Source organism: Anolis carolinensis, chromosome 6 (genome assembly GCF_035594765.1).
Source record: "Anolis carolinensis isolate JA03-04 chromosome 6, rAnoCar3.1.pri, whole genome shotgun sequence".
Taxonomy (NCBI): domain Eukaryota; kingdom Metazoa; phylum Chordata; class Lepidosauria; order Squamata; family Dactyloidae; genus Anolis; species Anolis carolinensis.
In genome coordinates, this window is record NC_085846.1 from 18,621,742 (window position 1) to 18,755,538 (window position 133,797).

General features: G+C 41.0%; 11 protein-coding genes across 22 annotated transcripts; 10 read left to right on the top strand and 1 right to left on the bottom strand.

Annotated features, from left to right (window-relative positions):
- The first annotated feature begins 2,711 nt into the window (after positions 1-2,711).
- On the top strand, positions 2,712-9,193 carry LOC134292327 (sulfotransferase 1C2-like). 2 transcript variants are annotated; one of them, XM_062957172.1, is made up of 8 exons: positions 2,712-3,318; positions 3,444-3,618; positions 3,799-3,927; positions 4,016-4,113; positions 4,517-4,643; positions 5,765-5,859; positions 7,649-7,826; positions 8,866-9,193. In XM_062957172.1, the coding sequence occupies exons 2-8, from the start codon at positions 3,444-3,446 to the stop codon at positions 8,976-8,978; spliced, it is 915 nt and encodes a 304-aa protein (XP_062813242.1). In that variant the 5' UTR covers positions 2,712-3,318; the 3' UTR covers positions 8,979-9,193. The 2 variants fall into 2 exon arrangements, with proteins under 2 accessions (XP_062813242.1, XP_062813241.1); XM_062957171.1 differs by having other exon boundaries at positions 2,712-3,618.
- A 4,040-nt stretch (positions 9,194-13,233) lies between these two features.
- Positions 13,234-22,230, top strand: LOC100567153 (sulfotransferase 1C2). Of its 2 annotated transcripts, XM_003225252.4 has the most exons (8): positions 13,234-13,839; positions 13,965-14,139; positions 14,301-14,429; positions 14,516-14,613; positions 15,012-15,138; positions 16,294-16,388; positions 19,197-19,374; positions 20,416-22,230. In XM_003225252.4, exons 2-8 carry the CDS (start codon positions 13,965-13,967, stop codon positions 20,526-20,528), a joined length of 915 nt encoding a protein of 304 aa, XP_003225300.3. In that variant the 5' UTR covers positions 13,234-13,839; the 3' UTR covers positions 20,529-22,230. The 2 variants fall into 2 exon arrangements, with proteins under 2 accessions (XP_003225300.3, XP_016851665.2); XM_016996176.2 differs by having other exon boundaries at positions 13,234-14,139.
- A 5,713-nt stretch (positions 22,231-27,943) lies between these two features.
- LOC100567347 (sulfotransferase 1C4) lies at positions 27,944-33,366 on the top strand. Its single transcript, XM_016996161.2, has 4 exons — positions 27,944-28,145; positions 28,861-28,955; positions 30,827-31,004; positions 32,477-33,366. Exons 1-4 carry the CDS (start codon positions 27,956-27,958, stop codon positions 32,587-32,589), a joined length of 576 nt encoding a protein of 191 aa, XP_016851650.2. The 5' UTR covers positions 27,944-27,955; the 3' UTR covers positions 32,590-33,366.
- Positions 33,367-34,108: 742 nt separating this feature from the next.
- Positions 34,109-40,133, top strand: LOC103280013 (sulfotransferase 1B1). The gene is made up of 8 exons (XM_016996162.2): positions 34,109-34,948; positions 35,697-35,850; positions 35,997-36,119; positions 36,213-36,310; positions 38,082-38,208; positions 38,686-38,780; positions 39,031-39,211; positions 39,804-40,133. The coding sequence occupies exons 1-8, from the start codon at positions 34,925-34,927 to the stop codon at positions 39,914-39,916; spliced, it is 915 nt and encodes a 304-aa protein (XP_016851651.2). The 5' UTR covers positions 34,109-34,924; the 3' UTR covers positions 39,917-40,133.
- Positions 39,678-46,484, top strand: LOC100560139 (sulfotransferase 1C1). 4 transcript variants are annotated; one of them, XM_003225218.3, is made up of 8 exons: positions 39,678-39,751; positions 41,890-42,058; positions 42,197-42,325; positions 42,424-42,521; positions 43,348-43,474; positions 43,863-43,957; positions 45,539-45,719; positions 46,262-46,484. In XM_003225218.3, the coding sequence occupies exons 1-8, from the start codon at positions 39,749-39,751 to the stop codon at positions 46,372-46,374; spliced, it is 915 nt and encodes a 304-aa protein (XP_003225266.1). In that variant the 5' UTR covers positions 39,678-39,748; the 3' UTR covers positions 46,375-46,484. The 4 variants fall into 4 exon arrangements, with proteins under 4 accessions (XP_003225266.1, XP_008115733.1, XP_062813244.1 ...); XM_008117526.3 differs by having other exon boundaries at positions 39,732-39,751; positions 41,893-42,058; XM_062957174.1 differs by lacking the exon at positions 39,678-39,751 and adding an exon at positions 40,241-41,461.
- An 89-nt stretch (positions 46,485-46,573) lies between these two features.
- On the top strand, positions 46,574-52,025 carry LOC100560336 (sulfotransferase 1C1). 2 transcript variants are annotated; one of them, XM_062957176.1, is made up of 8 exons: positions 46,574-47,290; positions 47,418-47,577; positions 48,091-48,219; positions 48,316-48,413; positions 49,073-49,199; positions 49,512-49,606; positions 50,434-50,614; positions 51,826-52,025. In XM_062957176.1, the coding sequence occupies exons 2-8, from the start codon at positions 47,424-47,426 to the stop codon at positions 51,936-51,938; spliced, it is 897 nt and encodes a 298-aa protein (XP_062813246.1). In that variant the 5' UTR covers positions 46,574-47,290; positions 47,418-47,423; the 3' UTR covers positions 51,939-52,025. The 2 variants fall into 2 exon arrangements, with proteins under 2 accessions (XP_062813246.1, XP_062813247.1); XM_062957177.1 differs by having other exon boundaries at positions 47,421-47,577.
- Positions 52,026-52,928: 903 nt separating this feature from the next.
- On the top strand, positions 52,929-65,264 carry LOC103280012 (sulfotransferase 1C1). Of its 3 annotated transcripts, none has more exons than XM_062957179.1 (8): positions 52,929-53,235; positions 56,085-56,253; positions 56,676-56,804; positions 56,902-56,999; positions 57,694-57,820; positions 58,366-58,460; positions 59,260-59,440; positions 60,616-65,264. In XM_062957179.1, the coding sequence occupies exons 2-8, from the start codon at positions 56,091-56,093 to the stop codon at positions 60,726-60,728; spliced, it is 906 nt and encodes a 301-aa protein (XP_062813249.1). In that variant the 5' UTR covers positions 52,929-53,235; positions 56,085-56,090; the 3' UTR covers positions 60,729-65,264. The 3 variants fall into 3 exon arrangements, with proteins under 3 accessions (XP_062813249.1, XP_062813250.1, XP_062813251.1); XM_062957180.1 differs by having other exon boundaries at positions 56,088-56,253; XM_062957181.1 differs by lacking the exon at positions 56,676-56,804.
- Positions 65,265-68,747: 3,483 nt separating this feature from the next.
- LOC100560530 (sulfotransferase 1C2) lies at positions 68,748-77,433 on the top strand. 2 transcript variants are annotated; one of them, XM_008117530.3, is made up of 8 exons: positions 68,748-68,844; positions 70,945-71,119; positions 71,215-71,346; positions 72,035-72,132; positions 73,954-74,080; positions 74,654-74,748; positions 74,977-75,157; positions 76,619-77,433. In XM_008117530.3, the coding sequence occupies exons 2-8, from the start codon at positions 70,948-70,950 to the stop codon at positions 76,729-76,731; spliced, it is 918 nt and encodes a 305-aa protein (XP_008115737.1). In that variant the 5' UTR covers positions 68,748-68,844; positions 70,945-70,947; the 3' UTR covers positions 76,732-77,433. The 2 variants fall into 2 exon arrangements, with proteins under 2 accessions (XP_008115737.1, XP_003225267.1); XM_003225219.4 differs by lacking the exon at positions 68,748-68,844 and having other exon boundaries at positions 70,774-71,119.
- A 2,643-nt stretch (positions 77,434-80,076) lies between these two features.
- Positions 80,077-92,965, top strand: LOC100567541 (uncharacterized). 2 transcript variants are annotated; one of them, XM_008117531.3, is made up of 12 exons: positions 80,077-80,296; positions 82,231-82,342; positions 83,966-84,059; positions 84,944-84,998; positions 85,236-85,376; positions 86,272-86,432; positions 86,587-86,685; positions 87,874-88,019; positions 89,114-89,288; positions 90,195-90,307; positions 90,422-90,506; positions 90,714-92,965. In XM_008117531.3, exons 1-12 carry the CDS (start codon positions 80,173-80,175, stop codon positions 90,768-90,770), a joined length of 1,362 nt encoding a protein of 453 aa, XP_008115738.2. In that variant the 5' UTR covers positions 80,077-80,172; the 3' UTR covers positions 90,771-92,965. The 2 variants fall into 2 exon arrangements, with proteins under 2 accessions (XP_008115738.2, XP_062813248.1); XM_062957178.1 differs by lacking the exon at positions 80,077-80,296 and adding an exon at positions 80,374-80,463.
- A 12,872-nt stretch (positions 92,966-105,837) lies between these two features.
- sgf29 (SAGA complex associated factor 29) lies at positions 105,838-112,594 on the top strand. Its single transcript, XM_003225221.4, has 10 exons — positions 105,838-106,009; positions 107,887-107,965; positions 108,256-108,331; positions 108,899-108,971; positions 109,057-109,121; positions 109,803-109,932; positions 110,033-110,179; positions 110,775-110,810; positions 110,891-111,053; positions 111,816-112,594. Exons 2-10 carry the CDS (start codon positions 107,891-107,893, stop codon positions 111,930-111,932), a joined length of 882 nt encoding a protein of 293 aa, XP_003225269.1. The 5' UTR covers positions 105,838-106,009; positions 107,887-107,890; the 3' UTR covers positions 111,933-112,594.
- Positions 112,595-117,720: 5,126 nt separating this feature from the next.
- Positions 117,721-129,506, bottom strand: LOC100567735 (sulfotransferase 1 family member D1). 2 transcript variants are annotated; one of them, XM_003225255.4, is made up of 8 exons: positions 129,132-129,506; positions 127,482-127,658; positions 124,515-124,640; positions 124,159-124,256; positions 121,827-121,953; positions 119,648-119,742; positions 119,273-119,453; positions 117,721-118,679 (listed from the first exon to the last, which is right to left on the bottom strand). In XM_003225255.4, the coding sequence occupies exons 2-8, from the start codon at positions 127,627-127,629 to the stop codon at positions 118,567-118,569; spliced, it is 888 nt and encodes a 295-aa protein (XP_003225303.2). In that variant the 5' UTR covers positions 127,630-127,658; positions 129,132-129,506; the 3' UTR covers positions 117,721-118,566. The 2 variants fall into 2 exon arrangements, with proteins under 2 accessions (XP_003225303.2, XP_062813252.1); XM_062957182.1 differs by lacking the exon at positions 129,132-129,506 and adding an exon at positions 128,664-128,788.
- Positions 129,507-133,797: the final 4,291 nt, after the last annotated feature.

The window sequence follows — 133,797 nt, forward strand, 5'->3', positions numbered from 1 at the left end:
AAGTTCTACATATTTGTGCTTTTATTAGCAGGATCTGAAGCACAATCTTTCTCTTTCTCCCAACCCCCACTATGGCTGTTGTTTAACTTTTGAGATTAGAAATGTTGTATATATCTGTTAGGCATGCAGCAATTTACACACCTATGCCCAAGATTAACAACAATCATGTGAGAAAGACTGTCACCATCTTAAAAGATGTCCTTGAATTTTCTTGATAGGTAACAATACCTTCAATCTGTATTTCTTCAAAATCTCAAACCAAAAATTTCATTAACAATAACCAAGCAGAAAGGTGTCCTGGACTTAGAATTAGACTAACTTTTGTAAATTTTACACAAATTATGTAGAGACAGATTATTCCATGGCGGGAAGGGATGCAGAGCCCCTACAACCGTGAAGAACTGCCAATAAAAAAGATAGAATATCTCTGTTAATTTCTAAGTCCTCCAAGGTAGCTGCACGGTCAACCTGTAGCAGAAGTTAACCACAAAACTGCCCTGGAAGGTTGAGAGATTCCTAGGCTATAGATCCGCATAACATAGTTTAAATTATACTGCACCAATAGCAGTAGCAGTAGCAGCCAATAATGAAAGTACCAAGGCATTGATATCTCTGGCCCATCCTCTGTTTAGATACCAGCCAGCATGCCAATGCCTTAAATGAAGAAACAGCTTTCTAAAGTCTAAAGAGATACTCTCAGGAACACCTCAGCACGTGAGAGTCCAAAAGTGGCAGGCTAAAACCCGGAACCTCAATCCATGTCTGATACCAGATGAGAAACTCCCTCCTGGGCACACAGAAGACTGGGCAACTTGGAAAGTGTTGAACAGACTGCGCTGTGGCACCATGAGATGCAGAGCCAATCTTAGGAAATGGGGCTTCAAAGCAGAGTCCACGACATGTGAGTGCAGAGAAGAGCAGACCACAGACTACTTACTACAATGCAACCTGAGCCCTGCCACACGCATAATAGAGGACCTTCTCGCAGTGACACCAGAGGCACTCCAAGTGGCCAGCTTCTGGTAAAAGACAATCCAGTATAATGTCAATTTTTAACTTTGTGCTTTTAAAAAATACATTATAACCGTACCCTCAATTTGCTTCTGACACAATAAATAAATAAATACTACACTATAATTGTCTCCTTTGGGAGAAATTAAAGTGGGGTATAAATAAATAAAATAATTATAATTATAATTGGACTGCATTGGACTACACTGACCATATAACGCAGTTCCAAATTGCATTATATGGCAGTTTAGATCCAGCCCTAGAAAGAGCAAATTAATCAAATCTACAAATAATCAAATCCATGAAGGTAAAACCTACAAATATTAGCTTTATCAGTAATGTTAAAAACAAAACAAATATGAAGCAAAACAAAGAGCAGAGATAAGAAAAAGTGCAATACTTAACAAAATTATCCAACAGACTCAAATCAAAGAAACTAACCATTTAGCCTATATGTACACACATACACACATATGCATATTATCATTATCATTTATTATTATACCTTACACCAGTTGTACTCAACCTAATGCCGCAACCCCTTAGAGTATTGTTCCTCAAGTTGTGGTGACCCTTAACCATATAATTATTTTTGTTGCTACTTCATAACTGTAATTTTGCTACTGTTATTAATTGTAATGTAAATATCTGATATGCAGGATGTATTTCAATTCACTGGACCAAATTTGGCACAAATAACCAATACGCCCAAATTTGAATACTGGTGGGGTTCGGGGAGGGGAATGATTTTGTCATTTGGGAGCTGTAGTTGCTGGGATTTGTAGTTCACCTACAATCAAGAGCATTCTGAACTCCACCAACGATGGAACTGAGCCAAACTTGGCACACAGAACTCCTATGACCAACAAAAATACTGGAAGGTTTGGTGGGCATTGACCTTGAGGTTTGGAGTTGTAGTTCACCTACATCTAGAGAGCACTGCCGACTCAAACAATGATGGATCTGGACCAAACTTGGCACAAATTCTCAATATGCCCAAATTTGACGTTTGGGAGTTGTGGTTGCTGGGACTTATAGTTCACCTACAATCAGAGCCCCTTGAACCCCACCAACGATAGAATTGGGCTAATCTTCCCACACAGAACTTCCATGGCCAACAGAAAATACTGGTCTTTGGTGACCCCCCTTGCAACCCCCCAGGTGAGACAGCACATGGTGAGACAACAATAAGTTGCCACAATTTTCTTCCAGGATTGCTTGTACATTTGAGAGGACAGAATTCAGCAGCATAATGAAATTACAGTTTAGGCAGTTGAATATACAGCAGTAGCATGCTGAAGCCACTCCATAAGGATAATTTCACCTCTGTTCAGTTGTGACTGGTTTCAGCATGTTATATCATTGTCCTTAAAAGAAACTCTCTAGGTTCTACTTCTTTAAAGGGTTTATGCAGGGGTCCTAAACCTTTTCAACAGGGGGCCAGTTCACTGTCCCCAGACTGTTGGAGGACTTCTTCAGTGACAGCGGCATGAAAGGTGCGCGCAGAATGAGTGAGGAGGGAAAGGCACACACTTTTGATCCTCTTTCGTGCTGCACACGCCTTCCTCAGTGGCAGCAGCGGTGGGAAAGGTGTATGTGGACCAAGGGAGGAGGGAAAGGCGCCTTTCCCTCCTTCTCTTTCGAGCCGCACAAGCCTTCCTCAGCGGAGAAGAAGGAAGCTGCTGCCGTGGGGGCCGAATAAATGGCTTTGATGGGCCGCATGTGGCCCGCGGGCCATAGTTTGGGGACCCCAGGGATAATGGGATGAAGGGTCCCCCAAAAGTCACACCACAGACATACATGTTTATCTTTACACATTATCACAATTGACGTATTGTGAATCTAAAGGAAAATTCTGCCTCAGGTCTTGATGACAAGTATCACTGTTCCAGCTGTGAATAAGATATGTCTTAATCACTATGTTATAAAAATGAATATAATGACACACTGAAGCCATCTCCTAAGAGTTATTATAAGGCTGCTTCCTTGGAATAAGCTTTAGCCTATCCCAAATAAGTAACTTTCTAGGCTCTGTAACAAGAACGTATACAATAAATGGTTAATAGAAAAGGGATCCCCACTCCCAAAAATTTAGTAGGCTGTCTTATCACTGGCATGCATATTTTGCTCTACATCTGCTCTACCTCATTGGGGAAAAACTTGAAACTATTATCAAAAGATCACAGCCCCTCCTCTCTCATGAACAAGCTTTGGGGAATGTGGGTATGTATAAGAGAGTAAGACTGACAGAAAACTAGCCAGATAAAGAAAAGCCACCAGACTGTCAGAGTGGTAGGTAAAAAGCTGGTAGGTGGACATGTTCTTTACCTTCAGTGCCAAAAGGAAGTACCAGAGGAATGGGACATGAGAGCAACTTTGGGATAAGAGGTATGGCAATACGTTCTTATTAATACTTTTTCCTGCCTTGCTAGATGATGGATTGCAAACCAAGGATGGAAAGTTTGGACCCCAGCTCAACCAAGGACTCACTGCTGATGGATGTTGAAGGAATCCTTTACCCCAAGGAAACTGGGATGTATTGGGAGGAGATACAGAACTTTAAAGCTCGGCCTGATGATCTTCTTATTTGCACTTACCCCAAAGCAGGTAAATGTTGTCATTGGTAAAAAGAGTGGAAGGGGGTGGGTTGGTGAGTATGGAAGATAAGAGTGTAAGGACTGAAAGGGGTGGAGAGGTAAGTTGGAAACAGAATGGGGTATGGTTAAAAACCTACTGGATGAATTCTATGCTCTTCATATTTCTTTTCCCAATACCTTCCCATACCAGGGACTACTTGGATGCAGGAAATTGTGGATATGATCCAACATGGAGGAGACCCAGAGAAATGTGCTCGGGCTCCGATCTATCAACGCAGTCCCTTCGTAGGGTGCAGCTTTCGAGTTTCCATCCCTACAAGTGAGGAGGAATTACTCTTTTACTGTGATAATATGTAGATGTGTGCATTTCCTGCCAACAAGCTTAATGTTTTCTTCTGGTGTCACAGGCATTGAAAAAATAAACGCAATGCCCTCTCCACGCACACTCAGAACCCATTTCACAGTTCAGCACCTACCACCTTCCTTTTGGGATCAGAAGTGCAAGGTGAGAAAAATGGGACGGGGTTTGTGTGAGATCGGTTTGTTATGAGCCAAGGTTCTAGTATCTGACCTCTTTCAGTTTCTTATCATAAGAAAGTTTTTACAAGTCCGGGGGTGCTGTGGTTTTAGTTTTGAACATGTTTTCTATGGATTTCAACCTCATTTTTAATCATTTTAATGTAAGCCACTTTGAGTCTCCTTGCAGAGAATAAAAGCAGGGTATAAATAAGCATGATGATGATGATGATGATGATGATGATGATGAGCCTTAGAGTGCTTTGCCAAACGGTTATAGTGCCTTGACAAACTACAAATTCCAGAATAGAATAATTTCCCAGTGTGAAAGAAGGATGGTGGAGAGAGAGAGTTCAGACATTTGGGTTCTCTTATCTTTTTTCTGTTTTCAGATTATTTATGTGGCCAGGAATGCCAAAGACAACATGGTTTCCTATTTCCACTTCCACAATATGACCAGTATAATTCCGGACAGTGGCAGCTGGGATGAGTTTATGGAGAATTTCATTGCAGGGAAGGGTGAGTGAAGGAAGATGGACATTGTGATGGAAATAATTAAAGGAATAAACCCTCACTGAAATCTCCATTTTTTTAAAACAAGAGGATGGTATTCTCTATTGTAGTAGTTCACAAACTTTTTTTGACCAGAGATAACTTTGACCAAGGATCACTCTCCAATATTAGTACCAAAAGGGTTATAAATCAGTTCTTGGTCAATTTTACATTCGGCTTGGTTATTTGGGGTGCTGATTCAGAAAATTGCATTGGATAGATCACATCAGATCTAGTTTCTGATACAGAATATATGCCATCCAGTAGATGCCATAAGCTCGCCCACAGAAAACCATATTTAATAATCTAGAAATGATGTGGTCTATCCAAGGAAATTTTATGAATCAGCACCCCAAATAGCCCCAGGAATAGGCCTAAAAACAAAGACACCAAGGCAACCCCACTTCCAGGTGCCACATGGAACAGCTCCGCTCAGGGGAAGGGAAGAGGAAGAGAAGCAGCAGTCAGGAGGCTTGTTGTCATGCCTTTCATGGATAGTCAGCTTCTCCCCTCCCTACATCCCCGTTGCCTCGGCACTATAAGAGGTTTTCATGAGACCAGTTGCTCTTGTTACAACCGTGTAGTAACTGTGAGGCTGCAGACCATATTTTAGTTCTTGGGGACCACTGGTGGCCCACGGACCACAGGCTGGAAATCACTGCTGTATTGTAACATATAGGTGAGAAAGGGAGCTTTCTCTCCGTTTTAATACATCCCCCTGCCCATATGGTTTCTATTTACTGAATATCACATATATTATTACACCATCTGTTGTGACAAACAAGTCAGAGGAAGGAGATAATTTGCAATTATTAAAGTGATAAAAACTAGAACCCCCTTTGGTATTTTGAGGGGGTTAGTGTATACCAATAGAATGGTGGCCATGCCACTTAGGCATCCTAGGTGTTGTGGTGTAAACCAACAACTTTTCCAAGTTCTGGAGAAGCACCGGTACATTCACAGGAAGAAAAAGGAAGCTGTGGGTGTCCTGAAGGAATTTCCTTCCAACTCTGGACAATTACAATATATACAATAGAATAGGGTAAAGTGTGAGTTGAATGTTGCTGTTTCTTATGTTCCTTCTGCAGTTTGTTGGGGCTCTTGGTTTGATCACGTTCAAGGCTGGTGGAAGGCTAAGGACCGTCATCCGATTCTATATCTGTTTTATGAAGACATTAAAGAGGTAAGTGGCTCATATATGTTTACTAACCTATATTATAGGCCTGTCCCTCTTACCAACAAGATTGGGTTCCATGTTCCCGAGATCTATGTCCCCAATTATTCTGCTATGGTAGTTCTCCTACTAGATGTCCTTCCTTCTGGCCTATTTTCAAGGAACTTTGGGACTGATAGTTATGATAACATAATTTTTCCAAAGTCATAGCGGTGTTCATCTCTTACATCATAAATATGATATCCAATTTACTTAGGCTGCCAAGGTGGTGTGTTAGATCAGAGGCAAAATATGATCATTATGCATGGCTGCCCCATGGCTGGCTTCTTCCAGGTTTCCTGCAGCCCAGAAAGAGATTTAATTGGTGCTCTGGTCAGTCAATCAAGTGGCAGCTCCATGATGCCCGCTCATTGACTGGTAGGTCTCCTTCTAGATGTGACCCGGCTGTTTCCATTCTGGTCTGCCTTCTGGAAATATAGCCATGTGCTAGGGCTCAGACAAGGCCATTGGCTTTGAGCTTCATCCCTCCCTCCCTCTTCCTCTCTCTCTCTACATCTTGTGGAATAATGTCAATTGTTCTATCTTGTCACAACTTAGTGGAGTGGTTGGAGAATCTGGAAGGCCTCTTAGATACAGGAGAAGACCACATGGCCCCCTCCAGAATGGTCCCAGCCTGAGGCAACAACTGCCCAAAGGTGTGAAGCCCAACATGAGGTCTGAACAAAATGGAGACCTCCAAATGAAGGCTTCCTAATATATTGGCAAAGGCTATAAACCTGAACATGAGGCCTAAAGCCCCAGTATAATGGCAAGATTTAAAGCCTAACATGAGGCCTAAAACAAAAGAGAGACCCCCCCCCCACAATGTAATTGCAAGAGCTTAAAGCCTAACATGAGGCCAAAGCTTAACTCCTGACATGAGACATGTAATAAAATGTAGGCCTCAGTATGTGATGGCACAGTTAATGAGTGGAATTGCCTGTGCCTTCCTGGGGCTGAGAGAGTGTTACTTCCTCCCGACAACAGTTCATTAAGTGTTATTTTAAAGCAAGGAATTGTCTGCAACCTTCTCGTGTGGCCTAGCAATCATGGCTTGAGGCTTGAGGAAAATGTGTGACTCTCCCAGGCAACAACTTACTAATAGTTTATTCAAAGGGGGGGGGGAGGGAGGGAAAATCTCTTCTGTTACAGGATGTGCCTTCCTTGAGGCAGCCCAGGAGGGAAACTCTGTTTAGTGCAGCCACCCAAACCTCCAGTTCACTCCTTATATTCTGCTGGAAAATCCCTGCCAATAAATGCCAAGGGCAGAAACTGCCCAAATTGTAGGGTGTCTCCCTAGGGCAAAGGCATAGCAATGGGAATCCTACTACCTGGAAACAGGGAGGGGAGAGAGCAAGGAGGGAGAGGCCCAATTCCCCATTAGGAACCTGCCTCTTACCTCATGCTGAAGCAAAGAGCACAGCAGGGGGGTGGAGCAGCCCTAAATAGCCTGCATCTCTGCCCCTGTCAACCACCCCTACCAAGTCTGGTCTCCTTCATAAGGGCCTTCAAATCTCCCCATGCCTTAGGCTTTGCCTGCCAGTTATGGGTGGGCCAAATTGGTGGCTTCCACTATATCGGCTATTGCTGCAAGTGATGACAGTATGAATAAATTGTCAAAGTTTGCTTGAGATTGTACTTGCAGTTCTGGGGGGGCTTGTTTGATTTTTGCTTCTAACAGACGTAGCATGGGGATATGGTTAACCAGTTAAAATTCATGAATAAACAGTTTTTACTTTAACCCTCTCTCTTTCTCTAGGACCCAGCCCGTGAAATCCAGAAAATAGCTCAATTCCTGGGAATAGATCTCTCTGCATCAGTTCTCAACCGGATTGTGCAGCACACACAATTTGAGAACATGAAAACAAACCCATTGGTTAATTACAGCACCTTGCCCTCTCTGTTTGACCTAACTGTGTCCCCCTTCATGAGAAAAGGTAGATTTAGGAGTCTGAAGTCTCCATCTCCTTCCTCCCGTTTTACCCTCGTAATAACCCAATGAAGTAGGCTAGGCTGCATCTACACTTACTCAAATAGTTTGAAATTATCCACAAGGGCAGCTGAGATAGTGACACCTTGACTTTTCAATGGATTAGTGTACACCAACTTTGTTTCATGCATAACATAGTTAAAAATGTTGTAAAATTACCTTGAGCTATGAATACATTTTAAATCAGTTTTAAGGATTTTAATTGTTTTTATTACCATTCATATTTAATTCTATTTTAATGTTTGCATATTTGTAGTGTTTAAATTGTATTACATTGGTTTTATTGTAAGCCCCTTTGAGTCTCTGTTGTAGAGAGAACAAGCTGGGTATAAACAAACATCACCTTCATACCTTCAGCCTATAGGATGTATATGGAACATTGATGTTTAGACTTGTGTTCCATCTCCAAGATTATGGGTGTATATGCAAATGCAAATATTTCAAAATCTTAAAAACATTGAAATCCAAAATACTTGTGATATCAAGCTTTTTGGGTAGGACACATTCAACCTGTACTAATTTTAGAGCCTGTAAGTCTCTGAATGTCATAGTGATTCATTTGTAACTCTTTAGTTATCATTTAATCCTTTTGATTTTTAAAGAAAATCCATGTGTCTATATAAGGGATAGCCCTAAGGGCCCTGCATTTCAAAAGGCTTTAAATTCCATTTTATATTTTATGAGCTAAAGCTGAAAGAGCATTTCCAAAAAATCAAACTATCCCTGCCAGTAGGGGTTGGAATCATTCCAGTAGCAAAATGGTCTAGAACAATATTTTTTTCAAGCTGTGTTCCAATAAAAATCTGGGACTCTTCAGAAAAATACTTAGTGAGACATGGCTGAAGAAATCAGTGTGGTACCTTACTGATCACTGCTAACAATCTCACAGCAATGAAGGCAGTCAAACACTCAAGCCGAGCTACATATGATGTAAAACTTGTTCTTAGACCATTGTGGTTTTTCTGAACTAGACTGCTTTCTTTCAGGAATTGTTGGAGATTGGAAAGCGCACTTCACTGTGGCCCAAAGTGAACAACTGGACAACATCTGTGCTCAGAAACTTGCCTGCAATGACCTTACCTTTCGCACACAGTTATAAGCCCATCTCTGGACCTCTCACCTTCCTGGCGACACACATAGGGAATGCTGATCTTAACTACTCTAAGAAATACAAGTCAGGAAACCACAGCAGCGTCCAGCTAACCAAAGTGTATATTTAGTGTTTTGTCTTTTTTTACTTTAATGACTTTGTAGTCATCAGTGAATTTTAATACATTCTGTTATGATATTGACATAAAGAACAAGTCAAATCTACTGAGTGGTGGGAATCACACATCTATTACTGAGCTGTGCTATTATCCAAAAGCTTGATCTCAGATCCAGGTTTTTACTTTTTGTCTGAAGGCCAGGAGGGAGGGGGCTGATCTTATATTGTTAGGGAGGTAGGTCCACCGCCAAGGGGTCACCATTGAGAAGGCCCTGTCTCTCATCCCCACCAGTTGCACTTGCGAAGCAGGCTGGACTGAAAGCAGGGCTTCCCCAGAATATCTTAATCTTTGAGATGGTTCATAAGGGAAAATATGTTCAAACAGGTGAGTTGGCCAGAACTGATTAGGGCTTTATAGGCTAAAGCCAGCACTTTGAATTGTGCTTGGTAGCAGACTGGCAGCCAGTGGATCTGGTGCAACAGGAGAGTTGTGTGCTCCCTTTACACCACTTCAGTGATCAACCTGGCTGCCACCTGTTTGACCAATTGAAGCTTCCAAACAGTCTTCAAAGGCAACCCCACATAGAGTGTGTTGCAGTAATCTGTACGGAAGAGTGGGCAACCATGGCCAAGTCAGACTTCCCAAGGTACGGGCACAACTGGTGCACAAGTTTTAATTGTGTGAAAGGTCCCCTGGCCAATGCCGAAGCCTGGGGTTCCAGGCTCAGCAATGAATCCAGAACCCTCAAGCTGCAAACCTGGAGTGTGATCCCATCCAACACAGACTGTAACCCTATGCCCTGTTTGGATTTGAAACTGACCAGGAGGACCTCTGTCTTGTCTGGATTCAATTTCAATTTGTTCGCCCTCATCCAGTCCGACACAGTTGCCAAGCACCGGTACAGGATTTGAACAGCCCCCTTAGTAACAGGTGGGAAGGAAGATGACACTGTACTCCAAAACTCTGAATGATCTCTCCCAACAGCCTCATGTACAGATGTTAAACAGCATGGGGGATGGTACTGACCCCTGAGGAACCCCACAAGACAATGGTTGCGACGCCGAGTAGGTGTCCCCCAGCCACACCTTCTAGGAGTGACCCTCCAGGAAGGACTGGAGACACTGCAAAGCAATACCTCTGAGACCGATACCCATACCAGAGGAAGGAATTCCCAAAACCGTCCTTGAATATTATTTGATGAAGAAACCCCTATGTAATTCATGGGGTGCCCATAAGTCGACTGGCATCTTGAAGTCTTCCATACATACATATACAACTATCAAAGTTTACCTATCAGTGGACACTGTTGAAATAATTGTTATCTTGAAAGCAAGGGACAAGGGAATTGTTTTTGTTGCCGGAATTAAGCTTGCAGTCATTCAACTTAAAAACTCTGCCTGGTTTCTTTCCAAAGCTTGCTTTGTTGCATCACCCAAGTTCTACATATTTGTGCTTTTATTAGCAGGATCTGAAGCACAATCTTTCTCTTTCTCCCAACCCCCACTATGGCTGTTGTTTAACTTTTGAGATTAGAAATGTTGTATATATCTGTTAGGCATGCAGCAATTTACACACCTATGCCCAAGATTAACAACAATCATGTGAGAAAGACTGTCACCATCTTAAAAGATGTCCTTGAATTTTCTTGATAGGTAACAATACCTTCAATCTGTATTTCTTCAAAATCTCAAACCAAAAATTTCATTAACAATAACCAAGCAGAAAGGTGTCCTGGACTTAGAATTAGACTAACTTTTGTAAATTTTACACAAATTATGTAGAGACAGATTATTCCATGGCGGGAAGGGATGCAGAGCCCCTACAACCGTGAAGAACTGCCAATAAAAAAGATAGAATATCTCTGTTAATTTCTAAGTCCTCCAAGGTAGCTGCACGGTCAACCTGTAGCAGAAGTTAACCACAAAACTGCCCTGGAAGGTTGAGAGATTCCTAGGCTATAGATCCGCATAACATAGTTTAAATTATACTGCACCAATAGCAGTAGCAGTAGCAGCCAATAATGAAAGTACCAAGGCATTGATATCTCTGGCCCATCCTCTGTTTAGATACCAGCCAGCATGCCAATGCCTTAAATGAAGAAACAGCTTTCTAAAGTCTAAAGAGATACTCTCAGGAACACCTCAGCACGTGAGAGTCCAAAAGTGGCAGGCTAAAACCCGGAACCTCAATCCATGTCTGATACCAGATGAGAAACTCCCTCCTGGGCACACAGAAGACTGGGCAACTTGGAAAGTGTTGAACAGACTGCGCTGTGGCACCATGAGATGCAGAGCCAATCTTAGGAAATGGGGCTTCAAAGCAGAGTCCACGACATGTGAGTGCAGAGAAGAGCAGACCACAGACTACTTACTACAATGCAACCTGAGCCCTGCCACACGCATAATAGAGGACCTTCTCGCAGTGACACCAGAGGCACTCCAAGTGGCCAGCTTCTGGTAAAAGACAATCCAGTATAATGTCAATTTTTAACTTTGTGCTTTTAAAAAATACATTATAACCGTACCCTCAATTTGCTTCTGACACAATAAATAAATAAATACTACACTATAATTGTCTCCTTTGGGAGAAATTAAAGTGGGGTATAAATAAATAAAATAATTATAATTATAATTGGACTGCATTGGACTACACTGACCATATAACGCAGTTCCAAATTGCATTATATGGCAGTTTAGATCCAGCCCTAGAAAGAGCAAATTAATCAAATCTACAAATAATCAAATCCATGAAGGTAAAACCTACAAATATTAGCTTTATCAGTAATGTTAAAAACAAAACAAATATGAAGCAAAACAAAGAGCAGAGATAAGAAAAAGTGCAATACTTAACAAAATTATCCAACAGACTCAAATCAAAGAAACTAACCATTTAGCCTATATGTACACACATACACACATATGCATATTATCATTATCATTTATTATTATACCTTACACCAGTTGTACTCAACCTAATGCCGCAACCCCTTAGAGTATTGTTCCTCAAGTTGTGGTGACCCTTAACCATATAATTATTTTTGTTGCTACTTCATAACTGTAATTTTGCTACTGTTATTAATTGTAATGTAAATATCTGATATGCAGGATGTATTTCAATTCACTGGACCAAATTTGGCACAAATAACCAATACGCCCAAATTTGAATACTGGTGGGGTTCGGGGAGGGGAATGATTTTGTCATTTGGGAGCTGTAGTTGCTGGGATTTGTAGTTCACCTACAATCAAGAGCATTCTGAACTCCACCAACGATGGAACTGAGCCAAACTTGGCACACAGAACTCCTATGACCAACAAAAATACTGGAAGGTTTGGTGGGCATTGACCTTGAGGTTTGGAGTTGTAGTTCACCTACATCTAGAGAGCACTGCCGACTCAAACAATGATGGATCTGGACCAAACTTGGCACAAATTCTCAATATGCCCAAATTTGACGTTTGGGAGTTGTGGTTGCTGGGACTTATAGTTCACCTACAATCAGAGCCCCTTGAACCCCACCAACGATAGAATTGGGCTAATCTTCCCACACAGAACTTCCATGGCCAACAGAAAATACTGGTCTTTGGTGACCCCCCTTGCAACCCCCCAGGTGAGACAGCACATGGTGAGACAACAATAAGTTGCCACAATTTTCTTCCAGGATTGCTTGTACATTTGAGAGGACAGAATTCAGCAGCATAATGAAATTACAGTTTAGGCAGTTGAATATACAGCAGTAGCATGCTGAAGCCACTCCATAAGGATAATTTCACCTCTGTTCAGTTGTGACTGGTTTCAGCATGTTATATCATTGTCCTTAAAAGAAACTCTCTAGGTTCTACTTCTTTAAAGGGTTTATGCAGGGGTCCTAAACCTTTTCAACAGGGGGCCAGTTCACTGTCCCCAGACTGTTGGAGGACTTCTTCAGTGACAGCGGCATGAAAGGTGCGCGCAGAATGAGTGAGGAGGGAAAGGCACACACTTTTGATCCTCTTTCGTGCTGCACACGCCTTCCTCAGTGGCAGCAGCGGTGGGAAAGGTGTATGTGGACCAAGGGAGGAGGGAAAGGCGCCTTTCCCTCCTTCTCTTTCGAGCCGCACAAGCCTTCCTCAGCGGAGAAGAAGGAAGCTGCTGCCGTGGGGGCCGAATAAATGGCTTTGATGGGCCGCATGTGGCCCGCGGGCCATAGTTTGGGGACCCCAGGGATAATGGGATGAAGGGTCCCCCAAAAGTCACACCACAGACATACATGTTTATCTTTACACATTATCACAATTGACGTATTGTGAATCTAAAGGAAAATTCTGCCTCAGGTCTTGATGACAAGTATCACTGTTCCAGCTGTGAATAAGATATGTCTTAATCACTATGTTATAAAAATGAATATAATGACACACTGAAGCCATCTCCTAAGAGTTATTATAAGGCTGCTTCCTTGGAATAAGCTTTAGCCTATCCCAAATAAGTAACTTTCTAGGCTCTGTAACAAGAACGTATACAATAAATGGTTAATAGAAAAGGGATCCCCACTCCCAAAAATTTAGTAGGCTGTCTTATCACTGGCATGCATATTTTGCTCTACATCTGCTCTACCTCATTGGGGAAAAACTTGAAACTATTATCAAAAGATCACAGCCCCTCCTCTCTCATGAACAAGCTTTGGGGAATGTGGGTATGTATAAGAGAGTAAGACTGACAGAAAACTAGCCAGATAAAGAAAAGCCACCAGACTGTCAGAGTGGTAGGTAAAAAGCTGGTAGGTGGACATGTTCTTTACCTTCAGTGCCAAAAGGAAGTACCAGAGGAATGGGACATGAGAGCAACTTTGGGATAAGAGGTATGGCAATACGTTCTTATTAATACTTTTTCCTGCCTTGCTAGATGATGGATTGCAAACCAAGGATGGAAAGTTTGGACCCCAGCTCAACCAAGGACTCACTGCTGATGGATGTTGAGGGAATCCTTTACCCCGAGGAAACTGGGAAGTATTGGGAGGAGATACAGAACTTTAAAGCTCGGACTGATGATCTTCTTATTTGCACTTACCCCAAAGCAGGTAAATATAGTCACCCTGGTGAGTGGTGAGTATGGAAGATAGAGTGTAAGGACTGGAAGGGACGGGAAGGTAAGTTGTAAACTGAATGGGGTATGGTTAAAAACCTACTGGATGAATTCTATGCTCTTCATATTTCTTTTCCCAATACCTTCCCATACCAGGGACTACTTGGATGCAGGAAATTGTGGATATGATCCAACATGGAGGAGACCCAGAGAAATGTGCTCGGGCCCCGATCTATCAACGCAGTCCCTTCGTAGGGTGCAGCTTTCTAATTTCCATCCCTACAAGTGAGGAGGAATTACTCTTTCACTGTGATAATATGTAGATGTGTGTATTTCTTGCCATCAAGCTTAATGTTCTTCTGGTGTCACAGGCCTTGAAAAAATAGACGCAATGCCCTCTCCACGCACACTCAAAACCCATTTCCCAGTTGAGCACCTACCACCTTCCTTCTGGGATCAGAAGTGCAAGGTGAGAAAAATGGGATGAGGTTTGTGTGAGATTGGTTTATTATGAGCCAAGGTTCTAGTATCTGACCTCTTTCAGTTTCTTATCATAAGAAGGTTTTTACAAGTCTGGGGGTGCTGTGGTTTTAGTTTTGAACATTTTTTCTATGGATTTTAACTGCATTTTTAATTATTTTAATGTAAGCCACTTTGAGTCTCCTTGTAGAGAGAAAAAGCAGGGTATAAATAAGCATGATGATGATGATGATGATGATGAGCCTTAGAGAGCTTTGCCAAACGGTTATAGTGCCTTGACAAACTACAAATTCCAGAATAGAATAATTTCCCAGTGTGAAAGAAGGATGGTGGAGAGAGAGAGAGAGTTCAGACATCTGGGTTCTCTTCTCTTTTTTCTGTTTTCAGATTATTTATGTGGCCAGGAATGCCAAAGACAACATGGTTTCCTATTTCCACTTCCACAACATGACCAGTATAATTCCGGACAGTGGCAGCTGGGATGAGTTCATGGAGAATTTCATTGCAGGGAAGGGTGAGTGATGGAAGATGGACATTGTGATGGAAATAATTAAAGAAATAAGCCCTCACTGAAATCTCCATTTTTTAAGCAAGAGGATCACATAGACAAAAACAGATGATATTCTCTATTGTAGTAGTTCGCAAACCTTTTTTGACCAGGGACAACTTTGACCAGGGATCACTCTCCAATATTAGTACCAAAAGGGTTATAAATCAGTTCTTGGTCAATTTTACATTCGGCTTGGTTATTTGGGGAGCTGATTCAGAAAATTGCATTGGATAGATCACATCAGCTCTAGTTTCTGATACAGAATATATGCCATTCAGTAGATGCCATAAGCTCGCCCACAGAAAACCATATTTAATAATCTAGAAATGATGTGGTCTATCCAAGGAAATTTTATGAATCAGCACCCCAAATAGCCCCAGGAATAGGCCTAAAAATAAAGACACCGAGGCATCCCCACTTCCAGGTGCCACATGGAACGGCTCAGCTCAGGAGAAGGGAGGAGGAGGAGGAGAAGCAGCAGTCAGGAGGCTTGTTGTCATGCCTTTCGTGGGTAGTCAGCTTCTCCCCTCCCTACATCCCCGTTGCCTCGGCACTATAAGAGGTTTTCATGAGACCAGTCGCTCTTGTTACAACCGTGTAGTAACTGTGAGGCTGCAGACCATATTTTAGTTCTTGGGGACCACTGGTGACCCACGGACCACAAGCTGGAAATCACTGCTGTATTGTAACATATAGGTGAGAAAGGGAGCTTTCTCTCTGTTTTAATACATCCCCCTGCCCATATGGTTCCTATTTACTGAATCTCTCATATATTATTACACCATCTGTTGTGACAAGCAAGTCAGAGGAAGGAGATAATTTGCAATTATTAAAGTGATAAAAACTAGAACCCCCTGATTGATTCTTTGGTATTTTGAGGGGGTTAGTGTATACCAATAGAATGGTGGCCATGCCACTTAGGCATCCTAGGTGTTGTGGTGTAAACCAACAAATTTTCCAAGTTCTGGAGAAGCACCGGCACATTCACAGGAAGAAAAAGGAAGCTGTGGGTGTCCTGAAGGAATTTCCTTCCAACTCTGGATAATTACAAGATATACAATAGAACAGGGCAAAGTATGAGTTGAATGTTGCTGTCTGTTTCTTGTGTTCTTTCTGCAGTTTGTTGGGGCTCTTGGTTTGATCATGTTCAAGGCTGGTGGAAGGCTAAGGACCGTCATCCGATTCTATATCTGTTTTATGAAGACATTAAAGAGGTAAGTGGCTCATATATATTTATTCACATATATTATGGGCCTGTCTCCTACCAGCAAGATTGAGTCTCACTGTTTCCGGGATCAAAGTCCCCAATGATTCTGCTATAGAAGTTCTCCAACTAACTGTCCTTCCTTCTGGCCTATTTTCAAGGAACTTTGGGACTGATAGTTATGATAACATAATTTTTCCAAATACATAGCTGTGTTCATCTCTTACATCATAAATATGATATCCAATTTACTTAGGCTGCCAAGGTGGTGTGTTAGATCAGAGGCAAAATATGATCATTGTGCATGGCTGCCCCATAGCTGGCTTCATAGAATCATAGAATCATAGAACAGTAGAGTTGGAAGAGACCTCATGGGCCATCCAGTCCAACCCCCCGCTAAGAAGCAGGAAATCGCATTCAAAGCACTCCCGACAGATGGCCATCCAGCCTCTGCTTAAAAGCCTCCAAAGAAGGAGCCTCCACCTCAGCCCGGGGGAGAGAGTTCCACTGTCGAACAGCTCTCACAGTGAGGAAGTTCTTCCTGATGTTCAGGTGGAATCTCCTTTCCTGTAGTTTGAAGCCATTGTTCCGTGTCCTAGTCTGCAGGGCAGCAGAAAACAAGCATGCTCCCTCCTCCCTGTGACTTCCCTTCACGTATTTGTACATGGCTATCATGTCTCCTCTCAGCCTTCTCTTCTGCAGGCTAAACATACCCAGCTCTTTAAGCCGCTCCTCATAGGGCTTGTTCTCCAGATCCTTAATCATTTTAATCGCCCTCCTCTGGACGCTTTCCATCTTGTCAACATCTCCCTTCAACTGCGGTGCCCAAAATTGGACACAGTATTCCAGATGTGGTCTGACCAAGGCAGAATAGAGGAGTAGCATGACTTCCCTGGATCTAGACGCTATGCCCCTATTTATGCAGGCCAGAATCCCGTTGGCTTTTTTAGCTGCCGCATCACATTGTTGGCTCATGTTTAACTTGTTGTCCACGAGGACTCCAAGGTCTTTTTCGCACACACTGCCTTCAAGCCAGGCGTCCCCCATTCGGTATCTTTGATTTCCATTTTTTCTGCCGAAGTGAAGTATCTTGCATTTGTCCCTGTTGAACTTCATTCTGTTAGTTTTGGCCCATCTCTCTAGTCTGTCTAGATCGTTTTGAATTCTGCTCCTGTCTTCTGGAGTATTAGCTATCCCTCCCAGTTGGTGACGTCTGCAAACTTGATGATCGTGCCTTCTAACCCTTCGTCTAAGTCGTTAATAAAGATGTTGAACAGAACCGGGCCCAGGACGGAGCCCTGCGGCACTCCACTTGTCACTTCTTTCCATGATGAAGACGACACTTCTTTCAGGTTTCCTGTAGCCCAGAAAGAGATTTAATTGGTGCTCTGGTCAGTCAATCAAGTGGCAGCTCCATGATGCCCGCTCATTGACTGGTATGTTTCCTTCTAGATGTGACCCGGCTGTTTCCATTCTGGTCTGCCTTCTAGACATATAGCCATGTGCTAGAGCTCAGACAAGGCCATTGGCTTTGAGCTTCATCCCTCCCTCCCTCTTCCTCTCTCTACATCTTGTGGAATAATGTCAATTGTTCTATCTTGTCACAACTTAGTGGAGTGGTTGGAGAATCTGGAAGGCCTCTTAGATACAGGAGAAGACCACATGGCCCCCTCCAGAATGGTCCCAGCCTGAGGCAACAACTGCCCAAAGGTGTGAAGCCCAACATGAGGTCTGAACAAAATGGAGACCTCCAAATGAAGGCTTCCTAATATATTGGCAAAGGCTATAAACCTGAACATGAGGCCTAAAGCCCCAGTATAATGGCAAGATTTAAAGCCTAACATGAGGCCTAAAACAAAAGAGAGACCCCCCCCCCCCACAATGTAATTGCAAGAGCTTAAAGCCTAACATGAGGCCAAAGCTTAACTCCTGACATGAGACATGTAATAAAATGTAGGCCTCAGTATGTGATGGCACAGTTAATGAGTGGAATTGCCTGTGCCTTCCTGGGGCTGAGAGAGTGTTACTTCCTCCCGACAACAGTTCATTAAGTGTTATTTTAAAGCAAGGAATTGTCTGCAACCTTCTCGTGTGGCCTAGCAATCATGGCTTGAGGCTTGAGGAAAATGTGTGACTCTCCCAGGCAACAACTTACTAATAGTTTATTCAAAGGGGGGGGGGGGGAGGGAGGGAAAATCTCTTCTGTTACAGGATGTGCCTTCCTTGAGGCAGCCCAGGAGGGAAACTCTGTTTAGTGCAGCCACCCAAACCTCCAGTTCACTCCTTATATTCTGCTGGAAAATCCCTGCCAATAAATGCCAAGGGCAGAAACTGCCCAAATTGTAGGGTGTCTCCCTAGGGCAAAGGCATAGCAATGGGAATCCTACTACCTGGAAACAGGGAGGGGAGAGAGCAAGGAGGGAGAGGCCCAATTCCCCATTAGGAACCTGCCTCTTACCTCATGCTGAAGCAAAGAGCACAGCAGGGGGGTGGAGCAGCCCTAAATAGCCTGCATCTCTGCCCCTGTCAACCACCCCTACCAAGTCTGGTCTCCTTCATAAGGGCCTTCAAATCTCCCCATGCCTTAGGCTTTGCCTGCCAGTTATGGGTGGGCCAAATTGGTGGCTTCCACTATATCGGCTATTGCTGCAAGTGATGACAGTATGAATAAATTGTCAAAGTTTGCTTGAGATTGTACTTGCAGTTCTGGGGGGGCTTGTTTGATTTTTGCTTCTAACAGACGTAGCATGGGGATATGGTTAACCAGTTAAAATTCATGAATAAACAGTTTTTACTTTAACCCTCTCTCTTTCTCTAGGACCCAGCCCGTGAAATCCAGAAAATAGCTCAATTCCTGGGAATAGATCTCTCTGCATCAGTTCTCAACCGGATTGTGCAGCACACACAATTTGAGAACATGAAAACAAACCCATTGGTTAATTACAGCACCTTGCCCTCTCTGTTTGACCTAACTGTGTCCCCCTTCATGAGAAAAGGTAGATTTAGGAGTCTGAAGTCTCCATCTCCTTCCTCCCGTTTTACCCTCGTAATAACCCAATGAAGTAGGCTAGGCTGCATCTACACTTACTCAAATAGTTTGAAATTATCCACAAGGGCAGCTGAGATAGTGACACCTTGACCTTTCAATGGATTAGTGTACACCAACTTTGTTTCATGCATAACATAGTTAAAAATGTTGTAAAATTACCTTGAGCTATGAATACATTTTAAATCAGTTTTAAGGATTTTAATTGTTTTTATTACCATTCATATTTAATTCTATTTTAATGTTTGCATATTTGTAGTGTTTAAATTGTATTACATTGGTTTTATTGTAAGCCCCTTTGAGTCTCTGTTGTAGAGAGAACAAGCTGGGTATAAACAAACATCACCTTCATACCTTCAGCCTATAGGATGTATATGGAACATTAATATTTAGACTTGTGTTCCATCTCCAAGATTATGGGTGTATATGCAAATGCAGATATTTCAAAATCTAAAAACATTGAAATCCAAAATACTTGTGATCTCAAGCTTTTTGGGTAAGACATATTCAACCTGTACTAATTTTAGAGCCTGTAAGTCTCTGGATGTCACAGTGATTAATTTGTAACTCTATTGAGTTATCATTTAATCCTTTTGATTTTTAAAGAAAGTCCATGTGTCTATATGAGGGATAGCCCTAAGGGCCCTGCATTTCAAAAGGCTTTAAATTCCATTTTATATTTTATGAGTTAAAGCTGAAAGAGAGCATTTCCAAAAATCAAACTATCCCTGCCAGTAGAGGTTAGAGTCATTCCAGCAGCAAAATGGTCTAGTACAATACTTTTTTCAAGCTGTGTTCCAATAAAAATCTGGGACTCTTCAGAAAAATACTTAGTGATACATGGCTGAAGAAATCAGTGTGGTACCTTACTGATCACTGCTAACAATCTTACAGCAATGAAGGCAGTCAAACGCTCAAGCCGAGCTACATATGACGTAAAACTTGTTCTTAGACCATTGTGGTTTTTCTGAACTAGACTGCTTTCTTTCAGGAATTGTTGGAGACTGGAAAGCGCACTTCACTGTGGCTCAAAGTGAACAACTGGACAACATCTGTGCTCAGAAACTTGCCTGCAACGACCTTACATTTCGCACACAGTTATAAGCCCATATCTGGACCTCTCACCTTCCTGACAGCACACATAGGGAATGCTGATCTTAACTACTCTAAGAAATACAAGTCAGGAAACCACAGCAGCATCCAGCTAACCAAAGTGTATATTTAGTGTTTTGTCTTTTTTTACTTCAATGACTTTGTAGTCACCAGTGAATTTTAATACATTCTGTTATGATATTAACATAAAGAACAAGTCAAATCTACTGAGTGGTGGGAATGACTTCACCCCAATACTGCAAGAGCAGGAAGGAGCAAAAAAGAATGTGGAAATACACAAGTGTTGCTAGGGCAAGAGAGATTTAGGTGAGAAGTAAAGAGAAATCAGACTAACTTAAAAGGAGATGGTGCAATTGCACAACTGAACAATAGTGTTCAACCCAGTATCTACTATCAATGATTTGTTGGGAACATGGATGCAGTAATATGGTGAATTTTGCAATAGTCTTTAGAGATAGGTGGTTAGAATTCCATGACCTGTTCTCGCTTGTTTTGTCTATTTCTTCCTTGTCTACAGGGTGAAATACTTAAGTCTACCTAGCATTCATCCCTTCTCTCCCCAGCAACCTTATTGAAGTAATCATTTTCATAGTAATTAGATCCTGTCTTCTTTTATCTCTCAGACACACAATTTAATAAATGTTTTTCTATTCTTCTAATACTGTCTTGATTGATTCCAAGCAGAGCTGGTCCTAGGTATTTTTCAAGTGTAGGCGAACAGAATTTTGCCCCCCCCCCCCCAAACCAATCACTGAAAAATAAAAGCGTTGGATAAGCAAAAATGTTGGATAATAAGGAGGGATTAAGGAAAAGCCTATTAAACATCAAATTACATTAAGATTTTACAAATTAAAAACCAAAACATCTGTACAAGAATATGGACAATAAATGTTGGAAATGTAGGATAAATGAAGGTACCTTTTTTCATTTATGGTGGACATGTAAAAGGACATCTGATTTTTGGAAAAAGATACATGCCAAATGTCAAAAAATTCTTAAGAAACATTTTCCAATGAAACCAGAATACTACCTTTTGGGAATATTTGACCCGGGACTATTCGCAGACCCAAATATGGACAAATTGTTCACTTTCCTATCAACAGCAGCGACAATAGTTTTTGCTAGAGGCTGGAAGCTGGACACATCCCCAAATGTAAATTATTGGATCATTAAAATAATGGATATAAAAGATATGGATAAATTAACTTTTCTACTAAAAGATAACAACGGCAAAGGAATGAAAAAAACAGATTGGTCACTTTTAGAAGATTACTTGGAGAAACTTTAAAGATACAAGCGGGAAAGAATTTATTACTAGTATTAACAGTGATAGTACCAAGGTGTTACTTTCTTTTTTTGTTTACAGGAAGAGTTAGAGCGGAAGTCATTGAAAATCCCTGTAAATATTTTTATTTTTATCCTTTTTTTTTCTTTTTTCTTTTTTTCTCTTTCTTTTTTTTGCTACCTTTCTGGCTTTTCTATACACATATTGTTCCCCCACTTTCCATGTATATTTATTTCTTTATCTTTTTCTCCTTTCCTACTTTCTATACTGCACATTGTTCCCCCACTTTTTATGTATATAGATCTTTTTTCTTTATTAATAAAAATTATATACAAAAAACAAACAAAACCAAAACATCATGTTTTACAAGAAATCAACAGAAAAAGCAGTCTCGACTGCGCCCCCGTATGTTTTGCGCCTGAAGCGACCGCTTAAATCGCCTCATTGATGGACTGGCTCTGATTCCAAGCAGTCAATTTCCACACAGATGCTGAAATCCTATGTGACACAATGTGCTGCAATTATTATGCAACCTGATCTCCATGAGATGGGAGGGCGATCCAGACAGCAGCCAAAATGCACACTCTCACGCATTTTTCCCTGGGGCGTCCAAATGATGCCTTAGAGAAAAATGAAAGCCTGTTTTGCTCCAAAGACTCAGGTCTTTCCAGCTGCAGGTGCTGTATGGATGGGGACCAAGGATTGCATCGCGTGACTTATGGTACCCATCTACACATTTGTCTTGGGTTTCTTGGGCTCCTGGACCACAAAACACCCAAGACTTCCCCTACCCCCTCCAAAATCCCTTTTAAAAGCCTTTAAAAATAAATTACCCAAACACCATCCCACCTTCTCCAGAGCACTCCTGGCACTTAGAAATGGAGTGCCAGAAGAGGGGGGGAGGAAAATAGCTCCTCCCCCCCCCTTTCTGGCTCATCATTTATACGTGCCAAGAGAGCTCCAGAGAGGCGGGAATGGTGGCCGGGTAACTTCCACCACCACCATCAGGCTTTACCATGCAGCCTTTGAAGCAACCTTGACCCTCAGGCCCCTTCTACACTGCCATATAATACAGATTATCAACTCAGATAATCCACACTATCTGCTTTGAACTGTATTATATGAATCTAGACTGCCATATAATCCAGTTCAAAGCAGATCATCTGGATTTTATATGACAATGTAGAAGAGGCCACAGTAATAAGCAATTGTTACTTTGCATATCCATCTAGAGCAGTGGTTCTCAACCTGTGGGTCCTCAGATGTTTAGGTCTTCAACTCCCAGAAATCCTAACAGCTGGTAAACTGGCTGGGATTTCTTGGAATTGTGAGCCAAAACACCTAGGGACCCACACATTGAGAACCACTGATTTAGAAGGCTAGACATCACATGTATTAATATCATTTCCCATTTGATAGTTTGGGTACTTTTCTATTGACAAAAAATGATTACCGTATTTTTCGCTTTATAGGACGCACCTGATGATAAGACGCAGATCGCCAGGAAGGGAGAATGGGGCGATCTGTGCCGTTCACACGCGCGGACGGCACAGATCGCCCCATTCTCCCTTCCTGGCGATCTGCGTGCAGGAAGGGAGAATGGGGCGATCTGTGCCATGCGCACGCGCGGGCGGCACAGATCACCCCATTCTCCCTTCCTGGATGCAGATTGCGTTTATAAGACGCAGTGACTTTTTCCCTCTATTTTGGAGGGAAAAAAAGTGCGTCTTATAAAGCGAAAAATACGGTACTTTTGCTTCCCCCCCCCCCCCCCCCCCCGGGTTAGATTTGGTGTAAGTATAATACTGTATGTACTTTCTGATTGCCAGATTGAATTACTTGCTTCTGAACTACACTGCAATCTCACGTTTCCCAACAAAATGTGTTTGGAAACAACCAGAAGTAGGTTTGCACTTCTAGAGTTTTTTAGATTGTTTCTGGCCAATTTTAATATGTATAGAGAGTTTGGAGAAAGGTTGGATGTTATTTTGCTGCATAATGCTGCTCCAGACACACTCTAAGCAGCAACTGGAGCCATTATGTAGATCAGTGGTTCCCAAACTTATTTGGTCTACCACCCCCTTTGCAGAAAAAAATATGACTCAGCGCCCCCTAGAAAGGGGGCATGGCTTAAAGGGGTGGGCGTGGCTCCTGCTTAAGAAGGCGGGGCTGAGCCTCTCCCCTATTCCAAGATGCAGGGCTGGGAGGGGGAGGGGGAGGTGGGCGGGGCCACAAATGGGCAGAGTTACGAACTCTGACGCAGGGCTGAGCTTCTCTTCCTGTCCTGGACACAGGGGGCAGGGTTAGAGGAGAGGGCGGGGCCTCTTCCCAAGTGCCTGATGGGGCTGAACCATTATACCCCGCCCCCGTGTTCTAACAAGCGCCTCTGGGGAGGTATACAGAGGCTCAGCCCTGTCTCGCGCCCTTGGGAAGAGGCCCCGCCCCTAGCCCCGCCCTTTAGTCCTAAAAGGCCTCTCAGGAGAGGTATGGAGGCTCAGCCCTGTCTCGCGCTCTTGGGAAGAGGCCCCGCCCCTAGCCCCGCCCTTTAATCCTAAAAGGCCTCTCAGGAGAGGTATAGAGGCTCAGCCCTGTCTAGGACTCTTGGAAGGAGGCCCCGCCCTCTTCCCTGGCTCCGCCCTCTGTGTCCCAACAAGCGCCTCAGGAGAGATATAGATTCTCAGCCCTATCTCGAGCTCTTGGAAAGAAGCCACGCCCTTTCCCTGGCCCCGCCCCATGTCCTAATAGGTGCCGTCACCGCCCCCCTGGATCGCTGCAGTGCCCACTAGGGGACAGTAGCACCCACTTTGGGAATCACTGATGTAGATTATTCTTTGTGTTCCATGGAACAAATGAGGAGTCTGGGAGGTTTGCGGGGAAAATAGGGGTTTGGGGCCTAGATGCAATACACTATCTATGCTACTTCTACCCATAGATAAAGGTACGGTATTTAGAATTGGTAACCTATTGCTTCATGAGATGGAAGGAGTTCTAGCCCAATGTATCTTAAGGCACTGCATGGGTCAATATGTTTTGGCCTAATATGAACTGTAGCTAAATCACCCCTGAATTGTGTTTATGTGAATGTTTGCTGGTTGAATCCGAGTGGGATCTTGGTTTCAAAAGCAGCTACACAGAATCCAGGCCCTGACTTTTACCAATTTCAACACTCCACTGGAGATACAAGCAGGGAGAGCTGGAGAGGACTGTAGCCAAACACCTGGGGAAGAAAGAACTGCAAGCCAAAGTTCTCCAGCTGATATTCATCCCTGTTTGCTATTGGAACTCTTTTTCTCTACCTCCTTTCCTAGAGACAATCTTCTCCTACAATATGATGAAAGCAAAAATAAATAAACCTCTTGAGAACAGAGATCAATATATTTGCGAAGTCTTCCTGCTTCCCTTTGTTTGCATGCAATCCCTTCCAGAATGGTCTACCCATCGTCTGGCCTACAAGTCAAAACAAGGAGAGTTCAGCTGGATCCTTCTAAGGAGAAAAACAGACATGTAGCCAGGCTCTTACATTAATTTAGCCGGACCTGTTAGGAGCTGGAGGCAGACACCCACCTTCCTGGTCATGGATTTTGGATTCTCTTTGTTGTTTGATTGATTTTCTTCCTCTGATTACTGCCTTAAAGGCATCCCAAACTATACTTTTGTTCATTCTAGTGGTTCTATTTAAGCTAAAATTTAGAATAATTTGGTATTTTGTCTCTTTTCTGTCTGTCTCTTTATAGGCAGCTTTTGGGTTGAATCTCCATTTTTTTTCACTTTTTGGTATAATTTCCGAATTTTAAATAGAGATGTACATGATCTCATGGCCACTGTTTGCCCACTAGTAGTTCTTTTATTGGCATTAAATTATTAGTTCCTACCAGAAAACAATCAATAGTAGTGAAAGTTAAGTGTCTATGTGAGAAGTGGGAATATCTGTTTTTTCCCCTATTCTATTATTAGCCTCTATTAGGTTCCACTTCCTAAAATTTATTTTGCAGTTTGCTCCTGAGTTCCCTGTTCCTTTACTCTTCGGGGTTTGTTTGTTTGTTTGTTTGGGGTTTTTTTTGTAAGGGTGTAAGTTCAAGTTCCCACCTACAATTATATCTCATGACGCTTGTTTTCCTAATTTTGAGCAGCTTTTGTTTTTGAATTTGACTTGTCTCTGATCGGGGGCATACATGCTATTGATACCTGAGTATGGTTTATTTTACCGATTATCATCTACCTTCAGTGTTTTTAATTACCTTTCTAATTCAGAATTTAGATTACCCTTTATGAGTATGGCCACCCATCTGGTACTTGTACCCCTCAATTCAAACTGTAGTTCCCAGTTTCTATTATTTAGCAATTTGGACATGACTAGACTTAATGTCAGGAGAAAACCTTTACCTTTTACCTAATAATAATAATAATAACTTTATTCTTATACCTCGACTCCATCTCCCAAAAGGGACTCGGGTAGCTTACATATGGCGCAAAGTGCCTAAAACAAAGCATAAAATGAACAAACAATACAATACAATACAATACAATACAATACAATACAATACAATAAAACTATAGCATATAAAAACAACAAATTAAAACTCAGAACAATGCCCAATGACCTATGATGGGACTGATTTTAGAGGGTAAATGAGATTATTGTAGTCTTATTTTTCTCTGCTTCTACTTCCAATTCTATTCAAGTCTGTTTTTCCTTGTTCCCTATTTTTTGTCTCTTTCTGACATCTACAACTCTTTTCTCAAGATCTTCAGCTTTATCAGCTTGTTTTCCCCCTTCGTCTGAAGCTGGTCTATTATCATCCTTTGCAGCCATGTTGATTAAAGCTTTTATCATTTGTTCCTGTTCTTCTGAAGTTGCTACTGTATCTTTTCTGCCGTCCTTGAACACAATGAAGAAAAAAAACCCACTATTGGAACACTTGGAAACTATCCATCAAGGGATCATACCCCACCTCGGTCATGAACAAACTTTGGGGAATGTGGGTATGTATAAGAGAGTAAGACTGACAGAAAACTAGCCAGATAAAGAAAAGACACCAGACTGTCAGAGTGGTAGGTAAAAAGTTGGTAGGTGGACATGTTCTTTAACTTCAGCACCAAAAAATAGCACCAGAGGAATGAAACATGAGACCAAATTTGGGATAAGAAGTATGGCAATATGCTCTTCTTAATACTTTTCCTACCTTGCTAGATAATGGATTTCCAACCAGGGATGGAAAGTTTGGACCTCAACTCAACCAAGGACTCACTGCTGGTGGATGTTGAAGGAATTCTTTACCCCAAGGAAACTGCGAAGTATTGGGAGGAGATACAGAACCTTAAAGCTCGGCCTGATGATGTTCTTATTTGCACTTACCCCAAAGCAGGTAAATGTAGTCACAGGTAAAAAGGAGTGGAAAGGGGGTGAGGAGGAAGGTCTGAAAGACACCAAAACTGAATGTGGTATGGTTAAAGACCCACTGGATGAATTATATGCTCTTCACACGTCTTTTCCCTATACATTCCCATACCAGGAACTACTTGGATGCAGGAAATTGTGGATATGATCCAGCACGGAGGAGACCCAGAGAAATGTGCTCGGGCCCCGATCTATCAACGTAATCCCTTCATAGAGTTGAGCTTTCCCATTTCCATCCCTACAAGTGAGGAGGAATTACTCTTTCACAGTGATGATATATAGATGTATGCATTTCTTGGCAACAACTTTAATGTTTTCTTCTGGTGTCACAGGCATTGAAAAAATAGACGCAATGCCCTCTCCACGCACATTCAAAACCCATTTCCCAGTTCAGCACCTACCTCCTTCCTTCTGGGAACAGAACTGCAAGGTGAGAAAAATGGGGTGATGTTTTTGGGGAATCAGTTTGTTATGTGCCAAGGTCATTATATTTAATGACATAGTAAAATGGCATTCCTTATATAAATTGGTAGACAGATCAAATCAGTGCTCAAGAGAGCCTGAAATGACAAGAGGCTATTGTAGAATACAATACATATCAAGATAGTGTTCAGCATGGAATCTGGGGATCTATAAATTAAGGAGATATTTAAAGAACTTTATCAGATTTGTTATAGTGCCTTGCCAATCTACAAATTCCAGAATAGAATAATTTCCCAGTGTGAAAGAAGGCTGATGGAGTGCGAGGGACCCAGAGTTCAGACATCTGAGTTCTTTTCTCTCTTTGTCTGTTTTCAGATTATTTATGTGGCCAGGAATGCCAAAGACAACATGGTTTCCTATTTCCACTTCGTCAACATGACCAGCTTACTTCCGGACAGTGGCAGCTGGGATGAGTTTATGGAGAATTTCATTGCTGGGAAGGGTGAGTGAAGGAAGTTGGACATTGGGATGGAAATAATTAAATGAACAAACCTTCACTGAAATTTCTATTCTTTTGGAGCAAAACCAGATGCCATCTGTATTGTAACATACAGATGGCTCTGCTCTGTTCTAATGCCTCCCCCCTGCCCCATTAATTAAAGTAACAGGCTCTCTGGATGTAAACCATCCACATGGTTCCTATTTATTGAATCTCAATATATTGATTACACTGTCTGTTGTGACAAGCAAGTCAGAAGAAAGAGATTATTTGGGATTATTAAAGTGATAATGGGATGCATTTTGAATTAAGAGGATGTGCTTGGATCTGTAAAGGGTATATATGGGTAGTGTAAAATAATTGGGTGTTTTACTTTGGGTTTCTAGAGTGTCCACCATATTTCTGGAAAAGAGAGACCCCATGTCAAAATCAATACATACTTCAGCTCAAAAGAGAAAACTAGAATCCCCTGACTGATTCTTTGGGGTTTTGAGGGGGTTAGTGTGGCCACTAACCCCTTAGAGCTCCTGGGTTTTGTGCTGTAAACCAACAACTTTTCCAAGTTCTGGAAGAGCATTGGCACAATCATATGAAAAAAAGGAAGCTGTGGGGTCCTGAAGGAATTTCCTTCCAACTCTGGATAATTACAAGATATACAATAGAATAGGGCAAAGTGTGAGTTGAATGTTACTGTCTGCTTCTTGTGTTCTTTCTGCAGTTTGTTGGGGCTCTTGGTTTAATCACGTTCAAGGCTGGTGGAAGGCTAAGGACCATCATCCGATTCTATATCTGTTTTATGAAGACATTAAAGAGGTAAGTGGCTCATATATGTTTACTAACCTATATTATAGGCCTGTCCCTCTTACCAACAAGATTGGGTTTCATGTTCACGAGATCAATGTCCCCAATTATTCTGCTATGGTAGTTCTCCTACTAGATGTCCTTCCTTCTGGCCTATTTTCAAGGAACTTTGGGACTGATAGTTATCCTAATATAATTTTTTGAAAGACATAGTTGTGTAAATCTCTTACATCATAAATATGATATCCAGGCAGGCAAGGTGATATGTTTGCCCCAAAATATGATAGCTGTGCATGGCCACCACATGACTACCCAGAAAGAGACTGAATTGGTTCTCTGGTCAGTCAGTAATGTGGCAGCTGCATGATGCCCGCTCATGGCCTGCCATGTTTCATTCTGGATGTGACCTGGATGTTTCCACTCTGGCCTGGAATCTGGACATATAGCCATGTGCTAGAGCTTAGACAAGGAAGTTGGCTAAGAGCTTCTGCTTCTGCTTCTGCTTCTACTGCTTCTTCTTCTTCCTCTCTCTCTCTCTCTCTCTCTCTCTCTCTCTCTCTCTCTCTCTCTCTCTCTCTCTCTCTCTCTCTCTCGGGATAATGTGTTCAATTGTTCTATTTTGTCACAACTTAGTGCAGTGGTTGGCATAGGTCTTGGATCCAGGACTGAGTGATCACCATACACCAGACATTGGTTTGTATAAGGGATCCCAGCAGGGGCCTCAGTTGGTCTTGCTCAGAGGTGGGAAGATCAAATATGTGTTAACAGCATATTATGCAATGATTTCCAAACACTCTGTTATCTCGGGGAGTCTTTTTAAAATTCCTTTCGCCAGTAATATTTCAAGTTTATTTACTTGGGGAACTGCTCCAAGAAATAATGATTGAAACATCTAACTACAATGTATTAAAAGAAGCAAGAAAGAAAGTAAGGCCCTGTAAAGAAGTGTGTTTTTATTTTGATTTATAGATGTCATGTTTAATTTCATTTTAAAAGTCATGTTTAACTATGTTTAAAAGGGTATTAGTTACCAGTGTGAGGGGGATGGTAGCCAGCTCAGCATTCTGAGGCAGGTTACCATAGCAACGAGGGCGGAGCCAACCGCCGTTTGGAAGAAAAGGAGGGAATGTTTTAAAAAACAGTTTAGTCTGTGATTTTTAGTCACAGGGAAGACACTGGTTCCAAGTTAAGGAAACCAGGGAAGCTCAGACCTCTAGTTGTGTCAAATCAAGCAAGTTAAGTGACTTGTTTGGGTTTATTCAGAGAGTCTGAGTGATAAGGGGAAGCAATCCCAGTTAGATCCAAAGTGATCAGTTAGTAGTTTTGGTTGGGAAAGGAAAGGAGAAAGTATTTGAAAGAATATTCATCATAAGTTATATTTGCAACTGATTAAGAAAGTTTAACTCTAAGAAGTAATATTGTAACCACCAAGCTCTGTGCCTGAAATAAACTTATTTTTTTGTTCTTCCATATCCAAGTCTCTGTCACATATTTTCTAAACTAAGTTACAATACCATCTAAAGTGAATAAGAATAAGAAAATAAAGAAGATAAATTCCCCTCTGCCTCACATCTCCACAATTGGTGGCAGCGGTTATAGTTAAATATATAATAATATAATCAATAAAAATATTCCTTCCTCTACCCCACATCTCCACAATTTGGTGGCAGCGGTGGGATATAAAGATTCCTCCCTGCCACATCACCACAGGCCCCATCTACATTGCCACATACCTAATCCAGTTTCTGATCCCAGATTGTCAGCTTAGAACTAGATTATATAGATCCAGCGTCAATGACTAATGTAGGGTTGACTCTTTGTCAGTAACTGCTAGAAAACGATTCCTCCTAATCAAAAACCTTTCTCTCTCTCTCTCTCTCTAGGACCCAGCCCGTGAAATCCAGAAAATAGCTCAATTCCTGGGAATAGATCTCTCTGCATCAGTTCTCAACCGGATTGTGCAGCACACAAAATTTGAGAACATGAAAACAAACCCATTGGTTAATTACAGCGACTTGCCCTCTCTGTTTGACCTAACTGTGTCCCCCTTCATGAGAAAAGGTAGATTTAGGAGTCTGAAGTCTATATCTCCTTCCTCCCATTTTATCCTCATAATAACACAATGAAGTAGACTAGGTTGCATCTACGCTTACTCAAATATTCCAAAATTATTCACAAGGGAAGCTGAGATAGTGACACCTTGACTTTTCGATGGCTCATTGTACAGCAACTTTGTTTCATGCATAAATGATTAAAATGCTGTAAAATTACCTTTATCTTGGAATACATTTTAATTGGTTTTAAGGATTTTAACTATTTGCTTTTAACACCATTAATATTTAATTCTATTTTAATATTTGTGTATTTGCAGTGTTTATATTGTATTGCGTTGGTTTTATTATAAGTCCCTTTGAGTCTCTGTTGTAAAGAGAACAAGCAGGTTATAAACAAACATCACTTTCAGACCTTCAGCCAATAGGATGTATATGGAACATTAATGTTTAGACTTGTGTTCCATTTTGAAGATTATGGCTGTATGTGCAAATTTCAAAATATTCCAAAATCTTAAAAATATTGAAATCCAAAATACTTGTGATCCCAAGCTTTTTGGATATGACATATTCAACCTGTACTAATTTACAGCCTGTAAGTGTCTGGATGACATTGTATTTATTCATGTATTGTGTCAGAAGCGAATTGAGGGCACCGTTATAATGTATTTAAGAAAACGAAGTTAAACTTGGCATTATACTAACATGATGACACCGTGATTCATTTGTAACTCTTTTGAGTTATCATTTAATCCTTTTGCCTTTTAAAAGAAAATCAGTGTGTCTATATAAGGGATAGCCCTAAGAGCAGGCTGTAGCCAGAAAATTTTTTCGTCGGGGGGGAGGGTTGAAGATTTCAGAGGGGTTTTTTTTTGAAATTTTCAGGGGGGGTGAACCCCTAACGCCCCCCCCCCTCGCGGCTACAGGCCTGTCAATATTTGCTTGAGATAGTACTCGCAGTTCTGGAGGTACTCTTAATTTTTTTGGTTCTCATAGACTTAGCATGGGGATTTGGTTAACCAGTTAAAATTCATGAGTAAACCAGGTTTTTTTTAACCTGAAAAATGGGGGGGGGGGGGTTGAACTTCTAAAACCCCTCCATGGCTACAGGCCTGCCTAAGAGCTGTGCATTTCAAAGGACTTTAAACCCCATGTTATAGTTTAGGAGCTAAAGCTGAAAGACCGCATTTCCCAAAATCAAACTATCCCTACCAGAGGAGGGGGTAAGTCATTCCCACAGCAAACTGGGCTAGAACAATATTTTTTTCAAGCTGTGTTCTAATAAAATCTGGGGCTCTTCAGAAAAATACTTAGTGCGACATGGCTGAAGAAATCAGGGTGGTACCTTACTGATCACTGCTAACAATCCCACAGCTATATGTTGCAATGAAGGCAGTCATAGGCTTAAGCCGAGCTACATAATGACGTGAAACTTGTTCTTAGATCGTTGCAGTTTTTCTGAACTAGATTGCTTTCTTGCAGGAATTGTTGGAGACTGGAAAGAGCACTTCACTGTGGCCGAAAGTGAACGATTGGACAACATCTGTGCTCGGCAACTTGCCTGCAACGGCCTTACATTTCGCACACAGTTATAAGCCCATGTCTGGACCTCTCACCTTCCTGGCAACACACATAGGGAATGCGGATCTTAACTAAGAAATACAAGTCAGGAAACCACAGCAGTGGCAAGCTAAAGCAAAGTGTAGAGTTTTCTTCTTTTTTCCTTCAATGTCTTTGTAGTCGCCAGTGAATTTTAACACTTTCTGTTCTGATATTATCATAAAGAACAAGTCAAATCTACTGATTGAGGTAGTGGTGGGGATGAATTCACGCAGAAGTGAGGAAAATGAGCAACTATCATTCAACATATCCCTAGAGTGGGGAGCAGAGTTAGTATTTTATTGCATAGGGCAAACTGGCATTGCAGCCAGACTGTCACCAAAGGTCTCTATTGTACTGTGCCTCTTTCCTGTGATTAGCTTATATCCACTGACCAGTAAAATCTGTCATACCTCCCAATCCCATAAGATTCCCCTCATCTACGTTATTAAAATGGGTCCCTCTTTCTATGCCAAAATACCAGCAATAAAGTGACACCATGGAGTGAGTTTCTTCTTCTCTCCCCTCTCTCCTCCTCAGTACTGATAACCTGCATGTTACTAGAGTCCGTAGAGATAGGTAGTAAGAATTCCATGACCTGTTCCCTTTTGTTTTATCTGTTTCTTCCTTGTCTATAAGGTGAAATACTCAAGTCTACCTAGCATTCATTCCTTCTGTTTTCCAGCATTCTCCTTGGCTGTTTTCATCAAGTAGCCATCTTCATAATCAATAGATACTGTCTTCTTTCGTCTCTCAGTTTCCCTAATAAATGTTTTTCGATTCTTATAAAATTGTATTTGATTGATTTGATTAATTCTAAGCAATCAATTTACACACAGATGCTGCAATCCTATGTGACACAATGTGTCGCAATTATTATGCAACCCGATCTCTAGGAGTCTGAAGCATAAACAGCGACCACCACCTTCAGGATTTACTGTGCAGACTCTGAAGCAACATTGAGTCTCAGGCCCTTTCCACACAGCTGAATAAAATCCCACATTATCTGCTTGAACTGGAATATATGGCAGTGTGGACTCAGATAACCCAGTTCAAAACAAATACTGTGGGATTTTCTGCCTTGATATTCTTTGTTATATGTCTGTGTGGAATGCCCCTCAGTAGTTACTTTATTTTGTGTCAGGAGCGACTTGAGAAACTGCAAGTCGCTTCTAGTGTGAGAGAATTGACAGTCTGCAAGGACGTTTTCCAGGGAACACATAGATGTTTTTATGTTTTACCAACCTTGTGGGAGGCTTCTCTCATGTTCCCGCATGGAGCTGGAACTGATAGAGGGAGTTTACTTGCGCTCCCTGGATTCAAACCACTGAATTACTTCCCTTGCCCAGGTATGGTCATCTGGTAGCTCAATGGGAATGGACAAGATCAGAAAAACGTCTGTAAATGAAGCAGTTCAAAAACATGCAAATGTGAGTAGATCAATAGGTACCACCCTGGCAGAAAGGTAATAGCGCTCCATGCAGTCATGCCAGCCACATGACTAGGAGGTGTCTACGGACAACACTGGCTTTTCAGCTTAGAAATGGAGGTGAGCACCACCCTTAGAGTCAGACTCGACTAGACTTAATGTCATGGGGAAACCTTTACCTTTGCTAACTTTTGTTACCTTTATATTGACAAACAGTGGTTACCTCCTCTCCCCCTCACACCCCGCTAGACCTGGTGTAGGCAATAGGTCTTGTAATGTAGGCATTGTTGTTGCTTAACTTCTGTTTTCCAAGTTGAAATGCTTGCTTGTGAACTACACTGCAGTCTCATGTTTCCCAACAAAAAGTGTCTGGAAACAACCAGAAGTAGGTTTGCACTTCTAGCTTGCACTTCAATCTCAATGCTCCACTGGAGAGACAGGGAGAGAGCAGGGAGAGCTGTAGAGGACTATAGCCAAACACCTGGGGAAGAAAGAACCACAAGCCAAAGTTCTCCAGCTGATATTCATCCCTATTTGCTATTTGATCTCTCTATCTCTGCCTCCCCTAGAGACAATCCACTCCTACAATCTGATGACAGCAAAAATAAACAATCCTCTTGTGGACAGAAGTCAATAAGTCCTTGAATTGTTTCTCCTTCCCTTTGTTGACCTGCAGTCCCTTCCAGCATTATCTTCTTACTTATCTTCAGGCCTACAATTCAAAACTCTCAACAGGGAGAGGTTATCTGGATCCTTCTAAGAAGAATAACGAACATGTAGCCAGGCTCTTACATTAATTTAGCAGTACTTGTTAGGAGCTGGAGCCAGACACCCACCTTCCTTGCCTTGGATTTTGGTTTCTCTTTGTTGTTTGATTGATTTCCTTCCAACAGTAGAACAGTATGCTTGGTGCTAGTCCATCAAGGGTGAGTATATTTGTTCTTGTTCTTGTGTGCCTTCATTAATGTCATTTCTGACTTATGGAAACCTTAGGGCAAACCTATCACTGACTTGGCAGAATTTGTTCAGAGTGGATTTGCCTATGTCATCCTCTGAGACTGTATGACTTTGACCCACTGAGTGAGTACACTAGAAGTCAAAGACCTTGTAAAACTGCAAACCCCCAAGATTCAATATAATTGGGCCATAGAAGTCATTCAAACTACATTAATTCTACAATGCAGATGCACCCCTGTATCCTAGTTTGACACTAAACCATGCTGGTTCTTAAAATGGAAATGGATCTAACTAAACACAGTGATGCAGTGGTGCAGTGGGTTAAACCGCTGAGCTGCTGAACTTGCTGATCGAAAGGTCAGTGGTTCAAATCTGGGGAGCGGGGTGAGCTCCCGCTGTTAGGCCCAGCTTCTGCCAACCTAGCAGTTCAAAAACATGCAGATGTGAGTAGATCAATAGGTACCACTCCGGCGGGAAGGTAACGATGCTCCATGCAGTCATGCTAGCCACATTACCTTGGAGGTGTCTACGGACAACGCCGGCTCTTCAGCTTAGAAATGGAGATGAGCACCAACCACCAGAGTCAGACACAACTAGTCAAGGAAAGCCTTTTACTTAACACAGTGTTGCCAACTGAGGGAACCAAGGGAAGTAAGCATTATAAATGATTGCTTAAGATAGAATAAACTCATGTTGCCCTTTATTCTGCCATATTAGGTGATGCAAATCAGTCCCGGTTCATTCAAGCGCCCAACACTGATGCAAGTTAGAGAAGTCAGTATGGCTGATTACATTGTAGCAAACTGGGAATCTTTGTGTGCCCTCCAAGCCAAGCCTGATGACCTTCTCATCTGCAGCTATCCCAAATCAGGTAAATATAGAGTGAGAAAGAGAAATGGGATACTGACATTACTATGAGGAGCAAGTAGAAATGGTGGATGAAGGAGTTACAAGGCTTGGGAGACACTGTTAGAATGATGGACTCTTCATTTCTGTTCTTCAACCCTGTGTCATCAGGAACTACTTGGATGCAGGAAATTGTTGACGTAATGCGGCACGGAGGAGACCCACAAAAGTGCGCTCAGGTCCCCATCTATGATCGGATACCCTTCCTAGAACAGTTTCACTTTTTTCCCACAGGTGAGCAATGCGGAACTGCTTCAGAGAAAGGATCAGGGAGGGACAGGGTGTGGGAGATGGCAGTCGTCTGAACATCCCCCTCTAATGTTTCAGGTTTGGAAAAAATAGAGGCAATGCCCTCTCCACGTATCATCAAAACTCATCTTCCAGTCCAGCTTCTACCACTTTCCTTCTGGGAACAGAATTGCAAGGTGAGAACAAAGGGGATAATAACATCAATGGAAAAACAGGGCTAAAAATGAGCCAAAATTCATCTTGATTACTTTTCCAGTTTATTGGTGTAAGCCGGGCCCGTGTCACAATATGACTTAAAAACAGGATGTCTTAGAGCAGTGGTTTTCAACGTTCCTAATGCTGCCACCCCTTAATTCAGTTCCTCATGTTGTGTTGACCCCCAACCAATAAAATTATTTTAGTTGCTACTTCATAACTGCAATTTTGCTACTGTTATGAATCGTAATGTAAATATCTGATATATAGGATGTATTTTCATTCACTGGACCAAATCTGGCACAAATTTGAATACTGGTGAGGTTGGGGGGATTGATTTTGTCATTTGGGAGTTGTAGTTGCTGGGATTGATTGTTAACCTACAATCAAAGGGCATTCTGAACTCCACCAATGATGGAATTGAACCAAACTTGGCACACAGAACTCCCATAACCAACAGAAAATACTGGAAGGATTTGGTGAGCATTGACGTTGAGTTTTGGAGTTGTAGTTCACCTACACCCAGAGAGCACTGTGGACTCAAACAATGATGTGAATCTGGACCAAACTTGCCACAAAAAGACTCAATATGCCCAAATTAGACTGGTGGAGTTTGGGGATAATAGACCTTGACATTTGGGAGTTGTAGTTGTTGGGATTTATAGTTCTCTTACAAGGGGATTCTAAGACCATCAGAAATATGTGATGGTTTTTGGTAACCCCTGATACCCTCTTCACAACCTCCCCAGGGGTCCTGACCTCCAGGTTGAGAAACGCTGTTGTGATGTCTTACTGGGTTCCTATCCCCTGCTTATTTCCTGGTTGCTGTTCTTGGGAGGACTGTTCCATTGGCTCTCATTTTGGGGGTGGAGCTTGGGACTCCCCTGTAGGTTTGGATGAGATGGTTCAGCCTGGGAGCTAATCTCTAGAGGCCTTTTTCCCTCCATTTGGGATTCCAGAGAAAAACCTCTTAGAGATAGGTCTTAGAACAGGCAACATAAATCACATATTTACCTCACGTACTTACTTCATAGCCTCATACTTACCTGATAGTGAAGTACTTACCTCATGTACTTACCATATAGTTATTATACCTCATAGCTTATGTACTTACCTTATAGTTCACCTTATAGTCATTATAGATAATGCTTATCATAGCCTCGTACTTACCTCATAGTTTACCTCAGAGTCATTATAGATAGTGCTTATCATAGCCTTGTACGTACTCTATAGTACCTACCTTTCCTCATAGCTTGTGTGTTTATCCTTTATAGTCTTTATAACCTTCATTCTCTATCAATATAGTTTTATTTCTGTATAATTTCAGCAATTTTACCTCATATTATTTCTAATACAATAAAATGACTGTTTCCTGTGTTCAATAAATATATTTTTGGTTATCTTTAACCAGCTTCAAGAGTGTTTACTTTGGGGTTTGAGGTATAATTAAAGGGTAAACCGAACGCCGCTTGGGTAGCCAGACCTAGAGATAGCCATTTCCCCTAGCGTGCCTTCACAGCTGTCTTAGAATCTTGTTTGGTTCTGGTCAAACTTTGGACCTTCTTTGCAACGTGTGGCATCTGAAAAATATGATGTTATTGCTTTTGAGCATTAGCAGAAAATCTGGACATTCAGGATAAAAACTGGGCTGATCTATTGAGAAATTGCAGCTTTCAAACAAGGCTAATAGCAGAGTTTGGCGCTTGGGCTACAATTTCATTTTTCTCTCTTGGCTCTACTCTGTCCTTGCAGGTAATTTATATGGCCAGAAATGGCAAAGACATTGCAATCTCCTATTTCCACTTCCACCTCATGAACCATGGTATGCCAGAGACAACAAGCTGGAACCAGTTTCTGGAAGATTTCCTTGTAGGCAAGAGTAAGTGGAGAATATAACTGAGATGTGACAACTGCTTTATGCCTCCCTTGATCCCTCTACTAATCAGTTTCTTGACAACAGGAGAAGAATAGGAATCACATATGACATACTAGAGGATTACACAATCCTAAGGAGAAAAGGCTAAGAAGCAAGGTGGCCAATTACAACATTCACAGTTGCCTCCAACAGACAAGAGTTTTTTCTCCCAACCTGGACACTCCACAGATAAATAAACCCCACTTGCCTAGTTTCCAACAGACCTCACAACCTCTGAGGATGCCTGACATAGGTGTGGGCGAAACATCAGGAGAGAATGCTTCTGGAACATGGCCATACAGACTGGAAAACTTACAGCAACCCAGGCTAAAAATTATTTCTCCAAAGCATATTGTTTCCTTCCCATTATAGCCTGTATTTGGGTGTGTTGGGGTAGGTGAATAATTATGATACGATTATTCCTTTTTCTCCTCTTTATAGTTGCCTGGGGTTCCTGGTTTGATCATGTTCGTAACTGGTGGGAGGCCAAGAATCATCACCTGATCCTCTATCTCTTTTATGAAGACATGAAAGAGGTAAACAATGGTCTTTGAAACCTAACTCTCAAATAGGTTCACCAACTTAGATGGGTCCTTCAAATTTGGTCTTAACTGTGAGACAGATTCATAGAAAGACCTTTGTTACAAGATATATTCAATTTCAAGGAACCTCTCTAATGTTATGACTTTTGAGTGAGGGCTCAGTCAAACTCCACATTCTCCCAGTTATAACTACTAGAAAAGTATCTGCTATCAACCGACATATCTCAGTCTTGTCTTTCCACAGAACCCAGCCCGGGAAATCCAAAAGATAGCCCAGTTCCTGGGTGTACAGCTCTCAGAATCAGATCTGAACAAGATTGTGCAGCACACCAAGTTTGAGAATATGAAAAACAACCCTCTCACAAATTATACCACCAGGCCCCTCTTTCAAATGGACCATGCTGTGTCTCCCTTCATGAGAAAAGGTGGGTATCAGTACCCTGGCTCTTATGGGGTGGGATGTGCATAAATTAGGGTGCACTAATTTTTTTCCAGTGTATTTTTAACACTAACAGTCCAATTAAAAATCAAAATAATATACCTTTAAACCATAAATAGAATGAGAGGAGAAGGAAGGCAGGCAGATAGGCATATGACAAAAACACAGTGGGTCGCTGACTCCCCATTTTTATCAGTATTTTAAAAATTATTTCCAGACTTTTTCATAATTGTTCTTAAAGAAGCCATTGCTCTTTGTGATTTAATCCCCCTTCTTTGCACTTTCAATTTTGAAAGAGCAATTAATTCACACTCCTCTTCTGAGGTCAATTTTTTAATCAGCAATTTTGTTTTGCCACAGTTCATTTCACCTGAACATACAAGCAAGGTGTATTTATCTTTAGAGTTAAGGCATTAATGCCAGCAGTTACATCGTTAAACAATATTCACGTGGTTTGGAGATAGCAAAGGTCATTTTGGAAAAGTTAGCAGATCTGATCTGAGAATAGCAGATAGACGCTCAAATGGTAAGCCAACCAGATTAAGAAATTCATATGTGGATTGTTTTCCTGCCTGCAGGGATCGTAGGAGATTGGAAAGAGCATTTTACAGTATTTCAAAGTGAGCAGTTCGATAATGTTTGCGCCCAGTTATTGGGAGAGAGTGGCTTGACTTTTCGCACGGAGCCTTAACTGCCCTACTATACTTTTCGTCATGACTTCCAGTGAAACATGCCTGGATTGGTACTCTGGCCTGTGCTTAATAAAAGAAACAAAGAAATCTCTTGTAAGAGTCACCGAGCAATTTTTTTGTGGTCTGTGCAGGTTTGGCATCGCTTTCATTTTATCTCCAGTTAGATTGTATAATGTTGTATAAATTCCATTTTCTAAAATAAAGATTTTTATGCTGTTTCTTTTCTATTTAATGCCAGGAAAAAGAACCTTTTCGTTTGTTTTCCCCATAAATATTTTCTATAAATATTGATACTCAAAGGACCAAGACTCAAAGATCAATTAAAGTGAATCACAATGCTGTAATTGCAGTGTGATGTGAAAGGGCTACTGTACTCCACCCCAGATGGGGGTCTACACTGAAGGAAAATTGTGCTGAATAACGGGATGTGTACAATGGAAAGAGGGATGGTTGCCTTCCTTTCTGCATATGACTATCCTACATTTACTGACATCATATGTCACATTACTGCTGCTATGTATAGTTTGCATTACACAAAAGCTTTGTTACCCAATGTGCATGCAAGAGTGTGTAGGTATGTTTGTATATGTACGTTAAGTTGGCAGGTGACTTTTGACACAGACACATGCATGTGGTGAAGTTCAGATATTTATTTTGACAGTCCCAGTGCACTGTTCCCTGAAAGTCAAACAGTACAGGCAGCAATATTAATTGCCTGGCCTGCATATACGAACCATAAACATAGCAATATGTAGAATGGGTGGATCCAAATTAGATATATGTTCCCCTTGCTATCAAATTAAATCTTTAAAATATTTTTGTAATCCTCCTTATACATTTCCGAAGAATATTACCCTAGAATGCACACTTGTCATAGAAAAGTGCACAAAGAGCAATATCGTAGCTACAATGGTGAGTGGAGATCTTTGAGATGCCAGGGAAAAGGAAAGAGGAAAACCCTATATGTTCCCAACCTGTTTAAAATTATGTACCTGGATTTCCCAAGGGTTCTTTCCCAGTGTGTGTGTGTGAGAGAGAGCATGGCGTAGTGTTTTGAACATTGGAGTACCACTCTGAAGGCCAGTTTGACTCCTAACTTATCCATGAAACCTACTGGGTGACCTTGAGTGAGTGAGAAAACCCCATTATAGCTTTGCTTTAAGGTAGCCATAAGTAAGAAATGATTTGAAGGCACAGAAAGCTTCAAGAGAGAAATGCTCTATCTCAAAGTTAGCAAACCAGTTCTGGCAATTTTTTCTATAACAGAATCAACCCCGCCTTGAAAAGAGAATTCAATAATTGCAATTCTTTCTTCATATAGTTTGAAGCTTGAAGGAGGTTCACACACTATACAACCCGCCAAAGGGTTGAATGATTGAATCACTTGAATGATTGACCAGCTATAGCAGGTGAAAGTTGTCCACCTGCTTTTGTACAAGAATACAAACACACATGCAGCCGATTTCTGGGGCATAAACAAACTTCAGGAAGAAAGAAACACAGGGAAGAAATCTATGTGTAAGAGCAAGACATGAAGCTGGCAGGTAAACGTGATTTTGGATTCCAGCACTGGGAAAATTGGTGCCTGTCGAAATAAAGCATGGGCACTGGGTCTTTAAGTGGTTTTTATTTTTATTTTTATTTTATTTTTTTCGTGTCAGGAGCAACCGGAGTTGCTTCTGGAGTGAGAGAATTGGCCGTCTGCAAGGACGTTGCCCAGGGGACGCCCGGATGTTTTGATGTTTTGCCATCCTTGTGGGAGGCTTCTCTCATGTCCCCACATGGAGCTGGAGCTGAAAGAGGGAGCTCATCCGCGCTCTCCCCGGGTGGGATTCGAACCTAGCAGCCTTCAGGTCAGCAACCCAACGTTCAAGTCACAAGGCTTTTATCCCCTAGGCCACCGGAGGCTGGTGGGGGGGGGATAAGTGGTGGGGGAACCATATTTAATTAAATATTTCTCTTGCTACATCAGCAGGTGATGGATTTTGAAACAGATGAGGACTCCAAATCTATCAAGCACTCGACACTTGTAGATATTAATGGAGTCCCTTTACTCAGTGCTATGATCAATGGCTGGGACCCCATCTGGAACTTCAAGGCTCGGCCTGATGACCTTCTCATTTGCACATACCCCAAAGCAGGTACAAGGGAGAAAATGCATCAAATTGCATTGGGGCAATAGCTGTGGATGGCTGAGAAGTTTGTGTGAGTGAGGGGCTTTAGCCAAATTGTGGGGCACCCATGGCTTTTCTCCTTTGCATTTCTGTCCAACCTAATAGGAACCACTTGGATACAGGAAATTGTGGACATGATCCAGCATGGAGGGGATCTGCAGAAATGTGCTCGGGCCCCCATCCATGAGCGAATGCCCTTCATAGATTTGTACTATTCTAAATTCAATCTGTCAGGTAAGTAGTGCGAACTGTTTTATCTTTGCATACTAAAAGAAGAAGGGTGATTCAAAAGGTTTATTCTCTTGAGGTTGAACTGCCACCCTTTGTTTCAGGTGTTGAAGAAGCCAATGCAATGGCCTCTCCACGCACCCTTAAGTCTCACCTCCCAGTCCAGCTCTTGCCTCCTTCTTTCTGGGAGCAAAAGTCCAAGGTGAGGCCAACTTGATTAAAAACAGGAATTGCAAGTCTTAATCTCAGCAAGCATTCACTACAGGGATCTGTTTCAATCACTTGACTGAGATTTGAATTGTGTGAAGCTAGCAGAAGAAGGGGGCCCTGGTGGCACAGTGTGTTAAAGCGCTGAGCTACTGAACTTGCGGACCAAAAGGTCCCAGGTTCAAATCCCGGAAGCGGAATGAGCGGCCCCTGTTACCCCCAGCTCCTGCCAACCTAGCAGTTCGAAAACATGCAAATGTGAGTAGATCTATAGGTACTGCTCCGGCAGGAAGGTAACAGAGCTCCATGCAGTCATGCCAGCCTCATGACCTTGGAGATGTCTATGGACAACGCCGGCTCTTCGGCTTAGAAATGGAGATGAGCACCAACGCCCAGAGTCGGTCACGACTGGACTTAACGTCAGGGGAAACCTTTACCTTTACCTAGCAGAAGAACAGGTTTGCCCAAGTTAACCAAATTGATGTGTTCCTGGGGGTTTCTCCATTAAGAGAAACTTTGGTACTATAGGCAGAAAGAATACGGAAAGAATATGGAAGGGTTTTTGCACCCCAAAAAAGAGCGATTTAAAATGCTTCCGCAAAACTTTCATTCAAAACATTGAAAATGTAACAGTGCTGAGCCCACCTAGTTTTTTTATATATATGTTATGCATTGCAGTGAAGGGTGATGGTAAATAAAGGACGTTGTAGTGCTTACCTTGTAGATAAGATGCCAAGACTCATCACCAGCATAGTGGGTTACTTCTGTGGAGGAAAGTATGGCCATAAAAGTTTTGAAGCCTTTTTGTTTTATTTCCACAGATTATTTATGTGGCTAGGAATGCCAAGGACAATGTGGTCTCTTACTTCCACTTCCACCGGATGGCCCTGGCGATGCCTGAGCCTGGAACATGGGAAGAGTTTCTGGAGAATTTCATGGCTGGGAAAGGTAAATATGCTAAATATGGAAAGAAGGAGAAAAAAAGACCCAGCATCCCATTCAGTAATGTATTTGGGAACTAGAATCCTTGGCGAAGAGATGAAAATAGTGTTTCATATTAACTATGTTAATAAGTTGACTCTGAAAGAGCTGGGAGTGGTGACGGTGGACAGGGAGCTCTGGCATGGGCTGGTCCATGCAGTCACGTAAAGTCAGAAGTGATTGAATGAATGAATAAACAACAACAATTAACTATGTGGAGTACAACTGCCCTTTTAAATGTTTGAAAAAGAAGGTGTAAAACAAGCATAAGCTATTTGTTGAACTGACTGTGAAACTTTGAAGTCATTCACTGTTTTCTTTCCCTGGGTTATAGCTCTATTCTTATGTCTTATAGTTACCTGGGGTTCCTGGTTTGACCATGTTCGTGGCTGGTGGGAGGCCAAGGACCATCACCCAATTCTCTATCTTTTTTATGAAGACATGAAAAAGGTAAAAAAAGTCCCCCCCCCCTCTCTCAAACACCTCTCCCAGCCATTTACACTACTACATTGTAGCGCTTTAATTATTATAGTTCACTCCTGTGGTATCCTTGGATATGGATTCTCTTAGAAAGGATGTGAACGTCTCTGCTAGAGATTTCTGGTTCTGTAATTCAGGGAAGTAGACTGAAGTGCTTCCAGATGAGGAAGGAGTCTCACAGTTTTGTTTATACAGTTTGAGCTTCCTTTTGTCTGGAATTCTCAAAACCAAAATCCTCTAAAATAGTCCACATTAGTGGCTGTGATTGTGGCACCTTTGCTTTCTGATAGTTTAACACAGAAAAACCTTGTTTGTGCATGAAATCATTTAAAATATTGTGCAAAATATGTATGAAATACAAATTATTTTTATGATTAGGTTTGGGTCCCATCTTGAAAATATCAATTATTGTATGTATGTATGTATGCAGGCCTGTAGCGAGGGGGGGGGTTTAGGGGTTCAACCCCCCCCCCCCAAATTTTTCAAGTTATAAAAAAAATCTCATTTACTCATGAATTTTAACTGGTTAACCAAATCCCCATGCTAAGTCTATGAGATGCAAAACATTAAGAGTCCCTCCAGGCACTATCTCAAGCAGATATTGACAGGTTTGTAGCGGGGAGGGGTATGTGCTAGGGGTTCACCCCCCCCCCCCCGAAATTTTCAAAACCCCTCCCGAAATTTTTTTCTGGCTACGGCCCTGTATGTATGTATGTTGAAATACATGTATTCAAAGTCACAAGAATCCCAAGTATTTCAGATAAGACTTGCTCTCCTTATGTACCTCCTCATTCTTCTTCTACACCCAATATCTTGCTTGAAATATACTGGACTCCACAATCACATTGTGTCCTTTCCCTTCCTCTTCCCAGGAATTACATGTCACCTCAAGTCTCATGCAACATTTCAGAAATTGATTTCCACTGAACTTTTAAAAAAACAATTATTCAGATTTATAGTCAACATGAGAAAGTGCTTTAACAATATTACACTACTTAACAATTTGGATCATTCTGTTTGAATGTAACTTTCCTCTTTGCATTGCTTGAATGTATTTCCTGGAAACAAAGCCTGCATTTACTGGTGACTGAAATCTCTACTGCTTATAAGATGATATAGCAAAACTATAGAATAAAGTAATTTTTAAATTTGGAAGTTTAATCCCAAGACCCACTACAAAACTACAAACCATGGAAGTCTATGGGATTGAGAAAGAGTAGTTAAAGTTGTATTAAAGTGCTATCAGTACGCAATGCATATTTCATTTAGCAAACAGCTTTTGTAATACAATCATCCCAAGCAATCCAGAGTCCCTTGAGGGAGATGATGGTGGGATATAAATAAAGTTGTTATTATTTCCTCCCCTTTACATACCATCAGGGACTTTCAACAACACCTAGAAACATGAAACAAATACTGGCAGATATGAATAACTAGGATTCTTTTTCCTGCCCCATTATACAAGAAACACAGGGTCTGAACATTGGTTTGAGAGCCATAAACAAGCAACTCTCTCACCGTGCATCAAATCTCTTGTTTCTCTCTCTCTAGAACCCAGGTCAGGAAATCCAGAAAGTTGCCGAGTTCCTGGATGTACAGCTCCCAGAATCAGTTCTGAATCAAATTTTTCAGCACACAGAATTTGAGTGCATGAAAGCAAATCCAATGACTAACTATACCATGATGCCTTCCATCTTCTTGGATCATACTATATCCCCCTTTATGAGAAAAGGTGAGACCAAAGGTTGAATTTCATTCACCTTGGATAGCAGAGAGGTCCTGTGAATGGAAGTATCATGACTGGAGAAGAATTCTAATTAGAGTACAATAGATCAAGAAAATTAATCTGGCATACAAGAAAAGGAATGACCTCTATTTGATAGATTGCTTTAGCAATGTGAAACTAGATAATTATTACAATTATTTTTGTTTTAGTTCTAGCACATCTCTTTCTTTCATTGATCTCTCTTGATCTGTGTCATGGAAACAATAGCTGTCTTTACTGGCTGTGGTCATTTTAGCCTGTCCCAGCCAAAGTATTGTGCTGCTGTAATTGTGATTTTCCTGCCTCATGTGATAAATTTTAGCATTGACCTGCCCACTGGCAACATTCTCAAAATCCAACACCATTAACTTCAAGAGTGGGGAAGATGTTCAGGGAAATGGCAAACAAATTGTTTTGGAAAACAGGTCCACAAAAATAACAGACTATATAGATCTTCATGCAAGAAAAAGCAGTGATTCTTTTTTCTGTATTGTTTTCTCCATTTGCAGGCACGGTAGGAAACTGGAAGGAGCACTTCACGGTGGCTCAAAGTGAACGCCTGGATGACCTCTGTGCCCAGTTATTGAAAGGCAGTGGCCTGACTTTCCGCACAGAGCTGTAGCATAGTTGTGTGCTTCAGACAAGCATTTTTATCTACACAGACCAGGAATTTCAATTTTATTGCATATTGCATATAAGTAATAAAGAAACTCTAAAAGAAAGAACCAGCAACATTGCATTTTGTGTTCATGGATCTTTTCCAGTCTCATTTATTCTAAGTCTTTTCCTTTGCTCCTGGTTTTCTACATTTCCTATTGAGGTACAAGATTGGTCTTCAATTATTTCTTACATTCATATGCTTACCTTTGTCCTGACAGTTCAAGATGGCAGAAATAGCTCAAATGCATACTCATCAAGACATGTATTACAGGGTTGTGATGGAAAACCAAAACAGATATCATTGCATTAAACTCTGTCCTTAATCTTCCTCCTGACTTTGACTCTGCCATCAAGCTTTGTAAAGGTCAATTACTTTATGGGTGGATTTTTGAGTGGGCAGATACATTTGCTATGACACCGCACAACAGCTCCTGAAAAAAAATTCCTGTTACTTCATCTGCAGTCTGCTCCCAGAAATATTTGTCCATCTTTAAGTCAGGGGGCAGACTTCAGGACACAAATTGGGTTGGCCTGTTCAGAAATTGCGGCTTTCAGACAAGTTTAATAGTGGAGTTCGAGATAGTGAACTCCACTATTGTCTACAAGGAAATAAGAACTCTCTTCTTGATATTGTTTTAATCTGGATGGGTGGCTCTGACTCCGCACAACCCTCTAAGGGGAGGGGTTCACTTGAATGACCAGCTATAGCCGGTGAAAGTTGTTTGCCAGGGAAGCACACACCCTGCATTTGTACTAGGACACACACACACCCCAACACAAACACACACGGAGTTGATTTCTGGATCATAAACTAACTTCAGGAACAAGAGAGCAACAAAGGGAAGGAAATCTGGCTGTCGGAACAAGAAGTGAAGCTGGTAAGTATGTATGCATGATCTTGGATTCCAGCATTGAGAAACTGGTGCCGGTGGGGATAAAGAATGAACACTGGGTCCTCAACTGGTGGGGGGACCATATTAAATGATATTTATCTTGCTGCCTCAGCAGGTTATGGATTCTGAAAAAGGTGGGGACTACAAGCGCTCGACACTTGTAGATATTAACGGAGTCCCTTTTCCAAGTGAAATGATCAATGGATGGGGTGCAATCCGGAACTTCAGGGCTCGGCCTGATGACCTTCTTATCTGCACTTACCCCAAAGCAGGTATGAGGCAAGAAAAATATCAACATTGAGCTATCGAGGGCCTCCACCATCTTGCTACCTGGGGGAGCAGGGAGGGTATATAAAGATAGGTTGAAACTCTATGGAAAGGGAGATGGCAGATGGCGGTGGGGGTAGAGAAGGGACCTATGTTAATTGCTTTAATATGTTTCATACATATGTCTATGTTTGATGTTTTTATAGTTTTAATTGTTTTAATCTACAGTTGTATGTTTTTTATTTAAATATGTGATATATTTTTATATACATGTAAGGCATTGAATTTTGCCATTTATTATGTTGTAAACTACTTTGAGTCCCCCCAGGGGTGAGAAAAGCAGTATAGAAATGCAGTTTATTATTATTATTATTATTATTATTATTATTATTATTATTATTATTATTATCTTGGGGAAATAGCAGTGGAAGTTTGAGCAGTTTGTGTGAGTGAGGAACTTTCACCAAATTGATGAGACTCTTGGTTCATCTCCTTGCCTTTTCTGCCAACCTCTATAGGAACAACCTGGATACAGGAAATTGTGGACATGGTCCTGCATGGAGAGGATCTGCAGAAATGTGCTCGGGCTCCTATCCATGAACGAATGCCTTTCATAGAGATGGTCCTTCCCAAACTCAATATCTCTGGTAGGTAGAATGAACTGTTTCATCTTTATATAGTCAGAGGAGAAGGGTAGTGCAAAAGATTTCTTCTCTTGAGGCTGATGGCACCCTTTGTTCCAGGTGTTGAAGAAGCCAATGCAATGGCCTTTCCACGCACCCTCAAGTCTCACCTCCCAGTCCAGCTCTTGCCTCCTTCTTTCTGGGAAGAAAAGTCCAAGGTGGGGCCAACTGAACTGAAGATAGAGGGAGGGCAAGCCTTTCTTAATCTCGAATAACTTCGTTATAGAATCTATTTCAGTAGATTTGTTAAGTCTTGAATTGTGTGAGCTAGCAGAAGTACAGGTGTGACCAAGTTAACAAAGCTGATCTATTCCAGGGCATTACTTCTTTAACAGAAATTTTGCTATTGAAGGCAGAAAGAAGAGGGATAGATTCTTGCATCCCACAAAGAAGAGGAGTTTAACCCGTTTTAGCCAATGTTTAATTCAAAACCAACAGAGGTACCTACATCAGCCTTGAGCTTGGACAAAGCTGGCTGGACTAGTAAGACACCAACACAGAGATGTGGACTGGTCCAGGGTTTAGTAGAAAGTGTAGACACACCCTCAGATACCAATGACCTACCGCAGAGGAGAAATTGCAGAGTTTGGAAGTAACTACAGAAATTATGACTATTGTCCATTTTTTAAAATGGGAGAAAGAACATTGGTTTCAGAAAAACTGCAATAATGTTGCACCCACCTGGGAAATATTTTACATGTTATTCATGGAGTCCAGAGAAGCAAATGCCTTGTCTCATCACCAGCATAATGAGCTACCTCTGTGAGGCAAAGTATGGCCATAAAAGTTCCGTAGCTTTTTTATTTTATTCCTGCAGATTATTTATGTGGCCAGGAATGCCAAGGACAATGTTGTCTCTTACTTTCACTTCCACCGGATGAACAAGACAATGCCAGAGCCTGGAACCTGGGAAGAGTTTCTGGAGATTTTCATTGCTGGGAAAGGTGAACAGAGACTAAATATGGAAAGTAGGAAAGAAAAATGACACAACATCTAACTCAATACAAGTATTTGAATGCCAAGATCCTTGGGATAGAGATAAAAAGCGTGTTTCATATTAACTACTTCCCTTCTCAATGTTTAGGAGAGAAAATTTAAAATAAGCATAACATATTAGTTTCACTGGCTGTAAAATTTCAAGTTTTTTTATTATTTTCTTTCCCTCCTTAAAATGTTATAGCTCAGCAGGACAGGGAGAGCTACACTTGAGGTCTATCTCAGAAAATAAATTCCTTTTCTATTCTTGTGTCGTATAGTTTCCTATGGTTCATGGTTTGACCACGTTCGTGGCTGGTGGGAGGCCAAGGACCGACATCCGATTCTCTATCTCTTTTATGAAGACATGAAAGAGGTAAACAATGGTTTTTGAAACCTAACTCTCAAATGGTTTCACCACCTTGAATAGTTCCTAAAATTTGGCCTAAAAGGCAGAGCTATTCATACTATACAACTGTAGCACCTTAACAGCCATAGCCCACTCCTCTGGTATCCTTGGATTTGGAGTTTTCATAGGAAGGATTTGATCTGTTCTATTGAAGATTTCTGGCACTGCATCTCAGGGAAGTAGATTCAATTTCTCAAAGAGTGCCTCCAGATAAGGGGGAAAAAATCTGAATTTTGTTTGTTCAGGCTGGGTTTTGCTCAGCCAAAGATATTGTAGTGTTGCAAAGACTTTATCCTTTTCTGCCAAAGTCTGCTGGTACCTCACCAGACTATAACTCCCATCTGCCCATAGCATTAAGCCCTGGCAGTTCGAGTGGTGTCAAACTGCATTATTCCTTCAGTGTAGATGCACCATGAGATCCTCAAATTCAGATTGATATGCTTAGGAACAAAATCTGAGATTTTCAAGGATTCTTTTCATTGGGAGGTACTTTCTCAAACAATTCCAAACCTCTCCACAAAACTAAAAATCTTAGGAATCTATATGATTGAACTGGATAAATACAACTTTAAAAAAACCCTAAGGACCAAGGAAACACAATGGAAAATTCTAATAAAAATGGTCCCCACATCGATTCCCACATCAACTAGCCCATATTACAAAGAGCACATCAAAACCATGTTGGCATAACTGTGGGGAAATAGGAACCTTAATACATTGGTTTGAGAGCCATAAACAACCAAGACTCCCTCCCTCACTTCATTCATCTAATCTCTTGTTTTTTCTCTCTTTAGAACCCAAGTCAAGAAATCCGGAAAGTTGCCGAGTTCCTAGACTTACAGCTCCCAGAATCAGTTCTGAATCAAATTGTTCAGCACACGAAATTTGAGCACATGAAAGCAAATCCGATGACTAATTACACCACAATGCCTTCCAGCTTGCTGGATCATAGTATATCCCCCTTCATGAGAAAAGGTGAGACCAAAGGTTGAATTTCATTCAGATTGGATAACTGTGGGGCCCTATGGTGAATAATATCATGGTTAGAGCAAGGTCCTAATTAGAGGAGAGTAAGAAATTACTCTAGTATATGAGGAAAGCAATGATATCTATTTGACAGCTTGGGACTAATCCAAAATTTAAGAAAGTCCCATAAGTATCAAACCTGTTCTGGTTTTATTTAATGTGAATACAGTTGACGCCCACATTGGCAAGTTTGACCATTGCAGACTTGATTAGTCACAGATTTGATCATCCTCCCAGCTGAAGGGGCTCTCAATTGCCACCTTCCATGAGCTATGATTGAGAAAAATAAACATTAGATCAAGATTATACTAGCATGACAGTATAGAGCAGTATTTCTCAAACTCTGCTCCTCCAGGTATTTTAGATTTCAGCTCCCACAATTCCTAACAGCTGGTAACCTGGCTGGGATTTCTGAGAGTTGAAGTCTGAAACACCTGGAGGACCAAAGGTTAGGAACCATTAGTATAAAGCAGTGGTTCTCAACCTGTGTGTCCCAGGTGTTTTGGCCTACCACTCCCAGAAATCCCAGCCATTTTATCAGCTTTTAGGATTTTTGAGTGTTGAAGACCAAAACATCTGGGGATCCACAGGTTGAGAACCACTGGTATAGAGGATTTAGAATGCCTGCATTCTTTCTACAGTTGTTTGCACGGCTTTATAGCACAGCTGTGTTGGCATCCAAGTAGGTCTTCTGTTGTAAGGAGGACTTCATTTTCAATTCCAGCAGGATAACAGTGGGACTGATTACATGGTGTTTCTCCTTTTCTGTTTTCATCTTCTGGTAGAAGACTCTTGGGAGGTGTTTCATTTGCAAAGGGTTATTAAAAGATTATTTGCGTTTATAAAATCCATACTTTGCAGGCTGTCTCCATCCAGAGAATGGCAGGGAGAGAGCAACTACAGGTAGTTTAGTCCAAGCCATGATGTTGTTGTCCTGCTGTAGTTGCAATTTGCTTGCCTCGTGTGATATGTCCAATGGCACCATTTCCCAAAATTCTGTGCAATTAAATTAAAGAGTGGGGCAGATGTTAAGGGAAATGGCAAACAAACCCGTTTGGAAAGTGACCCACAAATATAACAGAATACATATATCGTCAGCAAAAAAACATGGGGGAAAGTTAGTGATTCTTCTTTTTTCTGTACTGTTTTTCTGTTTGCAGGCACTGTAGGAAACTGGAAGGAGCACTTCACTGTGGCTCAAAGTGAGCGGCTGGATGACCTCTGTGCCCAGTTGTTGAAAGGCAGTGGCCTGACTTTCCGCACAGAGCTGTAGCATTGTTATGTGCTTAAGACAAGCTCCTACACAAACCTGGAATGTATTTAAATAATAAAGAACCTCTAAAAACAAAAAAAGACATGCTAAATTATATTTTGTGTGCATGGATTTTTCCAGTTTTGTTTATCTACATTTTTCCTTTGCTCCTAGTTTTCCACATTTCCAATTGGTCTTCAATAATTGAATAGTTTACAACTATTTTTCCCATTGATATCCTTCCCTTTGTTCTACTAGTTCAGGGTGGCAAAAATCACTTCTATGCATGTCCTTTAAAACGTATTGCTAGGCTGAGCTCAATAATAAAACCAGATTCCATTATCTCATATTAAGGTGTGCCCTTCAGCAACCTTCTGACTTTCCAATTTTGTTCTCAGAAAAAATACATCGGGTGCTGAACTGGGAGATGTGTCTTCAGGGTACTTGAACAGGACATTACTTTCACTTCTTGAAAACTTGAAAACAGGTGATACTCAGGCTTGAGTTGGCACAATTTATTTCCCCAACTTCATTCACTATTGTTTCCCCATATGTAAGATGGCATGAGGGGATGTGAAGTCTCACAGACAGCTTCCCATTTGTAAATGGAGGCCTGGGCACATTTTAGGGGTGTCTTCTATCTGGATCATGTCCACAATATCCTGTTCCTTGAGCTCCCTGGCAGGAGTATTGAGAGAAGAGGCAGAGGAATCTCATCATTCAGCCCATATTTCCTCAAAGTTCCCCTACCCCCTATCTCTTCTTTTGCTTAGTAAAAGGCCCACAATTCCAATATATTCCCATTATTCACTTGGACCGATAATAATATAATCCGGCATGGTTTTAAATACTGATATGTAACTCCATTTTTCTGCAACAAGTCAGTGCATGGGGATACTTTGGACTTCTACTGCCTCCATCTTTAAATGCCTTTTTTAAACCAGGAGAGTTTCCTCTGTGTGTGTATGTGTGTGTGTGTGTGTGTGTGTGTGTGTGCGTGTGCGCGTGTGTGTGTGTGTGTGTGTGTGTGTGTTTTTAACAGCAAGGAAGTTTGTGAATGGGTTTCTTCTTACGTTAAAGCTGAAGATTCTGCTATCAACTTTTGCCAAGATCAATAATTTTACTGTCCGGGAGCACAATTCTCAAAAGACAATGCTCACTTGGCTTCTTTGAAAATATAAATGTAATATGTAACCAGGCTATTGCCTGAATAGAGAAGCCCCTATTAGGAGCTGGACTTTGGTGTTTCAGTCTTCAGATTCAGCCTGGTCTCTCGTTCCAACAACGGAGCAGTACATTTAGTGTTCATCAATCAAAGGTAAGTATATAAAATTAGTGGGTGTTCGAAACAGCTTTTATCCATATAGCAACGTCCCACTTCCACTGTTCCACCAAGGTGTGGAAACACCAGAAGGGAGCCCAGTACTAAGACTATTTGGCAAGGGCGTTGTGGAGGGAAGGAAGATAGGAGGGAGGAAGGTTTGTTGCTCTGTGAATGGATGCTCTTTTGACAGTTTTATACATATATTTTTAAAGACTTGCATGGGATCTCAATGCGCTATATTTTTTCCTGAAGGAAGCAATAAGTAATTGCCTTTTCTCTGCAAGGAAGCAATGGGATATTTCATTTTTTCATTGACTGTGCACAGTCAATGACTCTACTGAATCAATTTCAATGTATGGTAACCCTATAGACAAGAGAACTCCAGGTTACCCTGTTATTAGCAATCCTGTTTAAGGGTCTGGCTTCCTTGACTGACTCTGTAATATGGTTGTGTTTTTTCTTACTTCCTTCTAATTTACCTAGCATTCTTGTATTTGAATAATCATGTCTTCTGAGGAGATGGTGTGCTATAAATCTTCTGCAACCCTTAAGGGAAAGCTCAGCTAGTTTCCATCATTATATTGCTCTCCTAATCCAGAAAGAGTTGGATGGTTGCTAAAAACCATTTACTTTACTAAAAAAAAGGCTATACCTGCCAAGTGAATAGACATTGAGTAGTAAACCCAAGTCCTTAAGATGTGCCAGGTAAGACAACATCTGCCTGCCTACTGGCATAACTCACAATTGACCTTAAGATGTATCTACCCCCCCCACCCCCTACCCCACCTCCCAAAAAAAGACAGAGGGTTTTTCAAGGCACCAGTTGGGCTTCCTTGTTCAAAAATTGCAGCTTTCAGGCATGTTTTATAGCAGTGTTCGAGATGATGAAAATAATTTTCAAATTTGCAGAGGAGGTTCCACACAATCCTCTAAGGGGAGGGATTCACTTGAATGACCAGCTATATCAGGTGAAAATGATATGACCGGAAAGCACACAACCTGCATTATATCAGGACACATGCACACCCAGGACCGGCCCGAGGAAATTTTCGGGGGTACGCAAAAAAAAATTTGTGCCCCCCCCACCACGCCGTGGGAGGCGTGGTCAGATCTGGCCCCGCCTCCCATGGCACGCGCGGGGGGGCACGTGGGAGGCGGGGCCAGGGGGAGCGCGGCAAGAGGCAGGGCCAGAGCTAGCCACGCCTCCCACCCCGCGCACCCTGTCCCAGGCAGGCTGCGGCGGGAATCCGGTCCTTCCAGGCCGCGGTGAAGGTCCAGCTGCGGCTTGGAAGGACTGGACTGCCGCCACAGTCTGGCTGGGACAGGGTGCCCGCCGCGGGAAGCAGGGCTGGCCACGCCTCCCGCGGCGGGCACCCAGTCCCAGCCAAGCTGGAAAGACTCCCGCTGCAGCGGGCATGCGCTGCGGGAGGCGTGGCTGGCCCTGCCTCCCGCGGCAGCCACCCTGTCCCAGCCAGGCTGCAGCGGGCGCTGCGGGAGGCAGGGCCAGGGAGCCGGAGGCGGGGCCAAGTGTGGCCGTGCCTCCCGCAGCGCGGGAGGCAGGGCCAGGGCACTGGAGGCGGGGCCAAGTGTGGCCCCGCTTCCCAGGGGCTCGATAGCGCCCCTGGGAACTTGGCGCCCAACGCGGGGGCGTGGTTAGCGTCCTGTGTTGGGCTGGGCGTGTGCACACCCCAACACAAACACACACGGAGTTGATTCCTGAGTCACAAATTAATTTCAGAGAGAAACACAGAGAAGGAAGGAAATCCAGAGATCAGAGCAAGAAGCGAAGCTGGCAAGTAAGCATGATCTTCAATTCCAGCATTGGGAAAATGGTGCCAGTGGGAATAAATAATGGGCAATGGTCCATCTCCCAGGAGTTTGACTTTCATTGTCTCATAGTTGTAGGAAATAGCACCCTTTTTGCGTTTCTTTCAGGGTTGTTACAGACTCAGCAACAACCTGATAGTTAACCATCAACAGAGGTTTGTAGCCATCCTGCAAAGCCTTTGCTGTTGTCGGCTTGCAAAAGTATCTTTTTGATCTTGAGGGCCGCCCCTTTTTCCTGGAGATAAAAATCTCCATTTTGAAAAGCCCTTTTTGCCTTCTACAAAATAGAGAAAAGAACTCAGATGTGCTTGTGTGGTCAAGCCAGGCCAGCTCAGACATAAGTACTAACCTCTTGCCTTTAAAACTAGTTCTGAGTTTAGATAGAGAAAGACCTGCTCTTTCTAAAATAGCAACTCAGCACTAGGGCAGAGAATATCCCAGGATTTCTCTGTCATTGGAAGAAGCTCTAACTACTTCGTCTCCAAGCTAGTTTTGAGTTTAGACAGGGAAAGACCTGCTCTTTCTGATATAGCAACTCAGGGTTAGGGTAAAGAGCATCCCAGGATCTATCCACCTTTGGAAGAAGTAAATCCAGCAGCCAAAGGGAAAAGTAAAAAGGAAACAGGGTTGTTGTATGTCTTTCAGGCTGTGTGGCCATGTTCCAGAAGTATTATCTCCTGACGTTTCACCCACATCTATGACAGGCATCCTCAGAGGCTGTGAGGCATTAAAAGGAAACATCTGCATGATTTTATAAGTTGACTGTTTGTATTTGTAACCTCAACAAATTGTGCCAAGCCTGTCAAAAACTTTGAGAAAATAAAAATCTTGTTCAATTTGTTCAATTTAGTTGCTGGGACTCCTAAGCTTCAAGGTAAGGCCCCCGCAGTCCACCCGGCAAAGAAAGGAGCACATCTTAATTTCAACCAAAAGGTGCCTGGGTGTGACGGCACACGCACTGTGTCTTCAAGTGGCGGGAAACCATATTTAACTAGATATTTCTCTTGTTGCCTCAGCAGGTCATGGATACTGAAATGGTTGGGGACTCCAAATCTACCAAGCGCCCAACACTTGGAGATATTAATGGAGTTCTTTTTCCAAGTGATATGATCAATGGCTGGGGTCCTATCTGGAACTTCAGGGCTCGATCTGATGACCTTCTCATCTGCACTTACCCCAAAGCAGGTAGGAGGGAGGAAAGGCATCAAATTGCCTTGGGAAAATAGCAGTGGAAGGCTGAGAAACTTGTGTGATGACTTCAGGATCTTAGTAGCAGTTAAATTCAGTCACAAGGAAATCTTGGAAATGTCTTTAATGCTAGGTAACTAAAGCAAAGTTACAAATGAAGAAAATGCAAGCAACTTCTCAGTTTCAATTCCCAAAACCCCACCCTCTCAACTTCCAAAAGTTTCTCCACTTCCAGGTCTTCCAGTGTGAGCCGGTTCATGTTATCAAGCTCCTTCCTCTGCAGGGTCCCAGATGTTTTCATTTCTCAACGTTCGGTAGGAACTCATGGCATGGAGGTGTTCTGGTGTCATGAATCCAGAGTGAGCTTTGGCCAAATTGAGGAAACCCATGCTTTTTGCTTTTTTTGCCCATCTCAATAGGAACCACCTGGATACAGGAAATTGTGGACATGGTCCAGCATGGAGGGGATCTGCAGAAGTGTGCGCGGGCCCCCATTTATGAACGAATACCCTTCATAGATATATGCCTTCCTGAATTCAACATCTCGGGTATATAGGATGAACTGTTTCATCTTTGCATACCAAAAAGGGAGAGGTGATGCAAAAGATTTATTCTCTTAGGGATGATTGTCACCTTCTGTTCTAGGTGTTGAAAAAGCCAATGCAAGGGCCTCTCCACGCACCCTCAAGTCTCACCTCCCGATCCAGCTCTTGCCTCCTTCTTTCTGGAAGCAAAAGTCCAAGGTGAGAGCAACTGAGTTAAAGTTATGGGAAGAGTAGGACTTTCTTAATCTCAACAAACGTTCATTACAGGGATCTATTGCACTAACTTTCCTGAGACTTGGATTGTGTGTGAAGCTAGCAGAAGTACACGTGCTCCCAAGTTAACAAAGTTTATGTGTTCCTGGCCATTACTTCTTTAACAGAAGGTTTTCTATAGAAGGCAGAAGGAGGAGGGATTGGTTCTTGCATCCCAAAAAGAAGTCCAGTTTGACATGTTTTAGTAAATGTTTCATTACAAACCAAAAAAGGCACCCGCAACAATCTGGAGCTTAGACAGAGTTCCATGGCCAGTTGGGAGTGATGGTGCCAACAGAGAAGATGATGGTCCAGTGGGGCTGACGTGATCTTGGACTGGCTGGACTGCTTAGACACCAACACAGAGATGTTGTGACTGTCCCAGCTTTAGTGGAAAGTATATATGATTACCATTTATCATTTCTTTTAGAATGGGATGGAAGACATCAGTTTCAAGAAAACTGCAATATTGTCAAGCCCACCTAGGAAATATTTTACATGCTATTCATTGCTGCCAGAATAATTTGCATTACTTTTCTTACAGATAAGATGTCTCATCTCATCACCAGCTTAATGAGCTACATCTATGGAGCAAAGTATAGGCATAAACAATTTGTAGCTTTTTATTTTATTCCTGCAGATTATTTATGTGGCTAGGAATGTCAAGGACAATGTTGTCTCTTACTTCCACTTTCACCGGATGAATAAGACGGAGACGGAGCCTGGAACCTGGGAAGAGTTTCTGGAGGCTTTCATAGCTGGGAAAGGTGAACAGAGACTAAATATGGAAAGTAGGAGAAAAAAAGACCTGGCATTCAATTAAATATATGTATTTGAATGCCAGGTTCCTTGGTTTGGAGATCAAAAGAGTGTTTCATGTTAACTACTTTACTTCTCCATGTTTAGGAGAGAAAGTGTAAAATAAGCATAAGATATTAGTTTAACTAGCTGATATGTCATTTCTAAATATTAGGACTCCAGGGGTACTTTAATGGTACTTTAATGTCTGGACTCCAGAAGTACTTTAAAGTTGTTTTAATTTTAAGGGCTGATTTGGGGGGGGGGGGGGGGGGGGGTTGCTTCTGGGTGCCCTCCTGGAAGGTACCAGGAAGGCATCTAGATAACCTCCCGGGAAAGTGTGGTTTTTGTGGAAAGTTGTGGGAACTTAAACAGGTGCTAAAGCTCGTTTAAGTGAAGTCTGGAAGTGGTCTGAGTCCACACTGTCATATAACCCGGTTCAATATGGATTTTATACAGCTGTGTGAAAGAGCCCTTAGAAACCAAATTCCTTTTCTATTCTCATGTCTTATAGTTTCCTGCGGTTCATGGTTTGACCATGTTCATGGCTGGTGGGAGGCCAAGGACCGACATCCGATTCTCTATCTCTTTTATGAAGACATGAAAGAGGTAAACAATGCTTTTTGAAACCTAAATCTCAGATGGGTTCACCACCCTGGCTAGTTCCTAAAATTTGGTATAAAAGGCAGATCTATTCATCCTAGACAACTGTAGCACCTTGACTGCCATAACCCACTCCTCTGGTATCCTTGGATTTGGAGTTTTCATAGGAAGGAATTGATCTATTCTAGTACAGATTTCTGGCACTGCATCTTAGGGAAGTAGACCCAAGTTCTCAAAGGCTGCCTCCAGGTGAGGAAAAGATCTGAATTTTGTTTGTTCAAGCGGCGTTTCACTCACCCAGATATGAATGCAGTAGTACTTTCATTCAGGGCTGTAGCCGGGGGGTTGGAATTCAACCCCCCCCCCCCATTTTTCAGTTGTTTTTTTTTTTTAACTGGTTTACTCATGATTTTTAATTGATTAACCAAATCCCTATGAGTGTCCACTGAAGTTTATCAATGGAGTCTGATTTCTAAATTATTTTGCTATGGAACTACTATTCATGATTCGCTAAAAAAAAGTTTCACCCCCCCCCCCCCACCCCATCCTCCACCCCCCATTTTTTCCTGGTTATGGCCCAGAGAGAGTTATCCCAAGCAATCCCACACTTTACATATTATTATGTAGTCTTAACAGCACTAAGAAGCAAGAAACAAATACTGGCAGTCATATATAACCAGGATTCATTCCTCTGCCCCATGATGAAAGAAACACAGGGCCCGAACATTGGTTTAAGAGCCATAAACAACCAAGACTCCCCCCTCCCTCCCTTCATGCATCAAATCTCTTGTTTCTCTCTCTCTAGAACCCAGGTCGGGAAATCCAGAAAGTTGCCGACTTCCTAGATGTACAACTCCCAGAATCAGTTCTGAATCAAATTGCTCAGCACACAAAATTTGAGTGCATGAAAGCAAATCCGATGACTAATTACACCACATTGCCTTCCAGCTTGCTGGATCATACTATATCCCCCTTCATGAGAAAAGGTGAGACCAAAGGTTGAATTTCATTCAGATTGGATAACTGTGGGGCCCTATGGTGAATAATATCATGGTTAGAGCAAGGTCCTAATTAGAGGAGAGCAAGAAATTACTCTTGTAAATGAAGAAAGCAACGATCTCTATTTGGGGTTGATCCAGAATGGAAGAAAGTCCCAGATGTATTAAAACATATGTGTTCTGGTTTTTTAAACATGTGAATACAGTTGGCCCCCACATTGGCGAGAAGGGGCGTCACAGATTTGATTATTCACAGATTCGGTCATCCTCCCATCTGAAGGGGCTCTCAGATGCCACCTTCCATGAGCTGTGGTTGAGTAAAATAAAACATTAGATCAAAATTATACTAGAGTGACAGTATAAAGCAGTGGTTCTCAACCTGTGGGTCCTCAGATGTTTTGGCCTTCAACTCCCAGGAATCCTAACAGCTGGTACACTGGCTGGGATTTCTGGGAGTTGTAGGCCAAAATACCTGGAGACCCACAGGTTGAGAACCACTGGTATGGAGGATCCAGAATGCCTGCATTCTTTCTACATCTGTTCGCAAAGCTTTACAGCACAGCCGTTTTGGCTTCCAAGTAGGTCTTCTGTCTTGGATTTCAATTCCAGCAGGATAACAGTGGAACTGATTACATGGTGTTGCTCCTTTTCTGTTCTCTTCTTTTGGTAGAAGACCCTTGAAAGGTATTTCATTTGCAAAGGGTCATTAAAATACATACTTTCCAGGTTGTCTCCAATCCTGAGAATGGCAGGGAAAGAGCAACTACAGGTAATAAGTCCAAGCCATGACAGTGTTGTCTTGCTGTCGTTACAATTTGCCTGCCTCCTGTGATGAACTTTATAGTTGCCCAGTCCAAAGGCACAATTTCTCAAAATCTTATGCAATTAAATCAAAGAGTGGGGCAGATGTTCAGGGAAATAGCAAAGAACTCACTGTAGAAAACAACCCACAAATAGGGTTGTTGTATGTTTTCCGAGCTGTATGGCCATGTTCCAGAAGTATTCTCTCCTGACGTTTCACCCACATCTATGGCAGGCATCCTCAGAGGTTGTGAGGTATATAACAGAATATACAAATATAACAGAATACATAGATCATCAGCAAAAGAACATGGGGGAAAGGTAGTGATTCTTTTTTCTGTACTGTTTTTTTCTATTTGCAGGCACTGTAGGAAACTGGAAGGAGCACTTCACTGTGGTTCAAAGTGAGCAGCTGGATGACCTCTGTGCCCAGTTACTGAAAGGCACTGGCCTGACTTTCCGCACAGAGCTGTAGCATAGTTATGTGCTTAAGACAAGCTCCTACACAAACCTGGAATGCTAATTCTATTGCATTTAAGTAATCGAGAAACTCTAAAAGAAGGAATCAGCAAAATTGAATTTTGTGTGCATGGATATTTTCCAATTCTATTTATTTTGCATTTTTCTTTACTCCTATTTTTCCACATTTCCTATGGGTCTGCAATAATGGAATGCCTTTCGCTTCTTTCTCCCATTGATATCACTTATATGTATGTCCTTCCAAACATGTATTGCTAGGCTGAGCTGGAAAATGAAGACAGATTTCACTATCTCATATTAATTTCTGCCCTCCTGCAACCACCTGAATTTCCAGTTTTGTTCCAAAAAAACCAACAAAAAACCCCACACATCAGGGGCTGAACTGGGAGATGTGTTTTCAGGGTACTTGAACAGGACATTACTTCCACCTCTTGAAAACCTAGGAATGACACTTGAGTTGACATAATCTATCTTCCTAGCCTAATTATTCTCCCCCATAATAACATGACATTGAAGTCGAATTTAGAGCTATGAACTTTGGATATGAATGGTTCTTCCTGGTGAGCATTTACGCTAATTCCCAAAGTTTCAGATTAAAGAACACACTCACCAGGTGAAGACAGCCACAAAGGTTTAATTACGATCTGGCCAGAAAGGATATAAGCATGGCTAGCTCCAAAATGTGAAAGCAAAAACATGAGTACAGACAGCACTGATTTTTTTTCCAATATATTTATTGGGTTTTTTTAATTTAATACAGTAAAGTAAGATTACATCGAAAGAGTGAGAACATTTTGGTTGTGTAGAGAGTAGGAATATAAGGAAAAAGAGAAGCTAGGAGAAGGGGGGAAGGGAAGAAAAGGAAAGGAAAAAGAGAGAGAGAAAAAAAAAGGAAGGGGAAGAATGTATACATAGATACAAGCATAGATTAGAAAAAAAAGTACTATCTGACAACAGTGACTTCTAAGGGAAGAGATATATATATATATATACATATATATACATATGCACGCACCTACACATCTCTATACGCATATATATACATACATACATAAACACACATACGTTAAAGAAAAAGAAGAAAAGTTTTAAAAAATAGAGAAATAATTAGAAGAAAAAAAACTAAACAAAACAAAAAAAACAAACAAAAATTGTTGACTTCCTTCTTGCTTTGACAGTCCTATAGTTTATTTCAGTCCATGTATTCTTGTTCCAGTTCTGCTTCCCCACTGTCTTCTTCTATTCCTTGAGATTGTGTATTTTCAACAAATGAGGTCTACCTTCATCTGTTTCTTTTTTGGGTAAGCCATGGTTGGGCATTAACCAGTATGTAAGTCGGTCCATGTTCATAATTTCTAGCACTTTGTGTAACCAGTCTTCTTTTTTCAGTGTTTCTGTTTGTCTCCAGTTCCTGGCATACACTATTCTAGCTGCAGTAGCCAGGAAGTTAAATAGTATCTCCTTGTTTTTGTCTCTTTCTATATCTAACATCCCTAATAAGAAATATTCTGGTTTTCTCTGAATTTTCAATTTAAGTATTTTCTGGATGCTTTCATTTATTTCTCTCCAATATTGTTGTGCCTTTGGACAAGACCACCATGTGTGGAAAAAGGTGCCTATTTGTTCGCCACATTTCCAACATTTGTTGGAGACATTTTGAGAACATTTTGAAATTTTGTAAGGTGTAATATACCATCTATACTGCATTTTAAACCAGTTTTCTTTCATGTCGTATGAATAGGTATATTTGAGTCTTTGGTTCCAGGTCTTTTCCCACTGTTTGAGTTCTATTGTGTGGCCAATATTCTGGGCCCATTTAATCATACAGTCTTTTATTTGTTCCTTTTCCGTCGCCCACTCTAATAATTGTCTGTATATTTTAGATATTAGCTTATTTTCTGTCTCCATAATCTTATCCCAGAATCCCGTTTTTTCTGCAAAGCCTATTTCTTTATCTTTTCTGAATGCTTCTCTAATTTGTCTGTGTTGAAACCATGAACAATTAGGAAAGTTAGTTTTAATCTCATGTTCCTCTTTTAGTTCTATCTGACCTTTTTGTTTTGTTAGTAAGTCTTCGTAGGTGGGCCATAATTGCCAGCCAAGTTCTCTTCTTTGGAGAGCTTCTAGGGGGGATATCCACATCGGGGTATATCTATAAAATCTTATCTTATACCGGTCCCAAATTTTTATGAGGCCTGCTCTTACGAAATGATTTGAAAAATTTCTTTCTATCCTTATCTTGTTATACCAAATATAGGCGTGCCAGCCTCTCCTTAAATCGAAGCCTTCCAGGGTCAATATTTTCCGGTTTTTTAGTGTTGCCCAATCTTTTACCCAAATGAGTCCTGAGGCTTCATAATATAGTCTTAAATCAGGTAAGCCAAAGCCGCCCCTTTTCTTTTCATCTATTAAATGCAGCCATTTTATTCTAGGTTTCTTACCCTGCCATATAAATTTAGATAGATCTTTGTTCCAATTGTTAAAGATTTTTACATTTTTGATAATTGGTAGGGATTGAAATAAATATAGCAATTTTGGCAATACATTCATTTTAATAGTGGATATTCTACCCAAAAGAGATAGTTTCAAATGTTTCCATTTGTCTAAGTCCTTTCTGATATCCTTCCATGTCTGTTCATAATTATTCTTCATCAGTTGAGAATTCTTGGCAGTGATGTCTAGGCCTAGATATCTTATTTTATCTACCACCTGCATTTCTGTTTTTTTTTTATAGTTCTTGTTTTTTCTTTTGTGAGATGTTTTTTGTAAGTATTATCGTTTTCTTTTTATTTAATTTCAAGCCTGAAGCCTTCCCATACAATTCGATTTTGTTAATCCATTTCACTATGTTATCCAATGGGTTGTTAATAATACATATAACATCATCTGCAAAGGCCCTACATTTAAATTCCTCTTTCTTTATTTTTAAACCTTTCAGATTCGGGTCTTCTCTGATTTCGTTGAGCAGGATTTCTAGCGTCATAATAAACAGTAATGGAGAGAGGAGGCAGCCCTGTCTAGTTCCTTTACTTATTTCTATTTTTGATGTTTCTTGCCCGTTTATTATTATCTTCGCTTCTTGTCTTCCATATATTGCTTCTATGGCATTCGAAAAATGGTATCCAATATCTATTTCTTTCAGCAGTAATTTTAAAAAATCCCAATTTAAATTATCAAATGCCTTTTCTGCATCTAAACTCAATAGGGCTAATTCATCTTGATGGTTTTTTTCGTAAAACTCTATTACATTTAAGATAACTCTCACATTGTCCTTAATCTGACGTTTAGGTAAAAAACCTGCTTGCTGTTCCTTAATCCATTCATTCAGAAAAGGTTTTAATCTCTCCGCCAAAATATTCGTAAAAATTTTGTAATCCACATTAAGCAAAGAAATTGGCCTGTAGTTCTTAACATCTTTGGGGTCTTGTTTTTCTTTGCTTATCATTATTATTGAAGCCATTCTCCAAGATTCAGGAGGGTTTTGGTCTTTCAATATCGCGTTCATGATCTTTTGCAAGTATGGTATTATTTCCTCACTCATTGTTTTATAGTATATAGCTGAAAGGCCATCTGGACCTGGGGCTTTATTCGCCTTCATCCTTCTTATTGCATTTCTTATCTCTTCTACTGTTATCTCTTTATTTAATCTTTCCCGTTGTTGCTCCGTAATCTTTTGCAAGTTCTGTTTGTTTAGGAGAGACATTACATCTTCTATGTTGATTTGATCTTTGGTGTAAAGTTTACTATAATATTTGTGGAATTGTTTGAGTATATCCTGATTATTTGTATAATTTTTGCCATCTGTGTGAATTTCAGTTATAATTCGTGCTTGCCTGGTTTTTTGAATTTTCCTAGATAACCATCGTCCAGGTTTGTTGGCATGTTGGAAATTTTGTTGTTTTATATATTTTAATTGTTTTGCCATTTGTTCTGTTTCTAAGTAGTCTCTTTGAACTAACCAATAATTTAAATCTTGTTTTGATTTTTTGTCTGTAGGATTGGCTTTTAATTTAGCTTCTATTTGTGTTATTTGTTGATTTATTTTTTCCATTTTTTCTCTTCTTGACTTGTTCTTCTGTGCATTGTGTTGAATGAAATATCCTCGTATGACCGCTTTACTGGCGTCCCATACTGTCTGAATTGATACACAGACAGCACTGATTTTAAGCAGTTCAGTTTCCATTCAAGCTTCCTGCCCCCCCCTCCCCCCCAAAAAAAATGGCTGAGAGAACAGGCTGGCTGTTGTTGGCTTCTGACAGCCTAATCAGCTGTGGGAGATGCCTTCTGGGCAGGGACACTCCAGGATTTCCTTGTGACCATATTTGGAGGGGTCAGGTGGCTTCTGATCAGCATCATAGTCCACCTTTGGGTTATAAAGGTGCGGTTGTGATAGTCAAGTGTCAGAGATTTCTGAAACAAAGGACCCAGACTTGGATGTATACTGTGAGTTTTGTTTCAAGCATTTTGAAACAAAAGGCGATGATCTCTTGTAATCAAGCTTTGGATGTCAAATAAAGGAATTCAAATGAAAGTACATACTTTGAGTCCCTGTTTTGGCGTCTAGCAATCTCTCGGTTCAGTTTAGACAATCAGCTGAGCTATCAGATCTAGAGCACAGACTGCCTGTTGATTCACATATGATTGTATACAATGGGTCCCAATTGTCCCTTTTGTCTAGGACAACTGAGGAAATTCCTCAGTGGGGTCACAAGAAGGTGAAGAATCCTGTGGCTTGTTTGTGTAAATCATATAGCTGATACATATATTCGATATATATTTGATACATATAGGAACAAGGCAGGAAATAAAGAATACAAGATAGACAAAAAGTTTTCAAAAAAGGATACATTTTATCAAAGGGTTGGGAAAGGATAGAGTCTTTGTATGAGTTTTACTGTTGCAGATCTGGTCTGTATGTGTGTTATATGTATCAGTGCATATTTGTGGGCCTTTAATAAAATGAATATAAACATTGAAATTGAAGTTTAAGAGGGAATTGTGGCTGCTGCTCGCTCTTTGCTAGAGTTGTGGAAGTCCAGTGGAGAAGGGAAAGAAAATAATTTGTTTTATTCTGTGCCCTTGGCGCACCATAAATAATTGAGGTGAGGGGTGTTGTGTTTGACGGACAAACATGAAGGCATGTAAGATCTCACAAAGAGCTATCCATTTGTAAATGGAGACCTGGGCACATTTCTGGGGGTGCCCTCCATCTAGATTATGTCCACAATTTCCCTGGCAGGAGTTCTGAGAGAAGAGGCAGAGAAATCTCATAATTCAGCCATGTTTCCTTCCCCAAACATCCTACCTCCTGTCTCTTCCTCTGTTTACTAAATGGCTCACAATTCCAATTTATTCTCAGTATTACCTCATTGGACATAAGTACCAATGAGAATATAATGAGGTATGGGTTTAAATTTTGATATGGAACTGGATTTTTCTGCAGCAAGTCAGTGCATGAGGACACTTTGAATTTCCACTGCCTTTGTGCTCAAAAGGCTTTTTTGTATCCTAGGAGAGTTTCTCTGACAGCAAGGTAGTTCTTGAGTGGGTATTCTCTTGTGTGAAGGCTAACGATTCTGCCATCAACCTCTGCAAACATTTCACACATTGATAGCTAATCAGACTTTTTGGGCCACATATATTTGCTGCTGTTGTTAAAGAATCATGTTGTTGCTTCATCTGCAACCCCCTTCCAGCAATCTTTTTTCATCTTCAAGGTCCAAAGGCAGTATTCTCAAAAGGCAATGCTCACTCGGCTCCTTCTAAGGTACAAAAATATGTAATATGTAACTAGGCTATTGCATAAATGCAGAAGCACCTATTAGGAGCTGGAGCAAGCACCCACCCAAGCATTGGATTTGGTGTTTCAGACTTCAGATTCAACCAGGTCTCGCTTCCAACAACAGAGTAGTATATTTGGTGATCACCAATCAAACGTAAATATATAAAAATGAGTGGGTGTTCTAAACAGCATTTATTCATATAGTAATGTCCCACTTCCACTGTTCCACCAAGCCATAGAAACACTAGATGGGAGCCCAGTGCTAAGAGTATTTGGCAAGAGTATTGTGGAGAGAAGGAAGATAGGTGGAAGGAAGGTTTGTTGCTCTGTGAATGGATGCTCTTTTGATGGTGTTATACACATACACACTTTTTAAAGAGTTGCATGGGATCTCAATGTGTTAATTTTCTTCCTGAAGGGAGCACTGAGTCATTTTCTTATTTCTCCAAGAAAATTTCTGGAAAATTACATTTTAATGACTATGCACAATTCAGGACTTGTTAACTGGCAAATCAATTTCGATTTATGGTAAACCTACAGGAGACCTCTATGTTACCCTGTAATCAGTAAATTCAGGGCTCTGGCTTCCTTGACTGAGTCTATTCATATGTAATATGGCCATCCTTTTTTCATGACTGCCTGCCACTTTCTCTGCTTCATAGCCAAGTTCAACCTGGTTTCTTCACACACACCCCAAATCCCTGAAGGGGAGTCCCCCAATTACACCAGTGCTGAATAGACCTAGGTACTGAGAATCCCAGATTCGGGGTCCATACTAATTGCCACAAAAGGTGGCCCTAACATTGCAACATGACCAGTATTGCAGTCAATACTGGCCACCAATTCTGAACACACAGAAAGCCTACTCCCCCTGCATCTGGCTTCTTGTATCATGGGTTTGAAGCTCCCCTGTAACAAACCAAAGGTTTACCACCACACAGTGTCACTGTGGAGTCATTCCAAGCCAGGCTTCAACTCATGTTGAAAGGCTACATCTCAAAAAATGAGGAACTCCCATTTGTAGACAGCTGAAAGAGCTTCGAATTGGTGTTCAAAGTGTTTTCAGGTGGTTCAATAATATAAAAGCACTGTGCAGTGAGTTTGAGGACACTAATGTGCCATTGTGGCCATGTTGGGAGCATTACTTTGAATACCGCACTTCCCTGTGGCCATAGTGCTAGTCATTTAACTTCCTGCAAGCAAACTGAGAAGTCTTTAGGCTGCAAAGTCATAATTTTCCTCTTTCTTTCCATTCATTTTTTTTAAAGTTCAGAATTGCAGTTTTACTGCTAATTCCAGAAGGAATTTCTCTTGTTGATTGAGGATGCTCATACTGTTTGCAAGCTAGCCGGTACAAATTCCAGGCTGAGCAGATTTGGAGACAACACACTAATGTGCCACAACTCAATTTGGAAAGCTCTGGGGGGGGGGGGGGGTGCTCATCTCCATTTCTAAGCCGAACAGCCAGCATTGTCCATAGATGACTCCAAGGTCATGTGGCCAGCATGATTGCATGGAGCGCCATTACCTTCCCACCGGAGCGGTACCTATTGATCTACTCACATTTGCATGTTTTTGAATTGTTAGGTTGGCAGAAGCTGGGGCTAATAGTGGGAGCTCACCTCACTCCCTGGATTCGAACAGCCATTCTTTCGGTCAGTAAGTTCCGCAGCTCAGTGGTTTAATCCGCTGTGCCATTGGGGGCACATACATATACATACATACACATACATAAATGGCAATAATACAGTGTATGGGAACACAGCATATCTCATGAAAACTTCTCATTTATATTTTAACAAATATATTCTTTGTAAGAGAACAACATACATTTCCCATTTTTGTGTTGTTTCTTGTTATGCTGTTACACACTGAAGCCAACAACACGCTAACGTACCACAACTCCATTTGGAAAGCTCTGATCTACACTGTATAATTCATGCAGCTTGATACCACATGAAGCATAATGACTTTGGTTTGTAGCTATACTGGCAATACATCAAGTACTACTTGAAAATGGTGATGAACCATCAGAGGTAATGTGGTATGAATGACAGGAATAGCAAGTAGGAGAACGGAGAAAGCTCACTGCTGCCATCCTCTTCCAGAAATCTCTGCCCATCTTCAGGTTCAGTGGGCATGCCCACTTGGCTCCTTCTAAGGAGATTAATGTAATGTGCATCTAGGTTCTTGCATGGTTTTCGGAGAACCTATTAGGAGCTGGAACAGATACCCACCCTACCTTAGACTTTGGTCTTTGATTCTTCAGGTTCAATCTGGTCTGTCCATCCAACAACAAAATAGTAGCACTGGTGGTCTGCAATAAATAGTAAGTATGCAAAAGGTTGGGGAGGGGGGTGGTAAATAACATTTACCCATCTATTGATTTACTTTCCTCTTTGAATCTTGGAAGGGAGCACAGAGCTTTTAAAAAAAGATCTGATAGGGAACCAGGTATTGTGAGGGGAAGGATGATAGGTAGAGAGAAGGTATACTGCTCCCTGGGTGGATGCTCCTTTGGCACTCGGTGTTTCACCTCTTCTCTACATATAAGATCAGGGGTCCTCAAACTTTTAAAGCAGAGGGCCGGTCCACAATCCTTCAGACTGTTGAGGGGCCAAATTATCATTTGGGAAAAAAAATTCCTGTGCACACTTCACATATCTTATTAGTAGTGCAAAACAACAACAATAGCAATGAAAAAACAGTACAATATTTAAAAATGAAAATAATTTTAACCAACATAAACCTATCAGGATTTCAATAGGATGTGTGGGCCTGCTTCTGGCCAATGAGATAGTCAGGTTAATTAGGATTGTTGTTGTTGTGTGTCTTCAAGTCATTTCAGACTTTGGGCGAGCTTAAGTCCAAAATTATTTATTTATTCATTTACTACATTTATTTACTACATTTATATCCCACTCTTCTCACCCCGAAGGGAACTCAGAGCAGCTGTATGTACATAAAGTATATTATATTATTAGCATAGCACAATATTAGCATTATATATTACTATATTGAACTATATCACTATACTGTAATATTATATGTAATATATAACATATAATTAATATTATATGGTATTATTATTAGTATTATGTTATATAAAATGATAATATTATTATCAATATCATATGTATATACAATAATATTATTAAAACGGATATAAAAATATTATATTATAAATGAGGGCGGGGGGCCAGGTAAATGACCTTGGAGGGCCGCATCCAGCCCCTGGGCCTTAGTTTGAGGACCCCTGTATAAGATACACCAATTTCTTTTGTCCTGCATGAGATTTCAATATGCTATGCACCACATTGCCCAGCTTGGGATATTGCTCTTTTTTAATAAGGAAAAGCAGTTTAGTTGTCATTGTGAAAACATTTTTCAAAACTGCAGATTTCCATGACAATTTTCTCTACAAAATTAGCAGGTAGTTCTTTTGCGCAATGCTGCTTTCTGTGCAAAACAACAGTGCCCCAAGTTTGCACAAAGCAATTCCAGAACTGGAAAGATTCTCGTCAGTCCAGTTTTGTGCATTAAGATTTCTCAATGCTTCTAAAAATAATTTTGAAAATTCCTTTCCATTCCTAGCCCTAGCAGATTTGCTCAGACTCTTGTGGAGGTAAAGGTCACTTGAATCCTGGTAGCTGAATGAGGGCTCTTTAGTAGATCCTGGGGTAGTGGTGGAAGGGTAATGCAAATTCCTTTTCCTAGGGAATTATGCCCTTATACTGCACTGATGTAATGTATCACTAAGAGGAATCCACCATATGACCACAGCTCAATGCCTGAAAACAAAATCTACGTGTAATTGCTCCTTGCCAAGGGGCTTGTTTCATTGGATGCTATGAAGTGGCTCTGCCTTTGCTACTATAAATAAGTGGGAGGCTCACATGTAATAGACAACTCTTGTGTACTACTGCTGTCCAATGAACCAAACACCACAAACTACACACCAGCCAAAACATCATGATGAGTCTTAATTACAACTCCCAACAATTAAAAAATTAACGGAAAACATGGAATATACTCAAGTGTCATACTGTGTATTGAGTGCTTAATCCCCAGTTCTAATAATGAAAATAGCACTCTTTACCTAACTCCATCTGCTGAGAGATTCTAGGATATGCTATCTAGATAGTAACTTCCCCAAATAGTAAATTTCCTTCCCAATGAAAATTCAACAGTAGCTCTAGCAAAACAGAAAATACCCTCCCCTTGCTGCGCACAACTCTCGCAGGCTCAAAAACACGCATACCTAATCTATTTCCTGAGCCAAGCATGAAATTCAAGAAGAAAAGCAATCAATGTTTAATAGTCTGAAAGGGGAGTGAAAATCACAAGAGGGAAGGCCACCAGTGAGAGAAGGTAGTAAAAATGCTTGGCTTGAAGATTGCTCACATCTTCACCTTTCGTGTCCTGCTAGGCAATGAGTCTCGAATCAGAACTGGAAAATTTGGATCTAAAATCATGCATGAGGAAGACACCGGTGGAAGTTGAAGGCATCCCTTTGTTCAGTGAAACTGCAGAGAACTGGGATTCCATATGGCACTTTAAAGCCAGGCCAGATGATCTTATCATTTGCACTTATCCCAAAGCAGGTAAAGGAACGGGTTGGGCAGTGTCAAGACAGTATTGGGATGGGATTCTCTGAGTGAATTATGGGATTGCCTTTCTGTTCTCCTCTCTTTGCCAGGGACCACTTGGACACAAGAAATTGTGGACATGATCCAGCAAGGTGGAGACCCTCAAAAATGTGCACGGGCCCCCATCTACAAAAGGATGCCTTTCTTAGAATATTGCTCTCCCATACCCAGTTCCTCAAGTGGTAAGGAAACATTACTTCAGAAATATTATGGTGAGAGACATCATGGATATTAGCGGGTTTTTTCAGCATTACTGCCATTGAGATGTAGCAAGGTTCAAATTCCTATTCAGACCTGGAAACTCACTAGGTGACCTTGGGCAAGTCAAACTCTCTCAGCCATAAAGCAGGAATGGGCAATTATTGGAGGATATGGGTCATATTAGTCCATACAGGAGACCTTGCAGGGCTGCAAACACCCATATCCCTACAATAAATACATTATTTTGGGCCATGGGGGTATTTTATCATTTGTTGGACCTCTTTGGGTCATTTTTTAAAAAGGAAGTGATGTCATAGTCAGTTCCTACTCATGCCCTCTTTTTAAAATAAATAATATTCCTGGTCCTAAAAGATGAAAATACCCTTCCTCAAATCCATAGAAGGTATATAAGGCTAAAATGACTTTTGAACATCTATGGGGCTCTGAGGGTTCACAAAAACAAGTATGTGTGAGGCAGCTTTCAGCCTAGAATTTATACTTCACACAACTTGTCTTAGATGAAGACAAAAGCTAACCTCTTCTGAATTAATCTTGTCAAGAAAACTATATTACATAGTTGTTTTATGTCAAGACTTGACTTGGAAGGATATAGCAATAAAACATCAACCATCTCAGCATGAAGCCGAATGTCTTCCTCTTGTGTTTCAGGCTTTGAAATAGCGAAAACAATGCCTTCTCCACGTTTTCTCAAAACTCATCTCCCTGTTCAGCTCCTGCCGCCTTCTTTCTGGCAACAAAACTGCAAAGTGAGTATAGGGAGAGGTGGGACAATTAGCACAGAGAGGGCACAACTTGGTAATTGTTTGCCAACATGTATCTGACTAAGGCATTCATAGTTTCATGAAACAAATATCTATACAGACACTTATAAGTGTGGGGATGTTTTCAATATTAAAAGAGGCACTTAAGAGCTGGCCATGTATCCTATATAGACAACTCCTGCATTTGAAAAAACCATATACAAAGGGGGAAAAAGATTCTTGTTAAGGAGTTAAAAGTGACATTTTTGCAGAAAACAGAAAACAGAGGACCTGAGATTCTCGGTTCATCTCCTGGATTAGATAATGTTATGTTTACATTTGGTGCCATGGGTTTGCACCATTCCCATTCTCTAAAAATCTTTCTGCTCAAAGGTGAACTGCACAGTTCTTTTTTTCTTCTTTTTTTTTGAAGAGTTGTGCAGTCCAGTCTTGGTTTAAAAATCAAGAACAATAAGAACAGAAAACTGGATCTTGAATTAGCCCATCAACAATTAATTGTACAGTACCTGGGAACAAATCTGTATCCTCTTTTGTACTCTCTTTTGGTTTTGTGTGTGTGTGTGTGTGTGTGTGTGTCAGGAGCAACTTGAGTTGCTTCTGGAGAGAATTGGCTGTCTGCAAGGACGTTGCCCAGGGGACGCCCAGATGTTTTGATGTTTTTACCAGCCTTGTGAGAGGCTTCTCTCATGTCCCCACATGGAGCTGGAGCTGATAAAGGGAGCTCATCCGCGCTCTCCCTGGGTGGGATTCGAACCTGGCAGCCTTCAGGTCACCAACCCAACTCTCTTTTGATTGTGATCTGCTATGATAGGGATCCAATCCAGAGACTTCTTTTCTGATTTGACATGAATCAAGAAGTCACAATTTGAGCAGCAGAATAGACATAGTATACACAACCAGCAAAGCTTTTCTACCTCGTGTCTAGCTTAGCCTCCTCTGAATGGTATATAGAATTGCCTTTAAAAAAATCATATGCAACTGCGATTACCTATGTAGATCCACCTGTCCCTTGTGCACCCTATTTTAGAGAACAATTCTCTGTTTGAACATCTGTTAGATAATAATCCTGTGTTTGAAGGTATCAGTAGTTCAATGGAAATGGATCCAAGGGGTCACTGGATTTCACTGCCAGTTTTTAGGCACTCTTTTTTTCAGAGGATATTTCTGTGATAGCAGAGTACCAAATTAGTTTATGGACATCTCCATGATAAGCAACAATCACAGTCGTATCCAGCTTATAAGTCTGGGACTTCCAAATCTTCATTCTCTCCCACTCCATCCCTTTTCTGGGGATATAACATAAACCATAGCCAGCCCTATTATCTAAAACTGGACTTCTTAATGAAACTTTTGGTTGTCATTAATCTGAATAGAAATAAATATTAGTATATAATGAAAACACTACTAGTAGCAATTATTACCTTTAGTAGTAGTAATAGTAATAATAATACACTAAAAATAAACAATTAGCAGTTTATTGACCTTATTTCAACCTCAGTACATTTTTTTCTTAAAACAAAGAAAAAGTAAGAAAATTGTGGGAATGTAATAATAATAATAATAATAATAATAATAATAATAATAATAATAATAATAATAACAACAACAACAACAACTTTTATCCTGCTTTTCTCCCACTAATGGGACTTAAATGTTACTATTTTCTGAGCAGCAACTTCCTAAATCCCATAACCTGCATTATTGTGGGGTTCTGGGAGTTGCATTTCAAAAAATAACTTTTCCATGCTCTGAGCTGGAACTGGGATTCCTATATCATTCATATCAATTTTACTTTTTTCCCCACAGATCATTTATGTGGCCAGAAATATCAAAGATTGTGTGGTCTCCTATTTTCACTTTCACCTCATGCATCAATTTTTCCCAGAACCTGGAACCTGGGATCAGTTCCTGGAAGATTTTATTGCTGGGAACCGTAAGTGGAAAATGCAGAAAAACAGAGAAAATGTTCAAAACAACTTTATAGATTGGGGGGGGGGGGGGGGGGAGAGTAGGATACACAAATTTAGTCAAATAAAGACATTTGAGCTGTATAATGATATTAATGTCACATGCTCCAACTGTCCTGATTTGCCAGGGAATGTCCCTATTCATCCTCTGTCACTCCACTACTCCAGCTACATTTGAAATGTTCTGATTTCTCTATCCTTCTCCTATTTTCCTTCTTTGAACTCACTTTAGTCCAGTTGCTGCCAAATTAGAGTGCTAAGGTTGTTTGGATTCAGCTAGTTCAAAATGATGGGCAGAAAACAAGGAGAATAATCTTGTCCTTTCTTGCATAGTTAGACAAAAACAGACAGCTGCAGCCTCGCCTTATTTGTATACTCATTACTCAGAAATTGACCCAGACTGTGATGTTGCTTGGCCATATCTATCTCTGTTTTAATCTATGAAATATTAGAGAATATGGAACCTGTAAACCTTTTTAGCTATTTTCCCTCCAACCTAAAAAAAAAAGAAAAGATACAATTTTAGTCTTTTATTACAGTTAATTGGGGCAGTTGGTTTGATCATGTTCGTGGTTGGTGGACGGCTAAGAATCATCACCCAATTCTGTATCTCTTTTACGAAGATATGAAAGAGGTGAGCAACTAATACACAAATATCACTCCATAATTAAACATTTATCTACATAAGAATACTCCTTAATAGTATCCCAAGTAATGACTCCTGTGCTGTCGGTTTCTCAAGCAGTATGTAAATCTGGCAAAGAATGAAGATGTATTTTCGCGGACAGCTTCTCAGGCAACAGACCCAGTCCTGCTCAACAATATATGTGGCATGTCTGTCTGTCTGTTTCACTCTCTCTAGGATCCTGCCCAAGAAATCTGCAAAATTGCCCAATTCTTAGAGGTGGAGCTCTCAGAACTGGTGGTAAATCAGATTGTGCAACACACAATCTTTGAAAAAATGAAAGGAAATCCATGTGTTAATTATACCACTGTACCTTCTTTAATTATGGACCAGACTGTCTCCCCCTTCATGAGAAAAGGTGAGAATGACCAGATTACAGTTTCAGATTAAACAGAGTCACCAGAAGGGATAGGTATGGGGTAGGCAAAGTGTGACCCATGGTTGGTTGAAGCCTCAAAGAGCTGTTATTTTCAGATCCAAGTTCTATGTCCCCAATGTCAAAAAGATTTATTTCCAATTTATTTTGCTCTAACTGTCCTGAAATAATGTCTGGATATGTGGAGATGACTGGCAAGTGTGATTTCAAGCACAAACTAAAAAAAAGTTATACATTTATAAGTAGATAATACTTATTATGTAAAAGTGTACATAATTAGTTCAATTATGTAATCTTATGTAATCAAGTAATCTTTCAAGTTTCTTGGTGAGCTCATGTGTCCCTATGGTCTTCCATAGTTGCCCATCCCTCAAATAGCTAAGGCCAGAGCTTGGAAATAGTTTTTGGATAAAAAGTCTCTTAATCCCCAGGCCAGCATTTTAGGATTCTGCCAGTTGTTGTCCAAGCAAGTAATCTTCTTAGGCTCTAAATTGCAAAAGAAGAGGGACAGCTGGGAACAGAACACCAGCACTAACTTGAAGTACAATTCAGTGAACAAAGAACCTTGATTTGGGTTTAATATTTTCCATAAATGTTTGCCATTCATCTCATAAAGTAGGCCACTGTTGATCTCACTGTACATTTAAGGTACTGCTTTTTAAACATGGGGTCCCGATAGCTCAATATTGCGGTCCTCCAAAAATGGCAACAGTAAAAGTTTTCTGAATGTCACCTAGTGGCTGTTTTTGGCATTTACATGAATGTTCTGCATTGGACTTTTGCAGATGCTTCAACTGTACTTCATAAAAAAGAAAGTTAGCCTGTTGAGCAAGCCTTAAAAATGCGGGTTTGTTATCAGTTAATGTTTGATCTTTATACAATTGTATACATCTATATACCTGGGGTCATGTAAACATTTCTCAAGCAAAAAAGGGTCCCAAGGGGAAAAGTTTAAGAAGTGCTAGTAATAAGATCTTAAGTAAAAAAAACAGTGTCTATCCTTGTTCAAATGTAATGCATTATGAGAATGAACTTATCCCCCACCCTCAAATTTGTTGGGTAGTTAAGATAACGATAGTTGATGAAAAAAGTCAACTTCAACCCATGGCTTTGTTGGGCAAACTTTATTGAAGAATAAAGGCAGGGATCAATAAAACTCTGGCTAACAGAAATGAGAAGTTAAAAAAAATCCCTTTTATCAGTCATACAGGAGTGGAAGGGCAATGCATTCACTTGAGGTTCAAACCCATTCTAAAATTGTCTGGAAAGTAATTGGAGTTCTCTGCCAGATGTACAGGATTACTTCAAGCAATGTATTAATGTGAGAAAGTCTTGCCAGAGAATGAAACAATTGAAATCTAATAGGTTAACAGTATCAAGAAAAAGATAACACTGTAATACGATTGCTGATAATTCATATCTGGATTGTTTTGCCACCTGAAGGCACTGTAGGAGACTGGAAGGAACACTTCACTGTGGCTCAAAGTGAACGGCTGGATGACATCTGTGCTCAGGAACTTGAAGGCAGTGGCTTGACTTTTCGCACACAGCTGTAAGCACATTTTGATGGGCCTCTGGAGACTTTCACAAAACATTCCTGGAGTAGTTGACTTCACTTCCATAGCAGTTTCCTTGCCAGATATTAACTGTGGAATTGCGATGCTTCCTTTACTGATTTTTATGTAGAATTTGCGTGACATGATCATTCCATCACGCTCCTCCTGGGACTGTTCCTAAGCTGCTTCTTTCTTTATCCTAATTGTGGAAAGTCCAACTTTATTTAAGGGCCAAATAGTAATGCAATTTCCAGAGATCATTTGTATAATCGAAGACTACACAGATGTCTTTTACCATCAGCAATGAAACAAGTCATGCAATGATTACATTGTATCCTTTGTAACACAATTTCTGTGGCATAGAGAAAAATGAGAGAGAAATGATGGAAAATGGTAGGGTTACAATTAAAAGATGACATCGCTGATTTGTGAGTCACTATAAAATTCCATATATGATTAATGTCTGAAATCACCCACAGGTATATGGCATGACCTAGAACAGCAGTTCCTAAACTGTGTTCTGCAGAACCTTAGGGTTTCATGAAAGTATCAGAGAAGTTCTGTGAAAAAAACTGTGCCACAGTATGAAGATTTTATTGAAATTCAATGTACTTCTGCTTTAAAAACAAAATTTGAATCTCTTTATTTACAAACCTATATTATACAAAACATCCAGGCAATAAATTAATGGTGGCGAACCTACGACACGCGTTCTGTTGTCCGTCCCCTCCCCCCCCCACTCGCCATCCCACCCCCCCCAGCTTACCACCCCCAAGATGTGGGTTCACAAAGCTTAGGGACAGTTAGGGTTCGGGGGGGGGGGCAAAGTCTTCTGAAGGGTTCCACGACTCAAAATGTTTTGGAACCGTTTTGGTAGAGAGAACTTGAGTACAGGCAGTCCCCAAATTACATCCAACTTACAAATGACTCAGACTTAATAATGGGGGTGAGACAACAGGAAGTGAAAGAAATCTACCCCTAAGAAGAGAAATTCACTCCTGAAAGAGTCATCATGGGGAAAAAGTGTCTCCACTGAAGCTTTATCTCCAATCCTTGTTTCCACAACAAGCCACATTTTTCAAAATCCAATTATCACAGGGACAGAAAGAGATGTGAAATCTTCTGAACAGGGGCAAAGACAACAAAACAAATACCATGGGGGTGCTACTTCTATGCTTTGGCTGTATTTAAACTTTAAAAAGTACCCATTCCGACTTACATACAAATTCAAGTTTAAAACAAACCTACAGGACCTATCTTGTTCATAACTTGGGGACTGCCTGTATATTTCTCCCCTTCCCTTGCTAATATTTTGACCTATGCATTGGAATAAACTAATGGAATTTACAAGACTATGAACTATTATGAGTTTGTTTCATTGGCATCTCAAACAATGTCTCTGTTTCATTCCCACAACACACTCATATGCTGAACTTTCCTTCAATTGATTAATAACTATCTGCCATGGAATCTACAGAGGTACTAAGACTGGACTTTGGATTCTATGCATCTGCAATTCTAAGATACTTGCTGTTTTTAGATTTGTTTATATGGAAGAGGGAAAGTGCATCTTAGAATCTGACTGGGGCCCCACCCAAGCTGACATGGAGTGCATTCTATGGTCAGGGTAGATGCATATAATGCAGTTAACCTGCATTACACTATGTAACAAAATTTAAAAAAGGATTTCTCTTTCTGTTTTGAAATTGTAATTTCCGGGTTAATTGTGTGGTCCTTACTTTGAAAGTAGTTGTTATACTCCAAAATTTTTGTGGATGCCAGAAACTATGTTGAATTATTTGAGATATTCATTGAAAAACTATAGCAAAATGTGCTGCAGGATGTCCTGCAAAAGGTTTTTGCAGTTTAATAAACTTTCCAATTAGGAAATGATATTTATAGCCCAGGAACAAAAATTGTGTTACATAGTGCTGGAAATGACAACTTTCTTCAAGCCTTCTCTAGTAATGCTTATCCATGATCCTGTTGTTTACTGTTTGTATATATGTTCTGGTATGCAGCTTCCTTTATGATTCCTGAGAAGCTGTAGGAGGGTCTGCAGACGGACGGACATCTAGCTGTCTGTTCGTGTGACTGTCTGTCCATCTGCCCGTATGTCTGTCCGTCCATCCATTTGTCTGTGTATCTGTCCGTCCGTACTGTGTCTGTCTGTTCGTCCATGTGACTGTCTGCTTCCGTGTGCCTGTTCATCCGTCTCTGTGCCTCTGTCCGTCCGTCCATGTGCCCGTCCGTCCATCCATCCATCCATGTGCCTGTCCGGCCGGCCTGTTCTCCATCCGTTTGTCTGCCTGTCCATCTGCCTTTCCATCCATGAGCCTGTCCGCCTGTCCGTCCATTTGTCTGTGTGTCCATCCATCCATTCATCCTGTGTTCGTCTGTTCGTCCACATGCCTGTCTGTCTGTGTGCCTGCCAGTCTGCTTGTCCATCTGTCTGTGTGTTGGTCCATCTGTCTGTGTCCGTCCGTCTGTTTGTCCATCTGTCCATGCGCCTGTCCGTCCATCCGTGTCTGCCTGCCTGTCTGTGTGTCTGTCCGTCCTTTTGCCTGTGTGTCCATCTGTCTGTCCTGTGTCTTTCTGTCCGTCCATGTGACTGTCCATCCTCAATGTGCCTCTGTCCGTCCGTCCGTGTGCCTGTCCATCCATGTATCTGTCCGGCTGTCCATTTGTCCATCTGTCCGTGTGTCTGTACATCCATCCGTGTGTCCGTCTGTCCATTTGTCTGTTTGTCCATCTGCCTGTCCATCCATGCGCCTGCCTGTCTGTCCATCCGTTGTGTGTCTGTCCGTCCATTTGTCTGTGTGTCCATCCATCTATCCTGTGTCTGCCCGTCCGTCTGTGCGACTGTCCGTCCTCCGTGTGCCTGTCTATCTGTCCATATGCCTCTGTCCGTTGGTCTGTGTGCCTGCCCCTCAGTTTGTCCATCTGTCCGTGTGTCGGTCTATCTGTCAATGTGTCAATCCATCCGTCTGTCCATGTGTCTGTCCGTCCGTCCCTGTCTGCCTATCCGTCTGTGTGTCTGTCCGTCCATTTGTCTGTGTGTCCGTCTGTCCGTTCTGTGCCTGTCTGTCCGTCCGTGTGACTGTCCGTCGTCGATGTGACTGTCCGTCCGCCCGTCTGTTTGTTTGTCCGTTTGCCTGTTCATCCGCCTGTCCGTGTGTGTATCCATCCTCCCTGTGCCTATCTCTGTCTGTCTTTTCGGAAAGGCTTCCCCAGCTCATAGGAGGATGTACGATGATGACGTAGGAACTCCAAAGGAGGGGGGAGAGAGAGGGGGGAGGCCACGTGACTAGAGGTTGTCATATGGGGAAGGCGGCTCTCTTTTCTTCTTCCCTCCCTCCCTCCTCGCGCAATGCCTCTCGGGAGCGGTAGTCCCTTCCCACCGGCTCCTCTTCCCAGGCCTGGTCGTGCTTTCCGCCCGCCATGCCCGGGGGAAGGGGCGGCAAGGCCCGCGAGGCCGCCAACCCGGCGCTCGGGGGAGGGCTCGAGTCGGTGACGGAGCGGGTCCTGCGCGAGGCCCACGCGCTCTATGTGCATCCGGGTCACGGTGAGGGTTTGGGGGAGAGGGAAATAGGGGGGAGGGGGTGGGGATGGAAAGGCTGGATCTACTACAGAGAGTTACTACATGGGGCTGCCAGGACTCAGGAGAATCTTCTTTTACAGACTGGAGGCCCTTAGCAGACATTAAAAACAATCTTCAGTTCTGATATTACAGTAAAGCAAGGGTTTATTATATTATTTATTATACTAATTATATATGCTATATTATATATTTTACTATAATATATATATATATAATACAATTGTTTATATATATAATATATATAATAATAATAATAAAACTTTATTTATACCCCACCACCATCTCCCCAACGGAGACTCGGGGCGGCTTACATGGGGCCATGCCCAGAACAATACAATATAACAAAATATAAAACAACACATCATAACACAGTTAAACAATACAATAGATAATAATATACATAATACAGCACAAAATCAGAAAAGCAATAAAAACCAGGGCGGGCCGCATGAACACTGAGTTAAAACTCAGGGTGAGAAAGAAATAAGGATAAAAACCACGGGGAACAGGGTCATAAGAAAGTGGTACAATCTAGAGGATAAATATTATTTTTTATTTTATATATCTGATTTATTATGTTTATTTTATTATATCATTTATTTTATTATATCTATTATATCTGTTATCTATTTTTATTGTTATTGTATTATATTTATTTTGTTATATAATTTATTATCTATATTATTTTATTATTATATTGTTATTATATCTACAGTGCCATTTATTATATTATGTTATTTTATTTTAAATCATGGTTGCGTTTGAAAAATCAATATGAAATAGTTAGGAGGCAAGCTGTCATTACAGTTTAGGCAGGAAACAGCCAGGCTTTGAAGCTGCAATGCTATTCAGTGCTAATCAAGCTGTCCAATTGCAACATTCACACTTGCCTCAGGCAGACAAGACTTCTTTCTCCCACCTTGGACATTCCACAGATATAAAAACCCCACTTGCCTAGTTTCTAACAGACCTCACAACCTGTGAGGATGCGATGTGGGTGAAACGTCAGGAGAGATTTGCTTCTGGACCATGACCATACAGCCCAGAAAACTCACAGCAACCCAATTACACTATATGACACAATTTTTGTTCCTGGGTTATAAATGTCATTTTCTAATTGGTTCGATCATAAAAACATTGGGAAAGTTTATTGAACTGCAAAAAACGGGTTTTGCCAGGACATCCTGCTATAGTTTTTCAATGAAAATCTCAACCAGTTCAACATAGTTTGTGGCAGCCACGAGAACAAAGTTTCTGGAATATAACTATTAGAGAACATAACCTGTTAGAGGTGAGCAAAAAAAAAAAAAAAAACAACAACCTTTAGAGCAGAATGTCCTCTTGTAGTATACAAGCAAATATAATTATTCTAGGCAATGTTTTCAATTGTTAGACTGAATAACCTGTAATCTGTCAGGAAAACAGATTTGCCAGTGCATAAAAACAGCAGAGCTTTAGAAGTATTTTCTTTTTCAGTGCCCAAAATACCCTCCCATAAAACAACTTGTTTCATATCATGCACTCAAGAGACAAAAAAACATAATGTTCATATGTTCATAAAAAACATAAAACATAATAAAAAAATATTACAAAATAAAAACCACCTCTAGAGTTTCCGGAATGAGAACTCCTGTCCTTTGAATGATTGCATAGAATAGGGTATTTCAGCAGGTGTAGCTTGTTACCTGGTTGTGTGACCTTTTTTTAAAAAAAATCACAATAAAGAAGTCATTTCTAGGGATTCCAGAGAGAAAGCTTCTGTCCTTTAATAGTTTGTCATTTGGTTATGTGGCAAAAAAAAAACACCTCCTGAAATGCCCTCTTCTGCACAGCACTAGAAGCCATCTCAAGTTTTCAATTTGGCAACCCTAAAGTTTTTTTCTTCCCTTTCTTTCTAGGTCTGGTGACTATCGGGGCACGGCTGGGACTGACCCTGCTCCCACCGCGCCGCAAAGTGACCGTCATGGTCATGGGCAACCACAGCGCTAGCAAGAGTAGCTTCATTAACTGGTAAGCAAAGGGTGACACAAATAGTTGTGAGTGTGATTTTGTGATACCATATCATAACATTATAGTGTGTTCAAAAAGCATTATGGGAGAATTCTTAGGCATTGGCGTGAGTGCAGAGGATTGTGAAAATGGCAGGAGTGGATACAAGGCCTTCTGGACAAATGGATTGGCAGGGATGCAAAACATTGTGGGAAAATCTTAGGAAGAGGTTGGCATAGACATGAGGCAGTGTGGGGAATTCCCTTGTGACAGATGGCATGGTTGCAGGATAGTTTTGGGTAATGTCTAGGTGGGGTTTAGCTTGAATGTAAGTTATTGCTGGGAAATGCATACACAGAACTGGCAGAGATGCAAAGCACAATGGGGAAATCAAGGATTAAGGATTGTGGGTTAATCTTGAAATATTGACAATGTGCAAGGCGTAGTTAAAGTTGTGGTTAATCACAAGATTTCTTTTGATAAATTGGTTAAAGCATTGTATTTAAATATGAGATGTCGATATGTCCATAGGATGTATACAATTGATACATCGTAATCAACAGTAAAATGTTATGTATTGGCGTTGACTGGCTCATTTGAAAGATTTGTATAAAGTGTGCTGCATTGAATGAATATCTATATACTTACTAATTTATAGGTAGTTTCCCTGGTATACAAGATATATCATACTGCTCTGTTTGCATATATGAAAGTACAGTAGAGTCTCACTTATCCAAGCTAAACGGGCCGGCAGAACCTTGGATAAGCAAATATCTTGGATAATAAGGAGAGATTAAGGAAAAGCCTATTAAACATCAAATTAGGTTATGATTTTGACAAATTAAGCACCAAATCATGTTATACAACAAATTTGACAGAAGAAGTAGTTCAATACACAGCAATGTTATGTTGTAATCACTGTATTTACGAATTTAGCACCAAAATATCATGATATATTGAAAACATTGACTACGAAAATGCCTTGGATAATCCAGAACCTTGGATAAGCAAGTATTGGATAAGTGAGACTCTACTGTAGTTGTAATACATAGAGCATGCAGAAACATTGTGTGATGGGTTTAATTTTCCATTATTCAAGAGGAAGATGTGAGGCCATAATACAAGTTTAGTGTGCCATATCTGAAATGCTTGAGGTTATAAGTGTTTTGGGTTTATTATTATTATTTTAGAATAACTGCATTTGCATATATATACATAATGAGCTATGGAATCCAAGTCTGAACATGAAAGTTATTACTTTTTTGCTACACATAGCCCAACAATATTTTGTTATGATATTTTTTAAATTATTTTGAGCATGAAACAAAGCCTAGGTACATTGAACCATCAGAAAGGGAATATGTTGATATATCAGCTACCTATGTGAGCAAAATCAGATTTTGGAAATTGGAATACTTGGTAAGAGATGCTCAACCTGTATATTGCAAGATGTTGGGACAATTTGAGCTGCTTGTCTTCCTAGGATATCTTCAGATTACTTAATAAGGACTTCTTGAGTTATTTCTTGGAAGCTGCACCTTCCAGGATTAGCTCAGAGCCAGGCATATTTAAATATTGGGAACATTGTATCTTTATTCAATATTGGGAATATTGTATCTTTATTTCCTGAACATGTACCTGCAGGTATGTGGAAGAGCACATTCAACGAACTGGTGTTGCTATTGAGACTCAGGGATTCACCTTCATCACCAGTGGAAGAAAACGAGAATCTCTCACGGTGAGAAACTCATCCTTTGACTTGTGTTGTCATGGGAAAATAGGCTGTAATTCCTGGAATGAAAACATTTGGTTTGAAATAGCAAGGAATTTTTTACAAAACCTCAATCCGGAAACATGGCATAATGCTGACTAAGTGGCAACTGAATCTTATTTCGATACAGCCACAGGAATAGCATCCTTTGAAAAATAGTAAGCAAATTTAGGAAATGCGCAGTGACATAAAATTATCTCCATCATTTTGTCATTTCCTGTCAACATCTGCCACCTGAGGTGGCCACCTTATTATACCAAATAATAGGGCCAGTTCTTGCCCCTGCATTTGGCTAATAACAACCAAATGCCCTCAGAAAACCTTGTTGCCTGTTATTCCTTGACCAGGTATACACACTGCAAACATAGCTTTTTGTTTTGAGATCTTACAACTAACAGTGCTTGATCCGTAGAACCTGTAAAAAGGGATTTGTATTCATTGTTTTGTGTTCCTGAGTCCCCTTGGGGAGATAAGGCAGAATACAAATAAAGTTTTATTACTATTATTTCTGCTGTCTATGCTTTTTTCCCACAGTAGTTTTATCCCCTGCCCAGCCTGCTAGCAGTTTTTGCTCACTAAGCCTGCTCAGTTCTTTTTTGAGTATATTCTTGTTTCCCATAAAGCTTTTCCCCTACTGTTTTTCTATATATGCAGACTTTAAGGTATGTTCAGATCTGATACCTTATGCATGGATGTTGCTGTTTGGAGTATGATTTCCTGTTAGTATATTAGATAGAATTGTCTTCCATGGATTTGCCTAATCCTCTTAAAAGCAATCTGTGCTGTACCTGTAGGCTTAGAACAATCCTATGTCCTTATACTCCTCTATTTCCCCACTTCCTTTTCTACAGGGCAATGCTACACTCCATCTGTACCCTCATTTCCAGGCTTTGCAGAGTTTTAAAGGTTAGTTGAAACGAACTGAGATTAAATCATGGTGTATAAAGCCATGCTATACATTAGTTATTGTCTAGCAGAAAACATAATGCTGATGATTTGCTAAAGACAGTAGTTAAGATACATGAGTGGAGAGCTTTAAAGGATGGCATCTGAAGGTGGAAGATACAGTTGGTGTTTGTTATCTGTCAATTAAAAAAGATGGCTGCTGCAGAGGTTTAATATTATGTCCCTTCCTTCATTTAGGGGTGCCAGAGTACCTCAGCACTGAGATTTGCACCTCCAAACAGAAGCAGTTCCCTTTGGTCACCTTCCTTGACACTCCAGGCTTGGTAGATGGTGACATGAAATATCCATTTGATGTAGAAGCAGCACTTATATGGTTTGGTGAGTGCCTTAGCAGTATAAAATAGTTTTGGCTTCTGCTAGTCTGTATGGCATTAGGAGAACTAAGTCTGTGTGAGAAAAAACTGAATTGCATGAAACGTATAAATCAGAAATGGGAAATATTTTACCAGCTAGATGTTTTGGACTAGGACACCAACAATTTTTGCACAGATCTGATGGAAATTGTAGGCCCAAACCATCTCGATATACAAAAGGTTTGCTAAATGAAGAAAACCACATATAAAGCAAGGTGTTTTTTTCGTGTCAGGAGCGACTGAAATGAGTGTGAGAGAATTGGCCGTCTGCAAGGACGTTGCCCAGGGGACACCCGGATGTTTGATGCTTTACCATCCTTGTGGGAGATTTCTCTCATATCCCCGCATGGAGCTGGAGCTGACAGAGGGAGCTCATCCACGCTCTCATCGGGTTGAATTAAAACCAACAACCTTTAGGTAAGCAACCCAACCTTCAAGTCAGTAGTTCTGCCCGCACAAGAGTTTAACCCACTGTGCCATTGAGGGCTAGAAAGGTGGTAGAAAGCACGGAACGAAAAGAGATTTTCCTGCTTCCATTTCTAATTGGTTAAAGCTAGTTGTAAGAATATTTTCTCATGAAGGGAGCTGCAAGTGGTGGCTGAAATTGCTGTCATGGAAGTTGTGGGAGCTGTATGATGAAAAAATCACATATTAATCTTTTTTTTTTCAATAAGGCAGCCCTCCCATCTTTTCTTAACTTAGCTAATACCACTTCTCCTTATCTAGTGTTCTGGCATAGCTGCCAACCAAGTATGTATATGACTACCATTAATCTTCTTTCATATATATCAGTCTGACATAGCTAATACTCTTATTCTAGGTAAACAACTCTGCCACCTGTCTCTGTTTTCTCACCTCAGGTCAGCTCTGTGACCTCATTCTGGTCTTCTTTGATCCTATGGGGCAGGCCCTTTGCAAGCGCACCCTCAACATTGTGGAGCAGCTCAATGAGGGCCATGGCGACAAGCTGCATTTCTACCTCAGCAAAGCTGATGAGGCTGGTGCAGAGGGGGACAGACAGGTACCACCTATAAATAGGGGGGTCTACTGGTGATAATTGAGTAAGAAGTGCAAAACACAATACAAACTTTAAAGAATGCCAAAGTTTGTTGATGTTTTTGCTTTTGCTTTTTTATATTAAAAAAATCTTGCTTTTGGTCATGCTTTTTTGGCAGAGGGTGCTGATGCAAATTGTCCAGGAACTTTGTAAGCGCCCGGGTCTCAACAAATGTGGTTTTGACATGCCCACAATCTACATCCCCAGCCCCAGTAAGGTGAGTGACAACCACATATACTTCTAGAGTAAGGGTGGGCATGGCTAGAGAGACCGAGAACCAGATGGGCCTTCTTGAGATCCTTAGTGAGCTGCAACAATGTTTAATTTAGCCTGTTCTCTGTGGGGCGGAGGCTGGAAAGCAAGGCACTTGAGAGGGTGACTAAGCAGTTTCAAACCTTCCGATCAGGCAAATGTCTGTCACCCTTCTTAAATGTCTTTGCCTTCAGGAGCCTTGAAAGTAAGTGATGTGCTTTAGAAAGAGCCAGGAATTGTGTTGTTGAAGGCTTTCATGGCTGGAATCACTGGATCATTCTTTACTTACTATTGTTTTTTTTAAATACTGGTAGCCAGATTTTGGCTACCAGTATTAAAAAGACCTCTAAAATCAGGATAGTAAATAAAGATCAACACTCTGAAAAGAGGGGAATTCCAGGCATAAAACAATAAGGGCCAGCTAACACCTCCCAACAAAGGATTCCCCCAGGCAAGAATCAGTGAGGCCTGGAAGCTGCAAGGCCATTAAATGCTAATCAAGGTGAATAATTACAACATTCACACTTGCCTCCAACAAACAAGAGTTCTTTCTCCCACTCTGGACCTTCCACAGATATATAAACTGTCCTTGCCTCGTTTCCAATATAACTCACAACCTCTGAGGATGCCTGCCATAGATGTGGGCAAAATGTCAGGAAAGAATGCTTCTGGAACATGGCCATACAGCCCAGAAAACTCACAGCAACCCTGTCAGGAATTGTTTTGTTTGTTTTTTTAAGATGATAGTCATCTATCCCCTCCACCTCCAGGTAGGGAATTAATGATTGCTGGGTCCAAAAGAATGAATGTGTCAGAAAGATTATGAGGAGTTTGCTATCACAATTTGGCTGGAAATATCACATCTGTAAAAATGGCCCATTGAAATAGGAGGAGGGAATGGAAGGCCAGAATTGGAGGCTTTAGGACACATTTGTCTTGTAGACTGAAAAATCTCTTCTCCCTGTCTCTGTTGTAGGTACCGAAATACCTGCAACACCCCCTTTGTTGTGTTTTTTTCCCCTTTTATGTTGGGTCCTATGCTTCTAACCTAAGTGAATGTGGCAGACTGACTGCAGTGACTTTTAAATTAAGATGATATGGAAAACCGTGAGGGAAGTAACATTTCTTGCTCCCCCCCCCCCCCCCCCTTCAGCCAAGCCGGTGCATTAATCAGATTGAGGAAATCTGCCGATCTATTGAGAAGACAATCAGCCAAACAGTGCAGCACACACTCAATGCCCTGGAGCGGGATTGCCATCTCATTAATGAGGCTACACTTCGTCTGCTAGAGGAGGACAAGTAAGAGCACAGGACTGTGAGAATTGAGCAACTTCACTTTGAGAGAAAGGATAATGTTGGCAACAAGAAGGATAGCACAAGTAGAAATGTGGTATTTTTATGAATCAGAACTATGGGAAAGTAGGCTGAGTGTGAGACTAGCCATTCTGTGCAGACATCATATATAATCCTGGAGGGGTATTGAAACATTTTGACCGTAGAAATATAAAAGATAAAAGTGAGAGTTGGAAAGAAAAGTTGGTGACTACTTAAACGTAGTAAGTTAGAATTGCCTGGCATCCAAGCTAATGGTTTATGAGCTACCTGTTCATGCATACTAGGTGTCAGATTCCTCCTACTTGATTCCTATCATTGGCTGAAGTGGGTGAATTTACCAGAAAGTAACAAGGAAGTCTAATTTAAGGCAACATTTATTTGCATGACTGCCTTATAATCCTATGGATGTTGCATTGGAAGTACAGTAGAGTCTCACTTATCCAACATAAATGGGCCGGCAGAACATTGGATAAGCGAATATGTTGGATAATAAGGAGGGATTAAGGAAAAGCCTATTAAGCATCAAATTAAGTTATGATTTTACAAATTAAGCACCAAAACATGATGTTTTACTTAAAGTAAGTAGTTCAATATGTAGTAACGCTACATAGTAATTACTGTATTTACGAATTTAGTACCAAAACATCACAATGTATTGCAAATGTTGACTATAAAAACATTGACTACTAAAAGGCAGACTGTGTTGGATAATCTAGAACGTTGGATAAGCGAATGTTGGATAAGTGAGACTCTACTGTAATTCCTTTGAGTTCATCAAGGCTCCTGCTCCCAAGTAAAAATGTATTGTAATGCAGCCTAAATTAGACTCTTGAGTTCCTTAGAAAGGTAGGTAGAATTGACATGATTACTCTTAACTAAAATATGTTGGACAAGGAGAGCTTGGGGTGATGAGCTTTCTTTAAAAATATAGTGACATTGGAGAGAAAGTCTGGGAATGAGTATCTACAATATACTACTACCTAGTAGTAGACAGTGCAACATGTTTGTCATTGCTGAGTGGGTCTGTATTTTTCTTTTCCCCCTCTCTTTATGTACAGTGAAACCAGAAGCAGCAACTTCCGTGCCCGCTTCCGGGGGATACTCCTGGGGATTGCTGGGTGCCTACTGCCCATCTTTCTCCTTGTAACCTTGCTTTTTGGCACTTCCATTTCTCGCCAATTGTGGACTCTGGTCTTGGGAAAGGAGCAAAGCCAAGCATTGGAGCTATATGTGGTGAGTGTTTGGGAAAACTATTTGGCCTGGATGTCCCAGAAAAATCAGTTTCATGTTTTCTTGAACAATGCTGTCCAACTAATTACTGTTTATTCTCAAGGAACCTTAGATTGTAAGCCAGATATGTGACAATAGTGTGACAAGGCAGCTAAAAAAGCCAATACAATTATAGGCTTCATCAATAAGAGTATAGTGTCTAGATTGAGAGAAGTAATGATACCCTCTATTCTGCTTTGGTTCAGCCTCACCTGGAATATTGTATGCTATTCTGGTTCTCATAATTCAAGAAGAATATTGACAAGCTAGAATATGTCCAAGGGAAGGCTATCAAAATGGTAAAGGGTCTGGAAGACATGCCTGTGAGGAGTGCCTTAGGGACTTGACTGTCACATGGAAAACAAGGATATACTAAACATGTTTGAAAGAATGTCATATTGAAGATGGAGGCAGCTTGTTTTCTGCTGCTCCAGAGACTAGAATACTACGTAATGGATTCAAACAGTGAGAAAAACATCCTGAGGGTAAGAGTTGTTTGTCAGTGGACCATGCTGCCTTGGAGTATGGAGGTGTCTTGTTCTTAAAAGAGTTTTTAAAATGGAGGCAGTGTGGCCATCTATCAGGAGTGCTTTGATTATGTATTCTTGCATAGCAGAGGATTGGACTGAATGGCCCTTCTGGTCTCTTCCAACTCTATGATTTCATATTTAATCATAATTAAATTAACCATAATTAAATTTGACTTGATTATTTTATAGAATTAAGGGACTTAGTTCAACTTTTTTTGGTACACACAATGGATTGTTTCTGCCTTTACAGCTTCTCTTCTGCTTTTTATAGCACAGAATGCAGAAATTGTGCTTATTGTTTTGTGGGTAAATACCAGCCATGTCTTTTTCTGTTCTTTAGCGTCCGGTTGCCACAGTCTGGAGTTTTGTCCCCGAAGAGCAAACCTTAACAGTATTCTTTGGCCTTTTCTTCCTCTCCATTTTCTTCTTGCTCTTGGCCAGTTATACTTTCAGGTAAGAAGCGTCCATGGTTTAACTGCTAAAATTTCCCCATCTAGAAAAGACACCTGTCACAATGCTATAGTTCTTCCCTTTCCGTGATATCTCTTCATTATCTGCCCTACTTAGGACGAAGCCCACGCTGTCAAAAAAGCAGAAGCGGCAGCTGGCCGATCGGCGAGATTACGTGTTAGACGTGGTGCTGGAAAAAAAGGTTGATAGTATTGAGAGCTTGGCTCTGGGGTGATTTGGTGTTATGCTCTGGGGCTTGGTGTGTATGTGCCAAACAGTTTTGGGTAGAAAAAAGCAAGGAGCCTGATCTCTGTTATGGCTATTCAAGTGGGTATAACTTCCATGAGAGAAGAACTTGGCCAGTGTGTTGGAATACAAATAATGCCACATTTATTTATTTTTCTTGCAGAAACATCTCTATGAGGAATACCTTCGCTTGAGTATTGGCGAGCAAGACCTGAGCTGAAACTCCCCAATGTGTTCAGTCTCCTATTTCCATGAGACACTCAACCCCCCTCTCCCATCCCACCTTTCTAAGTTGCTCCAGAGAAGAGACTCTCCTACAACTGTGAATCTTCTAAGGGGCCAGTTAGATGCCTTCCAGTCTGGTGGGCACCTTTTTCCACATAGGTCAAAGAGTAACCTTATATTTGGATAGCTCCGGTGTCTTATGATCTTTCATACTGTGACTAACCATATCTGCATTGCCATTCACCCGAAATTAGTGATGTACTTCCTCTGCTTCCGCTATCCTTATATCTGATTGGTCAGTGCCTTGGGATTTTCCTGTTACCTCTAATTTAAAGATGGGAGGAACAGCGACACTTCCAAATGGCTCTTCATGTTTAATTGGATTATGCAATTTTTTCTATCCTAAATGATTTAATAACTATGCCTCAAGTCTTTAAAAGATAATGTCAAATTACAGGCCAGTATAATGCTTATAACTCCTGTAGTGAGGGACAGGCATTTTTTTTCATTTGTTTTTACAGACCAGATTAGTATTTCCCTTTTTTCAGTTCTACATCTTCTCTGTGTCATGGCCTAGCTCAATTCAGCCTGTGTCCAGTCAGTTCACGTGTCAACACACCCAGTTGACTAGGCCTTGACCCATCGCATGGGGTAAGGACTATGAATTGGGAGGCCTTTTTGTCTCTCTGCAGTGTTATCTTTGTCATATTTATCTTTGAACCTCACAGGATATTTTGTTGGGCCATGCAAAGGCTCTTATCATCCTTTGTCTCACATTTAACAAGTGCCTTCAAATCACACCAGCTCTTGAAATAGATGGAGGGTTGTTTTTGCAGATACCACTATCTTTCTTTGTTCCTACCTATACTGTGAAACCATCCCCATACCTGTGATTTGTTCAGAATTCAGCTATTTTTGGACAACAGCTTTCAGAATCTCCCAGCTAGCATCACCAGTGACCTCTCCAGCAGAGGGATTTTGGCAGTTGTAGTCCCAAAAAAAGAGCTTTTTTTCAAGATCTCAGTCTGCTATAAGCTATAACTTAACCCAGCACCTACGGTAGCATACTAAAAATCTCATCCCTCCTTTCCTCCAGCATCAGAAAGAACTTTACACTGGAAAGAGAGCTGTCGAAAATAATGTAACCTGTTGTATTCCCTCACTGCTTGTTGATACTAGGGCCCTACCATTGTCAGTTTTTTTATGTGCCTCAGTGATGGCTTGAGGTGGTATCCAGTAGTGACAAGCTTCTACAAGAGCTTTGAAATACTCTGGGTATCTCAAAACATTAAGCAAAATGACTGTAGTAGCAGTAGTTACTGATCATACTGGGAGGAACAGAGGCTATTCTCAGGCTAGGAGCTTTTTGCAATTCAGGGGAGGGGAAGCTTGTGGCCCTGTAGACATTCAGATTATGGCTGCAATCATTCTTAAAGATGCCACTAGCACTGACCGAAATTGTAGCCCGGTAATATCTAGGAGGCCGTGAGGTTCCCACCCTGCTGTGTAATCCCTTGCCTTAAGAAATGCTTTACTTGTCTGTAGCACTTAATCGGCAGATGAGGCAAGCTTAATAGCTATCATAGCTCCAACAAGTTACACTCTGGGCTGTAGCTGCTTAAGCTTCATGCCCAAATTCCATATTAGACTGTAGTGAAGCTGCTCAAACAGAACAGTTTGCTCAAGTGTTTTGTTTACATCAAACATGGCGAATGTTTTGGACTGCCATTTTCACAACTCCTTATCATTGGCCTGATGGGACATGTAGGCAAAAACATCTGGCAGACCATACATTCCCATACTTTCTGGTTTACACAATTTCCTTCCCATGTCATACAGGAAATAACCAGTATTAGTAATGGGAATTAATGTCAGTCATTGGCTTTGAGTTTGACTAGTAATTGAAGTGCTTCAGGAAGGCTGGGGGAACAAGAAGAACTGATGGGTACGGCATGGATTTCCTAACCTATTTTCAGTTCCTCCCCAACCTCCTTTCCGTTAGTTTGCATACATTGCTGCTAAAGTGACCGTTGAGGGGCTGAGAAGACATATTTATTTTTTAAAAATTGCTAGGTATCCTTTACCAACCAATCAAATAAGTCTGATAGGAACCTTGCTTATCACTACACTCCAGCAATACACTGCCAGGAATTTGGAGTGGACGATTTAATAAAAGCTTACCTGAAAACATGCCTTGGGTATCATTTTTCTCTTTCAATCCAACTCTGGCTTCTTCCTCCTTTTATTATCTGCTTTTTGAACTGTCTTCTTGCCCAGTTCCGTACCAATGAAGATCACAAGAAAATTTTTAACATTTGTTTATTTAGCATAGGAAAAGTACATTTGCCTTCAGGGTTTTACATATGTCTCGTAACATACTTTCACAAGACATGTCCCACTTGTTTCCCTTTGCTATGAATCCATACACCCACAATAATTCGTTTTCTTTTGCGTTTTCTATTTTTCCAAACTCCACAACGGGAGAAGGACAAAGGCTTTTCATATATCCCATATGTCACATGATAAAGACCAGCTAAGCTAACACATGAAGAGTTTTCTAGTATAATCAAAATTTTGGTACTTTTATACCGCTTTTCATGTACGTCAACAATTTACAATACAAACCTAACAGTCCAAACCAAAAAAAGCCAGGCTTTGGAAGGTGGTTTCCTATTCTTGAGCCTAAATCTGCCTCACCCTTGCAGCAACCTTTAAGTTTTAAGGGTGAGCTGCAGCCATCTTGACAGCCTTCAGTTTCACTCTCACATTTTATGTGAGTAGTAAGATCTTTTTCATCGCTCCTTAACACAAGAACCAGTCAGTTGCACGGCGTCCATCTATTTCCATGTCCACATCAACAGAGCCATTGTTGTCCGAACCTGAGTAACACAAGACTCGCCTGGGGTGGAAAAAGAGAGAAAATAACTTAATAGTGTGCATGTTTGGGTACTGCTGGAGAAAGGAAGATTCTCAATGTTGTGCCCATATTGTAGGACACTTGAGCTTCACCTGGTTAGCAGAAAATGTAATATTGATGGATTATATTTCAGGTAACCTCCCCCCCCCCTTTCACATGAAGAGAAGTCATTTCAGAGACCTGGGAAGAGAAATCTCTTGTATTTACCGGTACTTTTGGCAGCCATACGTCTTGGAGGTTTTCTATTGCTCTACATAGCAGTCACTTTGTTGACCTACACCAGGAGCATCTTACCTACGGTTTTCATTTCTTAGAAGCCGTTTCCTTCCGTTTCTGCTCTGTGCGTTGGAGCTTCTGGAGTATTTTGCGTTCATGGCCCCCGGGATTTGGACGGTTAGTGTTGTCCTCAGCCTCTTTCTTGGAGCGACCTTTACGGGAGGATGGAACTGTAATAAAAAGAAGAAAGTTAAATGGCAGTAATTCAACAGCACTGCAATTGTGCTGAAGGATGGCCCTCCATTTGTTTGTTAATGCTTCTTTACTATCATGATTTGCTAGGATCTTTTTGCTGCTTCTAGCTTTAAAGGATGGTTGGTCCTTTGTGGCTAGAAGAAAAGATCTGAGGCAAATTTGGGCAACATCCACATGAAGTGGCATGATGGAAGTGGCAATCCCAACAAGGTCTAGTAGACCAGTTTCCAACCCGTTCTCCAAGGGTTGGTTCCTTTTTACTCAGCTTTAAGTCTTGTGCTTTGATTCATGAAGACCATGTCCCCATGAAAACTTGAATCTTTTGTTCTCTGTAAGACTGCTACTGTATTTTGCTTATCAGTGATCATCTAGGAAGCACTGCCAAAAATTTAGGTGACTAGCCATTTACAATACTAGCATAATGCAATGCATTTGCAAGCAGGATTATTCCCTCTTTCCAAATCTATAATTTTCCTTTCAATTTAATCTTCCATCCAGTCATTTTGGAAAATGTGTTTCGTGGCATGCTCACTCAACAGAAACCAGATGAGATTGATTTTCTCTCTAGAAGAGTCCCCTCAAATTCCTTTACACAGAATAAGCTCAGTTTTGACATTTGTTTTGAGGGACAGAGGTTCTCACTTCTAAAGACTTCTGCCTGCCTGGTTTACTTGTTCATAACTTTAATTTGGCAAACCCACAAATGTTATATTCTGCATGGCAGCTCTCTGAACAATCAGGCAAGCATGGTCATTCCAATATCCGCTTGATTCCAAAAAATCCTCTTAGCACAATCTTGTGCAATGTGGGTGTGAGCTGCCAGGACTTGTCCTTGGCCAGCTGTGCATCTGTATTTCTATGGGAAAACAGAGGTGCATGTAGTCACATGAGAGTTTTTGCTAGTGGGAGATGTACATGTGTGGCCTTGATCTAGACTCGGGAGTTTAGAAAAACGATGTGGGAGGATAGAGGAAAAATATTGCTTTTCCTTACATCCATTTGGTCACTTAAAGTATTTGGAGATGTGCATGTGTTTAATGCATTTTGGTTTTTAGTATTGATTTTGCCTGCACACTGCCCTGGCATATTTTTATATAGATCAAAGTAGAAATATTTTAATTAATACATAAGTTTATAGATACAAATAGGGGAGTGACTGACTATGCTCATGGATATATTTGCCCTCTGTAGCACAGGTTGAGTATCCTTAATTCAGATATTGAAAATACTCCAGAATTACCCACATGGATGGCTGAGCTAGAAATACTTTTGTATATGAGTGACTGAGCCATAGCTTCAAAGAATGCCTTGCGAAACCCTTCAACTCTAATCATGTACCTCAATTTTCTCTTGGGAGTTAACTTGAGACTATTTTATGTGGACTAGTAACCTACGATTCCTCTTCTGGATGTACAGTTAGTGTGGCTCAAATGAATGCTGTGAAAACCACCCCTTTTAATAGATCCATGTTGGTAAAGTCAGCCCATTAAAGGAGTATAGACATTGGGTACAGAATCAAGACTATAATTCTATACAGCATAGAAATAGATGTACTTGTGAGCTCAACTGTGGCTTATTCCCCAGCTCTACAGTGCTTCTAACCCGCCTCTCAGCCTTTCATATGCCCTCAGAGCTTTTAAAAGTTCTTTTATGGACTCCATCTCCTAGCAATCCCTGGCCAAATGCAAAGTACCCCCTCTTCTTGCATCTGTTACCCCTTTCTTTTCAATCTCAGCCTGCAGCACATGCACCCCATCAGCTAATGCCCCCAATTTTGGGATCCCTCCTTTCTCCCAATATACTTACCACCATATCTATCTGTCAGGCTGTAGTAATCATATTGGTCAAAGTATTCCACCTCGAAAGGAGTTGGCTGGAGCTTCTCAGCTTGAACAAAAGTAACTGACATTATGGAATGGATCTGTTGTAGTTAGTTGGAGGAGAAAAACCACACAAAACTTGCAGTCAGACTCCCTACTCTACTCTGAGCTTGTTTTCCTCTCTAGCTGTGTTTGCTAACTATATATATTTGTATGTATCCACAACACCCACAATTGCATCATCTTTTTCCGCCCCTTAAAGGTGCAGCAGGGCAAACTCAGAGTCTGATGCAACCAGTTCAAAAACAAAGATTGAGCCAAGCCCCCTTCGCTTGATCAACTCCAGCTTCCTTTTCTTTACACTCAGGCTGCAATGGATACATTCATTTGTAGTTGAAAGAAAGTCTCACTGAATCCATACTTCTGAGCAGGCGTCTGTAAACTTGCATTGGTGGTTATGGCTCTTGATTTAGTCTACTTATGACTAAATTAAAGGTCTATTTATGACCCTTAATTTAGTCTACTATGGAGCCCCGGTGGCAAAGTGTGTTAAAGCACTGAGCTGCTGAACTTGTAGACCGAAAGGTCGCAGGTTCAAATCCCGGGAGCGGAGTGAGCGCCCACTGTTAGCTCCAGCTTCTGCCAACCTAGCAGTTCGAACACATGCCAATGTGAGTAGATCAATAGGTACCACTTCTGCAGGAAGGTAATGGCACTCCATGCAGCCATGCTGGCCACATGACCTTGGAGGTGTCTACAGACAACGCCGGCTCTTCGGCTTAGAAATGGAGGTGAACACCAATCCCCAGAGTCAGACATGACTGGACTTAACGTCAGGGGAAACCTTTACCCTTTTTTAGTCTACTTGCTTCAGGACTGACAATCCAAACCACTTCCAAGAAACATAAATAGAAAGATAATGTGACATAAGTGGTTTGAGTGTAGGACTTTAGAAACTCAGCTTTGAATACCAACTCCATCATGAAAATCCTTTGAATGACTCTAGGTAAGTCATATTCTGGCTGCATCTACATTGCAAAATTAATGTAGTTTGACACCACTTTAACAGCCATGGCTCAATCTTATGGAATCCTGGGACTTGGAGTTTGGTGAAACGCCAGTACTCTTTGACAATGATAGCTAAAGGCTCTCATACTTCCTTAGCATTGAGTCATGGCAGTTAAAGTGGTATCAAACAGCATTAATTCTACAATGTAGACACAGCCTCTCTTAGCCTAAGAGGAAGGCTAAGATCAACCCACTTTGAACAAATCTTGCCAAGAAACCCCATGACCTCCATAAGCTGAAGTTGGCTTGGCTTAAGTTAACAACAAAGAGTTTCAGTATGTCAGTATCAATTTGAAGTCACATGAAAAACCAAAATGAAAACAAACTATGTGATCTATCAGGTTTCTTTTTCATTTTGCCCCTGCCTATGATTTTGCTAAGAAGTGTTTGGGAACCGCAGATTCTTCTAAGTCAGGGTGGGCACTTGAAGGTCTCCAGATGTTTCAGGTCTGCAGCTCTCCCCAGCCCTAGTCAGAAACTGTGAGGTACAATAGAATCTCACTTATCCAAGCTAAATGGGCCGGCAGAAGCTTGGATAAGCGAATATCTTGGATAATAAGGAGAGATTAAAGAAAAGCCTATCAAACATCAAATTAGGTTATGATTTTACAAATGAAGCACCAAAACATCATGTTATACAACAAATTTGACAGAAAAAGTAGTTCAATATGCAGTAATGTTATGTTGTAATTATTGTATTTACGAATTTAGCACCAAAATATCATGATATATTACAAACATTGACTACAAAAATGGCTTGGATTATCCAGAAGCTTGGATAAGCGGGGCTTGGATAAATGAGACTCTACTGTATTATAGATATTCTCAACCTAAAGGAAGCTGATCCCATCTGAAGCTAAGTAAGGTCAGCCCTGGTTCCTACCTGGATGAGAGACCTCCAAAAATACCAGTAGGCTTTATTTCAGAGAAAGGAACTGGCAACCCACCCCTGGCAACCCTATGAATGTAATGGGGGTCATCATGAGACTACAGGTGACTTTGAAAACACACACAGAGATCAAAAACATCTGGAGGACTGCAATTTCCAGCCCCACTCTTAGATATCTGCCTTGGAGTGCTAAGGTTAGGTATCAGCTGCTCACAAGACTGCTGAATCTTTGTACACCTGGGTGGGAATCGAGTGGCCCTCCAAATGTTAGGCTGCAAATCCCAGCAGCCTTGGAATGTCAAATACTGGGAGTTGCAATCCAACTATATCTGAAGGACAGAGTAGTATCCCTGGTTGTGCTATACTCACATGTATGGGGTCAACTGTACTCCAAGAGATTGCCCTTCTTCACCTTTTGGTACTCTTTTTTGAACTTTGAGGAACTCACAATTTATTTCAGTGACATTCAAAAGAGAAATAGCTTCATCTTGTCCTCTAGTGATACACCTGCTTGTATTTTTGTTCACCCATTCCCAATTTCTTTCGGATGTCATGTTTTCCCTAGAAAGGGCCCCTTCTCTTTTATATTTTCAACAGACTTAAATCCATATGGTTTGGACTGAGCCCAAGACACACAAACAGATGGAGTCACAAGGAGAGGCTGAGTCAATATTATGTTCTGAGATGACCAAGATGAGATTTTTTCCCCAGTCTTCCTTGAAATGTGTCACAGTGAGTGTCAACAAAATTACTCAATAACCTAAATGTTCAGTTGATTATGTCAGAAACAAGGAATGTTTTAAGTCAAGGGTAGGCAACGTGGTACATCTGCACTGTAGAATAAATGCAGTATGACATCACTTTAAGTGCCATGGAACCTTGAAAGTTGTAGTTTTACAGTCTTCAGCTTTTTCTGCTAAAGTGTGCTGGGACTTCATCAAATGACAACTCATATGATCCCACAGCAGTTCAAGTAGTTTTTTCTTCGTGTCAGAAGCGACTTGAGAAACTGCAAGTTGCTTCTGGTGTGAAAGAATTGGTCATCTGCAAGGACGTTGCCCAGGGGAACGTCCAGATGTTTTGATGTTTTTTTACCATCCTTGTGGGAAGTTTCTCTCATGTCCCCGCATGGAGCTCAAGCTTATAGGGGGAGCTCATCCGCGCTCTCCCCGGGTGGGATTCGAACCAGCAACCCAACCTTCAAGTTATCAGTCCTGCTGGCACAAGACTGTGTAGATGTATATCTTGAAGTAAAGAGATAATGTAATCCAAAAGACTTCAGGAGGTGGCCCACCTCAAAGAGATAAAAGAGATGGTAAAGATGTTTCTGTGTTCCAGAGAAAACTAGACTTGGTTCTTTCCAGACTACTAAAAAGACTGCAAAAAAAGCCAACATTTATTAAATGGAGTATTTTTGTGTAGAGTTCCATTTTTAGCAAAGTAGCATCACGGGGGTGGGTGTGAACCACTAATCTCTGAAACAGTTTTCCTTCTCTAAATCCTCCCCTTAGAGTTGTTGTTGTCTTTACAGCAGGGAACACATATCCTATAATTTGCAGCTTCTCTGTTAGCACTTTGGAAGCAAGGGGCAGAAACCAAGCTCTGGAAAACATCATGGGTTTCAGGAGAGTTCAACCCGTCACCAGTACTGCAGCTCCAATAAAAAATTAGACATATCCATCTATGTTTGTTTTAAAATATTTTTTTAATTACAGTAGAGTCTCACTTATCCAAGCTAAACAGGCTGGCAGAACGTTGGGTAAGCGAATATGTTGGATAATAAGGAGGGATTAAGTAAAAGCCTATTAAATGTCAAATTACATTAAGATTTTACAAATTAAGCACCAAAAAATCATGTTTAACAACAAATTTGACAGAAAAGGTAGTTCAATATGCAGTAATGCTATGCAGTAATTTACGAATTTAGCACCAAAATATCACAATGTATTGAAAACATTGACTACAAAAATGTGTTGGATAATCCAGAACATTGGATAAGCGAGTCCTGGATAAGTGAGACTCTACTGTATTGGAAAATCTGATTCCAGTCATTCTCAGAAACAACTCCGGTGATTGTGGGTTGAAATCTCTAGGTCCACCAATACAATTCTGTAGTCAGCTTCCAGTAGAAGTTGACCACAGAATTATGCTGGAAGACCTGGGCCTCTTCTTACCTGCTTTGACTGGATTATATGACAGTGTAGACTCATATAATCCAGTTCAAAGCAAATAAATTGGATTATCTGCTTTGATAATCTGGATTATATAGCAGTGTAGAAGGGACCTCAGATAATAAAACAGAACTTTATTTTGATTGCTGTGAGTTTTCAGGCCTATATGGCCATGTTCCACAAGCATTTTCTGCTAACGTTTCGCCTGCATCTATGGCAGGCATCCTCAGAGGTTGTGAGGTATGTTGGAAACTATACAAGTGGGGTTTATATATCTGTGGAATGAGGATATATATGAGGCAACCTCTGAGGATGTCTGCCATAGATACAGGCAAAATGTCAGAAGAAAATGCTTTTGGAACATGGCCATACAGCCAGGAATTCACAGCAACCCGGTGGTTACAGCCATGTTTTCCACTTTTTATGGGGCTCCACTGCCCCTAACCCTAGCAAATGTGGAGGGCTGGCTGCATTTTGGCCTTCTTCTAAGATAGTGTTTTCAACATCTCCAACCATATAGCCATTGACCATGCTGAATGGGGATTGTAGTTCAACACTTCTGGAGGACTTCTTATGAAGAAGTCAGGACTAGATTAATTTTTCCTATTCCCATTTCTCCCCATTGGATGGAAGGGAAAGGTATGTTTCTGCCTCACCCTCCACCCTATGGCTAGTGTTCCTGCATGTCCAACCAGTGGCAGAACATATGTCCTAATGCCCAAATCTAGATAAGACTGTCAAGGTCAGAACAGGGAGAGGCAACGGTCTCCTTTAACCCACCCCAAAGTATGTGGACATTCTGGTTCGCAGTCATGTCACTGGCAGATTGTACACAAAGATATCTTTTGTCTGACCATTTGGCATGCACAACTCAAACAGTGAGCAAAAAGGGAAAACAATACTTTGCAAGGAATTTATTTATCAGCATTCTATTGTTTCTTGGAGTGGCTACGCTCGAAGTACCTGGGCAACTTTGTATGATGTCAATTTTGTCAAGTCCAAATGCAGTTTCATGCATTTTGCAATATTCGTTTATTTACAAAAGTAACAATGGAAACATAAAGAGACTCTGTTGGTGGGAAAACAATAACACCCTGCCGATTTTAAGGAACCTCAAGCAAGTTCTTTAAAACCAGCTTCTTCTCAAGCCCCATCTACACTGGCATATAATGCAGTTTCAAAATGCGGAAGTCAGTGTTCTGAAATCCAAATGCAATTTCATGCATTTTGCAATATTCGTTTATTTACAAAAGTAAGAAAGGGAACATAAAGAGACTCTGTTGGTGGGAAAACACTACCACCCTGCTGATTTTAAGGAACTTCAACCAGAAAAGTCACAACCCTTAATTTGCAAATCCTAAGCGGGACAGTCTTCTGGCTTCTGTGCCAAAGAGGGTTGGTGTACTATTGAACTACAGCTGCCAGAATTCCATAGCATTGAGCGATGGCAGTTAAAGTGGTGTCAAACTGCATTAATTCTACACTGTAGATGCACCCCTAGTCACCCTGTTATCAACAGTATCACTTAGGTTTTGCAAATTCAGGTTGAGACTTCTCTGATTGAGTCAATCTACCTGTAATGATGTCTTCCTTTCTTCCCATTACCTTCTATTTTACTAAGCATCGCTTCCTTTTCTAGTCATTATATATCCGAAGTTTTGTCTTCATTCTTATGCCTCATCACACTTGAACTTGGATCCACTTTAAATCCACTTTAGGGAGGGGCCTTTAAACAGCTCAGCAAACTACAAATCCCAGAATTCTGCAGGAGGCAGAAACCAGATTTAAAGTGGATCCATGCTCTGGTGTGATGAGGCAGTAAGTGAAAAGGAAAAATCCTCTCATTTCACCATGGTCTAGGAATACCTTAGTCAAGAATGTCCAAATACGAAATGTGTTCTCTTAATTTGTATGTGAGTTTGAGTAACAAGCTGTGAGCAATGAAAATATCCGTTAGTAATGCGTGTTTTATCTTCTCCAAACAAAATGAGACATCACATTTGAAATGCTATTTTTAATTTCCCTTTTCCTCTTCATCCTTGTTACTCCTTTCTTTTAACCTGTAAATGGGTGGGGTGAGAAGTGTTAGTAGAGTTTGGAATAGTTACACTGTGGAAAAATAGGGAACGGAGAATTGTAGAATTCCAAAGAAAGGAGTACTGGTACTTCCAAGGTCTCCGTGATAGTAACTAAGGTATCAATAACTTTCTGCATCTTCAGGACTTTGGATGGCTCTGCTAAAATTGGGGTTCAGGGGTTTATAGAAAACCAAATCAGACACAGATAGCATGTGAGGCAAAACCAGAGGTATATTCTCACTAGCTAGGGATAATGTCAATGGAGAAAGCACTCCAAACATACCACAGTTGAAAATACAGAGCATTTTTATTTCATTTGACAGCTAGTCAAGAAACCCGCACCAGTTCCTGATTGATCCGGATTGATCCGGCTAGGATCCATGTCCTGTGTGGCTCAAGACTCCAAAAGGATGTCATCACTGATGGCCTCTTGGTGTTGGTTAAGGGAGATGATACAGAAGTATGGGAATAGAGAACATTTCCAGAGTAGCCCAGATCATATCATGCCAGACAGAAAAAGGAATCCCCAAAGGCTTTGACTTAAATTCATTGGATGTCCCTCTCTCATTCTTCCTAATGAATAACGGTGATTTTCTCTGGGTGAGGTGAGTTCAAGTTCTGGGAAATGTCCAAGGAATTTCATAGAAAAATTACTTTTTAGGGTGGTTAGAAATGACCACATGGCTGGCTATTCTTTCCAATGAAGCTACACATAATACTTCATAATTTAGGGTTTGTTTTCTCGATATCATCAAGAAGTTCTCAAAGGTCTAACCTGTGTAAGACTTCGTATAACTTTAAAGTTACTTGCTTACTTGCTGCTGGGGTTCTGATGAATCAAAAATTGTTTTACAGTGGAGTCTCACTTATCCAAGCCTCGCTTATCCAAGTTTCTGGATTATCCAAGCCATTTTTGTAGTCAATGTTTTCAATATATCATGATATTTTGGTGCTAAATTCGTAAATACAGTAATTACAAGATGACATTACTGCATATTGAACTGCTTTTTCTGTCAAATTTGTTGTAAAACATGATGTTTTGGTGCTTAATTTGTAAAATCATAACCTAATTTGATGTTTAATATGCTTTTCCTTAATCCCTCCTTATTATCCAAGATATTTGCTTATCCAAGCTTCTGCCGGCCCGTTTAGCTTGGATAAGTGAGACTCTACTGTACTTTTATTTACTCTGCATTGCTGTATTGATTGCAACTCTTTCTAAGACCTGAGAACCAAGAGTAGTAAAGTAGTATCAATAAAAATAATTCCTTTAGTTGATTTGTCATTGATCCACCCTTTGGGCTTCACACAAATCTACCATTTGTCAATATATATGATTCTGTTCTATTCTTCCATTTTTGGCTGAATAACTTAAATTTGGATAATATTTTGTCTTTGGTATTTTAGCAATTTAATTTTGTGGCAGTGTCGTTCAGGTTGCTAGCCCTTGTGACCCAATAGCTACTTGTCCTCCCATCAGTTCTGGCGCTCAATCCCAACTGCTGGTGGGTGAGAAAAGATGGAGCTGTGCCTTTACTGATACAGTAGAGTCTCATTTATCCAACATAAACGGGCCGGCAGAACATTGGATAAGTGAAAATGTCGGATAATAAGGAGGGATTAAGGAAAAGCCTATTAAACATCAAATTACATTATGATTTTAGAAATTAAGCACCAAAACATCAAGTTTTACAACAAGTCTGCCACTTGTTTGGGAGTGTGGCTGCACTTGTGTTGTTGTTGGGCATGTTGGCCCGCTGCATGTTGCTGCCTAGAGAAACAGCTGTGGATCCGGGCGGGAGGCAGACTGTGTTGGATAATACAGAATATTGAATAAGCGAATATTGGATAAGCAAGACTCTACTGTAATAATAATCTTTATATTTGCTCTTTGTTGAGAAGTATTTTTCTTGCTGCCAATTAACAGAATCAACACTGTAGATGTTTCCGTATTGTTTTCTGTTTTTATCTGCCATCAAATCAATGCTGATTTCCGGTGAGTCTGATTCAAGCAGGTCCTGTGCATTCAAGGGTTGTGGCTTTATGTTATTTCCTCTTTTTCTAACTTCACTTAACATTATTGTCCTTCTCAATGAGTCATGGCATCTCGTGATGTTAGCTAGCTAGCTATGTTAGTCTTTGGCAAACAAAACTAAACAAAACAGAGACTTAATGTACTTTAATACTAATAATACATTTGATCAGTCATGTGCTTATGCCAAATAAGGCTGTATTGTTCTTTCAGATGTTACAAGATCCCTTTGGAGTTTTTGTTCCCCATCACTGTCGATGTTGTTGACATGAATATAGGCAAGTATGGGCAAACTTGGGCCCAGTTAGGAATTGTAGGAGTTGAAGTCCAAAACACCTGTAGGGCACAAGTTTGCCCATGCCTGAGCTATCAGTCCCAACCAAGACAACCACTGAAATCAATGGGAACTTGTTGAACTGCAACTCCCATCAGCCCTACCCAGAAGAATCAATGGAAAATAATGCGAGGAGTTGCAATCCAAATATATCGAGAAAGCCGCGTAATTCCCACTCTTGATTTAACAACAAAGTTGCCTCGTCCTTTCCGTTTTCAAAGACTGCCAGCCCTTACTCAGCGAAAGCTGCACAATCTTATCTGGAATCAATAGCGCTGGTTCACCTTGTGCTCAATAGATGAACAATTATTAACTTACTAAACCATGCAGGAGGCAATGTTTAGCCACGAATAACAACTGAGTTTCAGCCAGAGTTGGGGAAAAAGCAGAGGCTTGAAGAACCATTGATTTAATGGAGCTATCTAGCCTAGCATCCACACATCTACACTGGAGAATTAATTTAGTCTGGCACCACTTGAAAAGCCATGGCTCAATGCTATAGAATCATGAGATTTGTAGTTTTACAGTGTCTTGGGCTTTCTCTGCCACAGCTATTCAAGTGTAATGCAGTTTCAAGCAATGTAGATGAGTGGGTTGCTGTGAGTTTTCCGGGCTGTATGGCCATGTGCCAGAAGGAGTCTCTCCTGACGTTTCTCCCACATCTGTGGCAGGCATACACAGAGGTTGTGAGGTCTGTTGGAAACTAGGCAAGTGGGGTTTATATATCTGTGGAAAGCCCAGGGTGGGAGAAAGAACTCTTGTCTGTTTGAGGAAAGTGTGAATGTTGCAACTGGCCACTTTGATTAGCATCGAATGGCCTTGCAGCTTCAAAGCCTGGCTGCTTCCTGCCTGGGGGAATCCTTTGTTGGAAGGTGCTGATGAGGCTTAACTTGAAGCTTGGGCCTCCGTAATCTTTTTTTTGGACTTCATTTCCCAGGATTCCTGACCTTTGGCCAAACTGGCTGGGGCTTCTGGGAGTTGAAATTCAAAAGTGCAGCTGTTTTATAATAAACATGCGTAAAATTGCATTGTATTGCATCACCTATCAGTCCTTTCAAGATCTCCATCCATTTAAAAATGTGGATTTTCAGTAATAATGCTGTACCTTTAAGTTGCCTATCAATTTATGGCTGTCATATAGTGACCAATGCGCATGCGCCTCTGGAAGGCAATTAAGGCATTGGAGGTTCATTCTCCATTGGAATCGAGCATTGTCGAGAGTACTGCGCGTGCGCACTAGGCTTCCTCTATCCTTCAGCTAGAAAAATCTTTCCAGTTGCGCGCGCCACCTAAAGCCTGGCTTCTAACTGCGCATGCGTCGTACTCCTTCCTACGGATTTAGCGCCATTTTCAGTCGTACCCGCATTTTTAAACAATATTTTATTTCCGTGTGTGTGTTTTCCCGCACCCGCATTCTTACGCCGTCCTGCTGCTACCGATCTAAGTCCCAAACGGTAGGGAGCGGGAGAGGGAGCTGCTATAAAGAAGGGGGCTTTGGGAGAAGGAAGACTTAGCTTTGCGCATGCGCGCTGGCTCTTCCGCTTGGGAGCAAAGAAAACGTGGCTTTTGGTTCTGCGCATGCGCATCCACTTGTTCAGCTGTATCCAGTTTCTTCCTATTGTTTTATTTTGTAATAAGACATTGCGAGATTCCAAAGGCTATTAAAGAATTTGAGGAAAGATATGTGCTGCCATGTTGAGCAAAGCCTCTTCTCCAATCTTTTGAAGTATATTTCTTTAACAAAGATTTATTTTTAGGGTAGCAGGTAGCAATATTAATAAGCCTAAATACATTGCAGACTTTAGGTTGCTGTGATTTTTTCGGGCTGTATGGCCATGTTCCAGGCCATGTCAATATTGCAATTGGCCACCTTGACTAGCACTGAATAGCCTTGCAGCATCAAAGACTGGCTGCTTCCTGCCAGCGGGAATCCTTTGTTGGAAGGCGTTAGCTGGCCCTGGTTGTTTTCTATCTGTTAGGGCCAGCTAACACCTCCCAACAAAGGATTCCCTTAGGCAGGAAGTAGCCCGACATTGTGCGGTCGATTTCAGTTGGAGCTGCAAGGCCATTCAGTGCTACAGAAGTTGTCCAGTTGCACAATTCATACTTGCCTCAAGTAGACGAGTTCTTTCTCCCACCCTGGAGCTTCCACAGATAGACCGTATAAACCGCACTTGCCTAGTCTCCAACAGACCCACAACTTCTGAGGATGCCTGCCATAAATGTTTGGGTTTTGCTTTCCCAGCCATTGTGTTTGGGTTTTGCTGGTGAGATTCGTGCCTTAAGTTAGAAGCTAGAATGGTGATGTGAACAAACCTGAACTTCCCTACAATGGTGTATGCTGCCACATTGTGGAGATATATTGTGTGGCTTTCCTCTTGCTATGGTTTGCCTTCCACATTTTTTGGAAGCAGTGTGTGCATCACTTCAGACTCTTCTCATCTAATTTAGTCCCGATCCAAACTTAGCTCAGTTTGGTTTTGGGACTGATCCACATTAGCAAAAATTCTTGTTTATCTTGATGACTTGATGGCTCTTTCTTAGTGCTGGTCATCCAAGAACAGGCAACTTCTAGATTCCTGGACTTCAACCCCCATCATCCCTGCCTGAATGCTCATTCACTATGCTGCAAGGGCATGATGTTATTTGTAGTCCAAAACATCTGGATGACACCAGGTTTGGAAAAAACTTCTAAGAATATCAGAACAATGCCAGATCCTAAGTCAGCACATTGCTCCATCATCCTTGCTCAATGTTTTCCATAGCAGGCATAAGGAACTTGCAGTCCACAGGCTAAATATGAGTAACTCAAGCTTGCCAGGGGTTCAGTTAGTTTGGAAGACTCTGAGTCTCATATCTGTATTGATCACAAGGCTACACTGCATTAGTTCAGCATGTGTCATTCAGATGATGATGATGATATATTTGTTACCTGCGTCGTCTTATGCCTCGAGGAGGCGCACAACACAACACATTACCATAAAATATATACATTAACATACCATCACAAAACACATATACTAAAATATGGTGCAAGGATTAAATACTTTTCAAGTGCATGTATTAAAATGCAAATATAATGTACATTTAAAATTCATCATTTAAACTTGACAGGATAGGCTTGCCAGAAGACAGAGGTCTTCGAAGACAACCCCTTTTGAAAAAGAATGTTAGATGTTTTGGTGAAAAAGATCCCCTCCTCCCCTACCTCCACAGTGCAAGCTTTATTGCATTTCATGGTGTTGTACTTCCACAGAATAAAATAATATAATCAACGTGATTACACAAATTTAACTTTTTGAATTTGTTTTCCTTTCCCCATATATTTCAGTGACATGGCTCTGGTATCAGCCGATTCCCGCATTGCTGAACTCCTGGGGGAGTTACATCAGCTTATCAAACAAACACAGGTATCAAAACTTTCCTTTTGTATTAAAAGTGATGTGAGTGTGGAGAGAGAAGGGAGTCTCCTCCCTTTGTGGTTGTCTGTGATGGCAGAATGACAGACTTCCCCAGCTGTTTTCTTCGGATGAAGAGAATCTTTTTAATTTGCAGTCTTACTATGTCAGAAGGTTGGTGGAGTTGAGTGGGAAGGACTGGAGAAGTGGTCTGGGTATGACATCTTAGAAAAACGCAGCATGTGCAGTGAGAGAGAAGGTATTTTTCCAGTAAAGTTACCCAGAGTCACTTTTGTTGACAGGAGGAACGATCAAGGAGCGAACACAACCTGGTGAACATCCAGAAAACACATGAGAGGATGCAGACAGAAAATAAAAGTGAGTTGGGTCTGTACATATTTATGTCTCAGCGTAAATTTATATAATATTTGGAGCAATGTGTAGCTAGGTATTGTACATCATGAAAGGTAGCAAAAAGAACAACCCAACTGTTCTATGATAAAAGGTTACAACATTTGGAGATATTTCATCTGGAAAACATGAGAATGTGTGTGTGTGTGTGTGAGTGATTAGGAGAAAGCATGCAAGAAGATGCCTTCGTTATGTAAAAAAAAAAAAAAAGCCAGAAGTAGGCATCATCCATTGAAGCTGAGAGATGAAATATTTATGTGACGCTTCTGTCTGTTTTTCCTTTTGGTCTCTTTGTAGTATTTGACCAAGTTGCAAACTTGCAGTGGATGAAAAAACTGTGGAATTCACTTCAACAGAGTACGATGATGACATTCATTCATTCATTCATTCACTCATTCATTTAGTGAACTGGTTTTTCAGTGGCCAGGATCAGAAGCAACTTACTCAATACTATCAGAATATGAGAGTTGTATGGAAGGCTCAGGAATCAGTTTCCTGTATACTGCCTCATTTTCTTGTCTTTCTTTCTGTCAGTATCTCCATATTATCGGACCAAGTTACGGGGTCTCTACACAACAGCCAAAGCTGATGCAGAAGCTGAATGCAAGTGAGTGAAATGGGACATTATGCAAAGAATACTTCATTCCCTCTTTTGAAAGTCTCTGCTCACTCTTCCTTTGTCTCCTTTTCAGCATCCTACGTAAGGACTTGGACAAAATTGCTGAGATTAAGTCTCTTCTAGAAGAACGTCGTATTGGTGAGTGCAGCACAGTCTTGAGGAGGCAGCATCAAATATATGGGGTGAACTGCCTAAAAGCCATGGCATAGATGGCACCAGAACCATCCAATACTTTTCCCTGAATGATTGCAGCTGCAGCCCTTTCCTCCAGTTTGCTGGCTTTGCCTTTATTCTCAGAGCCAATTGAAAGGGGTGAGTTACTCAGCCTTCTGATTGAACCATTGGCTATATTAGCCAGGAGAATTCAGAGGCTTCAGTAGTTCTGGTCTGAGATGTGGACCAAGGTTTTGCTTGAGCCTAAAGCTGGCCCTGAAGGCTGTAAGTTACAGGTAGTCCTTCCTCCTCCTGTAATTTGAAATTTCCCATTAATGGTTGCAGGTATAGGTATCTTATGTTAAAGATAAGTTCCCAAATTCCTTGTGATGAAGGAATTACATAGCTCATCCATGCCACAGAAATACAAAGACAGTATGATTGATTTCTGATTAACAGGGTTGTGCAGTTAATCTGAAATAGGGGAGATTCACCCAAGAATCTGTTTCTTCCGGGTATTGAAAAATACGTTTTGTCATCTTATACCATAAAATTGACTTTGAAGAACAAGGCTGGGGCTTTGCATTTGTTAGACTGAAATAGTCAATCTCTAATTTGTTTTATGCTAACTAAGTTATCCTGATCTGTCTCCTTCTCTTCTCACAGCTGCCAAGATCGCTGGCCTCTACAATGACTCAGAGCCACCTCGCAAAACCATGCGCCGTGGCGTGTTGATGACGCTCCTCCAGCAGTCGGCCATGACGCTTCCTTTATGGATTGGGAAGCCTGGGGAGAAGTGAGCATTCAGGGGTTGCACGGTGTGCTGAGAACTCATCTTGAATGGCTGTACCTCAGTGGGTATGCTTTCATGTCTTGATTCTCTGTCACCTCTGCAGGCCTCCCCCACTCTGTGGGGCCATCCCTGCCTCTAGTGATTACGTGGCCAAGCCAGGGGACAAGGTGGCAGCTCGTGTCAAGGCAGTTGATGGGGATGAGCAGTGGATCTTGGCTGAGGCAGTGAGCTACAACCATGCCACCAACAAGTGAGTGTGTTTAGTGCATCCTGAGCAATAGAACTGGATTACAGGACACTGTGCTCATCGAGCCTAAATTGGTCCATGAACAAACACAAGCATAAAATGCAATTTTTCACTTACGAGTTTAGAAGGGATGTGGTTCTGAATACTTATTAAAAGCATCCACTTTCAAACAGTTCTTACCCTCAGGAAATTTTCCTGTTGCTTCTGTAGTTTGAATTCATTGCTCTCTACCCTAGTCTCTGGAGCAGGAGAAACAAGCATTGTGTTGTTGTTGTTGTTGTTGTTGTTGTTGTATTTATACCCACATTATCTCTCCCACAGGAGACTCTTGCAAGAGAAACTTGCTCCATCTTCAATATGACATCTTTTTAAATATTTAAACGGCTATTATATCCCTCCTTAACCACCTCTTTTCCAGCCTAAACACACCCAGCTTCCTAAGCACGTTCTTCATAGGGCATGGCTTTCAGGCCCTTTATCATGTTGGTAGCCTTCTGAACACCTCTTAGTGGAGCCTCTTTGGTTCACCTGTGCTTCTCCAATACAGTGGTGTAAATAAAATTGTGTGAATTCTCACCCACTGTTTTGTCTTTCCCAGGTATGAAGTGGATGACATTGATGAAGAAGGGAAAGAGTAAGTGGTGGTTATGACTCGGGGAGAGCTGTTGTGAGAAGTCTGGTTTCCTTGCCTTCATTTGTACCTTTTCCCCATAGACGCCATACCCTGAGTCGACGTCGCATAATCCCCCTGCCCCAGTGGAAAGCCAACCCTGAAACGGATCCCGAGGCCCTCTTCCAGAAGGACCAGCTGGTCCTGGCTTTATACCCACAGACTACCTGCTTCTACCGAGCACTTATCCACACTCCACCACAGCGGGTAAGGAAGAAGCCATGAGATAGTTCTCTGTTCTGTCCCTTCCTCGCCCATTTGTTCATGAATTCCCATTCAAAATAAAAGCTATTTTGCTAGATCTAAATAAATGTCTATCTAGGCCTCAGGTGAGGAAGCTTTTCTCTCATGGTCCCCTGCTCCTTAAGCACTTTGGAAGGTTCCATTGGGACCAGATGGAGCCTTTTAAGGAGCGTAGTTGCTGTATGGGAGGAGGATCATTGTTGTGAGGAGTCACAACTAAGAGAGAGAAGAGTTTGCTTGCCCTATGTGCTGTGATCTCTCCCTTACTTTCACAAAGTTTCCTCTTACAAAGGTGTTTATATCTAATGACTGTGTTGTTAAGATGTGTGGGAGCTTTTGACTTCAGTTTCCAGTAGCCACAGCCATTTTGCTTGATAGTAAGGAGTTAAATCTACAACCTATGGAGGGACAAACATTGAAAACCACTGGGCTGGCCCATCCCACAGTTTGGGTCACATTACTCTATAGCAGGCATGGGCATACGTCAGCCCTCCAGGTGTTTTGGACTTCAGCTCCCAGAATTCCTAGCCAGTTTATCAGTTGTTAAGAATTGTGGGAATTGAAGTCCAAAACACTTGGAGGGCCGAGGTTTGCCCATGCCTGCTCTATAGGCAATTGATGTTAAAGCAAAACAGCCTGGGTTGTGGAAATGTGTGATAGTGAACCTAGGGTCTTTCACTTTTGGGAGTTAGTGTTTATCCCTCTCCCTTGTCTGTCTCCTTGTAGCCCCAGGATGATTATTCAGTGCTGTTTGAGGACACCAGCTATGCAGATGGCTACTCCCCACCCCTGAATGTGGCTCAGCGCTATGTGGTGGCCTGCAAAGAAACCAAAAAGAAGTGACACTGCTCTCTAGTGGTTGATGCTGGTTTGAGATGTCAAGGAACTATTTGCCAACTGGACGTTTGCTGTCACAAATTTAAGAAAGCTGAAACACTACAGCACAGACTTATGAAGTTAGTAAAAAAAAACTCAGTGTGATTCCAACTATTACCTCTTCCATCAGGACAAACTGTTGCAATTTATTAGATAAGTGTTTCCATTACAAGGAGTCAGTAGCTCCTTTTAGTTGTTGACAGTTTAGCCATTGCAGTCGATATTTATAGTTGAAAAAACCTCAAATTGTTGGGAACATTTTGGTGTATATATATAGTACAATTTCCATTTTGCAGAGAGTAAGGGCAAATTACCCTCATGAAACTGGGAAACCTACTATTTTAATTTTTTTAATTATTATTTTTTTACTAAAAAGAACTTCTGTCTCGTCTTCCGACATAGTTCTGTGGCCAGCTCCCACCAAAAGAACTACAAATGCCACAAGTGTTAGGAATCTCTAGGTCCTCCAGCACATTGTGTGTTTACCTTCTGGACGAACTTGACCACAAAGTTGCACTGCAGAATCTAGAGATTCCTATATCCTTGACTCGTGCACTTGTTTGATTTATGTTGTGAAATGCTGCCCTTTTGGCATGATCATATTTAATAAAGCACTGTATTTTCTAATACTCATTTCCAGTGGATTCATTTTACCAAAAGAACATAGTAAGCCAATGTAGTTGTAGGACTTTTGGTGACCCTTAGTTTTCTGTTGAAAGGAGGTGTGAAATGTCAATTCATTGAGATTCTGCAAGTGGTCGGGAGTCTTTTGTACACAAGCCCAAGAGAGCAAACTCCAGATCACTTGATAGCCTGCAGCAGACAGCTTTGCCAACAGTTTACAGATAAAATTGCTTGGACCCACTCTGATCTGGGTGCTACAGTTGATACTGATCCATGTTTAGCCTGCAGAAGAGAAGGCTGAGAGGAGACATGATGAGGGCCATGTATAAATATATGAAGGGAAGTCATAGGGAGGAGGGAGCAAGTTTGTTTCCTGTTGCCCTGCAGACTAGGACACGGAACAACAGCTTCAAACTACAGGAAAGGAGATTCCACTGGAACATTAGGAAGAACTTCCTAACAGAGCTGTTCAGCGGTGGAACTGTCTGCCCCAGAGTGTGGTGGAGGCTCCTTTGTAGGCTTTTCAGCAGATGTTGGATGGCCATCTGTTGGGGGGGCTTTGAATGCAATTTTCCTGCTTTTGGGCAGGGGGTTGTACTGGATGGCCCATGAAGTCTCTTCCAACTCTATGATTCTGTGATTCTTCCATTGCTCCGTTCCTTTCAAATAATCTCCCTTTTAGTTTTATTAAACTGTCTCAGAAGTTGCAAAATGTCATGAAAATTCTCAAGTTTGCCAGAACTACTCATCATATAAGATTCAGTAGCAGATTGAGCCTGGTTTAAATATCTGTAATGTCCCATTTAATAATGTAACAATATGCAAGATTCAGTCTTTAGGTGTTTCGTTTGTTTGATTAGATAACGAGGTTTGTGAACGAAAAGGCTTGCACATCATTTTGTGGCCCTTGGGTTAAACAAAACAACTGTGACGCTAATATGGATTGATGGCTTTTTCCCTGACAATTTGGCTACCTTTTGCGTTTTGTCCTTATTGTGTAACTCACGTTCTACGGCTCTCCTTTGTGTCACTGAACTTTAACTGGTACTTTTAAATTTGTTTAAAGTGCATTAAACTTTTTACAGAGTTTGCTGATTAACCGTGTTAAGTGTTCTGCCACGTTGATAAAAGCACTGCCAAGATTTACACCAGAACTTGGTAACAGGAGAGCGGCAGAGTGCCTTATAATCAAGTATTTAACCTGCCTGTCTTAGATTATTAACTAGGCATTTTCTTGGACTAAACATTTGCTTAAGGGTATTTTAGTTTATAGGTCCCCCCCCCCTCCCCATTTATTGATCCTCTATGATGTTCTACCAGATGATGGTGGATGTTAATATTCCTCTGCCTATTCATAACCTCATAAAGTCATACCTTGTCTAGGAATCTCTAGGTCACTGGTTCTCAACCTGTGGGTCCCCAAGTGTTTTGACCTACAACTCCCATAAATCCCAGCCTGTTTACCAGCTGTTAGGATTTCTGGGAGTTGAAGGCCAAAACATCTGGGGACCCACAGGTTGAGAACCACTACTCTAGGTCCTTTAGCGCAACCCTATGGAGGGGCAAATGTAACTTCCAGTTGCTACCACAAAATTATACAAACTCATGTTGATACACAATTTGAATATAAAGAAGAGACACGAGTGTAAAAAAAACCCATACTTTTACAAGCATCAAGAACTTTCATAGGCCATCATCCAATTTTGGGGGCTTCTGCACTTCCATTGCAGTGATTATTTCATACAAAGGCATTTTGCAGTGAATTTGGACCTCATTTGCATTTCATTTCAAAGATACTGCTTCTTTGCTCATTGCTCTTTTTGTCCCTTGCGTCTTATTCTTACTTGCATAGAACAAACTGCAGATGTGGGAGAAAAAGCCCTCGGCATATTTTCCGATCCCTTTTTCAAGTGTGCTTATGTGTTTTCAAGTCTGGGGTGCAGAAAAGGGCTTGTTTTTCATTGGTATTTTCCTGTTAAGGCTGGAAAGAACCCAAAAAACAAAACAAAACCTCTTATGCAACAAGTGCAAACAATAGCAGTATGAGCCAGGAGTTGTGTAAGAGGCAAAGAAAATAATTAAGAACAAATTTAATCTGTTTATGAGTGGTTTTGCCCAGAGGTGGACCAAAGCCAAAGGTGGGCTGGAAATTCAGGTTGCAAAATAGAAAAATAGAAGCCAGGCCACTACATTGGTTCAGTAATCCATTCCAGGCTCTTTCCCACAGTTAGAAGGCCCATATTGCATTATTCGCACTTGAAAAGAAACTTTATTTTAATTTTGCACAAAAAGAAATTCCGATCTAGAATTTGATCCAATATTTTAAATAATTTTGTAAAGTTTGTAAGAACTGAACCATCAGAAAGCAAAGGTTTCACTGTGGACAATTTTGTAGTATTTTGGATTTTGGAATTCCAGGTAAGGGATACTCTGTTGGTACTGGAAAAGTAAACACTGGAAAAGTAAACAGTGTTCTAGATGCAACAACAGTTCTTCAAACTAGCAAGCATCTAGTACTAAAGTGCAATCCATTGCATGTTTAAAACAGGGCCCTTCCACACAGCCATATAACTCAGAATATCAAGGCAGAAAATCCCTCAATATCTGCTTTGAACTGGGTTATCTGAGTACGCACTGCCATATATTCCAGTTAAAAGAAGATAATGTGGGATTTTATTCAGCTGTTTGGAAGGGGCCCTGGTTTCCAGTTCTCAAATAATAAAATCTGATCATTTTCCTCTGCATTTTTGTTGCTTCATTGGAAAGTTAAATATAAATATAGCTTTAATAAAGGCAGGTTCACAAAGGTCTTCTGATTTGAACTTGTGCTCTAAACTCAGTCATGAATACATAGGTGTGACACAGGATTTCTGTATTTTGCACGCATAGCCATTAAAGTGATTGTTGTGTGCCTATCTACTATATAATATTGACTGAGAAAGTGACTAACCCTCATCCCAAAGCCATTTTCACCATAACATGTATCCAGCTGCCTATTCTCCAACCTTTTCACTAGGCATGAATGATATCTAGGGTTCAATTCAGCCTGGTAAGAAATGTCCAGAATTTGCATACATCCTCATAATGAGCATGGAAAGAAACTGAGATGTTAAAGAACCAAAGCTTCAACTAGGTCAAGACCTTTGAATGCTTAATTACTAAAAATAAGTGGACACGTCTACATAGGGACCGCCAAATGCAGCATTGCCCAAACACGAATCAAGGAACATGAAAGGCACTGCAGACTAATTCAACCAGAGAAGTTAGCCATAGCAGAGCACTTGATTAACCAACTTGGACACAGCATATTATTTGAGAACACAGAAATGCTGGACTGCTCTAACAACCACCATGTTGGACTACATAAAAAGGCCACTGAAATCCACAAGAAGCACTTGCACAATTTCAACAGAAAGGAAGAAACAATGAAAATGAACAAAATCTGGTTACCGGTATTAAAAAAACCCTCCAAAATCAGGACAGTAAATGGGAATTCCAGACAGGAAACAATCAAGGCCAGCTAACACCTCCCTATAAAGGATTCCCCCAGGCAGGAAGCAGCCAGGCTTTGAAGCTGCAAGGCTTTTCAATGCTTATCAAGGTGATCAATTGCAACATTCACACTTGCCTCAAGAAGACAATAGTTCTTTCTCCCATCCTGGACCTGCCACAGATATACAAACCCCACTTGCCTAGTTTCCAACAGACCTCACAACCTCTGAGGATGCATGCCATAGATGTGGGCGAAACATCATGCTTCTGGAACATGGCCATACTGCTTGGAAAATTCACAGCAGGCCTTTGACAATGCAAAAATATGTATTTATTTATTGCATTTATATTCTGCCTTTCTCTCAATGTGAGACCCATGTTATGTTAAGAGTTGCCATGTTTTCCCCTGTATCATTAATACATATATGGCACTGGTAATATATGGTTGTCTCATGATGTGGGAAAGGTATACCTCCTGAGTTTTGTTTCAGTTCATTTTTTGAAGAACTTCAACAAATCTGGATTTTTTCTCATATTTGGAAGAGAAAGAACTTGCAGTTTTAAACAAATGCCAAAGGAAGTAGAGTACAAATCTGTGAGATTTCTATGGATACCATAAATTCTCAAAAAGACAAATGCATGGGTCCAAGAGCAAATCAACCCTGAACTCTCCACTGAAGCCAAAAGGACTAATCTGTGATGGTTGTACTTTGGCCATATCATGAGAAGACAAGACTCACAAAAAAGACAATAATGCTTAGTAAAATGAGAGGTAGTAGGAAAAGAGGAAGACCACATTCCAGATGGATAGATTCAGCCAAGGAAGCAATAGACCCGTGTTTTTGCAAACCTGGGTGGGTTATTGTTCAGAGAGTGGATTGGAGCTCTCTCAGTCTTAAAGGTAAAGGTAAAGGTTTTCCCCTGACATTAAGTCTAGTCATGTCCAACTCTGGCCGTCGATGCTCATCTCCATTTTTAAGCTGAAGAGCCAGCGTTGTCTTTAGACACCTCCTAAGTCATGTGGCCGGCAATACTGCATGTAGCGCCGTTATATTCCCGCCAGAGCAGTACCTATTGATCTACTCACATTTACGTGTTTTCAGACTGCTAGGTTGGCAGAAGTTGGGGCTAACAGCAGGAGCTCACCCTGCTCCCTGGATTCAAACTGCTGACCTTTCGGTCAGCAAGTTTAGCAGCTCAGCGGTTTAATCTGGTGTGCCACCGCGGGCTCCAAATCTTAGGATCACCATAAATTGAAACTGGCTTGATCCCAACAGCAAAGTGAAAGAAATAGTATGTATAACCTGTGAGAGATAACAGCCCACACTTCTGTCTGTTAAAGCAAGCAACTTTACAGTGAGTCCGGCTTGGAAGTCAAGTAATTTAATGGTGTTTGGTTATATCCACAATTTCAGGTAACCACGTTTCATCCAAGAATTTACATATTCCATGAGGATACAAGGATCTTACTATATATGTTGAGCAAGTGCCAGCAATTGGTGACTGCACAGACTATCCACCAGAACATGACAAACTAAAGACATTAGTTATTTGAATGAGAAAGACAACCAGAAATCTAAATATTTATCTATTTCTAAAGCATACATTTTTCTTCTATAAGTAAAAAAGTATAAAAAAGTTAAAATTATATTTTTATTGGTCATATTTCATTTCAAATAGCATCTCCAAGAAAAAAGTGCTGTACTCCAAAAAAATGGAATAAAGAGCTAACATATCATCATTCAGTATCGCAACATTCACATACTGTGAATTCTTTCCTTCATCTATCTGTTGCCAAAGTGAGGAAGCAAACAGGTAACAAGATGTGAGCAGTCTAGGAAGTGAACAAAAATTGAGCTCAGACCTGGGTGGTTTGAAAGCTTTGTGAGAGGATGGCTCTTTGACTTTTGTAAATTTTCCCAAATTCATCCTGAAGGAGATAGTAAAATATCTTGATTTCATCTTAATTTTTGTACCTTCTCCAGCAAAAGTGGGAATTATGTGACTCATAGGCTATGATCTTTTAAAAGGGTCCTGTGTGTCCCATAGAATGCCCATTATGCATTGCATATATTCATGTATAAGTCTAGACCCCCAAAAAACTGGGTCAGTGGATCCATGGGTCAATGCAAGTCTGTACCTTAACTCTTATTTTAAAAAGGAACCATTCCCTTTTCTGAATAGTGGTAAAAGATGCAAGATTAGTCTGGCCTGGAAGAACCTAAACAAAACACAAACTCCTTCTATTTTCTTTGCTATGGCATCATTTCTGGCTTTTTGGATGCCTGTATGGGAACATGGTTTCTGGTCCATTTTCTGTGTATCCATGGATCATGACAAAATTCATAATTTTTCTTTCAACATATACATGAGGTTGGCTTATTCATGAGTATGCACAGCAGCATCTAATAGCACCTATGGCATCTTTTCACTACACAAAAAATCTGAAAGGGGGCCCTAAAGAAGAAAGTGCAAGTGAGAGCAATCAAATCTCTGTCCGGAAATACAGTGTTGATCCTTCCATTTGCCTCTTATAATCAGCATCAAAGCGTTCATTTTGAGCCATTGTGAAATAGTTCTTCCAGTCACCAGTGATTCCTGATGCAAAGGGAAAAAGACAGTGGTTATAGCACTGTGATGAGTAGTGGCACATAAGACAGAGGAGAGGGCTATACATATAACTAAAACCTGTTAAATATGCTGAATGAAAGAGGAAGAGAGTTCTTATCCTTTCCTGACTTGAGGTACATTGACATTGTAGAATTAGTTGTAATTTGGTGACACACAAGCACTTTTGCAGAGAAGGCTAAAGACTTCGTAAAACTACAATTTCCATGATTCCATAGCATTGAACAATGGCAGTTAAAGTGGTGTCCAATCGCAATAATTCTGCAGTGTAGATCAGCGTTTCTCAACCTGGGGGCTGGGACTCCTGGGAGAGTTGCGAGGGGGGTTCAGAGGGGTTGTCAAAGACCAGTATTTCTGTTGGTCATGGGAAGTTTGGCCCAATTTGATCGTTGGTGGGGTTCAAGAGGCTCTTTGATTGTAGGTGAACTGTAAATTCCAGGAAATACAACTCCCAAATGTCAAGGTTGTCAAATGCTGCCTGAAGGAAAAGCTTGGGAAATGGCCAAGGGATTTTAGGAGTTGGTTTCTCAAGTAACCCTTTGAAGCTTAGTCTAGCCACTCACCTTTCCTCATAAAAGGGGAGATGGAGTGGTCCATCACCTTCTTGGGGATGCTTGTATAATTGGCCATGGGATTCTGGCTCATCTCTTTGAAGGACGTAAGATGTGCAATCTTTTCCACCAGTTGTTCATCGATGGGCCTCTCCAGGAACTCCAATACTTTACGGATCTCCCGTCGCGGATCCTGGAAGAGAAGCAACAACCAGGGGCTGAAGCCTGAATGCTCTAGTGCCTCCTCAAACTAGAAATCTGAGATTCCATAGGTGGAATCATAGTGCTATAACTGTAAAAACTGTGAAAGAGCCCAAACAGGCACTGAAGAGGATTAGACCAGGGGAGGGCAGATGATGGACTTTTCCAAAGAGAGGAAAACCATGCCTCTTTCAGGTCTTCATAGAAGAGGTACAGCATCCTTTGTTCTTTTCTCTTGTCCCACCAACCTTTGACATGGTCATACCAGGATCCAAAAGAAACTGAGGAGAGAAACAGATGTATATCATCATCATCTTCCCCCCTTTTGTTATTAACAAGGAGACTCAAAGCGGCTTTACTGAGAACATTTCTAGAACACAGAACCTCCAGAGAGAAACAGTGGGAAGAAAATTGAAGCCAGTGGTACGCCATGTGTTTACTGGCCTAAGGGTCTTCATATGTGGTAGAGGACCAGTGATCTTCCAAGTGTCACTGGACTTGGCTTCCCACCAGGTCCTGTCAGTAAACGTCAATATTCAGGATACAGGGCAATGAGGGGTGGTGTGAAAATTTTATCAGAGAGCATGGAAATGTAAAGCCACTTCCAGAAATATACATGATGTCACCCTGAAAATGTGACTTCATCTCATGTTGGAAGCTAAGCAAAATTGGGGCTTATTAATATCTAGATGGAAGACCACTAGACCATGTCAAGGATGTCCAGGTAAAGCAAAGACCGAATCCTACCTGAAACCTGGGAGATCTGCTGTTAGCGAGATTGCAGGACTAGCGTAAATGGGCTACTGGTATGGCTTCACATGTTTGTAGGTAGGGAGAAGGTAAATGGGCCCGGGGCTGTGGCGCAGACGGGAGAGCAAAGCCAGTGCAATTAACTGCAATGGATCACTGACCAGGAGGTCATAAGTTCGAGGCCCGCTCGGAGCTATGTTGTTGTTTGTCTTTGTCCTGTGTTAAAAGGCATTGAATGTTTGCCTAATATGTGTAATGTGATCCGCCCTGAGTCCCCTTCGGGGTGAGAAGGGCGGAATATAAATGCTGTAAATAAATAAATAAATAAATAGTACAGTGGTTCTCAACCTGTGAGTCCCCAGATGTTTTGGCCTTCAACTCTCAGGAATCCTAACAGCTGGTAAACTGGCTGGGATTTCTGGGAGTTGTTATGCCAAAACACCTGGGTACCCATAGGTTGAGAACCACTGTCCCAGTAGATCTCTGAATGATTAGTACCGTTTATTGAATTGGTGGAATAGTATTGTTGTGTATTCCAGTCATTTCCAGTGTTTGGCCTCCATATATTTTGAACTTCCGATCATGGAAGACCCAACCAGTACAATCAAAGATCAGGGATTCGCTGGTTTGTTCCAATGCATCTAGAACAGCAAATGTTGGGCACATTAGCTCTTTATTCTCCTAACAATGCCATCCTATTTACCGGTTCACATGTATGCACAAAGACATGAAGAAGACAAACTCATATTTTAACTTGTAACTGTACTGCAAATGGTCATCTATACATTCATACAACCCAATTCCCTGTTTAGCAGACATGTGTTATGTAGGTTCACAGAATTACATTGGGAAATAGCAGACTGGAGCATGATCTGGAATTAGGGAGGGACCCACTCAATCTCAAAGAAGAAAATTGGAGAGACAAGAAAGGACTGCAAATGTTTCTCTGCTCTGCAAATCTTAAAGTTTAGGAAAAAGTAAGATAATGCCCCTGGAAAACAAAGCTAAGAACCCATTTCATCACTGGTATTGAGATGTAAGCCTAAAACAGTCCTTTCTCTGGCATCTGTATCAATTTCATTCCCCTAAAGTGTGTCAGAGGACAAAATCTACCAGTTCTAACTTAACAAATCCTTCTGTCATGGTGGAGTCTTGTGGTTACAACACAACTTCAGATCAGCAAAGTGGCTGATTCTGGATGAGAAACTCCCTCCTGGGCACACAGAAGGCTGGGCAACTTGGACTGTGCTCCGGCATCATGAGATGCAGAACTAATCTTAAGAGATGGGACTACAAAATGGAGTCCACGACATGCAAATATGGAGAAGAGCAAACCACAGACCACTGACTACAATGCAGTCTGAGCTCTGCCACATGCACAATGGAGGACCTTCTTGCAGCGACACCAGAGGCACTCCAAGTGACCAGCTTCTGGCCAAAGAAAACTTTGTTTGTGGGTTTTCTATACATTATAGCTGTATCCTCAATTTGCTTCCGACATGCTAAATAAATAGCAAGGTGGGAGAACCTGGTCTATCATCGTCATAATCTTCACCACCACTACCATCATCATCATCGCCCTATTGCTTTTTATTTCCCATTACACAATCCTTACTATCTCCAGCCATAAATTTCTCCAGAAATTCCTCCCATGTTCCAGGATCAGGATGAACTACTGCCATTTGATGGAAGAAGTAATAGGAGACAGCCACATCTTTGGCATTTCTGGCCACGTAGATCATCTGTTGTATGGGGAATAGCATAAAAATTAAACCAATTACGACAAAGAGGATGGTAATAACATTGAAAATCTTCTCTTTGACAACTTAGACTTCACTGGTTTTTCAGCTTTTACTCTGCTGCTACACCTTTAAGTCTGCTTTCTTAAGAACTCCAAATATATTCCATAAAACCTTTTTTTTAAATTGATATTTTATTAACTAATAAAAATGTGCAAAACTGAAATGATTCCCTAACTTTGTCCTTCTCTCTTGTTTAGGCTTCACCTATCGTGACTAAATCAACTACCTATATATTCTATGGAGATATATATAACATATTAGGCTTGCTCAAATAATTCGTTTTCCCCGTTAACCGTTATTAATTCGTTATTTTCGTTTGTTTTGAAGCAATTTTGAAGCATTGGTTGTCCACACGTCTGGATATCGCGGTTTCGAATCGCGAGAGGCCGTTTTTCGTTATGTCGTCGTTTTCTTCGTTAGGAAAAAAAAGCTTTTGCAAATCACCCAAACCATTCAGGCCCTTTCCTTTTGCCCCTCAGCAAAAGGGGTGTCACGGGCTCAGCCAATGGGAGGGGGCGAGGGGGAAGGAGGCCGAGGAGGAGGAGGAAGACGGAGGGGGGAAATGGCCGCCGCCTCGCCTCAGCTCAGGCCTGGTGACTCTCTGAGGCGGGAAGGCGGCGGATGGAGCCGAGACCGAGAGAGACAGAGAGGGGCCCGATGGTGAGGTTTTGACGTCTGTGCGAAGCTAGGCAAGTGGGGTTTATATATCTGTGGAAGGTCCAGGGTGGGAGAAAGAACTCTTGTCTGTGGGAGGCAAGTGTGAATGTTGCAATTGGTCACCTTGATTAGCATTGAATAGCCTTGCAGCTTCAAAGCCTGGCTGCTTCCTACCTGGGGGAATCCTTTGTTGGGAGGTATTAGCTGGCCCTGATTGTTTCCTGTCTGGAATTCCCATTTTCTGGGTGTTGTTCTTTTACTGTCCTGATTTTAGCTTTTCTGTAGCTAAAAATGCATATAAAATTGATTCTATAGGGAGGATAAATGATTGGATTTCAACTCCTACAGCTTGGCTTTCTCTGCCAATAATGGTACCCATCTTGGATATTGTAAGGGATTTATTATTATTATTATTATTATTATTAGACCTTGCTCCCAGGAAGGTGCCTTCGCTGTGGCTCCCAACTTATCTATCTATCTACCTTTCCACATATTCTCCACATTGTGTGTATGTGTATGTATATTATATATACATGAGCCCCGATGGCGAAGTGTGTTAAAGCACTGAGCTGCTGAACTTGCAGACCGAAAGGTCCCAGGTTCAAATCCCGGGAGCAGAGTGAGTGCCCGCTGTTAGCTCCAGCTTCTGCCAACCTAGCAGCTTGAAAACATGCCAATGTGAGTAGATCAATAGGTACCGCTCTGGCGGGAAGGTAATGGCACTCCATGTAGTCATGCCGGCCACATGACCTTGGAGGTGTCTATGGACAACACTGGCTCTTGGGCTTAGAAATGGAGATGAGCACCAACCCCCAGAGTCAGACATGACTGAACTTAACGTCAAGGGATACCTTTACCTTTACCTATACACACACACACACACAAACACACACACACATATGCAGGGACTATATATATATATATATATACACAGTATATATCACACACACACCAATTTAACAAAGTTTCAGCCACAAAAACAAAGTTTCTGAAGTAGAACAATGACTTTCACAGTAAAGACAACCCAATTTAACAGGAAATAAGACTTTCAAACCAGGAACAGATTTCTGCAATTATTAAAAAATGGTTTATTATAAAAGCTATGAAAATTCGCCAAAAATCAGAGGATAAGGGAAACGTTCCAAATTTTGGTGAGCTATCAGTGTTAAATGTGTTCTACCACTGTACCAAGTTTGAAGAAGATCACTCAAAAAATGAGGGTGGGAGAGTCTTGTAAAGTCCTCTCCCTCTGTGCTGTTTTTGGGAATTGCGCATGCGCGTCCGCCATTAACGAATTAATTTAGAAAATAACGAATTTTCGTTAATTTCGAAATTTTTTGGGGGCAAAATTCGGAAATACCTTCAAAAACGAAACGCTGCCCCCCTCTAGTTTTGCAACGAGTTTAGAATCAAATTTTTCGTGGATCGATCAAGCCTATAACATATACATGCAATATATGTGCAATATATGACACTATAGCCTCTTACCTTGCAGTTCTTTTCCCAGAATGATTTGGGAAGCAATTGGACAGGAAGATGGGTTTTAATTAGACATGGGCGGGGTGCTTTTTTAAGCTGTTCAATGCCTAGATGAGAGGGGAAAGGAGCCAATGAAAGGATTTCACCCATCAGTTGCCTGGCTTTAAGTGTACACCGTCCCACCCCAAATCAGTCTTCCCAAACCATTTGTCCTACAGATGCTTTGGACTACAACTCCCATCAACATCAGCTAATGGAGTCACATTTGAGAAAGTGTCTCCTGGCAGTTCTTCCATCTCACACAGATGACATTCCCCCACACCAGACATGTCTTGTTGCCCAGATTGGACAACATATGGGGTTACCTGACAATACATCAGGAACAGAAAACTCCAAGAAAGGGACTCGCATATAGATGGGCTTCTCTCTGCAGGCCTCCACATTGCCTTCTTTGTAGATCAGGTCTATGACCTCACTGATCCAGGTAGTTCCTTTCAAAAAAAAGTGTATTGAAAGATCAAAAAAGAAATACAAACAAAAGCATACTTACACAAATTACAATTTGGTATTCTTTAAAAAACAGGGGAACTACTTAACAAACATAAAATGAACGAGGACACAGACCTATATAATAAGAACAAAACTAACAGACAGAAAAAGCTGTCTACCAACCTTTCACTCATTGCATGCTGATTTTTTTTATCTCTGTTTAATCTATTCCATTTAAATACTCTGGCTCTCTACTGTGGTGATGGATCCAGCCACAAATCTCCCCCATTACATCAAGGCTAGTTCACACAATATTTTGTTATAGCTGGGGGCAGGCCTGTAGCCAGGATTTTGATTGGGGGGGGGGGGGGGGGCTGGGATTTTGATTCAGTGAGAGAGGATCTACTCTAGCAAACCTTTTGTATTGTTATCCCAATATCCCCTTGCATATGGGATATATTGAGCATGGTGATCAGATCATGATATGAATAAAAGTAACAGTTTAAATAATAAATGTAAAGCTGTTGTAATCGGGTCGCAAATCTGTAATTGTAGCAGTAGTGAATGACTGAGGATGGTGCAATATCGCTGCTTTGCAGCGTTTTAATTTTTGTATACTTTTTATCATGTTTTTATCATGTTTTTATCATGTTTTAATTGTTTTGTTTTTATAGTATATTTGTTGCTGGCCCTCATGGCAGAATGTAAGCCGCTCTGAGTCCCCTCGGGGAGAAGGGCGGGGTATAAATGCATGTAATAAATAAATAAATAAATAAATAAATAAATAAAGCCTTATCGCAGACCACCCTAAGAATTTCGGGGGGGGGGGGTGTGAAGCCCCTCAAGCCCCCCCACCCCTCCGGCTACATGCTTGGCTGGGGGAATCCACCTACCCTTTCCCCCATTGTGTGTGTAACTCAGTTCAGAAAGGAAAGAAGGAAATCTGAAAAGAAGAGATGATAAAATTCTTCCTGGAAATCCAGCAATTCCTAGTAATTTTACACATATCTTGGATAAAGTTCATACATTCCAACCGTCTCAGTTTGGCAGGGACAATCCCAATAAATTTTACATTGTTCCACTTTTTCAGCTGCTTCACCAGATGTATCACAAGTTTCTTCCCACTTCCAACATTCTCCTTTCAGATTACTTCCTTTGGTGCAAACTGAGATCAAAGTGCAAAAGTAGTTTACATTAAATTAACTGAGCAGAAGGTGTATGTGTTGGGGGCAGGGGAGAATTTTGCCTTTTCCAATAAACTCAGGCAAAAGCAAACTGCTGCACCCTCTCTAAGCTAGTGTCTTTGTCATTTATAAAATTTTCCATCATTATTTTTTCCTGCATTGTATCCCGCCTCAAGCCATTAGGAGAGGTGGGTAACAAATTACCATCATCACCATCGCCAATATTATGTTCCTACTCCACTGCTTGACTATAAAAATGAATTTATGAGTGTTATAAATACTAAATGCCACAGTGAACTGAACACCAGTGTGTATCTGGATGTGTTAATGCCCACAAAAAAGATTCTGATCATTTTTTTTATCATGTCAGAAATGACTTGAGAACATACTATAAGTTGTTTCTGGTGTGAGAGAACTGGCCATCTACAGAGATGTTGTCCAGGGGATGCCCAGATGTGTTGCTGGGAGGCTTCTCTTATATCCCGGAAGCTAGAGCTGACAGATGGGAGCCCACTCAGTCTCGCAGGTTCAAACCAGAAACCTTCAGGTCAGCAACCCAGACTTCAGGTCAGCAGTTCAGCCAGCACAAGGGTTTAACCCATTCTGCCACTGTAGCTCCTCTGATCAAAATAATAATCTCTTCTGATTGTACACATCTGTGGCTTAATACATTTTGAAGTCTTAACTGTGCCACTGGACTTATTTGTTTATTTTTTTTTAAATGGCTTTCCTTTATCATGCTGTAAATACTTAACAGTGAAACAAGAATACAATACTTCATGTGAAAGCATTGTTAGTACTATCCAAGGCCAGAATCCCCATGGTTGTAAATGGTAGTATTCACCCCCACCCACCCCTGGCACCATATATAGTTTTCTGAATTACATTGCAACAGCTTATGGCTTATGGAGAGCTTGAATGATAAGTGATACATCTGATTATGTATCTGTTTGTATCTGCAAACTAAGGACATTTTCTGCTGAAAAACACTGGTGTCCTCAAGTATCAACAGATTATATAACTGGTGTGAATCTGGCAGTAGAGACACATTCTCCAATTTCCCCATGGAGAACAGCATGAGAGCAGGGGGGAAAGACTATTGCAGTGCATCAGCTAGTACTTGGAGCGCTTTAGAATGTGTAGAAGTTAAGAGTGTATCAACAAAAATACATATGAAGGCTACTCAAAGTCTGTTTATCTAAACAGCCTGATTCCATACCAGCTGCAATGCCCATGATCTTTTTTTCCTGCTGCCACTGCCTTCAACGCCAACATATTTATGCCCACAAATTGCACCAAAAAGGTTCTTGACCAAGTATGTCACAATCCAGAATTCTACGGTATCATTTTCCTTCCAAGCACAGCACTACCCCTGGGATTGGTATCCACTGTTTAATTTATCCATATCTAACAACATGTTTTCTAGTTCCGCTGCAACTCTCTGTTATTCTTGGCCAGCCGTCCTGTATTTCAATAGTGTTTGCTCTTATCCACGATATTCATGTGAACACTGTGTCTATTTATGTCCCTTGCAAATACAGGGGTCGTATACTGTGTTTTACATTCTCCCAGAAACTTGAGCTGCTGAGGAGGAATAAAGAACATAAGCTAAGACGCCTTTCCTATATTTTTGCAAATGCAACCCAGGGTATCACTTACCACATTTGGGGTATGTTGAGATCAGCAAGTCACCTGGATGTGCTTGAAACTTGTCAACCTCCTCCATGATGTCAGCAAAGTACTTTATCATGGGAACCCCCTTGACAGAGATCAGTGATGGACGCTCCATTTGTCCTTCTGGCTTCATCTTGACAGAGAAGTGGTTTAAGAAGTAGCCTGTAAACAAGCTTGGGAAGTTAATTTTTTAAAGTAATGGATTTTGTTTCTCATAACAGTAACCCATTTCTCTTGTTGTTGTAATGAAAACATTCCTTTCCTTTCCTATTCCTTTGGTTTGCATTTTTTGGGGGGAGGAAAAGTCATTCTGAGGATGGATAAAACTGAGGATGGATAACACTTTAAAACTTCTTGCTCAAATGCCTTATCCTGAAAAGTAACTTCTGGAAATAACTAGAAATGGTTATTTGCAATGTCTTACCTTTACATTGCTTTTATTTGTTGAATTTGAAATGTAAATCTTTTTCTGCTCTCATTATCCCAAAGTACAAGTAGCTGTGCCACAAAACAGTACTTGTAACTGTAACACTCCCAAATTATTCAGTGTGTCTGTCTTCTTACACATACACAAATAAACAATTCAGCTATATGCAAACAGACACTGAGCTTAAAGTGGAGACAAACTAACAGGTATAGAAAATATTAGAAAACGTTTTCTGTATTTGATGAAAAAATGAACATAGGTTTGCAGCCCTGAATATGGGATAACATAAACTAGGGTACATTTTGTGGATCATTCCTTCCTTGAAGTAGAAAAGTCTACTTTTTTGAACTACAACTCCCAGAATCGGAACCTCAATCCATGGCTGATACTGGATGAGAAACTCCCACCTGGGCACACAGAAGACTGGGTGCTGAACGGACTGCGCTCTGGCACCACGAGATGCAGATCCAACCTTAAGAAATGGGGCCACAAAGTGGAGTCCACGACACGTGAGTGCGGAGAAGAGCAAACTACAGACCACCTACTACAATGCAAGCCCTACCACATACACAATGAAGAATCTTCTTATAGCAACATCAGAGACGCTGTAAGTGGTCAGCTACTGGTCTAAGGATATTTAGTATAATGCAAAGTTTTTAACTTTGTATTTTTAAATACATTATAACTGTATCCTCAATTCGCTTCTGACACGATGAATAAATAAAAATAAAAATAAAAACCTCCTATAATCATCCATGCAGTATGGCCTCTGTAAGTGACTTTCCTAAGTTCTAGCTTCTCCAGAGTTTGAGAGAAGTACCCAAATATATATTTAAAGTTTTGCAATACCACTCCCCGAGAAAGGAATATACGACTGCATATACACTGTAGAATAAATGCAGTTTGACACCACTTTAACTGGTGTGGCTCAATGCAATGGAATCCTGGATTTGTAGTTTGGAGAGGCACCAGCACACTTTGGCAGAGAAAGCCGAAGACCTTGCAAAACTACAACTCCTGTGATTTCATTTCATTGAGCTATACCATTTAAGTTGATGTCAAACTGCAATAATGTTTCAGTGTAGATACATCCTAGGACAGGACTCTGGATCACATCCTTTCTCCAGTAGCCCTTTCCTCCGCTAACTGGGGAGTTCCAGTTTGTAGAAAATGAGGAAAAGGAAGCAACTTCCACAAACATCATTTACCTTGCTCTTGAAGTTCCAGCTGGCTTTGTGTCGGACTCCGGTTTGAGAAATGAAGTGCACGGTCATCCAATTTGTTGGATATGGACCAGGAACGGGTGGAGAAAGAGGCGGTAAAGCTGAAGAGGTGTCACTGAACTTTTCTTAACCCGTTTTGAATACACAAACCAATGGAAGTCAATGTGTTATAAAACACTTTGTGACCATCTCTGAAACCCAGCTGGTAGGACCTGGACCCAGTTTGTGGAAAACAGAAGAATGCTGCAATTAATCCTTTCTGACCTTGGCAGTCTGCCTGCTACTGTGGCTTTTATTGTGAATTAAAAATGCTTCTTCATAAACCAGATTCCAGATTTCCCTGTCCTCTTTCTCCCTTTAGGAAAGAAACCCTGCTGCAGATCTGTATTTATGCTGGGGAGATGTTCACAGCCCTGGTAAATAACTGAGTTATATAACTGACACCACAGTGGAACAAGAATTCCTTACTTATGACTCAAACATCAGCATCAATTGGAGTGGTTGTGTTACAGAAGTGTATAAAATAGTATACAATACTATATAATTACATAACAGGAATACAGTGGCACACAATCAGTTGCACAATTCTATCTGGTGTCATTTTCCAATCTTATTCAGGCAAAAACCTCACTTGTCTATAGTAGAACTTTCTCTTGAATAACTTCCTTGCACAAAGATCCTTCAACTGGAGTCAAATATTTACTCTGTGGTTCAAACATTTAGGTTCTGATAATATGCGCAGCATTTGAAATTAGTTTTCCAGCAGAACTTATCTGTCAGCATTTTCATAATAAATATTCATTTCTGGACTTTTCTCCAAGCCCCTAGTCATAAGTGAATTGGCTTGTAGTTGTTACCATTGTCCCTCTACATTCTGTTGGAGTTCAACCCCACACTGCCCAAGTCTCCAGTCCTCAATGAGGAGTAGTTAGTTTAGAATAGGTTGAGGGGAATCTCTTCCTCCCTGTCTTATGAATGACAGTTGGAACGTATCTAGTAAATAAGTATCTATTTCTTCTCTCCTCTCTGTTTCTGCTCTCATTTTGTTTGATTGTGTAGAATGGATACTTTCCAACTGCACGCCTTTTGTCTTTGACTTCTACTTGAACATCTTGTTGTGTGCTGTGTCCATTGAGATCTCTCTGTGTGAGGGTGTCAGGAAAGACCGTTCTTTACTATTAAGCAATTATTTTAGTAAATTAACCTTTTGTGATTTTAAAGACATAATTCTGCATCTTTGCCTCCTAAGCTCTACATTTTTTACAGCCACATGGCACTTTATGCTCTGCCTGCTGTGAGCTGAACGCTCAACTATAAGTAACCTGTTTTTGCATATTTTGGATGCTCTGCTGTTTTGGGTAGTTTTTCTACCTATTTATTTTGCTTGAGCCATGTTTGAAAAACATCTGCTAAGTTTTCCCCGGCTCCAGATTTATGACTGAAGACTCGAACATGAAGATTCTTGCATCTTTGTCCATCTTCCAGATTAGTAAGTCTATAGTTTATTTATTTATTTATTTATTTATTTACAGCATTTATATTCTGCCCTTCTCACCCTGAAGGGGACTCAGGGCGGATCACATTACACATATAGGCAAACATTCAATGCCTTTTTAACATAGAACAAAGACAAGACAAACATGGCTCCGAGCGGGCCTCGAACTCATGACCTCCTGGTCAGAGTGATTCATTGCAGTGATTCATTGCAGCTGCTCTCCAGCCTGCGCCACAGCTTTGCTTCCTCATGCTCTCATTCACCATTTCTATTTGGCTTTTCTGATTACATTGTTCTGCTTCTAATTTCTTCACCTGTCCCTTAAGCTCCTCTGAAGAGTTTTTGATAGTTTGTAACTTTATAACCACTTCAGAAAATTTTTATTTCATGTATATAAACGTTTTATCTATTTTAACTTCTAAAGTTTAGCTGGAAATCAGGCCACTGCTACTTCTTGTATCCATTTCCTTTGTTGTTTGTGCTCACGTTATCTTGCAGCTGGTAGATTCTAACTCCCTCCTCAACTTCCAACACTTTTAAAAGTTTTTTTACCCTTTTCAAATCCTTCTTATCTCTGGGTTGTTGTGTGTTTTCCGGGCTATATTGCCATGTTCCAGAAGCATTCTCTCCTGACGTTTCACCCACATCTATGGCAGGCATCCTCAGAGGTTGTGAGGTATATTGGAAAAAACTAAGCAGGGAAGGTTTATACAACTGAGGAAGGTCCAGGGTTGGAGAAGGAGCTCTTGTCTGTTGGAGGCCAGTGTTAATGTTGCAATTATCTCTCTTTTCGTGTGGTCAGTTTTGCAAATGCTGGGATAAGGAATTCCAGGATATCTCCCTTTTGTTATAATTTATGATGGGAAACTCCTCTCAGGAGGGTCTAAACTCTCTGATAACGCATGTGCAACCTAAATCAGTGATTCTGAGATGATTCTTCCAATTCTTTTGAACTTCATATCCCAGAAGCCCCAGCCAGCTTGTTCAATGGTCAGGACTTCTGGGAGCTAAAGTTCAAAAGACCTGGTGGACCAAATTTTGAAACCACTCCAGTCAAACCTCTACAGTTACTGGGTTTAGGGGCTCAAGACTCCTGTAAAAGTGCAAACCACGAATAAAGAAATTGCTATCGTTTTTACCTGAGAGAAAACCTCTTTATGAATTTCTGGGTCTTCAATCATGCCTTTTTGGTCAACCTCCATTGGAAGCTGAGAAAGGTGAGTACAACATGAAAGTGGACCATAGAATCAAACTTTCGGGTCTAGAGATTCCTGCAGAAAACATTATAACTCAAACCCATGAATAATCAATATCCAGAAATGTGGAAGGATGAATGTTAGTTTGGATTGCAATTCTGTGGACATGAGCAGTCATACTAATCAGCAGATGTTTGACTTAAGGGCAGGGTGTGATGCCTGAAATGCAGAAACAAACAGTAACAACTAAGGTTGCCCTGCCATCTGGAGAGCCAGGTTTACAGGGATTTTAGTCATGTCACCTAGTGCCCTTTTGAACCATCATTTGAACCACCTTATAAGGAATAATTATTTTTTGAAGTAACTCCCTGACCAAGCTAAATGGCATAAAATGTGGAGGCATTCTTCACCCAAATTGTTTCCCAAAAACAAATCCACCTGGGAATTTCAGATGTTAGGGAAGCATAAAAGCAAGAGATGGTCACAGTATAAGTTTATAATGGAAGGAACAAGAGAGCCAGGATGAAGCCAAAATCAGCTGTTCCTAAAGGAGTGGAATGAATCAATCGCCCAGTGCGCCATGCTTTCTGGCAGACAGATAAAGAAACGCAGACCATGTTTGAAGTATTTTTTCGATAAGAGTTACAAGCTGGCTCAATGCAGGGTTGCAAGGGGGGTGTCAGAGGGATCACCAAAGACCAGTATTGTATGTTGGTCATGGGGGTTCTGTGTGAGAAGTTTGGCCCAATTCTATCATTGGTGGGATTCAAGGGGCTCTTTTTAGATGAAGTATAAATCCCAGCAACTACAACTCCCTAATGTCAAGGTCTATTTTCCACAAACTCCACCAGAGTTCACATTAGGGTATATTGAGTATTTGTGCCAAGTTTGGTCCAAATCCATTATTGTTTTAATCCACAGTGCTTTCTGGATGTAAATGAACTACAACTCCAAAACACAATGCCCACCAACCCCTGCCAGCATTTTCTGTTGGTCATGGGAGTACTGTGTGCCAAATTTGGTTCATTTCCATTATTGCTGGAGTTCAGAATGCTCTTTGATTGTAGGTGAACTGTAAATCCCAGCAACTACAACTCCCAAATGACAAAATCAATCCCCCTTTCCCATCCCCACCTGTGTTCAAATTTGGGTGTATCGGGTATTTGTGCCAAATTTGGTCCTGTCAATTAAAATACACCCTACATATCAGATATTTACATTACGATTCATAACAGTAGCAAAATTAGTTATGAAGTAGCAACAAAAATAGTTTTATGGTCACCACAACATGAGGAACTGTATTAAGGGGTTGCGGCATTGGGAAGGTTGAGAACCACTGGTATAGATGCCGTCTCGACTCCAAGTGTTATGCAATGGCCAAATCCTTTTATTCTTCAAAATGACTGATCTAAAATAGACAATAAGGGAAACAGAAGGAAAGGTGGAGAGAATACTGGGAGTTAATGTGGCAATTATCAAGTATCAGGCAGGAATAAAAACATGGATAGAACCATTAAAGTGAAGATCAAATATTTGGTCAGTAGAAATAATATATTTTATTTATATTCCACTCTATCTCCCAGAGTGGATTACAGGTACATATATATGGCAAACATTCAATGACATTATATAATTGATAGAGACAGACAGAACATAAACAGAAGCAGGCTTCCCTCTTTCATTTCCATCATCTGGAGGCTGTGCTCGACTCGGTCATGGGGAGATGTGGTTGTTCCATTCTTCCAGGCCGAGGAGCCTGTTGATCGAACCGCTGGTATGTTTTTCATGGGCGCCTTTTACCTCCCCACTAAAGCGGTACTTTTTATGTACTCACACTGCTGTTTTTGAATTGCTAGGTAGGCAGAAGCTAGGCAGATGGCAGGAGCTTACCCCACCCCGGCTTTAATTGTCAACTTTCCGGTTGGCAAGATCTTCTGTAGCTGATGATTTAACCCGCTGT

Coding starts and splice junctions, on each gene's coding strand:
- LOC134292327 (XM_062957171.1), top strand. CDS start 3,444: ATGATGGATTGCAAACCAAGGATGGAAAGTTTGGACCCCAGCTCAACC. Junction 3,619..3,798: donor TTGCACTTACCCCAAAGCAG/GTAAATGTTGTC, acceptor TTCCCATACCAG/GGACTACTTGGATGCAGGAA. Junction 4,644..5,764: donor GAATTTCATTGCAGGGAAGG/GTGAGTGAAGGA, acceptor TTCCTTCTGCAG/TTTGTTGGGGCTCTTGGTTT.
- LOC100567153 (XM_016996176.2), top strand. CDS start 13,965: ATGATGGATTGCAAACCAAGGATGGAAAGTTTGGACCCCAGCTCAACC. Junction 14,140..14,300: donor TTGCACTTACCCCAAAGCAG/GTAAATATAGTC, acceptor TTCCCATACCAG/GGACTACTTGGATGCAGGAA. Junction 16,389..19,196: donor TTTATGAAGACATTAAAGAG/GTAAGTGGCTCA, acceptor CTCTTTCTCTAG/GACCCAGCCCGTGAAATCCA.
- LOC100567347 (XM_016996161.2), top strand. CDS start 27,956: ATGGAGTGCGAGGGACCCAGAGTTCAGACATCTGAGTTCTTTTCTCTC. Junction 28,956..30,826: donor TTTATGAAGACATTAAAGAG/GTAAGTGGCTCA, acceptor CTCTCTCTCTAG/GACCCAGCCCGTGAAATCCA. Junction 31,005..32,476: donor GTCCCCCTTCATGAGAAAAG/GTAGATTTAGGA, acceptor GCTTTCTTGCAG/GAATTGTTGGAGACTGGAAA.
- LOC103280013 (XM_016996162.2), top strand. CDS start 34,925: ATGCTTGGTGCTAGTCCATCAAGG. Junction 34,949..35,696: donor TTGGTGCTAGTCCATCAAGG/GTGAGTATATTT, acceptor CTGCCATATTAG/GTGATGCAAATCAGTCCCGG. Junction 39,212..39,803: donor GTCTCCCTTCATGAGAAAAG/GTGGGTATCAGT, acceptor TCCTGCCTGCAG/GGATCGTAGGAGATTGGAAA.
- LOC100560139 (XM_003225218.3), top strand. Junction 43,475..43,862: donor GAATTTCATGGCTGGGAAAG/GTAAATATGCTA, acceptor TATGTCTTATAG/TTACCTGGGGTTCCTGGTTT. Junction 45,720..46,261: donor ATCCCCCTTTATGAGAAAAG/GTGAGACCAAAG, acceptor CTCCATTTGCAG/GCACGGTAGGAAACTGGAAG.
- LOC100560336 (XM_062957176.1), top strand. CDS start 47,424: ATGGATTCTGAAAAAGGTGGGGACTACAAGCGCTCGACACTTGTAGAT. Junction 48,414..49,072: donor TCTGGGAAGAAAAGTCCAAG/GTGGGGCCAACT, acceptor TTATTCCTGCAG/ATTATTTATGTGGCCAGGAA. Junction 49,200..49,511: donor GATTTTCATTGCTGGGAAAG/GTGAACAGAGAC, acceptor TGTGTCGTATAG/TTTCCTATGGTTCATGGTTT.
- LOC103280012 (XM_062957179.1), top strand. CDS start 56,091: ATGGATACTGAAATGGTTGGGGACTCCAAATCTACCAAGCGCCCAACA. Junction 56,254..56,675: donor CTGCACTTACCCCAAAGCAG/GTAGGAGGGAGG, acceptor CCATCTCAATAG/GAACCACCTGGATACAGGAA. Junction 57,821..58,365: donor GGCTTTCATAGCTGGGAAAG/GTGAACAGAGAC, acceptor CATGTCTTATAG/TTTCCTGCGGTTCATGGTTT.
- LOC100560530 (XM_008117530.3), top strand. CDS start 70,948: ATGAGTCTCGAATCAGAACTGGAAAATTTGGATCTAAAATCATGCATG. Junction 71,120..71,214: donor TTGCACTTATCCCAAAGCAG/GTAAAGGAACGG, acceptor TCTCTTTGCCAG/GGACCACTTGGACACAAGAA. Junction 75,158..76,618: donor CTCCCCCTTCATGAGAAAAG/GTGAGAATGACC, acceptor TGCCACCTGAAG/GCACTGTAGGAGACTGGAAG.
- LOC100567541 (XM_008117531.3), top strand. CDS start 80,173: ATGCCCGGGGGAAGGGGCGGCAAGGCCCGCGAGGCCGCCAACCCGGCG. Junction 84,060..84,943: donor GAAAACGAGAATCTCTCACG/GTGAGAAACTCA, acceptor CCTTTTCTACAG/GGCAATGCTACACTCCATCT. Junction 86,686..87,873: donor ACATCCCCAGCCCCAGTAAG/GTGAGTGACAAC, acceptor CCCCCCCTTCAG/CCAAGCCGGTGCATTAATCA.
- sgf29 (XM_003225221.4), top strand. CDS start 107,891: ATGGCTCTGGTATCAGCCGATTCCCGCATTGCTGAACTCCTGGGGGAG. Junction 110,180..110,774: donor TACAACCATGCCACCAACAA/GTGAGTGTGTTT, acceptor TGTCTTTCCCAG/GTATGAAGTGGATGACATTG. Junction 110,811..110,890: donor ATTGATGAAGAAGGGAAAGA/GTAAGTGGTGGT, acceptor TTTTCCCCATAG/ACGCCATACCCTGAGTCGAC.
- LOC100567735 (XM_062957182.1), bottom strand. Junction 121,954..124,158: donor TCTGGGAAAAGAACTGCAAG/GTAAGAGGCTAT, acceptor CCCATACAACAG/ATGATCTACGTGGCCAGAAA. Junction 119,454..119,647: donor TCTATGAAGACCTGAAAGAG/GCATGGTTTTCC, acceptor CTTCTCTTCCAG/GATCCGCGACGGGAGATCCG.